We start from the raw sequence: 141,759 nt of genomic DNA on the forward strand, positions 1-141,759 counted from the left end.
CACGGAGGGTGAAGAGCTCGCAGGGTACTCCGTTTCAGAACTTCCCTTAAAAAAAACCTCAAACTCAAACAGCTAGTAACCGGTTTATTCGTTGTTCTTGCCGCCAACCACATCAGACACGCCGGACTGACGAATCTTGCGGCTTCTAGGAGCGATGGCAAAAGGAGTGTTGTCAACGCGAGGACAAGCGAAGGATGATGATGCCTGCAACCTATGGCTGAACTGGAGGTAATTCACTAGTGGATCAGTAACGTACCGAAGGTTCCTGAAAGGCTGCAACATTGTACAGAGCCTGATTGGAGATTAAAACATTGGTTTATTTAATGCTTGGTAGCTTGATGATACCGAATAAACGTTCTGATTCGTGCTGTAACTGTTTATTTGCTGCTTGCAGTCATAAAGGAAAACCAAAGCAAGTAATTTTTGCTTTGTTTAAAGGTAACTATCGTTACCACTAATAACTACCTTTAAAAAAACAAATCCGTGTCCGACAAGGAAGGGGTATAAAGGAGCATAATTACTTTATGGTTTGCAATGCATCTATGCTTTTTCAGGTCGAGTTTGGGCCTTGCCAGAGCCAACACGTTTGTGGACAATAAGAGTGAATGTAGCAGGGATCGGTGTAAACAGGAGAAGCCGTCATTTTTTAGTATTATTTTGCCCCGTTTACTAACTAATGTGACTCGTGAGGCAAAGCCGAAAGTATGTTTGAAATTATATAGGAATTAGACAAAGAATGCTGTGTATGTAGAGACCCTAAAGCTCCCAACTGCATAACTTTTAACAAAATTCGATTTAAAGCATCTTTCTGTGCAGCTGAGGGGAGGCTGAGTTGAGCATTTTTACATGTATGTTTCCAAGGCTCTGAGGTTGGTGTACAAGCCTGCTGCTTGAGCTTTGCGCTGGGCACGGTGAGAAAGCTGCTGCGACCACGCTTCAGCTTTATTGCACAAACATATCCATGGAAGGTTAGAGAAGGGAGGCTGAAATGTCAGGTATTTCCATGAAGTCGTGTTATAAAAAGTGAGAAAAATCAGATTGATGTGGCAGATGCTGTGTTGCTGTGCATTTTGACGTACTGTCATCAAATGTTCAAAAAATCATTAAAATCATAATCCAGCATGTCTGTTGTAATCGTCAGAGTAAATGTGTTTTGTAGGACAAATGTTTTTTTAAGATATAAACTCTTGCATGCTGGGTTTGATCACTTTATCTATAGCCAGGCTCACGTTATGTATTTAAAAATGTATGTGTGTCTCCCTTTTCCCAGTTTTTCTAACAATAACTGCTCCGTGTTTCAGCTGTATTTTAAATCCATGCATCACATAATTGAAGTGGCAATGAAATAATATTTACCATCTAATAAAGATTTAAAACATAAAGTGGCTTGTCTTTTATTAGCTATGTAAAATACATATTGTAGTATCTCTCTTAGGTGGTTCTCACAACAAAGGGCTACATGAATAATGTGATTAACATTTTAATTTCCCTTGATGTTTACATAAATATACTTCTGTATGGCATCACTAAAACTATCAAGTGAGGAATACAGAAATTGTAATAGTTAAAGAGTCTGAAAATAGAGGAAAACTATCAGAGTATACTGAACTTCCCTATTCTTTTGGCAACTCAACTTTTCCTGATGCAGTTTAAAATACAGTCCACAGAATCAAGATGTTAGTGGTGTTTTGACTGCAAAATAAGGATTGTCTTTAACTATTGTGAAGCACTGAGCAAAATGGAACCCCAGTGCCTGACCTGAGCTCGAGCACCGCAGTACTAAAATAATATTTAATAAACAGGTTTTGCAAACATACATTCCACCTCCCCTGACAGGTGAAACCTGATGGGGATTTTTGTTTATTTGTGGCTAAATGTGGAAATCATACAGGTCACTGGAGAAGATGCAGAATTATTGTTTGGTAGTGTGCATTAGAATAAGCTTAAGAATTCCTACAGCAGTAACAAATATTCCATTATTTCTTCAGAGACGTTTTAAAGGCTGTTGATGTTTTTGTTGTTTTGTTGTTTTTTTTTTCTTGTCCCTGTTGCAGTCAAATTGAGGATATTTGTTATGTACACAAGTGAAGAAAAATAGCCTCATCTCTGAATTTTTACTACCTTGGTTGTTTTGTTTTCAAATAATTCCTTTTCTTTCATGTGATCTTGTCACCTCCCATTATCCTTAAGTAAAACTACATCAGTTCTGCTTTGTTAATGAGATTTAGTACTTTTTTAGGAGGTGTTTCTACTCCGAAAGGTTTGCATTAGAGGAAAAAAAGTTATAGTAGTAATGGAATTATTTTACTTTTTTCAGCTATAACGATTGTTTGAGTTCAAAAGAAAACCTCATATAATTTTAATCATTTAATTGGTTTAACATCTGATAGTTTTACATATTCTTTTTGCAAATGTTGCGTCCTTTTACACTGTGACTTCTAAATGTGAATATTTACATGTTCACTAAAATAATTTTACAAAAAATCAAGAGTAAAGTTTGCTATGTTTTGCTGTAAATAAAGCTGATACATAAAATTTACAGTCAGTTATGGACTCATCCCAAGGGTTGGTTGGTTGGTTGGTGTTTTTTTCCTTACCTTGGCCTTATATATTTTATTCTTCTCCTTTCCCAAAAAGTGCATAAGCACTGTAGGTATCCAAATACAGACATGCATTTGGATTCTCTTGAATTACTAGTTACTTCTGATGTAGTATCTTTGGTTTCTTCTTGATTTTTCTGTATCTTGATAGTTGGGGGGCGGGGGGGGGGTGGAGTTAAGATGACATTTCTTCCCCTCATAATTGTTTATATCAGTTTTATGGTTTAATAGCTTGCAACCAGCAAGTGTGTTACTTGAACCTTAATGGTAGCAGTTTTCAAGAAGGAAATACTTTGTTTCTTGTGAAATTTGCTCTTTATAGACAAGGAAAGTATTTAGGGTTTGTAAATTCTCAAGCTGAACAATGTAGCTAAATATTTGAAGCATGATATTGGTGGGGGGTGGAGGGGGAGATGGCTGGTTGAGAGAAACATAAAGCAATGACTAAGCTTCCCTCAGGTTTCACCGGTGGTTTGTTTGGGGGGTTTTGGTGGGGTTTTTTTCACCTCACATGAGAATTATTGGTCCCTTGATGCTTCCCTTTTTATGACTGTCAATTATTACACTTGAAACCAACCAATAATCAAGAAGTGAGTGATGGAACTTAGGAGGGCCAGTCAACTTTTTTATTATTGTCACATATATTAAACATCTTCAGAAAGAACCAAATATGCCAAAATAAAATACCACTATGAGTAAACTAATCCTGTAGTCTTAAACAATGACCTACAATTTAACTAAGCGTCTTCACATCAAAATTCTTTTAGTCTGCAATTTAACTAAGCACCTTTACAGCAAAACTCCTTCAAATACTCACTTGTTTGTGGTTCAGGCCAACAATACGTCCTGTCTGCACCTTCCAGTGCTAACCTGAATTTTCAACTATGGAGTTCTTTACAGAGTGCTTAGCCACTGTGTATTCTGCCCGTATCAGATATTAAATAGTGAACTGTATGCTTCTGCTCTTTACCTTTCTTTCCTTTTTCAGTGCACCTATTACCATAGACTGTGGATGCCTTCCCACTCCAACCAAAACACTTTTTTACCTTGCTTCTCCTTATTTGTGAAAAGTAGCATAGAATTAGGTATCTGTGTTACCCAAACCACCATCAGCATTGACAAGTTAACATCTTCCAAAAGCATATGCAAAGATTAGCTTCCGACAGGCAGGATTCCCGTGTCCTCCTCATGTGCAGGTTGAAGAGTAAAGCAAAATCAAGTCACTGAGGACGACATCATTTATTTTTGTATAAAAATAAATAATAAACCACATGTCTACTATCAAGCATCTGAAAGTAGATCTAGATGTCATTTATATTTTGAGCAGTAAATAGGTCTAGTTGAATTTCATCCAATAACCCTAAAAAATCTCTTTAGTATGTTGTTACCCAAATAAACATGAATTGAACCAGCCTTGGTGCTCTTTCAGTTTCACTATTATATCTTTCAGTACAAAAAACTTCCCTTACAAAGAGAAACTGAAAATTAGGCCTACGTAATTCCTACTGAATAAAGGAATTCTACTGGTTTATGGTGGGGTTTTGTTTGGGATTTGCTTTGTTTTGTTTTAAAGCAATTGAATTTGTGCTCCTGTATTTGGTGAAAGACCTTCGATTAAATTTACTGGATTAGTTTGACAGTACAATTTTCTGTGCTGAATACATTCCCTAATTATCCTGAGAATTTTGAGAAAATGATTGAACTGCTGTGCTTAATTGTTTGCTATTGGGCCTTTCTTCACAGAGAATCTTGGATATTTGCCATGTTCAGTTTCACATCCATTTGATGTCCAAAGTTTTCTGAGAATTCTCAGGATTATGTGGGTTTTTTTTTTAAGCAGAGCTTTCAAAAAAATAATTTTAAGAGGAGGGCTGCTCCATTATAAAAATAGGAGCAGAAAAAAGAATGTTTACAATGTGGCTTTGTATATTGATCATTATTTTCTTAGATTATTGCTTCTAGAAAACTTTTGAAGATGCTCGCTATTACTGTACTTCCTGGTAAGGTATTCCAGTATGCAAAGGCAACCTCCGTGGAGCGAAAGATTCTCAAAATGAGGTGTATCATTGGTATGTTTTACTGGTTTCATGTTAGAGTTCTAAGTCCGAGAAGACTTATTTTAAGTCTTATGTGACAGATGTTATGTGTATTGATAAATTATGAAGTTTCATAAGAAACAATTTAATAGTGTCCTTCAGTGACTATCTTAATGTTTCTTTAATGTTTCTTTGGATTTCTGTTTAACCCAGTTTGAGGGCCACTTGTGATTTGGGGTTTGGATTGATTATTTTTTTTTTGTTACAATAGTAGATGGTTAGAAATGCAGCTTTTCGAAATATAGATGAGGGGTTATTTATCTGACTTTTCAGAACAGGGCTGGTTATCAGTAGCTTTGGTATAAACTTGGAATTTAACTGAAGGTAATGCAGTGGACTATTAAAGATATACATCTATGTAATAACTTGAGAGATTCTGTTGTACTGTTATCAGAGATACAGTCTGATACACTTGTTAATGTGTAATTACAGGAAAGGCTGAAGGAAGAATATTTCAGTGTTTACTTATTGTGCAATTTAGATAAAACCAGAGGAGGCCATAAGAAATACCAGAGAGATCTTCCCAGAGAAGAGATGAGCCGAACCATGTAGGTAAAAATTCATGATATTACATTCAAAATAATCTATTGGAAGAAATAATACGAGTCGGTCATGTTCCTTCTGGGCTTCTAAACCAGTGTAAGAAAAAAAGCTGTATCGGATAGTTGGTAGTAAATAATTTAAAACCACCATTCTATTTATTACAGAATCAACATTGAGAATATGGTAATTTTTGTCTAGAACTCTTAACATTAAACCAGTCAAACAAAATAATGATACATCTTCTGTTGGAATACAACGTTGAGTCCTTCACTGTATCTCCAGAGAATAAGAGTTCAGAGATGCATAAGGAAAATATTAGGAACAAGAAAAACATACTCTAGGAATAGGATTAAGGACCAAGGGAAATGGAATAAAATATTTGGTGGAGGTAATATTTATGGCATGCAAAATATCCCTGTTTCAGAGAAGATAAATCAGGATCTTCATAAACTCTAGGACACACTTCAAGAACTGGAGTAGTTGAACAATTTCAAATTAAAAATTATGTTTTTCCCCATCACAAAATACAGCCATCCCAGCCTTACTTTTTCCTCAGAAACCACTAAAGCAAGGATTTCAGCAGTTTCCAGAAGAACTGACACTTCTATAGGTAAGACTCCTGAAAGATCATTAGTCTGATCCAGCACAGCCTTGTTGCTAGCTTTAAGACAATCCTTAGCTTTTCCCAAGTGTTTCCTTCTACTGTTTGATTTCATTTAGAGCTGCGAAGTATTTTTTATGTCTGTGTATTTGGAATATCTGCTTTCCCCAAAATAGCAATAATGCAGTGAGAGTAGTACCAATATTTGCACTTACAGGAAAGATTTTAGTGCTGTTAGCATTGAACCATTTGGCTGACAGTGCCTACTTTGTGCAGCATATGTGATTTGTCAATCATCCATGAAATACACATCACTGAGATTCTGATCTCCATTTATTGTTCAGTCTTCTGAGAAAATACTGCGTTGCTGATCCAGATTTCTCAATATTTTGTATTCCTCTATAGCTTCTACTTGGTGCCCTGAAAGGATTATTTTGTATTTTTCAGTTTCCCCAGAGAAACTGTAGAAGAATTTTGGTGTGCCAGGTAGGTGTGGCATGCTAACTGAGAGCTAAATTGTGTAAGATAACCACTGATACAAAATCATAGAATCAACCTCTTGATTTTACAGGTTTTAGAGTACCCAAGACAAGAAGTGTGATTAGACCAGAAATGACCTTGCATATATGTGATGCTGGTTTTTGTTTGCTTCCTTCTTTTTAATAAAAGATGGAGATTGGCACAGGCACCTCCCTTTTCCCAGGTGAGGACCTACTGCAAGATTAAAAGACTGTGATCACTCCTAATGAGTGATCACACTAATGAGTGAACCTGAAACACACCTAATGAGTGAAACTCAACTAATGTATAGTTTTCCCATGCAGAGTGGAGCAGCTTATTTAACAGAGACTAAGAGGAAGGGTCTTTCAAGTGTATTTACCCAGGTGGCTAGTTCATTCTCTTCAGAGGTACAAAATACTGTTTTCCCTTCCCTGTAGAAGAATTTGAGCTGAAGTTGGATCCCCCTGTGCATCAGAGTAGATGAAAACTAGAAAGTTGATAGACTAAAGGCACAACCGCCACTTTAGTTGGGACCTAGTCTGGTAAGAGTGCTCTGAATGTGGAGCATGCAAGTGAGATAAGCAGATTTGTGGATTGCAAGCTAGCCAGAACAGGTAGCTTTGCACATGTTCGGGAACCTTCTTGATGCCCAGAAACTTCTACTGTTGGAGAATTAAGTGTCTACATTATTGTCCTGGGTTCAGCAGTAGCAGTCATTTTTCTCCTTCTTGGTAGCTGGTGCAGTGCAGTGTTTTGACTTTTGGCCTGGGAACAGAACTGATAGCGATGTTTTGGTTTGGCCAAGGACTTTGTGAGCCTCATGCTCTGCCAGGGAGGAGGGGAAGCCGGGAGGAAGCAGAGACAGGACACCTGACCCAAACTGACCAAAGAGGTATTCCATACCACAGCACGTCATGCCTGGGGGGGTAACTGGGAGTTAGCCGGAAGGGCTGGGAGACGGCAGGGTTGGAGGAGGTATGGGTCGGTGCTTGGTCGGGCTTATCGGTCGGCTGGTGGTGAGATGATGTATTCTCTTCCCTTGTTATTTCCTTTATCATTATTATCATTGGTGGTAGCAGTAGTGATTTGTGTTATACCTTAGTTACTAAACTGTTCTTATCTCAACCCGTGGGAGTTGCATTCTTTTGATTCTCCTCTCCGTCCCTCCGAGAGCAGGGGGAGGGCAACAAAAGGGGGGGAAGTGAGCGAACGAGTTACCTGACTGGGTTTAAACCACGACAATTATGAACAGTAAAATTATGTGAAGGTTATTTTAGTTACACTATTATACAGATTCTCACCCAGCACTGGGTCACCTTTGCATTGGTAAGTGTTCTTGCAACAAGCTCTGGTGTATTAGCAAACTGCTAGTTTCCACATGTGTGCATTTTATTGAAGCTCAGACTTCTGAGATCAAAGAAAAAACGAATTGAACTTGATCTTTCAGCATCAAGTTTGACTAATTGCCTTTTGTCAGGTCATAGAATCATAGAATCATAGAATATTTAGGGTTGGAAAGGACATTAAGATCATCTAGTTCCAAACCCCCTGCATTGGCAGGGACACCTTACACTAAATCATATCACCCAAGGCCTCGTCCAACCCGGTCTTGAACACTGCCAGGGATGGAGCATTCACAACCTCCCTGGGCAACCCATTCCAGTGCCTCACCACCCTAACAGGAAAGAATTTCCTTCTTATATCCAGTCTAAACTTCCCCTGTTTAAGTTTTAATCCGTTACCCCTTGTCCTGTCACTACAGTCCCTAATGAAGAGTCCCTCTCCAGCATCCCTATAGGCCCCCTTCAGATACTGGAAGGCTGCTATGAGGTCTCCACACAGCCTTCTCTTCTCCAGGCTGAACAGCCCCAACTTCCTCACCCTGTCTTCATACAGGAGGTGCTCCAGTCCCCTGATCATCCTCGTGGCCTCCTCTGGACTTGTTCCAACAGTTCCATGTCCTTTTTATGCTGAGGACACCAGAACTGCACACAATACTCCAGGTGAGGTCTCACAAGAGCAGAGTAAAGGGGCAGGATCACCTCCTTCGACCTGCTGGTCACGCTCCTTTTGATGCAGCCCAGGATACGGTTGGCTTTCTGGGCTGCAAGCGCACACTGAAGCCAGCTCATGTTCATTTTCTCATCAACCAACACCCCCAAGTCCTTCTCCACAGGGCTGCTCTGAATCTCTTCTCTGCCCAACCTGTAGCTGTGCCTGGGATTGTTCTGACCCAGGTGCAGGACCTTGCACTTGGCATGGTTAAACTTCATGAGGCTGGCATGTGCCCACCTCACAAGCATGTTGAGGTCCCTCTGGATGGCATTCCTTCCCTCCAGGGTATCAACCAAACCACACAGCTTGGTGTCATCAGCAAACTTGCTGAGGGCACACTCAATCCCACTGTCCATGTCAGCGACAAAGATGTTGAACAAGACCAGTCCCAACACCCATCCCTGAGGGACACCACTCGTTACTGGTCTCCAGCCGGACACTGAGCCATTGACCACAACTCTTTGTGTGCGGCCATCCAGCCAGTTCTTTATCCACCAAGTGGTCCATCCATCAAATTGATGTCTCTCCAATTTAGAGACAAGGATGTCGTGTGGGACAGTGTCAAACGCTTTGCACAAGTCCAGGTAGATGACATCAACTGCTCTACCCCTGTCCATCAGTTCTGTAGCCCCATCATAGAAAGCCACCAAATTGGTCATGCAGGATTTGCCCTTAGTGAAGCCATGCTGGCTGTCACCAAGCACCTTGTTGTTTTTCATGTGCCTTAGCATGCCTTCCAGGAGAATCTGCTCCAAGATTTTGCCAGGCACAGAGGTGAGACTGACTGCTCTGTAATTCCCTGGGTCATCCATTTTCCCCTTCTTGAAAATGGGGGTTAGATTTCCCTTTTTCCAGTCATCAGGAACTTCACCTGACTGCCATGATTTCTCAAATATGATGGCCAGTGTCAGCAACTTCATTCGCCAGCTCCTTCAGCACCTGTGGATGGATTTCATCAGGTCCCATGGACTTGTGCATGTTCAGATTTTTAAGATGGTCTCAGACCAGATCCTCTCCTACAGTGGGCACAAGGTCTTCATTCTCACAGTCCCTGGGTCTGCCTTCCAAGACTTGGGTGGTGAGGTCAGAGCCTTTGCCAGTGAAGACCGAAGCAAAGAAGTCATTCAGAACCTCAGCCTTCTCCAAATCCTGTGTAACCTTTTCTCCCGAGAGCTTCCTGAGGGGGCCTACGTTCTCCCTAGTCTGTTTTTTATTTGCTATGTACTTGTAGAATCCCTTCCTGTTATCTTTAATACCTCTAGCTAAGTTTAATTCTAACTGGGCCTCAGCTTTCCTAACGTGGTCCCTAGCTTCCCGGACAACATCCCTGTACTCTTCCCAGGCCACCTGTCCTTGCTTCCACTTATTATAAGCCTCCTTTTTCATCTGAATTTTCCTCAGGAGCTCCTTTTCCATCCAAGGAGGTCTCCTGGCCCTCCTGCTGCACTTCCTTCTGGTTGGGATGCAACACTCCTGAGCTTGTAGCAGGTCATCCTTGAATATCAACCAAGACTCTTGGGCCCCCCTGCCCTCTAGGGCTGTATCCCATGGAACCTTCCGAAGCAGGTTCCTGAAGAGGCCAAAGTCTGCTCTTTTGAAGTCCAGGGCAGTGAGCTTGCTGCACGCTCTTTTCACTGTCCTGAGGATCTCAAATTCGAGCATCTCATGATCGCTGCATCCAAGGCTGCTCTGGAGAGTCACATTTCCAACGAGCCCTTCCCTGTTGGTGAGCACGAGGGCAAGCATGAGGTCAAGCACGAGGTCCTCATAAAGCACTGAGTAACACTAAAAATCAACTAACGTAAAGAAAACACATTATCTTACAAAGACTAGATTGAGCATTTAAAGAAATACAGAGACATTTATTTTTAACATAGTTCTAATTGTAGAGTTGGTTGTTATGGTTATAATAAAGCTACATTTACTTCGTCCATGTTATTGAGGGTTTTTTTTTTGTATATATGTTTGAAAGTGCTTTAAAAGAGAAATGACTGCGTAGGATTCATTGACCTTTCTACCTAAATCCAACTAAATTTTGAATCACGTAGTTAAAATACAAGTCATGCCAGACCTGCCTGTCAGCATTTGAGGAGCTGGAACCCTCCAAAGTCCTTATCTAGAAACACTGAGATTCTTTTTGCTTGCATGCAGAGTATTTTTGTTCTTAAGAAGCAGCTGAGCCATGTTTTAAGTTTTTTATGTTAGAAATCAAAGCTGAGGTTTTCAGAGTTTGCTTTGTTCTAGACCTGAGCAAGAAAGAAAAATACCAAATTCCCACAATTTGAGAAATAAAAGTAGAAAACATGGTTTCTCCCATGTAGTCCAACACAATTCATAAAAATCATAGGGTTTGAGAAGGGGGGGGGGGAACTGTTGAGCTGCAAGAGGAATGAAAGGATCACATAGATCCTGCTAATCACATTTTCCTCAGAACTTAATCTTTATGTCTCAAAGCTTAAATTTCAAGACATAGTTAAGTTTCAGAGAATTCTGAAAAGTATGTTTTGTGCAAACAGAAGAGTTGCCTAATAAATTACCAAAACAATTTCCTGCAGAGCCTGCTAGCTGTCAGGTTTTTCTAGGTTGGGTTTTCAAGGGGTGAACAAGGAGTTTAGAGAGAAAGTGAGAAAGTAGTAGATGAACCTGCAGAAGTTACCTGTGCTATAGGAAAGCATTTAAAAATTGATGGCTGTGGGTGACGAAATTGGCTGAGTTTGATTTATGGTCTACTCAGTGCATCGAAGATTCTGTCAGATTAAGTGTAAACATGTTGTTCCCATATCCTCCATCCCCGATTTTTGAGGTTTTCCAGCAGCCAGTGCCCTTGGATTTTAATCCTCCCTCTGAGGTGGTGTGTGTGCCTCTCAGTTCATTCCCTGTTGGATGTTTCCAGCAGTGTAGAAGGGCAGGTCATGGTATATTTACAGACAACAACATTTTGAATTCCAGTATACAGAGTACTTGTATTCCTCAATTCTGAATGTTACCCATATCAGTAAACTGAACAGTACTAGTGCCTGCTGTTTCTGAGGCCAGCTGCCTCATGCCAATGGCTGTATCCATATTATTAAACTTTCAGCCACCCAAACAGGGCAACTGCATCTGCATCATCAGCTGGGGCTGAGCTAACCCCTGACCCCTGCGCAGGCTTGCCTGGGAGAACGCTGGGTCTCTGCTGACTGACAGCTCAACAGTGAAAGCAGTGGCCTCAAGGCTCTGGTTCTGTACGCTGGCACCTGTTAATTGTCAACAGTCACAGCCTTTGCAACAAACCAAACCACAGACTGCCACTGTGCTTTACTTCTAAAAAATCACATCTTTTTAGTGAGGTGTAGAATATGGGACACGTCCAACACAGGTGTCCTTTGTTAGGAAGTTCTAGAGGCCGAGATAAATCCTGCCTAGTTTGCAACAAATCCTGGTACATCAAAGTAGTCCATTTTTGCTCAGCCTCCGATTATCTGATTCTTCATTCTGTCCAGCAAGTAATGAGAAAACTCTGAGAAGCTTAAAATGATCATAAAAGCTTCTCAGAACCCAACTAAAAATCACTGCAGAGTTGATGTTAAAGTTATTAAAGAAACCTGGAAAATACAAAGTATAAAGCCACAGAGAAGTTGAAAGAAAACAATGTAACGCTAAATGGAGGTAAACATAATTTAACAGCTATCAGGTTGATTCACAGCATGTCTCAAACATTTACAGTGTCTGAACTAGTAACTACCTATAGTTAGACATAGTGGAGAGCTGGTTGTAGTTGTTTGCAACCTATTTAAAAGTGCTTGAGGGATAGTGAGGAGATGTTACGTGATCAAAGGCTTTGTCAGACCTTACTAGGGAACAGGAAGGTTTAGTACATAAAAGCACTGAAAAGAATCCTTAATTGAGATTTGGGTGTAAAGTTTTCCGCTGTCTTGTTCTTACCTGGTAAAAATAGGGCTGTTGCGGACAAGGAGGATCATCCATTTTTTTAAAAAGTCATATAAAGCAGAGCCCTTTATTCATGGTCCAAGAATAGCATAGAATGCATCAATCTGCTAAATGTGACAGATGCGCTGTTGTAAAGAGATATATGATGCCAAAAGCATTGTCTAATTGCTTTATGAAATACAGGGCACAGTCAGTATCTCCCATGCTTGTTGATACAGAACAAGGCTATTGTTACCAGTGATAAACTGAATCAGTCATTCAATTTTGTAAGAACGCAGTATTTGTGCTGCAGGCTGCTTTTTACATACTACTTAACATGTTTTAGGATCTAGAGACCTAAAGCACCACCCCACCAAGAAAGGGGAATCCAGCACTAACACTGAAGCATTCATCAGATGAGAAGCGTTACTGCTGTTTCCACATAGTTTTGAAATGCTGGATCTTTTAAGACGCCCCTGTAATCATGGAAGTGTGAACGTGACAGCGGCTTGACAGAGCCAAAAAAGTGTTCTAACATCAGTTACTTGAAACCTGTGTGGCACTGATCCCCCCTTGCAGTTTCATCACCAAGGGTGACATCTACTTGGAGATACAATTTAATTTTTATCTGGCCTTTGGGTTACCAACTACATTCAACTGCTGCTGGAACTGGCTCTTGCAACTCAACACTGGAAGTGTTTCATCCACTACGTAACAGCATCTGTACTACCACAGAGCTAACTGCCTCTTGTAATTAATTCCTATTATCATTATCCACATCCACTATCTTTGAATAATTATTGCCAGCTTTCTGAAGCACTGTGGTCATTTAACAGAACCAGCTGCCAAAAAAGCCACAACCAAATCTATCCTTACACAACCTCCTGGAAGCATGCTCTTTCTCTGCTGCTTGGTATCAGAATAACCCTGCAGCAGTCATTACACACACGTTATGACTTCCTGGCCCACACCTCACCTCTGGCTGCTGAGGCCAAGCAATCTCCATCTGATGCATGACCACTTTATAAAGAAGTATTAAAGTAGCAGTAGAGGTGCCAAGTTCATGAGGCCTTCCCCTGGTGCTGTATCTTAATTTGCAATCTTCAGCCTTATCTAAAAGGCTGGTACCTATTGCCACTGATGTAAATAGTACATTTCATAGAACCACAGAATGTTTTGGGTTGGAAAGGTGACAGGGTCTGTCTGACTGAAGAAAACCCCAGTGTTGGACCCATTTCGTTCGTGATCCCAAAAGTGAAATTAAGACACAAACATCAAGTACCATAATTGGTCAGTTGGTTTATTACCAAAAGTCAATTATTATAAAGAAGGAAATTATTATAAAAAAAGGGATAGTGAGAGGACAGATCAGAGAAAAGACAGAAATGAAGCAAGAATCCAGGATGCAGAGAGAGAGAGGTAGTCACCACCGTGGATCCAGTGGTGTCCCTGGGCTCCGTGGCTGTTGTCAGAGGTGGCGGGAGTCCTCCAGGGTCCATAGTCAGTATCAGAGCAGTGTACCCAAGAGCCTGTAGTAGCCATCAGAGGTGGGTGTCCCTGTGGAAGATGTCCTTCTGGAGTTGTCCTACCTGGTGATTAACTTTTCCCCTTTTTATAATGAGTTGGGGGAGTATCTCTGTTCTTAATGTCACATATTACATGTTCCTGGTGGACCACCTCTCCAACTGCACATGCCTGCAGCAATTCTTGGGATAATGGGAAGCAATTCCATACACCAATCCTTGAGAAAATGGCCTAAAGAGTCTTATCTCAGCTCTTCCCACCCATCTCAGTTCCTCTCACCCTTCCTCCAGGCAATGGACATTGAAGTACTTCACTTTCTCACAAAAGGACCTTAAAGCTCATCCAGTTCCAATCCCTTGCCACAGGCAGTGACACCTTCCACTAGACCAGGTGGCTCAAAGCTTTGTCCAGCCTGGGACGGGGCAGCCACAACTTCTCTAGGCAACATGTTCCAGTGCCTCGCGAGGTCCAGGAACACCTTGATGCCAGACAGACTGCTTATCCCATGTGATCCCCCTCCATGCCAAGAAAAGGGGTATCAGAATTTTTATCTTCAGCCCTTATTTTAAAATGAGCTGAAATGTTGATGTAGACTTTCATTCACATGATGAGGGATGCTCTCCTGCTGCCTTTGGAACAGAGTCAGAGCTCACTGAACCCTCTCACCATGAATGCCATGCTTGGCTGGAGACTTGCTAATTCTCCAGATTGAGTGTAACACATTTGTAAATCTGTGTAAGATGATGTGGCAACCTCAACAAACAGCTTCTGGATGCTGTCTCTCAGAATGACTTTATAGTTTAAACTGTCACATACCTTGTTCCCCTGGCAGATGAAGCAGGCAAAACTTTCTGAAAGACTTCAGAAGCTCATCAACACAAGCAGTAGTTATCCTACTGGTGGAAATCTGGCACTGACACACAAATGATACTTAAATGCAAAAACACCCTCAAGGAACTAGGAAAATCCCGTAACCTTACAAGATTTACCCCAAGTGTACCCCAGAAAGAGCAACAATGAAAGAAGTACCCTCAGTAACTGGACGGTTGATTAAAAACCTTACGGGGGGGGGGATAAATCTAGTGACAGTCAAGGCTTGCTTACACATGCAAAGAATTTTGGTCTCTCGTTATTCTCAATGCAACTGACATACATACATCAATTTCTTAATCTCCACAGGTTATGGAACATGCTAAAGAGTTCACACCTTCACTTTCTTACAGAATATTCCTGACATAGATAAATATCCTTATGATTTCTCATGTTGTTTTAAGGAATCAGATCCTTATGACACCTGGAGGTGTTGGTTGATTAAAAGCTCAACATGATCTGGCAGTGTGCACTTGCAGCCCAGAAAGCCAACTATATGCTGGGCTGCATCCAAAGGAGTGCAGCCAACAGGTCAAGGGAGATGATCCTGGCCCCTCTGCTCCACTGGTGAGATCCCACGTGGAGTACTGTTCAGTTTAGGGCCTCAACATAAGGACATGGACCTGTTGGAGTGAGTGCAGAGGAGGGCCATGAAGATGACCAGAGGGCTGGAGCACCTCTGCTATGAAGACAGGCTGAGAGAGTTGGGCTTGTTCAGCCTGAAGAGAAGGCTCCAGGGAGACCTTAGAGCAGCTTCCAGTACCAAAAGGGGGCCTATGAGAAATCTGGAGAGGGACTTTTGACAAGGGAATGTAGGGCTAGGATGAGGGGGAATGGCTTTAAACTGAAAGAAGTGTAGATGTAGATTAGCTATCAAGAAGAAATTCTTTCCCGTGAGGGTGGTGAGGCACTGGAATGGGTTGCCCAGAGAAGCTGTGGCTGTCTCATCCCTGGCCAGTGTTCAAGGCCAGGTTGGACAGGGCTTTGAGCAACCTGGTCTAGTGGAAGGTGTCCCTGCCCGTGGCAGGGGGGTTGGAACTGGATGAGCTTTCAGATCCCTTCCAACCCAAACCATTCTGTGATTGTGGTATTTTACTCTGATTCTTCTAAACAAAGCTTAGAATGGCCTTCCAACTTAGGCCCAAGACAAGGCACAAGTTCTTGTTCTACAACCTCTATTTTGTGAGGAACTACAGTAACATTTTTTATTCATTTTAGAAATAGGCTGAGCACTTTGACAAGATCAGTACTTCCACTTGCTGTATTGTCATCTGAAATTATACTGCTTTCCATTAAATTGTTCATTATTAGAAGATTCATATCAGAAAGCTTAATACCTGAAATCACTCAATACAATTCCAGTTTTTAAAGGCCCCAAGTCTGAAATTTCTTTCTTAACGAGAATCAAAACAGCGATATAACAATTCCTACAAGTTATACCACTGTAACTTAAATGCAGCATGGAAATGAAGCAAAATGGCCTCATGCACTCAAGTTTCTGTTTTGAGCATGAATCTGTATTACCAGCTTAGCCTTATCTTAGCAGGTATGCAAATACACTTTCCCATTCATATTTGGGAAAAAAAAAAAAAAAAGGCGAATTAGTATCAACTGACAAGTTTGAAATGTGGTGTTGGTTAAGCCATTTCTTACCAGAACTCACTTATAACCACTTCAATGGGGCTTGGAATAAGGCAGTATTTTGCCCTACTAGTCGAATGCTTTTAAGTCCTAGCCTGTTACATATCACAAAACCACAGAACTCCTTGTGTGGTTCATCACAAAGGGAATAATGTAACAAAATAGTTTGCTTCTCACCTTGTCTGTTTTCTATGGGAAAGCTGTGATTGTTTCATTCTGATTTATTATAAATGTAGAATTGGACATTAGAGAAGGCAATTGGTGGCAATCTGACAAGGCAACTTGGCTATAGTTAGCCAAATAACACCTTTACAGTTAAGTTCAGGCTTTCTGAATAAAGCAAAAAGTACCCCTATTACAGAGAACAGCAGTAGAAAATTCTTGCCTTTACAAAAAACTAACAGCGCTGAACATTCTAGTGCATCTCCTGATCGCTACGTATATGGCAATTTAACCAACAGTGGAAGTGTTCGTCAAGTTTTCCTACAAATAAAAGGATGATAATAAACCTTTAGCTAGGAGGATGACAGAGTTCTTGCCACTGGACTTGTTTACAGACAGGCTCCTGTATCTTCTTGTGCTTTGATTCAAATGTAGAAGCTTACTAACTTATTTAATATAAATTGACACAGTGGGTTACCTTGTGGCTTTAAGTCTGACAGTGCTCAGCTGCCCAGCTCTACTTCAGATACAGTGATACATGTGAAAATACAGGTCCAGTAAAGCAGCCAGGTCAAAAGCAATTTATTCAGGACAGACTTGATTCCCTCACATTTCAGCTTATTTTGCCCTTTATCTTTTGCTGACAGCTAACACAGGCTGGCCACTAGTTTCTCAGTTGTGTAATCTCTTTAGGGTTGTGTAAATTTGCTGTAATTTCAGTAGAAATTTAATCAACATTGGGGCTGTGGAGACTTTGGTATCATAATGTATACCTTAGGATTGCAGAACTGCTTTGCTTTTAAACCATGCTCTCTCCCTTAAACGTTTAAGTGATCTTATTTTCTCCTTCTGAAATTACATTTTAAAAAAGTAATCAAGAACTGAACGTACCAAAAAAACCAAACAAAACACTACCAAAGCTTTTTCTATTCCACTAGAAATGTAACTCGCATTATTTATGTTATTTATTCTAATAATGGATCTTTATTTACTTGCTATTCCTTCTCAATTTCTCCACTTTTCTGTTTCTGAAGTTCTGAACAGACCAAATACCACTCAAACTTTCAAGAGTTGAGCAAAATGCAGTGAAACAACTTAACTTTCACTGCTGTTTTAGCACAATCTTCCATTAGCATTCCCCTTAGGTATCTGCATCTCATTCGCATGGGTCTCCATTCAGAAAAAGCTGCCTTTGCCATTTGAAGAGACAAAATACCAAGGGCAACCTTGTGCTGACAAACGCAATTAGCCCAAGGTCAGTTAAGGATAGGGAAGCATCAGAAAGTAACAACTGAAATTATACAAAGCTAAGGGAAGGCGGAGCTGTGACTATTCAAGTGACTTATTTTTAATCATTCATTGGGGTTTGTTTCTGATGCACCTGCCTTCTTTAAGAACTTCCCAATTTATTTTCTTAATGTACCTTGAACTCCCCAGCTGTTACATGGACATACCACTCTCAGAACGTATCACTCCTAGGGATCACTCCAAACCTTGTGCTCAAGTGTGAAGCAGCCAGTCGCTAAATGTCACTGATGATGCAAGTTTCTTCATGGCTGAAATACAGCACCTGGCACTTCCAAGTGCCACTTCGCAACTAAAATACTTACATACTTCCTAAAGGTGGTCTGCAGGATCACCAGCTACCCATGAAGGCTCCAGTTACATACCCCTGAATGTGCAACCATTCCCTTTTTGAAAAAGGTCTAGAACTTAAACACAGCGTTTTAAAATTTCTCTGAACACTTGCACATAGAGGAAAAAGACAGGAAAGCATTGCATTTACAAAGCACTTCCGAAAAAACAGAAACGTTACATGGATCAGCAGGACAGTCTGTTTCATTAAACTTCACCTAATTTGTTTTTATGTTGTTAAATGCTTCTGACAGAACTCTGAATCTCCAAATCTGGTCAAACTAACAGAAGAATTTTATGCCGAAATGACTAAGTTAGGACACTGTGTGATTAGTTTAAGGACTCCACTTCTGTCCACCTTTTAGGCATTCAGTAGAAGGAGCTCTTCTAAAAGAAGTGTGTCTAGAAACATGTCAGTGCCTTGTGATGCTCATGCCAAAGTTAAGTTAAAATGGTAATTTCAAGAACTCCAACTATCTAGATAGGATTAGGCCACTAATCTCTCAGCTATCCACACAAAATGATGAGAGTACACAAAACCCTTCCTCATAGGAACGATAAACCCATAAATTGGTAAATGCTTAGAAGTACTGCTTTGATGATTTTGTGAAACAGCTCAGACGTTTCAACTTCCTGCGACCCAGAGTGTCTAAACTAACTGGCTTTCAACAGTCCATCAGAAAGCAAATCAGTACTGCACAGGACTACCAAACACATACCACTGAGCAGCAACATGGACTTTCCCACATAGGCTACTATCCTCCATTAAGCTAAAGTTTTGTTACAGCCCTCTCTCTGCCTTCCATCACCAAATACAGAGAATTAGTTTAAATTGCCTTCCAAAACTAACAAATTCATGATGCAGACAAGAGCCTCCCTTTATTTGGCTGTAGTAAGCCTACCACAAGACCAGAAGTGGGGTTTATCTCAGTGCATGTCTTAACTACTATTCTAGTCAGCATATACAGTTTTAGTAATCGATCTTCAATTTTTAAGTATAGAGAGGCTTGGCTTCTCTTCTGTTTTAATTAAAAAGGCAACTGGGAGATTTTTTCCAAAGAATAAATGGAACACTAGGTCAGGCAACAGTCATTTATTTATTGACTTTAACAAGCAAAAGGTATCCTCAGACATGACGGCCAACACTTGAGCAATACAGATCAATGCTATTGAGGAACATCTTTTCTCTCACCCCTCCCATCCCAGGAGTAACAATAGAAATACCAGGGCCCCTAGAGAAGAGAGAAGGCGAAAAATCATAATAGGCGCTTAGAATGAGCTGCGGAGTTGAAACATGGACACTGAAAAATCATTAGCTAATCCACCATATAACCACAATCGCCTCAAAAATAACTTTCATTGCTCTGTTTCTACTAGGTACCAAAGATATAGCGCTGTTTAACAGCAATTTCAATGTATTAACAACTGTCCTCAGCTGAAGCAGAACAGCAATTGCTATTTATATTAAATTTGAGGCTGCAGATAGAAAGGTTTCTACAGAATACAATGCAAGTTAATGAAGAGAGAGCAGGGGAGAAACAAAGCTACTTTTATGTTACTGTATGTCTCTATCAATCAAGCAATTCATTCCGTATTGATAGCTCACTGTGGACACAATAACCTGATAGAATATGACAATTCTACTCACCCTGTGACAGTGTATCTGAAGAATGTATCTATGAAGAATGTTATCTATAAGTCCCTTAAGTTGTGGGCCACTGAAAATCCCAGCCTGCTACTCCTGTGTGGGTATTTCTCGTTATCAGACATCAGCATAAAAGCAAACAGACTGCATGCAAAACAACTGTTGCCAAATCCTTTCGTCTTCCTTGTAACAGCTGAAATACGAGTAACGCATTCCTCAGATGTAGAGAAAACATTAGGAGGCTGTAGTTTTGCAGGCAAGAAGACCTTTTATTTTAATCCATTAAAAGAACCCAAGATAGTCAGCAGGTGGCCACATCTATCCATGTTTCATTAAAATCACATAAACCCTAAGTACAAAAGCACCACTGATTATTGCTCTAGAAAAACTGCATGAAAAATTCAAATACGCACAGTAAAAACATCACCATATGCACAAGACTTAATTTCTTAAAGCAAGTGTATGGAATGCTGATCCAATTTTACACATACCTTGCAATATTAAGTTGATATTTATATTACTTGGCAACAATGGGAATTTCTAAAAGCACTGTTATGAGAAGGGAAATGTTCATATACAGTTTAATATGTCAACTATCATAGTCCTAAAAAAATTAGCATTTACAAAATACTTGATAAAAATATTTTTTAAAAGTTGTCCAAGAGGTACATAAAATCAACCCAAAATTTTCATGATATTTCATTCATTCTTGTCACCTACAGATTCAGTTTTCTGAGCCTGTAGAGAAGAAAGAAAGAACCGAATTACTATAGTGAACTGCCCATTGCATGCCTAAATACCCGAACTACCCTTGCTCCTTCCATTTCTTATTTGCAACATCTCAGTTTCAAACCTATGTCCACCTCACATTTACACAATCAGAACAGGTACATTCACACACTTTTCTTGAATTATTGGTCCCACCTTTTCAAGAGTAATACAAGCCTTACCTGTCAGCTTCCATTGTTCATACTGAAAAGCACCACACTACTATCTGTTTCTATGCACTGCACACATGCTGAATGCTCTACCGTACCCTCAACTTTCACTGTTTCAATCTGCCCTTTTACTGACAGTGTGCTGGGTAGGGCACCTCTGGATGTTCAAACACTAACAGTTGAGCGAGAGATGCGAATCTGCAATAACATTATGGGCAATAAAAAGAAGCATTATGAACATGCTATCAATGTCTGAAAGGCTGAATCAAAAAACACTGATTCAATCAGCAGGAGGTATGTGTGTAAAGTACCTCTTCAGCTTTATTTTCACCATTTTCAGATGGTGTAGTACCTTCCTTTGCAGCTTCTTGCTTTTCATCCTTCTTCCCTTTAGCACCTTTGCTGGCCTTTGTTCCAGGTTCCTTCTGACAGGAGATTAAAAACACGGGCATAGACATTGTATGAGTAGCCAGCACCCTACATCTTTAGGAAAAAAAAACACCTTCATATGAACTAAAAAAGCAAATCTTGGCAAGCTGCATATGCTGGACTGAAACAGAAAACCAGTCAAAGACTACCTGGAAAATGTATATCAAAAAAAGTTACACAGAGACTCTCAAAATTTCTGGAAAATGCTGGTGTCTGCTTCTTTATTGGGATACAAAAACTCCTCAGACCATTTTGGTAGAGCTGAGCTGTATTACAGGGAAGTATATACAATATATCTGCATGAACAAATACAATTACAGTATATTGAAAGCTTATTCAGCCAAGCACAAACACCACACTTGGTGTAATAGCACTACATTTTAGCATGAAATATTAAATTAGATTTAAAAAATTAAGCATTTTTGTTGGCTGTTCTTTCGTTAGTTTGATAACATCTGTGATGTTCATTCTGTGTCAGTGAAAGAACCAACCAACACACTAGGGAGGCAAACACTGATACAATTCCATCTGCAGCAATACAAAGCAGAGAATTTATCAAAAGAGGCTATTTTAACAGCTACAGTTTCATTTGGAGATCTGCTCTTAAATGATTTGTATGTTGAAGTCTGCCTTTTTTTTATGCTTCTCTATGTACATATTTATATTTGTGATCTAACGCTAGTAGAGACATATGTTACGAATTTTAAGTACCACGGGATAAAGACGTTATTTAATTGAAAATTTTACATTAGTATTTAAAGTAGCTTTGGTAAACACTGTAGAGATCTTCTACGTGATCATTTGCTCCAAATTCTCCATGCAAAATGGAAATAGTAGCTGTGAACAGGGATATTAAGGCCAGCCTCCTTTCATTAACCACCTCTCCCCAATGATCCCCGTACAGGAGTGGGGCAGTAAACAGGGAGTGCCAGTAATCCTAATCCCAGAGCAGCCTGAATGACTCCTTTCACCCTTCAAAATTACACAGCAGCTATGATGCTTAATTGAGAAGCTTATTGGTGATGAGAGTCCTGACTCTTCACCTACAAAACTATAAGCTAACGAACTGACTTAGAAAACCCGTAATTTGCAAACTTTTAACAACAAAAATTATCTCAAATCCATACCCAGGTCCAGTTGTTTACGAGCAGGTTCAAAGTACACACTTGCTGTTTTCTGTTTAGGAGGCGGAGATGAATATACTCCTCAAAATTTACTCCTTAAATTCAGTTAGTTTGGAAAAACAACCCCAACAGATTACTGTATTAAAAAGCTACCAAGAATAACATTGTAATGGATTTGAATCACCTGAATTGAGCTTCAAATGCCTTTCATGCAGCTTAGGCTGACTCCTTAACACAGAGCTCATTTTACAGTGCATACATGAAGTTACAGAAGCTCCCATATTCCCTTCTTTATTAATACCCCTTTTAAGAGGGAGCAAGATGGACTCAGCAAGACTTTATGAGTAATTTAATTTCATAAATCATAAAGTGCTTGAAGTCACAGAGTTTTGCTTTCACATGCAGACTCTGTATCCTGATACTTGCCACACTGAAATACCCATAAAAGGATTTAAAAAATTTAAGTGTGAGGAGTGTTAGATTCAGTTTCCAGCTTTTCTTTTTTTTTTTTTCTTGACAAAACAATTGCTCTTATTTAACATTCCCCTTGGGCACAAATAAACCTACAGTTTCTGAAGTACATGATCTGTATGCAGGAATCCTGAAAAGGTATTTCAGACACTAATAAGATTTCAACTTGACTGTAACTGGCCTAGAAAAAACAAACCATTCAATTTAAATACATTTAATTTCACCTTTAATTATAATTGTGCATTCTCAGCAACGGCCAGGCTTCAAGAACAGATAAGAGTTTCTCACTGTGAAATGAAGTACTGCCCCTCAAGACAAGGAAACAGGATGGCATTGAATAATCCCAAATCCCACTGTAGAAATTGGTAGGCCTCAGGGACAGCTTACTCACCAAACCTGTACATCCCAGGAAAGGTGTAGGAAAGGTAAAGGTTCTTCTTAAACTATGGAACTCACTACAAACTAACATGGTCTGCATATCAAACAGGCAAGACATTTTGTTTGGGCCAGTAATGAGGCCAGGAAGGGGTGGAACAGAAAGAAAAGAATGATCTGTTTCTTTTCCTGGGGGGTGGGGGGAACAGGGAGCTGCGGGGAGGGCAGGGGAGCCAATGCCTCACAAAAATGCTCTGAACTGAAATCTCTGCAGAACAAAGCAGGAGCACACTTGTTTACCATTGGCTACAATGATGGCATCAAAAAGGAAAGTATTTACCTTGGTGGTTTTCCTTGGTTTGGGTTCAGGTTTTGGCGGAGCAGGTTTCTATAAAACATTTTTAGTTGCACAACGTGTTAGACATATTATCAAAAGCCAGCTAACCACCTCCACACCCCAGCCTCCCCCACCACACACCTTCCCTGACTTCCTGCTCATTAGTCTGCATCTAGAAACAGACTCAGAAACCTTAATGCACAAAGGCACCTCATCACCGTACACACCCATTCTCATGAGCTCACTCATCCATCCAGCAAAGCAATTTGGGGTCACTCTAAGAGTAAACATGGAGATAAGCAGTTACTGTTAAAAGTAATAAAATCAGGTATGTTCTAACAAAGAGGAACTAAAACCAAATACTAGCAGTGGCATCAAATGGTCCTTGAAGGACTGCTCCTTCTCCTTCCTGGAGAAGTAGTTGCTTTTCCACAACTAACATCAGCCTGCAAAATAATACGAGGTCAATACTGCACATAACAGCGTTGCGGTCAGGTGGGGAAATGCATCTTTTGTCAGAAAAAGCTGAAACCTGAAAAACTGAAACCAAGAAAGCACAGTTAACTTCAGCTCTAGAGTTCTTTAATATCCCTCAGCAAGTATAAAAAGTGAATCAAGCCAAATATAACAAACCTGTTTGGTCTGAGAAACCATATGTGCCTAGAAAAGTATATACCAGGAGGTGTTATACATACTTACAGCTGACAATCTTGCTGATCGTCTTGTGGGCTACAGAAAAAGAAAAGAAAAAAAAGGAGAAAACATTTTTATAGGCTTATAGCAAACAGTATCCAAAGCAATATAATACCAGTCATTTCACGGTGGCAGCATAAAATATGCCCCTACCAATATACAACTCTATTGACAAACACAATTCATTTTTTCCTCACCTTGAACAAAATTTTACGGAGAGAGTCATGTGAAAATCAGCAGTAAAAGCTGTTCAGATATTATAACATCTAAATCTCCATATGGTTTAATACCTCCCCATTTTCCAAGTCCCTTGCTGCTCCAAGCTTGACTATCACACAGGACACCGATCCTTTCTCATAAAGACTCAGAATGATGTTTCTATAACCTAGCAGATGCTACTTGTAATAGTGGGCAAAAAATGCCATCTGATCAACAAGAGAATGAAGTTAACATCCTTCCATAGAGGACATCAGAGTGCTAAAATTTCAAAACATGAAGGTAAGTCCTTCCACTTCCTCAGTTCACCACACACTCAATCTGAGAGTCCAGCTGCACAAAGACAGATGCAGGGCAAGGGGGAGAAATTATTTCTTCTATTTAACCAATTCTCAAAAGGAAAGAAAAAAGATACTCTGATTTCTCCCACCTTTCTTTATCACCTCAACACACTTCCTTATTCAATTTTATTTATCTGTTCTTTTCCATAAATTTATTACTGAAGTCTTAGAAATAGTTGTAAGCTCACTAGTTTGTTCACGGTATTTCTGTATTCATTAAAACAGATGAACACATGATCCAGTCACAAAGCATGGTTATCAAGCAGTTAAAGTTTGGTCTGCATCACAAACCTGCCAAAATAAATGGACAACTCAACTGGGACAAATATCCAATGTAACACAGCTTAAAAGGTGAATCAAATGTATCTTCTTAATTACATATTACGCATTTAAATTGAGCTAAGAAAACATGGCTCCACACATCCTGCAACATGAAAAAGCTGCTGTTAATATCTGAAGAATGCAGTAATTTGTATTCATTGAAGCCATTTAAGTATTCTTAGTGGAAAGCAGTGAATAGCTCAGACCTGCATTCATTAAAATAGAAGTCTTGTAAAAAACACCTGAAGATATTTTCAGCTATCAAACATTTATGCTGTAAAATAATGCTGATGCCTGGCATTATTCTACAGGAGGTTAAATAAAGCATTTCACTTGGTCAGGTAATCAAAGAACTCCCAGCTCAAGGTACCTTCTTTTACAAAACTGTTTTCTTAACTGGTTCCAGTGCATTTGGGCACTAGAATATTTTGTTAACAACTATTTGTTTTACAGGATAATATGTTGTTTTAGATAAATTTTCATTCTCTCCCACATTCCCAAACTGTTCTTGTTCCATGACTGGTTTCATAGAAGGCCTGTATTGCCGTAAGAAAGGCAGCATAAACCCCCAGTTCTTTAGAAATGCACAGCGGCCAAATGATTTTAATTCTGATTCAGAGAGTGTAAGTATTTTGTGTTATCTAAGGAGGGAAGTACAGTCAGGTCAGCAAAAGTCACATTTTGATGTCCTTTTGTCCCCCTTCAAGCAACTGTACTAACCCAGAAACTAGCAGCTCGCCCCAACAGTTAGTTTGACACTGGCCCACTAGGAAACTTCTACGGAAAAGCTATGAAATGGAGCAGACACAGAACAACGCTGCACACTTCCCTACTGCCCTAGGTTCTGGCAATCTAAAGCTGTGAACTTTCCAACCTGGGTATTATAAACACATGATGTGGATATTAGTCCCTGAGGGTCATTTTCTCCATAAATTTGTCTAATAACCTAGTGAACCCATTTATACTTTCAGTTTCCAGAACATCCTGTGGCAGCGAGTTCCATTAATAGGATTATGCACTGTGCGGAAAAGAGAAAAAGGAAAACCTTCCCCCTCTGTTGTCTTTCCTTTAAACTTCTCACCTTTTACAAGGTTCCTCTTGTTCTCAGTTTCATGAGTAAGAATTTCCTAACTGCCTTGCTCTGTGTTACTGATGATTTTATCATGCCTCTGTTATATGAAAAATCAAGACAGTCAAGAATCCTAGAAAATCTGGGTGGTTTGTTTTCTTTGGGCTTTTTTGTTTATTTGTTTGGGGTTATTGTTTGTTTGTTTCCATTTCGGTTTCTGGTGGTTTTCTGTTTGCTTTGGTTTGTTTTGGGCCCTCTCCCTTTCCCTCCCACAACCTGCTCTGCATCCTTTGTCCCAATATACTTAGTATCCTTTTAATTCTATCAGGACCCTTATAAGGAAGAGTCAGGAGAACATTTACTAATCCCACATCTGGGAACACAACACACTAATCTTGTGATACACTGATTAATTCACACTCTGTCCTCTAGTATTTTTCCCTATATTCTAGTTACCTTTTGTTTAGAAGAACCAATGTCTTCTAGTAATCACTGATTTCACAATCTCTCCCCTGATGAACAGCCAATTTGGTGACCATCACTCCCCCTGTGTATTCATTTGCATTTCTCCATAATCACTTTCAATTGACGTTTTATCTCCTAGTTATCAGTGATGTAACAGCCTTCTCTATCTCTGGCTTCTGACTAGTCAGAAAGAGAGGAGCAAACTGCAGAGAAAACTTCTGTCCCTCTTCTCCTAGATCACTAATGAACACATTCAGTAGCACAAGCCCAAACACAAATCTGTCCAATAGTCCACTGGTAAGTCTCCTCCATTATAAAAATTAGCTACTTCTCCACTCTTTTCTCACATGTGTATTTGTTACCAGTTCCTAGGAAGATCATCCATTTAATCCATGCTAGTTCAGCTTCTTTAAGAACCCGTTTCGGGAGCCTCATCAAAAAGTGTTCTTTCATGCAAGTAAACTATCAATTGGTATGCTGCCATCCTCAGACCTGTTGACTTCTACAAAGAAATAAAATGCCTGAAAAATGACTTCTCTGCAAAATCTGTCAACTCCCTCATTACACATTTATCCATATACACTTAAAAAACCCCACCCAACCAACCAAAAAACCCCACAAACAAACAACAAAACAAACAAACCCTCCCCTACTTTTGCAAGTTACGACTCCAGGCTTTATTTTCCAGAATCCCTTATGTAAAGTCCTGGGAGCATTTCATCACCTTCAGTTACTCTGGTGCTGAGGCCAAAGCAAGCAGTTTGGCAAATGCTGGGGAATACTGTCTGGTTCTCGCTCACACTCCATTAAAGAACGTCCTCCAGACTCTACACCCATGAGAAACGGCTCTGCTGCGAGAACCTCCCTAAGAATTTTCCACAGCAGGAGTTTCTTTACTGTTTTTCAGCTTCACATTCACCGTGCTGTAGGGTTTGCTCCTTTTCTCATTATTTTCCATCAACACAACACCACCTTTCAAAGCCAATACATTTCCCCAATTTTGCTGTTAAGTCATTCTGGGTTTTTCTGTTTGGTTGTTGGGGGGGGGGGGGGGGCAGAAGGGTAGTGGGGGCTTTTGAAAAACTATATGCGTTTCTGCAAGCCTTTAGCAAGGCATACCACAGAGCCTCTCTGCCACCTGAAACCATTAAACTTTTTTGCTTCTCCTTTTAATAGGCTTTATTTATTTTTTTTAAATCCCTTTCTTGATATCACATCTGACCACAGCAGAGTTTATCTGGACTTACATTCTTGCAAGGATGACGAACCTGAATCTATTATGGCCACAATTACAGAATAGTTCTCCAACAACTGTCTTTTTAACTAGCTCCTCCATACTACGTAGAACCACATACAGCTGATTATTTTTTTTACTGGTCCTATGATTTGTTCCTCCAGAGAGGAGGCAGGTACAGTTCTAACTTCTTTGTCTTTCTAAAGCAATCCTATCCCTTTTACGAAATGCCTGAAAGGGAACCAGAATGTCCATTAACAATGTCCTTGGAGCCCCTCTGATCTCCCTTAACATCCCACTGCCATTTTAATTACTGTGGTCAGATGACATCTGGCACAATTTCTACACTGCATACTTCCCATTTATACATGGCTTCGCAATCCATAAAGGATTCTGCTGTAGTTATTAATACAGTTAATCTAGAGAAATATTAAAGACACATAATAGAAAGCCATTCTACCACTAATGCAACTTAGCTCTCAACCCTGTGTAATTTGTGCTTTGGTGTCACAGCGGCCCCACAAATTTCTGAGTTACTCATTTTATCAATGTCCTCATTTAAAGCCAGACATTCTGAATTGCCCAGACTTAGATTTGCAGCTTTTGTATTTTGGCTCAACTGCCTGTTTTCATAGATGCGAATTAAACATGACTATTTCTCAAGGCTGCTCTTTACATTTTCAGATGCAGACTTCTATGGCTTCTGTGCTTGCCTCTGCTCTCCACGACAACAGGGAGCTCTGACTTCACCCTAGGCACTCTCAAGAACATGCCGGTCTCCCCTCAGATGTTTAGTTCAAAATAATTCAAAAATCTCCTCAGTGCCATCCACAGAGGTCTGATTTTGTCCAGACTGAAGCCACGCTTTCTGTTTATATTCTATCTATTCCAAGAGCAACCAGTTTCTAATCTAATCCTACAACTATTTTCCTCATTCACACACTAAGAGCTATAGGTGTATCTACTGAGACTATTTTACTTTGTTGTCGGGTTTCCCTCCCTCCCCCAGTAGCACCTCACCTTGAATGAAGACTAAGAGCTCTGGTACTTCATTCAGCAGGCCCTCTCCAGAGAGCCTATTTCTGTAAGATTCTTGGTCTTCCTTCCTTACGCTAGCAATCAGATCTCAAATTTTTACGAGAAGGAACTTTTCTGGCTCTTGAAGTTGGGCAGAAAAAAACATTCATTCAGAGCAAAGGAGATTATAACTTTACTATGATTTAGTCAGCCTTTTCATATTTTATGGAAAAGAAACTGATTTGTCTTCTAGAAAGTTCCATAGGAAGACACTGAGATATCAGAATCTATTCCTCTTAGACCTCCTTTTTACTCTGTTTTTTTTCCTGGAGCTTATTGAAAACTTTACTATTGTTTGAAATATTTTGACATTTCCACTGTACCATCTTTCTCTGCCAGACTGAGCAACAACCAACTTCTCAATTCAGGAAGTGTAAAACTTCATTAGACTACTTTTCCCTGTTCAAATATGCTCAAAGATTTAGAAGAAGAGTAATTAATTATTAATCCATTTGAATATTCACCTATTCTTTCAAGGTTCTGATTTAACTTCATCTGGCACAAAAGATAACAGCCTAAGAAAATGAAATCCTCATAATTCCCTACCTGTTTTTTAAATTTGTATTAAGAGCTCTGACAAACTACCAAACTTTACTGCAGAGGTCAAGGTATCACTAGCTGTCTCCTTCCCTTCTGTGACATAAGTTACTGTGCCCTTAAAATAAATTCAGACAAAGAAAACACACAAACGTGTCAGCTGCTCCAGTTTAGAGCCTGGTATCTTAATTCAAGACACCCTTCCACCAGTCACTTAAGCTAAGAATAGTTTTGAAGCAGACGGGCTTAGGTGCGCGCATTAACCTTCTTCTGCCAACCTGCTAGAGATAGAGCAACAGTTGCACGCAGTAACACCTTACACTGTTGCCACAGGATCCAGCAGAGTTTGTCTATCAAAGCCCTAAGTGTTTCTTAAATTTATTTTATGCATTAATAACCTGCATGAATCTCAGTACACCAAAAACAATTTATGCTAGATAAGCTACAAATGCGGTTTACTGTCATTATTCCCTCTGAAAACAGTGGGGCAAGACTGCAGATCTCCACTTAACTACATGCCAAAATGCATTTAAAAAAATAAAATAATAAAGAATACTTGCCTCTTGTTTAGTTACTTTTGCTGCATCCTTGCCTTCAGCACCCTCTGGAGACTGAAAGAAAATATTAAGTCAGTGGTTTTATTACAGACTTAAAAGCAACCATGCAACAGCAAAACAAAGATTATGGTGAAGTCTTCTTTTCATACATTTCAGTAACTTGAAGTCTGGCAAATTTACATTAGTATTTACAAGAAACACTGTACCAAAGTCATTCTAGATTTTCCAACAAGAACACAAGGACTGATCATCACCATGTACATACGTATCATATCATATCACAGATCATCCCTCAGTGGTCCCTCTTGCCAATTAACTAAAGCATCTGCAGGTTCCAGTGGGAGCTACATCTCATCAGCAGTCGGCAGCACAAAAGTATGAACTGGAAATCTGAGGTTTGTTCTATAGGGCTTTTGAAATCTCTGAGAAATTTAACATGTTTCTTCTCAAACATGAACCTAAGTAGTAATGAGATATGATGAACCAAAAAAGCACAGCATTACTGAAATAAGTGAGTTTTTTTACCTCATTTACTCAATTTGCGCCTCAGGTTCACTCAGCTGAAAGCTTTAATGGTATCTTTCCTTCATCTCATCTCCTCCATCAGAACAGCAAAAATCAGTAAAACACCAAGACACCGACAGGAAAGCTAGGGACAAACATATTTCTTCTCAAGAACAAAGTATCAACCCTACTATTTCAAAGATAGCTTTTCAGAGGTACTACAGAAATGTTAGTTAAACCACAGGTATGTGTGTGTAAAATCAAGTTCGTGAGCTGTTGTTTTTGGGGGTTTGCTTGTTGGGGTTATTTGGGGATTTTTGGTTTTGTTGTTTTTACACAACTCAAGATATATTACTTCATGTTTTGCAAATGACTGGGTTCTCACCTAAGAGCAAACGATTCATGGAAAAACAGCGAGCAGCAGCAGTTAGAGGAGAACTACAGCAACGGCATGTGTTTCAAAAAGGCATTTAGCAGGCAGCAGAGAAGACAATTTGCTTGCTGTTTTGTTTTTCAATCAGTAAAGGAGCAGGCTAGCTATCTTTCCCTTTGCCTTTCCATTGCAACCCTAACCCAAACCTCACCCACAGATCTTGATATGGAATGTCTGTTACACAGTTATGGTTTGGAGCAGAATAAAAAAAACGGCTAGTGTGCAGCAGTTGACCACTGCCTTCTCCTGGCACTGGACTCTAACATACTTAGAGAAGGACACCCCCCACCAGAGAATAAAACATGGCTTTGTTACTGTGCGCTCTCCTGACAGAAAGGAAGCATGCCACGACAGCAGCTGGTTTAAAAATCATCGAAGTAGCTAGAAAACAGCAGGCAGTTAAGCAGCACTGCGCAGCACAGAGCAACTCAGAATAGCAACAGTCAGGCATCCAAAATGGAGCCTGGCTGTTCCCTATGCTACTGCAGCCTCACCAGCCACCTACAGGATCGTTTCAGGTTTGCATTCCTAAAAGCCTTTCAGTTACTTAAGAGTCGCTACAGCTTGACGCTGCGATGCAGGGAGCATCAAAAGCCGTAGTTTGTACAACAAAACTAAATAGTTCCATGATGACTGTCAATAACGAAGTCTTGTTTCCTACAGCTTCCCTCTTCAATAACGAAGTCTTGCTTCCTACAGGTTCCCTCTTCAGCTCATGATACGGTGCAGGTTCTGGAGATAGCTTTTCTGTAGCCCACGAATTTATAACACCTGTTTCACATGAATTTTCTCAAGTCTAATAAACTTGCACGGCACCCTTTCCCTGGGGAGGGGGAACTCGAATGGCATCTTTCCTGACCTGAGCACCTATTCATAAGGAAGGTCTCTCCAATTTTATAATCTTTTTTTTTCACAGTGGCGGCGAGGCCCAATTTTTTCAGGGGTAGGGACAGAAAGATGGCATGATTCATTTCCATTGGAAGCCAGGCTAAAAAACACCACCAGAAACTAAATGAAGCTGACACTCCACAATCAGGCTTTTTAAACCTGCTTCCCTTTCAGGAGCTTTGAAACAGGGCTAAATCATCCCAAGATGGCACTGCCACATGCCAATAGCCCTGCAGTAATTGCCCAGGTGCAAATATTCACCCTTCAGTACTGCACAGTTAACATGCAGTAATTTACCCCACTCTCTTCAGAACTAGTAAAAAACAAGTCTCCTACATGATGGACAGGGCAGCCTGATTTGAGATGCCAATGTAATTGCTTGACAACAGATTTTAAATGTTCATGAGGCTAACCACAGGGGGGGGAAATATATTAAAATACTCTTAATGCAACCACAACCACTGTATACTACGATACATTACACAACATACTTCAATTGAGTTAGCTAATTAGCCCAGCATTCCCTCCCAGGTTAGAAAATCCAAGAGCAATTCCAAAGGCCACATAACTTTCCTCTGTGGAGGGACATGCACAGTAATAATCTCAGAAGTGTGAATAAGCAGCAAGGGGTTCTGACATGCTCTCATTTCCATTTCAGACCAGCTTCCTCTTCTCTGCAACCACTACAAGTCCAGGTGTTTGGAGGCTGTGCTCATCCTCCCAGGGCCTTGGCTCCCCACATGCTGGCAGAGCTGCATGGAAGGCCATGTCATGAATAAGGTAATTGATCCAGCTGAAAAACAGTCTGCTGCTTAAACAAATTTATAAATATATATACAAATTATAAATATATAGTCTTCCCCGCTCCAGCAGAACCATTTTACTGCACAGCTGCACAAACAATTGAGCCAGTACAACAGACAAGAATGAAGTGGCACAGGGCAGTTGCAAGCAGCTTGGGACACTTTAAGCCAATAGACACATCAAAAAAATATGTCAGATATGGTTAGAGTGTATTTGTTAAAAGAGGAAGAGAAACTTCCTTTCCTGTCTGCGATCCTGCTTAGACACCCCAGTGAATCCCAGCTGATCTGGATCTTCATGCTAGTTTCTGCAGTACCTTTTACCTCTCTCTAGGGACCAGACAGATTCGTACACAAATGGATTTGTGCCAAGCATAGTTCCCAAAGAAGGTGGCATGCCACAAGCAGCGACTGTCTGCACTAGTGTCTGGAAGTCACAGGACTTTTATGTAGATACCACCAAAACCTTAAAGTACTTGTCTCTAACTCTTCCACAGGAATCCTTCCCCCATCTTTTGTCCTGGTGACAAACTACTGAAGGATCTCTGATTTCAAAGCAACCAAACATACTAAGCAACCCACCCCCTTGCCACGTTTTCCTTGGTGTAATGCTGTGGCTCACCATATTTCACATGACAGCCCACTTACATTTAAACACACCCTGGATACTGTGCCTCACATTGTAAACTAGTCAGGAGCGGTACTATATAAACTGCAAGTTTTGTGCCGCAAAATCAAAGACCAGTGCAAGCGCTGAACTGCTTGAGAAGGTCTCTTCTCCAACCTCAGTAATTCTTCAGCTATACTCTCTCACATGCATGTACTACCCTATAGACCCTTTGTGCCTTAGTGTATGGATACCTACAAGAGACAAGACAGACAAAAAAAAAAAGGCAAACAAAGACACAGATTATGGTGATTTAATTCTCCAATCACAGAGGTACACAGAAAGCAGCTGACTGACTAACTCTAAATATGCTTTTCACATTTAAACTAATAGCAAGTTTTAGGTTCAGATGACCACACATTGTGTTGTAACTCAATTAGCATTACATGTTAGCAATAAGATAGTAAATTAAGCTGTAGCTAAGCTTTGTAAGATCTGTCAGAGCTGCATAACTTTTATACCACAAGATTAACCTGGAAGGTTGCATGCCAGATTCCCTACCAGCAATCAACTCTTTTTTTTTTTTTATGATTTGCTTTTTTCACACCCCTTTTAAAGGACAACCTACAAAAATTAATTTGAGAAGACAGAACAAAACAAAGGAACATGAATACAGTATAGAGAACATTAAAAAAATTATCAAAGCAGTATCAAAATTAAGCTTGTTCGTATACACAGTTCCAGCATTTCACCAGCTGCGAAGTACACAGAAGAACTAGTGCTTCCCTGCACCAGGACAACACTGCAGTATCTGCAATGCCAACACCATTACAGAGCTGTTAAACTGAAAATAGAAAACTAGGTAAATGTTTTAAGGAAGCATTTAATAGTATACACAGGCAAATTTCCTTTTTAAATTGTCCTTAAGGCTGGGTTTACCTGGTAGAGATGCACCACAAAAGAAACTAAAAGCTTCAAGTCTTCTAATCGACCCCCTGCAATATAAGCAGGATGTAATGAGAGTACCATAACAAAGTAGTGAAAGCACCTCCCTGTTCAAGAGATCCAAAGGTACATTTAAACTTGCAGTGACTGGCTTCTGGATAAATATTTTGTGCTTAAATGAATGGATTGTACTATTATAAAGGAGTACATTTAAAAGCATGAAGAATGAGAATACAACTATGCAAGAAGTAACAGTCAGTACAGAAGGTTGCTTATAAAATTAAATAGACCACTCATTCTCTGAAGGATCTTATTACCAGCTGAAACTCAACACCCTGGCTCTGATGGGACAGAAATTAGTCTTTTCATACCCACATTAGTTACAAAAAAAGCAACCAAAACACCCAAACAAAAGAACGAATGAAAAATCAGATGCCAATTTCACCCTAACTACCAGCTTATCAAGTTAGAAAGGCAGAAAGCCTTAACTGTCCTAACACTTGAGCACTCTCCTCCCTTCCTTGCAAGCTGTTCTGTTCCAGCCACATCTCAATACGATGCCTGCAATGGGATTTGCCAGTAGATACTTTCCTGGCTCACTGTTCTAGCTGCCATTTCCACGATGTAATGCTTTGGTCATTCCTACAACAACTTCTGTCACCAAAATACAAGCTTGCAACAAAACCACAGCGCAAGAAGAGAACACATATCAAATCCTAAGCTTTTTCCAGGTTTACTGCACCATTTTTCTTTTTTCTGCCCTCATTTCCCTTTGAGTAGGACTCTACATTAGACTAAATTTAATACAATAAATTGTTTCCTTATGCATGCTAGAATTTCTAATTATTTGTCTTCAGAGCACTTCTGAACTTTGTGCCTGTTCATAAATGTAATTAAAATGCTGTTTATTTCTGGGTTTAGATTAATGAAGACTACATACTGACTAATTTAACATCAGCCAACTCCTACAACACCCTTCTAACCACTGTTTCCACATTTATCTCCTTCAGCATCTTACCATTAACCTTTGTTTATAGCTAGTTCTTTCATCTGTTTTCAGCGGATAAAACAGCGCTCACTGCCAAGCCAAGAACTTTACAAGTAAAGTTAATTTACTCTAATAAATGCTTTAAGAAATCAGGTATTCTTCCTACTACACCTGTTCATTTCTTTTTTCTACCTAGAGCCTGATCCTGGACAGGGAAAAAAACTTGCTTGCCACCAAATAAAAAAAAAAGTAATTCTGACAAAACTACAAGTGAAGTACATAATAAATCTTGTTAGGGATGGATTCTTTAAATACCCAACCAAAGTGATACCTGTCTTGCTCTCTTAAAAAAAAATCCATTAGAAAAACCCAAACAAAAAGTCCTGCTTTTTATTCTTTGAGTATATTTTAATCTTTTTGTTGAGAACTATTACAATGAAGTATTATACAATATGTCATTTTTAGATTTAAATCCCTCCATCTTACATCTATTAAGAGTAGAATATTTAATTTTCTAATTCTTTTGGGGAGAATGTCAAGATCATAAACCTCTGAAAAGACAAGTGGTACTTAAAATCTTAAATATAATGAAGACCATAAATATCCCCTGGTATTAATATACAATTAGGGGGAAAAAACATCAGGGAAAAGTCTCCATTCTTGGTAAGAGATTCAAGCCAAAGAGTGACTGGTTGATATGCACTGCATTTTCAAAGAATATATAAGAAAATAAAAAAAACAAACATTCTTGTTCTAAGCAAAATCATTAGGTTTAGGAAATGCATTTTATTATATTCCTTAATTCTTAAGAGGTAGCTTCTGTGAGCAATTCCAGGCAAGCCAGAAACCCAGTCAGGCCTTGGGTACTTCTAGATATTCAAAACCAGGGAAAATAAATGCTTTTCCAGAAGAGGAAATTCCTTCACTGTAGATTTGAGGTTTTGGTATTCCCACTGAAAAAAAAGGTCAAAGATTGACCAATATAATTTAAAATTCATTTGTATTTGTTGGGATATTTTGTAAGTCTCACAAATGGTTTGGTTTTTATTTTTCCTTCCAAGTTTGTTTTCCCTGTAGTCAGATTTTTTAATGTGACATCTTCTACCTATAGCAGAGTGAAGAAGTACCAGCAATTTCTAGAGGCTCTGATTAAAACAACAAAGAAAACAAAACAAAAACAAAACAAAACCCACAATCTCCAACACACACACACACACCAGCATTGTAATTTAAAAGTAAACAGTTCCTTTTTCAGCAAGTAATCAGCTGTATTTTGAAAAATACAGATCAGCCATGGGAGCAGTGAGCACAGCGCATTTGAAATTGCTCGGTTTCCTCTTACACCAAACGTAAGAATTCAGCTAGGTAGTAAGTAAATTCTTGTCCCAATATTTGCTTAATCATTTTACTGCCACCATAAAATAAAAAACACAGATTCAAAGAATATGATGGATGAAATCCAATCCCTAATAACATCATTTCTTTGACCTTTCAAAGCTGATTAACTCATCTAAGTCAACATACACAGGCAGTTTTTAAAATCTTAAAGATGAGGCTCCAAAATCTGCATCTAAATTGAACTGATCAGATCTGCAAAGCAAAGCCAGCACAAAGTGCATCTGAAAAAAAAAACAGTAATAAAGAAAAATATCTACTTAAAGATTCAGCAACCATTTTCAGTAACAATCAATTCCTGAGAATAGCCACCTCTGACAATGAACATCATATTCTGAATGACTGAAAAAGGGTGTACAATTCTCCCCCTCCTAGAGGACATAACTGTGATAAAACCACAATAATCTAGAAAGGAACCTTTTTGTTGTTTCAGCTAACTGGTGCTACAGGACGTCAGACCTCTGAGACGGTGATAGCAGGTCCACAACTACGAGGTAGGTACCAAAGGCACAAACTGATACAATGCCTTAGGTACACTGACCTTTTACAGCCCGGTAATAATTTCAGCTGTGGTTAACAGCAGTATTGCTCTACTACAACAGCCAGAATAGAGGGCTTCATAGAAACCTAAAAACAGTTTCAAGAGAAAAGAAAAATAAAATGTCTCCAGGAGGGTGCAGGTAGGATAAGGAAGAAATGATGCAGGATGTTTTCATACTACAAACACAGCACCAACACCTCTCCTCAGCTCTACTTGACAGAAATGAAACACTGCAGAGGTAAAAATGTCATTAGACAGCTGATTGCCAACTATAGAAGCACTGTCTACTACTACCACACTCAGGTAGCATTAGGACAACAGAGAAAGCTAGGTGGCAAAAGCAAAACCACCCAACAGTCCCAACAAAGCCCATGTTGATGAGAACATACACAATTTTTTGTTTTCTGCAGACCAATCCCAACAGTCTCAGGGAACGCAGCATTTTGTATTTGCAGCTTTCACTGTTCCCAAGTACACCCACTGTTTACTGCAGGAAGACAGGAGCTGTATCTCCAAGTTGCAGGTGTAATTAACTGAAAATTGGCAATTTCCAAAGACGCCAAAGGGGAAAAAAAAAAACAAAACACAAGGACTCCTCCCTCCCCAAGAGTCCAAGGACTCAATCTTACTGACCACTAAGTTGTTCCGATTATTCTAATTAATTTCTCCCTAAGTTAAAGACAACCAAAGAAGGTCTGGCTAAGGCTGATAAATGCCTGACTGCTGCTAAGAGTTCTGCCCTTCCTCATCTAATCATTCCTGCCCATAAACCAGCTTAAGTCTTTGTGCCAAGATACAGGAAACTAGATCAGCAGACATATCTGGCCAAAAACTACCTCAAACATGCACAATCTCCCACAGACTAAATCAGAGTAAGAACAGGAATGAGTATCTGGAATTGCTTCTTTTGGCCTGTACATGCCATCTTGAAATATCTGTTTGACTATTGTCCAAACTGTGAGTCTCACACTGCCAATTTTGCCAACAAAATTGGTATAAAAGCATCTTACTTCTGCATACAGCCAATTGTCCATTCCCAGCCTACCCCCTTCTAACAGGTTACCACAAAATCATTGTGTCACTGTGCAACATGTCTAAATTGGAACAGTAAAATGATCCAGGATTTAAATAAAGAAAAAAATAATCAAAAGCATGTCCAAACTTGTTAAGTAAGCAACTGTTAAGAGGATCATGGCCTAAAATGTAAGTCCAGCAGATGAAAACACCTTTTTGGCTACTGGACCATGGGATAAAACATTGTGTGTGCTGGTTTTGGCTGGGATAGAGTGCAGCTAAAGAACAGAAAATAGATGGTGGCCATTACGATCCTACAAAGTGCTAATTTCCAAGAAGAATTTCTGGTTTACTTTTTGCACAAAACACAATACAGCAATCATGTCAAGCAAAATTCAACTTCATATAGTTTCTCTCAAACTACAATACACCTTGGACCATACCAGGCCTATTCACAGCTATTGCTTGGGTATAAAACAGCACAGAAAGAGAAGTTTTTCAAGTAACGCAGAAGAAAAGCAGCCTTAAACTAGATAGCTTATACCTGCTACATCCCATTTACACACAGGACTTCTTTATTTTTCAAACTTAACAATACTGATACTCTAGAATACAAAATAATATTACCACCCTTGCTGTGTTAAACTATTGTATATAAAAAGATTACCTGCACCTGGTTAGTTATGAACTCAGAGGTGATGACTTACAAAGTAGATTGTACTACTGGCTACACCTCATCAGGTATCACGCTTTAATTCACCCAAGGACCACTAAGGATGATTTTTAATTGGCAATTCACTGAGAGTTGCCCATTAATGAAGTCTAATTGTATTTCAGTGTGGTCTAAGACAAAAATTTATATACACTGTCACAAATTGCTAATGAATGGGTCAAATTTTTTACAGACTCATATAAAGCAATCAGAAATATTTTAGATCTATAAATCCTTGGTGAATGAACTTTTCATCTCCATAACCCTAAAAAGCAGACTTCAGGTTAGAGATAATGACATAGTTTTAGCTATGACTATCTTCAATATAAAACATGGACGAATAATTCTGCATGTAATTTAACAGCCCTGTAAGTATCATTTAATGCAACATGGCATAGCAACATTTCCCAAGAATGATTTTCCTTTGTGCCACTCAATACTGCTACACTGTATTACATCCAAGTGTACCACGCACAGATAAAAATCTGTGATCTTCTCTACTTAATCTTTCTGTGAAAGATGTAGATCCTTTGAGTCAGTCTGGTCACAACAGATACTTGGTGTAGGCCACCTAAGCAGTCTGCAATTGCTTTAAATACGTCGAGGTTTAAAATTCTTAATAGTTACAAATTCATTACAAGTGGTACAATTTCTAAAATCGGTGAGAAAACTTCCTCTTCTCTTGTAGCAGACTTCTGCAATCTTTTAAGTTGCTCAGGCACCTCTTCGTTGTGCTTGAATGTTAAGTGCATGTTTACAAAGCAATCATTTTACCTGTCCCTGCATAGGATGTTGAAGGTAGAAGCCCACATGAAGGCTCTGCTGGTAGGTTAGGCAGGAGTCTGTCAAATTCAGGGGTACCTCAGCAATGCAGATGCAAAGAAGGCTATCTTTGGCTGTTGCCTACCCTGTTTTCCAGTAGTAACTAAGTGGTCTAGGATTGATCTAATAGGAAAAGTGGAAAAAGATCTACCTTTTCATAGCTCTGACTTCTGCTCTTAGTCTTCAGTTGCACAAGGAGAAAGGAGGAAGCAGTAAGCAGTTAGCATGAAACATGGGGAGTTCAAGCAAAAGTCTAGAAGGAGAAGTGGAACAAAACAGGAGTGGGGAGAGGGCAGCAGCCAACACATACGGATCTTGTACTGAGCCCCTTTACCCTACTAATCACCTCCAGATGATGAAATAAAATACAGAACCTCTCCTATTTCTGCATCCCACTGCTACCAATGTGTGGTTAGTTGTGTTCTGGGCAAAACTGAAGTGTGCCTCTGCCACAGAGAGCTTCCAACCCTAGTAATGAAACAAGTTGTTAAGAAGGCGAGTGTCCTCACAACATCACTGGAACTGCTCTCCTGCCAAGTAGCTTCAAAATGAAGATAACCACTATGTTACACGTGGTACGTTGAACTGACACAGACTGATACACAGCTTAAGTATTAAAACATGGAAATGCACATGAAATGCAGCTGAACAGCACTTCAGTGTACTTCATACTCCTGCACCATGAACACAAACTCACCTGCTACTCTTTGCACAAGATCTACACCTCATTCTACAGACCAAAGAGCAACAGCGAACATTGAGAGCCACAGCAAACAGAACTGTCATCTGCAGAACCCTCAGCTTCATTAGTTAATTGGTATTTGATCACATACAAGTTGCTCCAACAAAATTTTAGAGAACTGGTCACTACTGCAAGTTCCTCTACGTACACACCACAAAGCAAGACAGCAGATTTGGAGAAGTAATAATAAATGCACCACTTGAGTGCAGAAGGTGCTTGGTAGGGAAACGGGGCACAGAAGTAAATGGCCAAGCTGTTGGAATGGTTCCTTCATCTTGGATTCTCAGCTTAAGATGTCTGTCCAGATTTTTTACCCCTCCATCAGTGAATGAGGAACAACATTTATCTTTGAGTATTCATAACACTTCAGAAACGCAACTCAAACATGTAGAAGAATTTCACAAAGAGAATTGAGTTCAGGTCAAGAAAAAAAAGGAAAAGTAGAATTTAACAGCTCTAGGTTTGTAAATGTAAGGATATGTGTTTAACTCCAAGGACTAGAAAACACATTGACTGACCTTACTAGTTGTTTTGCCAACCAGGTAAGAGTCCCACTAAAAAAATCTAGCATGTGATCATGTAACTAAATGCACCATGATAGGACAACTCTGAAATATTGCACCTTCTAACTTCCACTACAGAAGCAGCATTCCGAACAAAATACTTAGAGGGTTTGTTTTTCTGTAGTAAATATAACTAACTAGTGTCTCAGACTTTAAAGAAAATGAATTTGCATAACAGAACAGGAACCTGCCACAGATGTTCTCCATTACATTTTCACAGCATCAACTGTATTGCAGAAACTAACATTCCTGACTACAAAGAAGTGTTGAATAGCCTACAGAAATGGCTAATTGAACCATATTTTTATTTGCTCTGAAGCAACAGCAATATTTAAAGATATTACAAAAACCAACAAAACTTGGAAAAGTTACATTTAGTCCTCACATCTGATTCAACTCCAAGTGTTTTCAGAACAATGTGTCAGGTGTAGGCTGTGTTTCACAGCATCAGATTAATGAACAAGTTGGGTCATTTTGGAGTGCAACCCCAACTAAGAGGCTCCCCAACCAGTACTGAACAAATTACCACTCAATCCGTTAAGGTCCCTCAGAGATGATGCACATTCTACTTAAAGGGCTAAGTACCAGTCATCTTGATGATGACCACATTAAAGCTGATGTATGTATGCTTATAAAGACAGGCGTCTGTGACCGTACCACGATCCTCCTCACCATCAGGTATGGAATGGACCTTCATCCTTTTATGGCTGACATCGAGACAGTTTTGTTTGGGCCGTTTCAAGGTCAAGGTGTTTTCCAACATGACCCAAGAGTTAATTTGAGCAAGCGACAAAACAAAACACCTCAATTCATTCCATTGCTATCAATACCACAACAAGCATTCTGGTTTATCCCACACTGTCATGCCATTCTTCTTGTGAAAGGCCACATTCACACAACATATTATTACACCAGATAAAGGATGCAGTAATCTGACAGGAGTCCAGAGTTCAACACCTTTTTGTTTTAGCACAGTATTTAACACCATCTCAACACACATGAAGTTTTTCCTTTTCCCCACAACCCTCAAGCAATGAGTAACAACATCCCAATACCTGGGGCTGCAGCCCTCTAGACATGGGGAGACAGCACTATATTTTTTTGTTCATAATACTAATAATAAGGCCAGGGACTCAGCAACTGACTTTTGGTTACATGGAGATGAAAAAAAAAGAAAAAGAAAAATCAGACATGAAAAGAAAATCGAAGAGAAAGGACCAGCCAGTTTAGATAACCAAGGCATCCATAAAAACAGGTACAGGTGGATTTGTGCCCTTTCTGCAATATGATTTATTTATTTACCTCCATAACTGTCAAGATTTCTCATTTTGACTTTTGAAGTTTATTTCCTTATAAAACTTTAAGTGTTAGAAGGGTTTATATAAGTTAGAAATTTTAACAGAAGAACTGACTAGGCACTGCATGTGATGGTTTTGTCTCCATGTGGAAGCTGACTGGTGTAATCATTCAGCTATCACTGCATGATTATCTTCTCACCCTGTGGATGTTTTTCTGGAGCAAAAATTGACTACTGTAGAATACTTGGGGCAATTTCACTTTTTCTCAAAAAGCAAAGCCATTAATAACACACGTTTCCTGGAACCAGTGTTACCCAAAACCCATAATTCACGTATAATCTTTTTAATTTAAACATTTACCTGTACAATGCTAAGGAAATTAAAACTGTACCATTAAAATTCACTTCCATTGCTCTGATCCCATATGCAATGTTTTTATTACCTTTTTATAATCTTTCTAGAAAGAAGACTCATTTGTGTGGACTTACTACTCCAAGATCATTTCTCTTGTTAAACATTTCACAACAGACCACAAAAAACCTACAAGAGTGACTTTAATTCTACCCCCTCTTACGCAGGCCAGCCTGAAATGTTATCCACAGCGTAAGAACGCAAAAGGGCAAAGGAAACAGGATTGGAAGTTTCAGAAGTTGTGGACAGTCCAATGGGCACATGCTGATTTTCAACTTTTCTGTGATGATAAGCAACGGTGCTAAAACAGCAGAAACACTACCTGAGGCCTACATGAGGGTGCAATGACAGAAGAGCAAGAGGAAAAGCATTCCATAACTCCAAGCCCAACTGTCCCAATAAACACAGTCAGCCCCACAGCTGTATCCATTTTCAGGACTAGAATCACGTTCTTAACAATGAATTAAATAATTCAGCAGTGTACTCGACAATTTGACACTTGGACACCTCTCATGAAGAATAACGAAAGGACAACAGCTGAACAGAGCTCCCTGGAAGCCATTATAACTTTATTAAAGTGATGAATTAGGGTGTATTAGGAGGTCACAGGTGACATTTGGGAAATCCCCCAAAACACAAACTGCTTTGCTTTGGTTGACCTAGTTACAATTAAATGACCGCAGCTATGATTTTTTGGCACTGCGTGTATCAGTGCCAAGCCCCTTGCTGTCCTCACTCGGCGCCTGCAGAAGGCAAGGCGGCGAGTTTCTGACGAGGATCCCCTCCAGCGGGGCCTCCCGCGGGTGCGCACCCCGAGGGCCGGGCGCTCGCCCCTCCGCCGCTCGCCAGGAAGGGGGCCAGCTGCCGCCGCCCGCCCTCAGCCTGCCTTCTGCCGGACCGCAACCGCTGCCCGCGGCCACGACGCCGCGCAGCGAAGAGAGTGACAGAAAAGCCACCAAACCCCACCACAGCGAGCCCGGCTGCCGAAGGGCCGCGCCTAAGTTTCTCCTGTCCCTTCGGTCTCACAACCGGCCCCCCCCGGCAGCTCCCTCCCGAGACGGCCGTCCGCCCTGAGATGCCCGCAGCGCGGAAAACGGACAGCGACAGGGAGACACCGGCCATGGCCCTTCACCCTCGTCGTTGGGCTCCCGGCCCGGCGGGGAGGCGGCGGGGGCCGCGCGCGCCCCCTCAGGAGGCGCCTCCCCGCCCCCGGGGGCCCTGCCTGGTTGGGCGCCGGAGTTGGTACATACGGGTCTGCCGCGGGAGGCGAGGAGAAGGGTGTAGTTTGTTTTAAACATGGCTTGCCTCTCCCTCCTCCCTTCTACCCTCGGAGCCATCACCCGGGTACGGCGAGAGGTGGCCGCAGCAAAATCCAGCCGCCCCGGGGTGGGGGCTGCCCCTTCCCCGCCGCTCCCCCCCTCCGCGGAGTTTGCAAGCAGGAAACTCCGCCCGCCGGGGGCCAGGGGCGAAGCCGCAGCTGCTGCAGCGCTTCTCCCCAGTGGCGGAGGGAGAGGAGGGGGGCCTGGAGTTGTGATCGCGCCTTCACTCCCCGGGGACGGGGGCGATGCAGCCCCGCGCGGCACTGGGAAAGTAAACAGGGGGCGGCAGTGCTGGGAGGGGTGGAGGGGGCTTGCAACAGGCAGCAAAATACCCGTGTGAGGGAGCAATCCGCGAGCCACGGCACGGCACAGCGGCGGCGGAGCAGCGGGCGTCCCCGGCCCCCAGCGCGCAGCTCACCCACCGGCTCTGCCCGGGGGAGACGCGGAGGCAGGACCCATTACACGCCCGAGGCGCCTTACCTTTCTCTTCGGCATAATGTCCCTGCTCCGGGCCGCGAAAGTAAAGCGACGAAAGAAGCTCCGGCTGAAGCGTGGATCCGCCCGGTGGCAGTGGCGGCAGCGGCGGCGGCACCGGCGTCGCTAGTGCCCGCAGCTGTGCCCGCGCCCGGTGCCCGCCGCGCCGCCCTGCCGCCCCCGGCGCCCCGGCAGCCCCCACCGCCAGCGCCCGCCTCGCCGACGAGGCGGGCAGAGCTGGGCAGCCCCGGCTCCTGATTGGCTCCCCAGCTGCATGGCGCCCCCCCTCTCCGGCGGGAGCGGGCTAATCAGGGGCAGCCCGTACGGGTCAGAGGCCGGCGCGCGGGGACGGTTGGGGCTAGCCCCGGGCTCTGAAGGGAGCGTGAGGCAGGGCTGTTGGCCGTTATCGCTCAGCGGCCGCCGGGCTCGTTCGGGAGCGGATGGCGAGGCGGACCGGAGAGGTCTGGGCGCATGAAGCTAGTTGCGTGCGGAGAGCGGCATCTGCCCGAAAAGGCTACGCTGCTCGTTGTACAGGTGAACGATTTCAACCTCTTTAACTTTCCCTTCATTTTCTCCTCCTCGACTGAAATCTGTATTCTTTCCTCATCGTGGGTGTTCTCCCTTCTTAAGCCCGGGGGGCTTATTTTGCTGTGCAAATCCAATCACCCTCCAGTCCTTAAGATGTAAGGATGCTGGGGTTTATTCCAAGTCTCCTCTTTACACAACTTGCTAAGTCACTGGCAAGGCAAAACGGTGCTGAGAGAAACACTCCATTGTAAGGTGGTATAATCAGTTCCTCAATTGAAGTTCAAATGCCAGCAAATCCCCCCCCTTGTTTTGTATGTGTGTGTGTGTTTTTATTAAGATTTTTCAAGTGATTGACTTGTTAGCAGCTTGAAACCAAATGATTCCTCTTGAGCACCTGCGGAAGCAGCAGTACTGAAAACGGAGGTTTGCCAGGGGGTTGGCCTTTTAGCCAAGAGCTAAGTGGTTAGGATGCACGCAAGTACTTGGCAGCCTTAGGCCCGATTTTCATCTTTACCTGAGGGGATTTGAACTTACACCTCTTGTTCTCCGATAATATTATTTTGACAACAAACTACAGTGTCTCTGGAGTAGGAGATCTTACATTCTTCTGTTGATGCTATTTCAACAGCTTTGTTGAATTTACATTAATTAATTTGTACTAATAATTCATGAGGGCAGCAACCCAGGCGGGTTTGCTCCCAGTCAAGTGTGTAAACCCCCAGACTAGGGAGTCACACCCACTTATTCACATGCTACTTCCATACATTTAAGTAGCTTGTAGGAAGTGTTACAGTTCCACATAGGATGACTCAGAAACATGAACTTCAGCAGATGCTCATGCTAATCAAACGTTTATCCTACCTCACATAGTGAGGAGCAGCAGCATACTGTGATAGTGTCATGCCTCAGTATTAACATAGGAAGGAAATAAACTGGAATTACTCTATAGATTAACCTTTCACCCTATTTCATTTTTTCCCCCTGTTTTCTTCAGCATTTTCCCCCACATATCCTTAATCATTTATGGATGATGGGAGCAGTCTCTACAGCTTCACTGTGGGCTGTCCATTCAAAAGAAACCAGAGCTGGGCCTCCATTAATACAGATGAATACTGTTCAGGAGAGCTACACACAACTGCAGTGATTTCTTCCTAAACCACCCAAAAAGTTGGATTAAATTCACATCTAATTCCAAACCAAAATAGCCTGGGGAGGGATGACGCACCTAGTAGAAGTTCTGATTAGCTCTATGGCTACCTTCCTTCTCGTTCTATTATGTTCCTCTTTGATTTTTGTCCCTCACCTTTAAGACTCGTGGGGTAATTGAGGTTGACCTCAGGAGGTCACTAAATACAACCTTCTGCTAAGTTAGAAGGCAGTTGAGGGCCTCCTCAAGTTGGGAATATCTCTGAAAACAGATCCATGATCACCCTGGGCACTCTGTGTCAATTCTCCAGTTCTTTCCCTGCTTATGCATAAATTCAGTTCTAAAATTGTCCCCACCTTCTTTCCGCTGTCAGTCCAGTTTCTTTAAACTTCCAGCTAGAAGAGGATGACACTTCTATCAGAACAGCAGAATCCTGGGAACAGGCAGAGAGAAAGTCCAGTAGGCTTGAAGTAGTTTTTCCTGGTTTTATAGGAAGGGGAAAAGCAATCCTCTTGACATTTAATTTATAATTAGCTAAAACTAATGAGCTAGTATGAAGGAAAAGCAAAATTTTAGCAGCAAGATAGTAAAAGAAAGAACTGCTACAGCTGGGAAGTTATTTACAGATGCCCCCACCACTACCCCTCATTGAACCAAACTCAGGTTCAGTGGAAATATTGCACCTCAGGATGAAATTACTCAGGAAAGCTGCTGTTCTGTGGAACAGTCCAGTTGGTTTCTTTCTTCACTCCCTTATTCTGTACCACAGATGTAGGCTATGGTAGAAAAGCCATATTTTGGCCATATTTTTGGTTGTCATATAAATTAGTTTACAGATTGTTTTAACTTCACAACTGTTTATAACTAAATAAGGGATGCAACTGGAAGTCACAGTTTTCTCTAACAGCATTTAGGAAGTACACAGATCAAAGTAATGTAGCCCTACATCACATTTCATGTCCAAGAGATGATGATTATAATATGGAGCCACCAAGATAGATAGCCTGGGAACTGTCAAGAGAGACATTATTGTGATCAGTTCCTTATAAATGAATATGTGACTGTAGGCCACTAATTCAAAATGGTGGCAATAAGAGGTTATAGATACATAAACTAAGCAATCGACACGCTTCTAGTTAGTTCTACTCTTTCAAAAACAGGTACTGTGAAGTCTGATAATTATTTTCATTATTATTCATCTGGTGCTGTTTAGAAATTTCTGGTGCTTCAGAATTACAAGCAAAAATAATTTATGACAGTTACCTTTGAAAAGAAACCTGTCAAGGAGTTCAACTCGTATGAAGGAGCTCCCATAAACCATTTAAAATAGTTTCAGAACAGTCTTATGGTATACTTCTGAATAAGAAAGGAGTTTAAGTACTCCATATTCACCCCACCACTATCATGATAGCTTCCAAGCTGTCAAACTTTTGGAGTATGTCAGAGTTCTCAGCTCTACCGTTGAGAAGCTCAATCTGCCATTGTTTCAGGGATAGCTCTATCACCTTGAACCACTGCAAACACATTTTAAACCTCTTGAACTTTCATTCAGTAGTGCTCTGTGCAAATACTGTGCAGAATAGCAGAAAACAGAGACATTTAGTAGCTAGCTACTACAAAACAGCAGTGCCAGCTTTTCTACTGTACTAATCAATACAAGTGCAGTCAGTTCACATGCATATTAGACAGCTGAATTTGGAAATCTAATAATTTTCAATATTTGCCATAAATTTCTGCTGATTATTTGCAGAAACAGAGCAGCTGGTATACAGAGCTTCCATAGAAGTCAACAAGAACCACAACAAGGAAGTTTGGAGCAGAATTTGGCTGATACCATATACCCCAGAGAATATGGATTATTTTGGACACTTCCATGCTATGACCAGTCCATTATTTGTTAACAGTTAAGGTCACAGAATCACAGACTGAAGTGGGAAGGGACCTCTGCAGATCATCTGGTCTAATCCTCTACTCACAAGCAGGGTCAACTACAGCAGGTTGCTTAGAACTATGTCAAGTTGAGTTTCAGATATTGTCGTAGTTTAAGCCCAGGATAGATATCTTTGAGGGTGGAGACTCCACAATCTCCACGGGCAACCTATTCCATTGTCTGACCACTCTCACAGTGCTTTCCTATATTTAGATAGAACTTCACATAGTTCAGTTTGTGCCCATTGCCTCTTGCCCTGCCACTGAATATTGCTGAGAAGACCCACAGTGCAGCTTCTTTGCTCTCTCCCATCAGGTATTTGTACACGTGGATAAGATCCCGCTGAGCCTTCTCTTCTCCAGACTCAGCAGTTCCAGCTCTCCTTGCCTCACCTCATACATCAGATGCTCCGATCCTTTCATTATTTCACAACCTTTGCTGGACTCTGGTATGTCCATGTCTGGTTCTGGGCTACCAAGTACAGAAGTCATGGCATTCCAGGTATGTCTCACCAGGGCAGCTTAGAGAAATTGCCACCCTTGATCTGTTATCACTCTTCCTAATGCAGCCCTGAACACTGTTGGCCACAATGACACAATGCTGCTTGTGTCTGACTTGTTCAACAAGACTATTCCAGGGACTTTTCTGCCAAGCTGCTTTCCGGTCCATCAGCCCCCAGCATCTACTAGGGAGTTATTCCTCCCCAGGGGCGGGGCTTGGTATTTGTAAGATTTGTCTACTTCTTCAGCTGTCAAGGTCAAATTTCAGAGGTGGCAGTGCACCCAACTGGTGTATCAGCTACTAATCCCAGTTTTATATCTTCTGCACACCTCCTGAAAGAACACTGTTACATCATCTAAGTCATAAATGAAGATGTCAAACATCCATTGTTCCAGTTTTAACCCCTGGGGTACATCAGTAGGGACTAGCCTCCAGAAGGACTTCAGGCCACTAATCAACATCCATGTAACCACTTATTGCTAGGCTTTGGCTGGGCAGTTCAGCCAGTTTTCATTCCATCATAAGAGGTTCGCTTACTTAGCTTATATTTCATCAGTTTGTCAATAAGGCTGTCATGGGAGACCATCAGAAGCTTTGCTCAAGACAGGATAAATAACATCCACCACTCTCCCCACCAATTATCATAGAAGACTATCAAGCAGGACAGGAATGATTCCCTCCCAGTCATCTTCCTGTCCTTAATAAATTTGAAGACATTTCAAGGATTATTTTCTCCATTACATTCTGATGGATCAAGGCAAGGCTGATCAGCCTCTAACCCTCCTTGAAGACAGGAGTGACATTTGCTTTTTTTTCCAGTCTTCTGGAACCTCTTCCTGGTTGTCATGACCCTTTCAAAGATAATCAAGAATGGCCCCAGTGACATCAGTCATTGCCTTCAGCACTTACTGGTGTCTCCCATCAGGTCTCATGGATTTGTGCATGGTCAGTTCATTTAAATATTCCCTAGCCTGATCCTCTTCCACCCAGAACAAGTCTTCCTCACTCCACACTTTCCCTCTGGTCTCAAGGGCTTGGGATTCCTTCAGACAAGTCTTGCCACTAAAGACTGGGGCAAAAATGACAGTCGAGCATCTCATCCTCTTCTGTGTCCTCTGTCATCAGTTCTGCCCTATTCATTAGCAGGACCACATTTTCCATAGGCTTCCCTTTGCTGCTGATATACTTGAAGAACCATTTGTGTTGTTCTTCACGTTCCTTGTCAAATTCAACCCTGCCAGATGCAACTCCAGGCTGTCTTCAGCTTGCTTAACCTTATTCCTGAGCTTTCAGCAAGAGGCTCTTATTTCTCCAATGTCATTTGTCCCTGTCCACCTCTCACATGCTTCTTTTTTGTGTTTCAGTTTTGTCAGGAGCAATCCTGCCACCTTTGCTTGCCTTCGTGCACATCAGGTAGTCCATTCTTCTCTGCCATTTGGGCAGAGAAGAGATTCAGAGCAGCCCTGCAGAGAAGAGATTCAGAACAGCCCTGCAGAGAAGGACTTGGGGGTGTTGGTTGATGAGAAAATGAACATGAGCCAAGAGTGTGCACTCACAGCCCAGAAAGCCAACCATATCCTAGGCTGCATCAAAAGGAGTGTGACCAGCAGGTCGAAGGAGGTGGTCCTGCCTCTCTACTCTGCTCTTGTGAGACCTCACTTGGAGTATTGTGTGCAGTTCTGGTGTCCTCAACATAAAAAGCACATGGAACTGTTGGAACAAGTCCAGAGGAGGGCCACGAGGATGATCAGGGAACTGGAGCACCTCCCATATGAAGATAGGCTGAGAAGGTTGGGGCTGTTCATCCTGGAGAAGAGAAGGCTGCGTGGAGACCTCCTAGCAGCCTTCCAGTATCTGAAGGGGGCCTATAGGGATGCTGGAGAGGGACTCTTCTTTAGGGACTGTAGTGATAGGAAAAGGGATAATGGGTTCAAACTTAAACAGGGGAAGTTTAGATTGGATATAAGGAAGAAGTTCTTTACTGTTAGGTTGGTGAGGCACTGGAATGGGTTGCCCAGGGAGGTTCTGAATGCTCCATCCCTGTCAGTGTTCAAGGCCAGGTTGGACAGAGCCTTGGGTGCCATGGTTTAGTGTGAGGTGTCCCTGCCCATGGCAGGGGGGTTGGAACTAGATGATCTTAAGGTCCTTTCCAACCCTAACTATTGTATGATTCTTCAATCTGAAAGAGACGATCCTTAAGAAACAGCCAGCTCTCCTGGACCCATCCTCTCTCTCCCAAACCATATCCCACAGGTTTCTTCCAAGCAAGCCCCTACACAGGTCAGAGTCTGCTCTTCTGAAATCCTGGGTTGTGATCCTGCTTTTTGCCTTGTTTCTTCCTCACAGGATCCTGAGCTCCATCCCCTCATGGCCACTGCAGCCAAGACTGCCCTTGACCTTCACAACGCCAATCAATTCTTCATTGTTTGATCGTGTTATGGGTTAACCTCAGTAGGCAGCTAAGCATCACACAGCTGCTCAGTCACTAACTGCTCAACCACAGTGGGATGGGAGAAGAGGAAAGGAAGAGTAAAAGCCTGAAAGCTTGTGGGTCGAAATACAAATTGTTTAGTAAGTAAAACAGAGATGGAAGAAGAGAGAAAGAAAACAAGTGATGCAAAGGCAATCACCACAGGCAGGCTGATGCCTAGTCAGTTCCCAAACAAAAGATACCTAACCTCCCTAAACCTCCTCCTCTCCCTTTTTATTGCTGAGCTTGACATTATAGGGCATGGAACAGCATTTTGGTTAGCTTGGGTCATCTGCCTGCTTCTGTCCCCTCCCTGCCTATTCACAGGGGAGAGGAAGGAAGCAGAGTAAGAAACGGAGAAGGTCTTGATTCTCTACAAATACTGTTAAGCAATAGCTAAAACATTGGTGCACTATCAGCATTGCTTTGGTCACAGATCTAAAACACAGTACCATATGAGCTCCTGTGAAGAAAGTTAACTCCATCCCAGCCAGAACCAGTAGAGGACCTGTCAGATGCAGCTGAGCACCTTTTGTTGTCAGCTCCCCAATGACCTGTGCCAGGAAGCTGTCACAGACACATTCCAGAAGCTTCCTGGATTGTTTGCACCCTGCTGTGTTACCCCTCCAGCAGATACTGGGGTGGTTCAAGTCTGCCAGGAGGACCTGGCCCTGCAAATGTGAGGCTTCTTCCAGTTGTTTGAAGAAGGCCTTATCTATTTCCTCCTGAACAGGCAGCCTGTGGCAGACATCCACCCCAATGGCACCCACACAGGTCTGCCCTTTAACCCACCCACAAGCTCCCAGCTGTCCCCAGGCAGAGCTCCATGCATTCCTGCCACTATCTTACATAAAGGGCGACTCCCATTCTTTACCATCCTTGCCTGAAGAACCTGTATCCGTCAATGGCAGCACCCCAGTCTTGTGACTTCTCAAACTATCCAAGCAAAGCAAAGCAAGTTTGTTTTGAAGCTTCTCTGGAATTTTCTGGAACCACCTCAGTTCCAGAGAATCAAGAACAAACAAAATCTTTAAGAAGGTAATTCTTGAGGGCTTGTTGAGCAAGTAAGATGACTCTTCTCAGATATCAGAGATTGCTGTGAGAAAAGTCTTACCAGTTAGATAGCAACAACATTTACAGTGACTCATTAAAAAAAAAAAAGACTGCAGGAAAATAGAAAGCTACAAAAAGCTGAGGAGACTTGGGGTTCCATGACTAACAAGTCCATGAAGCCTTGATGTAGTAGTACAGTAGAAGCACCCACCCTGGAGAGACAATTGCATATTGAATTTAAATGAGAATCACAGTACATTATTATCCAGCCCATTGCCAGAGTCAGGCAACCACCTACCATTTTGGCTTTCTTACTCTATCATATAAACCCATGAGGCAACTTATGACCTATTTATACCAGGTCTTTGTTTTGCCTGACCTGCTGGAACAAAAGCAAAGACCTTCATCTGTCTCAGGTTCTGCAACACCTTCAGCCATGATGCCTTCTAAGTACTAATACAGACACTAAATTGCCACAACTAACAATATTCTTACCATATTTTTTCTCCCCTGTCTCAGCTTCTTACCTTCTAATCTTACATACAGAAGCTGGACCAAGAAACATAACACCTTTTGAGATAATGTAGTATTAAAAATGGTAAATCTTGAATTAACATGCACAGCCAGGGAGGAACCTTTCTAATCTTGGTTAGCCAAGAATTCCAGAGAAGTGATGCCATCATCTTAAACCTTCTTCTGAGTCATTTTACTCACAGCAACCCTGTCTTCAGAACTCTGTCCTTAATTCTATGCTAATCCTTTCTAGAAGCACCCACAAACACATGCCTATAAGCATATACTCACACTTCCACTGTGACATTTAATATTCGTTTCTGAATGCAGGAGGCCTACTTGAATACACTTCTTTCCGTATTTATTCTTAGCATGTCTAAGCCCTTCTAGAATTAAATAGAATTCTATATTGTATAGAATTCTATGTATTCTATAGAATAAATGCAAAAAGAGAAGCACCCTGAAGGGCTTTCCACATTGTGGTATATATCAAGCCAGCAAACGTAGAGCTGACTTCTCTTCAGAAGGGTTCAACAAAGATTTTACATGTTGCTCCACCTCCCACCAAACTAGGTGAAGCCAGAGCCTCCTCTCAAGTCAATATACCGACCCACGTGGCCACACCCTAGTTCACTACTTATCAAGGTGGTTGGGTTAGAAGCTCAAGTATTTAGAGGTATTTAATTAAACAAACATTTTAATAGCCCTGAGTCTGGAAGCAATACAGTGCAGGGTTTGGACAAATGCTAGCTCCAGTTAATGAGGCAGGGCAGTAATCTGTAGCTTGGGGTAACAGACTTCATTTAGTCACTGCTAGAACAGCCTGTCTGCAATTGTACTGCAGCAGTTGTCCTGCTGTCAAGTTAACTGCAATGATGCCCCATTTCAGTTGCAGCTTTGCAAGTCAAGGGACTTCTCCACCCACTTGACCATCAAAATCTTTTGAAAGGTGCTGCCCTCAATTCTGCTGGCCCAGTCTTTCATTCTCTCAATCTCTATTTTAATTTGGACAAACCAAACTGGACCTGCAAAGACCTGTCGATGAAAATGGGTGGGCCTGGATCATTTCAACATGGGCTGGGGAGCGATCAGACAAGTTACACTGGCAGAACCTGGGAGGTGGAAATCTACAGTGGGGGTGGTGATGAGTAACAGGGGGTGCCGCGTCTTCACTTAGCCTAGCTACAGCCTAGCTCTCTGAACATAGAAACCTCTTTAATTGATGGAAAGAGTTGGGCAGCTATAAGAGGTGCTTCATCCTGCTAAGTCTCTGAATCACCCTTTGAAATTGCAAAACCTCATAAATATTGGGAGGAGATTCATAAATCTAGATTAATATTTTTCTGATAGTATAGAGTAGCATTTCCATCACGGTCACGCTTCTCTGAAATAATACAGCTGATTGACAAAAATAGGGAAGGGTTTCTTTTAAGCTTTGAAATCAAGTTTAAATTTAGGGCAAGTTTAGGTAAGCAATAGGTCTTTTGTTAATATACAATGAAAAAAAAAAAGTCCAATCCCCAAAACCTACTCACTTATTTCTGTTCCACAGCATTAACCCCTGCTGTCAATAATCAGTAAGTATTTAAGTGTGAGGAATATTATAAAGGGCCTACCTGGATCAGCTAAAATATAATAGTTGTTTAAACAATTCTCTACATGTGCTGAGTATACATTTATTTACTTCAGTAAAAGCTGGGTTTTTTTCTTTTGGTGTAGACACTGTATAAAGCTCATCTTAGTTGACTATGTGAAAAGTCCATCTTGACTAATGATAAAGTGCTGCTACAACACAGGAAAAATAATATTCCTGAGCTTGTCATTTAATGATACTTTAAAAAGCTCAAGCCAATGCTCTTCATGTTCTGTTGAAATTCTGGACCAGCTAAACAAAACAGGCACCTCCTCTGCCTTCCCTATTACTAGCTCTTTTCAATCTTTGCATACAGTTTCTCTGCAGTCAGTTCATCTGCCTCAAACTGGAAAGGTAGCAAGCATGCAAGGGAACACACACTGTAGCTGCAGTGATCTGGCACAGAATTCATGAGATTACAGCAATGAGATTGCTGTTGTCTCTCCTTTACACTAATGCTGCATCCACTGCTGAATAGAAGTCTGCTGTTAGATGCTACATATGCATCAGTCTTCTGTAAGTTTGCACTAGGGATGTAGAGGTTAGTTTATTAGCTATTTTGTAGCAAGAAAGTAGTGTAAATCTATGTTAATTAAGTCTTTCCATCTTTCTTGCACATATTTTCCTGGGCTAACTGTGCTTGTCCCTTTTTTTATGTATATTTCATGATAAATACGTCAATAAATAATTGATTGAGCTGACGGGGAGAAAAATACAGTGCAGTGGAAACCTTGTCAAATACGGCCTTTGAATAGCCAGTGTAACTTAAATAGGAAATCCTAAATCAACTGCTAGATAATGTAGTAAGTAAACATATTAACCAGTAAGTAAACATATTAACCAGTAAGTAAACATATTAACCAGCCACAAAGTCATAACTTACATTTGTTGATATATCAAAATCTAGTCATAGCAGTCAACAAAGGCATGAGGAACAGTTAATAAAACTCAGGAAATAAAGATAACATATCATATCATTTTATGAACTTTGTAAATTACAGCTTCTAAACACTTCTTAAAAAAAAAATATTTCCAGAGTGCTGTTGTAGAATTATCATCAATAAACAGGTTTTTTTTCATAAGTAGACCTAACCACTTTGGAGATCTAGAGATATTAATGCTCAAAGAATGCTTAAAGTTCAGGAATGCATGATAGAACTGTTGTTGGAAGAGTGCTTGGTTCTGTACAGTAGACGGTATGTGGTTATTGTACTGAAATTTTTGTTAGTGAAATTTTGTCACTATTAAAGAAAAAACCCACAACAAAACATGTATATGTATGCAGGCTTGGTATATTCTATTAAGATACCTTTATAAAAATTTTAGTGTCTTAGATACGGCTCTACTTAAAAAAAATGTTTTTCTTTACAGCATGCTTGCACCCATTCTTTTTTTTTTCATTACATGCAAATTTTCTCTCCTGAATTAACCTTACAATTATCCCCTCTAGTAAAAACAGATATGTGAAGAAAAATAGTCCACCCATTTATGCTACAGGTTGGCTCCTAATACTCCAAAATAGGTAAAACCAAACAAAAATAAACCAAGCACCATGACATGCCTCTTCTGCAAACTGAGGAGATGTCATTGGTGAGATTTCCCAAAGATTTGCTGTCAGCTATCTGCTGCCACTGAAAACGATGAAACCATTGTCTTTGGTAGAAGTGAAGTTAGGCCAAAGCAGAATGCTTCTATAGATCCCTTCCCTGTCAACTGCAGAGACAAAAAACATTTGAAAATATGTTTTATACTTAAAATGTTCACAAGCCTCTATGGCTAACTCTGTAAATGCCTTGTCACAACCTGAACTGAAAAGAAACCAGTCTTCCCAAAAATTCATTTGCTGCTTCTAATTCCCAAATGATAAAGTATTAGCTGTTGCATGCATTGTCATCTTAGGGGAACATATACAGCCGGGTGAACAGTGGAAGTCAGCAAAAACAGTAAAAAGTGTTTCCAGTGGGGAGCTGAAGAGGTCCCATAGTTGCTGATTTAGGCATTTGGAATTTAAACAGTGGAGACCTTTAGGGAGAGGATTAGCTGGAGTTGACTGAAGATCTCTTTGTTTCTTCATATTTTTTAACAAACAGGTATCCATAGCTGAGGCTATGTACCTGGTGTGGCCTTTACTTCTGAGGTCTACAACATGTGTCAAACATACTGCCACTTCGTTTTTATTCTTTTTTTATTTTCTAGCATGGTGATGATGTGAAGCCTTAAGAGATGTTTCTGGCATACTGTAGTAGGTGAGGCAGTCACCCCAGTGGGGATCAACTTTGTATGTATGTCAGCTAGTGTGTCTCCTGGGTTTAATTTTCTTCATCCTAATTGCCAGCAGAAGTTGCAGTGATTGTTTGTAGTAAGTACTGTCTCCAATATAGACGTTAAGTATTAAAGAAGTTGGTAAGCTGAGCCTAGGTATACCGATTAAGTGAATTTCTTCTTAACTCCTGTGAGAAGAAATCAAAGCTGCTGAAAGAAATCACTGTACTAATATACTCTGAAAGCACTTCTGCGTTGTACTCTGTAAAGTTAAAGGGCCCCAGTGTTTTGCCACAGTATCTCAATATGCCAAAGACACAGATATGTCTTTTAAGGGGAGGAGATCTACTGAGTGCCATTTATCTTCAGTGTTTCCTGAAATGAAAAAGTAAACTATTGTATATTATACATACAATTATATATATACGCACATATACAAAATGTATAAATAAGCATGGAATATAATATGTAATAAAAAATATAAGCCAATATACATTACCTCATATGTATTGTAATATATTATTGTAACACATGTTGCATATGACATGTTGTGTTTTACATACAGAGTAAAATACACATTAAAAAATTACATTGTTGATTTAAGGTTTCTCTGGCTTCTTCACTGTAAGTTAGTCTTGGTTCTTAGAGAAGAAATGAATGGGGTCACAGCTTCAGTCGCACCTCACAACTTCATACATCTGCTGTTCATCTGTTTCTTTGTTTGCCTTTAAATATCTAAAACTAAGTATGCAGCTAAATTATGGGGGGAAAAATTGTTAGAATTAATGTTACCTTGTAATGCAGATATAATGCCTTTGTTGCAGAATCAGCGTGTCTGAGCAGTGCTGTAACATACAGCATGTACTTCATGCTTCAGCGTAAAGCAACCAGTTTTCAGTTATCTCTGGTAGCCCTCTGTAACACCCTTCACTATGTAGTGTAGACATGACTAAAAGCATTGCCAGGTTTGACCATCATACTGTGGGACTCAGAGAATAAAATCCTATCTTTATTGAAACTAAGGGAAAAAACACCCCAAACCTTTCATTAAATTATTCTCAAAATTTCAAAATGCAGGATTATTATCCTTTTGTCCTTGGAGAAGATTGCTGCAGTATAGAGTTGACACAGTCATAGGACTTATCAAGACACAAAAAGACCCGAAGTGGTTGCCCTTGAAATGATATGTATCCTCAGGATAAACTCTATACAACCAGCATAGCTGAGAAATCAGTATCTTTCTTGGGAGCCTGCACCCAAGTGAACATCACAGCACTGAAAGTTGCAATCCCTTTGATCTCATGCAGAATTTATGAAATTCCTGTAGAGGGTCAGCTCAGGTTCCTGCACTGTGTGTGTCAGAGGAAGGTAGCACCAATAATGCGTTGTTCAATCAGCATGCTCTGATGTTTTGGCTTGTTTGCGCCTAGTCAATGCTGATGGTAATTCTAGCTCTGCTCTGGGACTGAAGCATTCAGCATCATAAGAGGGTTCTCAACTCAGGCCATGTGGCAGCAATGTCTTTTTAAGAATAGGAACAGATCTACAAACTTGAGATCAGTGGTCATTTGGCAAGGATTTCTGGACATCTGCAGCCTGTTGGAGCTGCAACTGCCAATAATTTGCCAGCACCAGAGGAACAGAAAATCTTTGAGTTCCACCCAGTGGAAAAGAGGATGTGATCTTGGGCTCCTCAGCCTTAGGGCCTTTACCCAGGAGTGGAAAGACCTAGTTTTTTAGGTTTTGCTCCAAGAACTGTTAATGAATTATTTTCACTGACTGTTTCTTATAAGATGCAGAAATTGTCAAATTCCTGACTACATTCCCTCTTTCTTCTCAGGCAGATAAAGGAACACGGTTTTGCTGCCTCAGCTGGTTGAGTTGTGAGATAGGTGCTGAGATGCTTCACGTACCACGTCAGAAGAAAGCTGAGAGATTTGTACTGGTATATTCATGATAAGCAGAAGTGTTCATTTTGGACTTAGGCATCTCTTCTCCAGGTTTGGGGCCTGAAATCATTGATCTCTTTTTTTTTTTTTTTTAATGTGCATATCAGTGTGTGATTTGATACGTATCAGCTGGATGTAGCCAATGTCACACAATATGGATGACATGGAAGAGAACAGAAAAATGAGACAAATGCAATCTCACAGCTGAAAGCTGAAGTCAGCAAAACTTTTAATAGCAATGAGGATTAGCTCACTTATGGAGTAGGTAACTGAAGAGAGTCCTCTGGTTTCAAAATCAAGAATAGAAGTTTTGCCAGAAAGCATGTGTGGCCCAGTGCTAAATTACTGGGTTGGAGCACAGGAACTGCAACATGAATTCCCATGGCTCAGTACTAATATTAATTTGATTTTATGGACAGTGACCGGATACAAGCCTAAGACCTGTATACTTTTCTGAGGAAACACAACTTGCTTATTCTGCCTGTGGCTGGAATTGTTTTTCTGGTCTCTTCTGGTTTTAACTGCACAGTTGTGAGCCTTTACTCTGGGTGGGCGTGAGTCAGCTTCAAACCATAAACAGTGTAGCCATGGTTAGTAGCCTGAGCTACTAAGCATTTGCTGATAGCATGGGCACAAGTTGCGTCTACTTGGAGCACAATCAAAGCAAGCTCGCATCTGCTGGAAAAAAAGAAAAAAACAAACCAAAACCCAAAACCAAAACGAGAAACATATTCTCTCTGTTCTTTTCCTGCTTCTTCCCCCTGCCTTTCTCTCTCTTTCTGTACCACCTGCACATGTCCACAGGAGCGCCCACGGAAACTCCACCTATCTAAGCCCTCCACCCAGATAGTTCAAATTCCTGAGCGAGATCTCACAGGGCATGAAGTTGTTTAGATTGGTAACAAGTGGCTGTGTTTTGGTATGAGGCCCCTTCTGCAGTTCCTTACAATAAACTTGAACAGAGAGCAGTTGTATTGATGCATTTCAACAATGTTTTACTCAATCTAAAATGTGTTCATTTCGCCGACTACAGTTGACTGAACCCAGAAACGGGTGATATAAATCATGGGGGGGGAAGCCACAGTGCTGAGCTCCAGACACTTTTCGGGGAGTTCCCTGTTCAGGGGCAACAAACTCATCATAAGTTGCACTAAATCCACCATGGAAGGATGTCAGTGCCCCAGAGCTCACAGCAGAGGCTGTGGCTCTGGAAACATGGCTAGCAGCCCTTCTTTGTTGCTGGCTGTGGCAGCTGATGACATATGAAGTTTGAGTGACTCATTGTGTGGCTACAAGATCCAGGTTCCATGGAATTTTCTCAAGTATAGGATAATAATCAGGCTACTCTTTCAATAAATTTTCTTTAATCTGTCTTTTCTTCCACTAGGTAGACACTAATTACGTTGTACATCATCTGCCATTTTTCTGGCATGAACAGCCTGCTGGCACAAGTCAGTGGAAATTCAACATTCATTAAGGTTAGACTGTGTTACTTGTGCTTCTTCTCGTCCTGGTTTCTCCCACTCCCCCAAGATGATCTCTTACAGCAGTGAGGCTAACAATTTTACAACAGGAAGCCCTCTATTTTAGATAGCAAAGATAAATTAGTGGCATATTGGCTATCATTACCTTGATGCCTGGGATTTAGGGTTTCTGAGATTTGGGGGTTTTTACCAGTGGGTTTTGAAAAGCATCAACTGTCTTAGTCACCTACGTATTTTCACCAAGACCATGTCTCAAAGAAGCAATACTTTTTAACAGAACAACTATGAAAAATGCTGAGAAGTAAAAGGATCATCACATCCCTTTCTCTTTTTAAAATGTGTTATCCTTACAGTAGATTACTGATGGGTGAATATTAGAGCTGGTCTGCCTGATAGCTTGAAAGCTTGTTTCTCAGGGAAAGCTGTCTTCTGGCAAATTAAAGGAAATTGAGTCTCTCAGGATCCCATTTCCCCCTGCACAGGAGAAACTGATCTAAAGGAAAGGAAACTTGCTTATTCCTGTGAATTCTTCCTTCATGTATGTGTGTGTTTATTGATATTTATATCCCAGTGCAAAACCCAAACAGATTGTGTGCAGACCCTAGCATTTTGTTTTCTTGTATTAGCAATGTCTCAAGGAAACATCAGAAAGCTAGGTAAATATGCCTCTGCCTCTGCACTTATGATTGATACCTGCTGGATGCCACAGGTCCTGCAGGTTCATCCGCATGCTCCATACCTTGATGAAATGTGGGAGGAATATTAGTGTCACCTTTCTAGTTGAAGGTTACTTACATAGTTCCACTATTACAGCAGAGTCATAAACTTTAATTTATATGTATTCCATAAATTCATTGCAAACTAGCACTGGTATTCCCAGAAAAAAAAAAAGAAAAAAAAAAGGTAAAAGAGAAGAAAAGTGTAAATGACTTGCCCAAGATTACATAAATCCATGGTCATGCAAAATCTCATTTGTTCCCTGGCAGAGCAAGCCTTGATATGTTTCACAAGCCAAAATAGTGCATTCATTTGTTTAACAAGCCCAAAATAATGCCTTAACTCTTTCATCTCTAGATCAGTACCTTGCTGTGGTGAAATTAAGTATCGTTAAGTACCTAAACCAAATAAAGATTTCTCGTATCTGCCAAGTATATACAGAAATTTCACAGTATTTGGGCCAACTGTGACAGTCGGGGATAGCAGATGGAGTGAAGAGCTCCTCTGTTTCAAAACAGGTTTGGGGGCTTGGAAAGGTCAGTCAAAAAACCATGAAGTTCCATATGATCTTACCTGCTGGAGAAGGTGAGAATTCTGTTCCTGTATCTTCTGCAAGTTAATTTCCTGTTCTTGCTTGACATCCTAAAACTTCACAGTTTGCACTCCAGGGCTATGCTGTGCTATGAGGAGGGAGAATCCAATTAATTATGTCCTACCTCACATTCAGCTTTCAGCAACCAATTATTAGACAAAACCTGGTCAAAGCCCTTATTTGATTTAGGAGACTTGTGTGTCTTGGCATTCATCAGGATTTACTGATGTTGATAAATTGCTCTTCTCCATCATGGCTTTAAATAGATATATCAGATTTGTCCAAGGCTCTTTGCTGAGCCTTGATCTAAATGTTTTTTCATCTAGGAGTATGGAGCAGTTGTTCTTTTACCTGGAACTGCAATATGGAGGTCCTAAGTAATGAAACTGGCATTTTTCTAATTACGAATTCCATTATTATTTTCTATCCTCGGACATGAGGGGTAAATCCACATGAGTCTGCTTCAGTAAAGCTCTTCTGAGCTAGCATAGTGAGATAAATTAAAATAGCATGAATCAGCTGTGTCCTAGGATATCTTTACTTGCAATATGTAAGAGAGCCTAGGTTGCAGTCTGCAGACATGCTGTTGCTAGATCTGGTGTGACAGAATTAAAAAGAGGTGGGTCGAGAATATATTCTGTATGAAGAGTCTGGGATGCTGCCTTCCCCCCCCCCCCCAGCCAGCACCTGTCTGTGGTAGTTGCTCTTTGAAGAGTGGTTGGAGGAGTAATACGCAGACAGATGAATAGGGGAGTATGCATAATGCTACCTGGTAGTACAGCATGAACTGACTGTGCTAAGTTTGGTTTAGTTAAACTTCAAGGTAATTGACAGGGTGCTGAGAGCACTTTTGCTGTATCTTAAGCCACAAGAAAACAAAAGAAAGAGATTTTTTAAAAGATATTCTTTTTCATTCCTCTCAGCCTCCTATGTTCTTAACCAGGAGCTTTGTGAAGTACTTGAGCTTGTTTTTCAGATTAGTTCTTGAGATCATAGCCACAATGGGCAGGAGTCTGCTTTTTCTCATACATGTACTGAACTGGAGTTACTTGGGGTATTTTCCTCCTAAATTCATTCTAAGTTCTTGTGAGTCACTATGTTACTTGACAGCTGAATTTAATGCATCTGACTGTTGAGTTCCCTAGCTGCTGATGTTCAAAGATCACTTACTGGCAAATAGCATGTAATGTCTGTAATAGAATTGCTGCATGTGCATGTTAAATACCTTCTGAGTTTTGTTTGTTAATGCCAAGCAATTCAGGCTAGTCTTTTTTTTTTGATATAACCAGTTATAAAACCTAATCTGTTTTGACTGCATCCATCCCATGTAATATTCAAGTTTGTGCCATTTTGACATCAGAAGCTACAGAAAGGGAAATTTATGAGCTTTCAAATTCCAAAGAACTGCCTTCTACAACTAGGCTTGTACCCCAACTGTCTTTTTTTTTATGTAATGGGTTGTAAATGCTCACCATAATCATTAAATTATTCCTCACTGGTTTAGCTGTGTGTTTGTATCCTGGGTTCAGCAGTAGCAGTCATATTTCTCCTTCTTAGTAGCTGGTGCAGTGCTTTGTTTTTGACTTTCAGCCTGGGAACAACGCTGAGAACACCGATGTTTTTAGTTGCTGCTCAGTGATGTTTACTCTGACCAAGGACTTTCTGAGTCTCATGCTCTGCCAGGAAGGAGGGGAAGCCAGGAGGAAGCAGAGATAGGACACTTGACCCAAACTGACCAAAGAGGTATTCCATACCACAGCACATCATGCCCACTATATAAACTGGGGGCAGTTACCTGGAAGGGCTAGATCACTGCTCAGTTGGGCTGGGTATCGGTCAGTGGGTAGTGAGCGGTTGTATTCTCTTCCCTTGTTATTTCCCTTATCATTATTATTATTATTAGTGGTAGCAGCAGTGGTTTGTGTTACACCTTAGTTACTGGCCTGTTCTTATCTCAACCCGTGGGAGTTACATTCATTCAGTTCTCCTCCCCATCCCTCCGGGAGCCAGGGGAGGAAGAAAGTGGGGGGAGTGAGCGAGCCACTGCATGGTTCTGAGTTGCTGGCTAGGCTTAAACCATGACAGTTTGTAAAAAGAAAGTCTGTTTTTCCACAAATACTACTTGCTGTCCATTTTTTACTACCTGTTTTAAAAATTTGCTGTCTGATCAATAAGTAGAAAAGATTTAAAGAACTGTCCATCACAAGAGATTTCCAGAGGATAGCTGGCCTTATAATATTGTGGAAAAACCCAGACACAGTATTGACGGGAAAAAAAAATAAATCAGTAACTATTTAAAAACAAGTACTTTCTGCAAATATTACAACCCAAATACTGTCATGAATATTGCTGAAGGACAATAAGGGCCTAAACTGATGAAATGTGATTACCTGGAAAATGCCATGACTGTACAGTTCAACAGTCCATGAGCAACTTTTCTGATGCAGCAATTAGTGTTCCTGAAATGGAAGTAGTACTCTTTCCTTCTATCACTGCACATCCCCTTCTAGAGGAAATTCACCTCCCCCTTCCCAGACTATCTCTTCAGCTGAGCTTGTGGAAATCAGGTAATCTTTTGGCACTGAGTACCTGTATATCACCTTAAGCTTTCTTATGTCAAAATGTCAGTAGTACTAGATACTTTTATACTGCTTAATATCAGTATTATTGTTCTTTTATATGTCAGCGTGAAGATATAATAGTATCATAAAGTGGTCTAGATGTCAAGGTATTTCATTATTACATAATAGTCAGTGCACTTTGCTCTGCTTTCCTTAGCCTTACAGTCAAAATTTATGTATTTCTTTAGAAATAATTTATTACTTCACATATCTGATTAATATAGAAACAAACCAGTACATACATGTACAGAAAAGGTATGTTGGGCCTACAGTTCAATAACCAAACAAAACCAAATACTTAATTGCATTATTTGCTGTTAGAATAATATTTCCAGTAGTAAATTTTTGTATAGACAGGGGAAAAGCCATTCCTGGTTTGAATGAAGTAATGTTAAATTTCTGATCCTTTATTAACTGCTTAACTGAGAATATAGGAAAACAAGGCTGATCAGGATGACTCAGTGCAAAAAGCAATTGTGTACTTTTTTTTATAGCCATGCAAATTTAAGTGAACTATACAGTTTTAGACATATGTATGTTTGCTAGCACATCATTTTTGCTGTGTGTGACAGTGGAGTAATTATCTTTAGTAGATAACCTTGTATGAACATACACCAGCTTGTATGCACTACCTAGTGTAGAGGTCTCCAAAAACTATTATATCCTGTACAAAACCTAATATATAATTTAAGGCAGATATTCAGAGTAGCACTTAATTTTGAGCAAGCATTGTCTTTTGTACTTAATATATATAAGACTATTGAGGGATAATACTAATTATTATCTAGCAAGTGAATCTCACTACTATTAATTATCAGTGAACTAAAATCTAAGTAGCATAATTATCTTGAAAAATGTCTGCAATAAGAACATGCCAAACTGTATCATATCACAGGTCCTAGTCACCCAGTATTCTGTCTTCAGCAGTGGTAATAGGTAGCAGAGAGAATCCACAACCTCATTAGCACTTAAATGGTTGCAGTAGTTTGTTTCACAAAAAACTGGTTAAAGCACACCAGTAGTTTGATTCATCTCCTTTAAGAGCAGTAATTAGCAGTGTAGATGCCTACATCTGTGCTGTCTAGCCTCCCTATCCAAAATTAGTCTCTGGAAGGACTAGAATTATTTATTTCTGATTTGCAACTTTAAAATGTCTGCTTTTCTTCGAGGACTCTAAGAGGAACCTGCAGTGACTATCTCAGACATAGACATTTACATGACACCCTCCACAGGACCTTATATTTTAAAACACTCAAGTGTTTATACATGCAGGTAGGACAGGAAAGCCAAGGGCACTTCATTCATCTTCTCTGCAAACAAATGCAAGGGAGATGCCTCAGGTAAAACAACTTCGTTCAAACTCATTCATCTGGGCACATAAACCACAGCCAAAACTAACAGAGCTTGTAATTTTTTAGACTAAGAGAATTAACCAAAGAGCTCTTTGTTGTTTGGTGAAGAATGGTCATGAAATGAAAGGATTAACAAAAGTGATCTCTACCTACAGTGACAATCCTAAATGGGCAAACTTTGATAAGCTGGGAAAACTGTATAGTGAAGCAGGCTGGACTGAAGTGCTTTGGGAAGGGAATGCTTGAACTGGATTTTTCTGAAGGCAAACCTGCAAAAAATAGTATGTAATTTTTCTCCCAAAACTGGTATGAAAAGGTTCAGGATAAACTGGACAATTAAGAGACCTTCAAACAATATTAGAAACAAGTAGACACCCTTACTGAAATACAAAAAAAGACTGAACAGCTCCCTGGAGGGCAAAAAGTATAGAGCTAAATCAAAAATTGCTGAAAGTTAAGATGAATTAAGATGAAATACATGCAATAGTAAAATTTAATTTAGGTGTATAAACAAAAAGAGAACCAGAAAAGAAGGGGGCTCTTACATAGTAAAGCTGAGCTTACTTGCTTTTTTGCCAGTATGTCTGGGATAAATGGAACAAAATCTGTTTTGTGTTCACCAAAAGTAGATTTTATGATAACACAGGTTTTTTTTCAGACAAAAAAAATATTTGTGTTATCTTTCCTTTGAAATACAACAGCTTTAATCAATTTGGATGTTGCTTACTCACTCTGTTCCCCACAGAGAATCATCGGTTTATGAAGAAGAGGATATATATAAGAACTGAAAAGAGGGTAGCTAGAACATAGATGACAGGAGTTATGCTGAAAACACAGTCATAATCCTAGAGGAAAGTATGTAGCAAAATTCCTTCAGGAGCAGTTTTGGTCTTGATCTCTAATTTAATATTTTCATGTAGTATATGTTGTCATGGGAAAATGTGCATATCCTAATTAAATCTGTTGATGATGCAACGTTGAGAGGCAACATTAGCATAGAAAAGGATTTGAATATCAAGGGTATAAAACAATCAGAGAATATAAAAGGGAATTGAAGAAGAACTTGAGGATGGAGTGGCATTAAACAATGCCAAGTACAAAGCAACCGACTTAGGAGCAAAGAACTGGAGTCTCTGCTATTACGTAGGTTGTCATCAGATGACCACAGAAGAACTATGCGGTGCCTAGGTGATAATGACACTGAAAGAGGCAAATGTGATTTCAGGACGTGTTAGGAAATGTCAGTACCATACGCAAAGCTGTCCCTGAACTCTTTTGGATAGACCACCATTCTCTGGAGCAGTTCTGATGATCATCTGTCCCTGCAGACAGAGATGATTTCTAATTGCCAGATTTTGTTCCTTGGGCCTTCATATTCCTCCAACACTAGCCCAGAAGGCTTAAGACACCCTTAAACTCCACTGGGCTGATGCCAGGCCCTAGAATAAGTAATAAATGCTTTCACCATCCTGCTATAAAAACTGCATTCAGGTGTGCTCCATCCAGCACTGTCCTTAAATTCACTTTGAACTAAAGCCTCATCCTACCACATACACACACACACACACAGTTATTATTATGTTTTACTATGCACTGTCCCATGGAGACCCAAGTCAAGTGCTGTGCACTCTGCCCATGAGCAAGTCTGTGCTTGAGGAGGTTTCATTTTGGACAGTGTGGATGCTCTGCACCACTGGGTCTGAAGTTCATCTGGGAGGATGCCTGCAGTCTCAAACTGCTTGTGGACATTCAGGACCAGCATCTACTACTTCACTACAGTCTAGGCAGGTTTTTTGGCTGTCACTGGAACACATAATTCTTTTCCTGATCTTTGTGATGTGAACTCTCAAAACAGCTGTTGCAGCTACCATGGGAATACATTATTTTTTTTTTTCCTTTGGCTATTCTGGAAAAGCTGGACAGTTGATAAAATTCCAATGCAGCAATTCATGGCCAAACTGGTGAAGAGGGCTTTAATCTAAAGTTGCCAGGGGAGGGGAACCTCCACCCATCCCACTCCTACCAGTTTTGATGCCAGTGCGAGCAATAGATGCCAGAGCCTGGAGCGGGATCACAGATCAGCAGGGGAGCAGCTGAAGAACAGGAATTCTAGCCACTCCAATAAGAAGGTGTTGTGGTTTAAACCCAGTCAGGTAATTCGTTCGCTCACTTCTCCCCCCTTTCTTGCCTTCCCCCTGCTCCTGCAGGGACGGAGAGGAGAATCAAAAAGAATGCAACTCCCACAGGTTGAGATAAGAACAGTTTAGTAACTCAGGTATAACACAAATCACTACTGCTACCACCAATGATAATAATGATAAAGGAAATAACAAGGGAAGAGAATACATCATCTCACCACCAGCCGACCGATAACTCGCCCCCCAAGCCCAACCAAGCACCGACCAATACCTCCTCCAACCCTGCAGTCTCCCAGCCCTCCCGGCTAATTCCCAGTTACCTCCTGGGCATGACGTGCTGTGGTATGGAATACCTCTTTGGTCAGTTTGGGTCAGCTGTCCTGTCTCTGCTTCCTCCTGGCTCCCCCTCCTCCCTAGCAGAGCATGAGGCTCACAAAGTCCTTGGCCAAACCAAAACATCCTTGTTATCAGCTCTGTTCCCGAGTTGAAAGTCAAAACACTGCACTACACCAGCTACCAAGAAGGGGAAAAATGACTGCTACTGCTGAACCCAGGACAGAAGGGCTAGGAAGTTCTTGGCATCACAGAGACGTGGAATGGCTCCTATGACTGGAGTGTTTGAATGGAAAGATACAGGCTTTTTAGGAAGGGCAGGCAGGGAAGATGAGGAGGGGGTATTGCCCTTCCTGTTGGGGATCAGCTGAAGTTCATGGAGCTCTGCCTGGGGGTGGATGAGGAGCCATCTGAGAGCTTATGGGTCAGGATTAAAGGGAGGGCAGGGACAGGTGACTTTATAGTGGGGGTTTGCTACTGGCCACGTGACCAGTGGGTGAATCCTGGATCTGCTTGGTAGAGTACCATGAGATAAAGCTGTGGAGGTAAGGAGGGCCCAAGAAAGCTGGTACATATTAAAGGATCATCTCCTTCAAGCTCAGGAGTGGTGCATGCCAACAAAGAGGAAGTCAGGCAAAAAGACCCAGAGGCCCCATCTACTCTGCTCTTGTGAGACCCCACTTGGAGTACTGTGTTCAGCTCCCTGGCATCAACAGAAGGGGTTGTGGACCTGGTGGAGTGAGTCCAAAGGAGGCCACAAAGATGATCAGAGGTCTGGAACACCTCTCCTATGAAGAGAGTCTGAAAGAGTTGTGGCTGTTCAGCCTGGAGAAGAGAAGGCTCTGGGGAGACCTTAGAGCAGCCTTGCAGTACCTAAAGGGTATAAGAAAGCTGGAGAGGGACTTTCTACAAGGGCATGTAGTGACAGGACAATGGGGAATGGCTTTAAACTGAAAAAAGTTTTCTGTTAGATATGGTGAGGGAAGAAGTTCTTTACTCTGAGGGTAGTAAGGCACTGGAACAGTAAGGCAACTTGGTCTAGTGGAAAGTGTCCCTGCCCATGGCAAGGAGTTGGAACTAGATGAGCTTTATGTTCTCTTCCAACCCTTCCAACCCAAACCGTTCTGTGATCCTATGACTTTGTGATTAAAATAAAAAATAAAAAAATTAATAAAAAAAAAGACACAAGCTAATAATTACATCCTGGATTCTTGGAGGCAATATATAGGATACAGAAAACACGATGCAAGTGCTCTGTGGTGTGGACATGGTTGATTTCTCTAGAGGGGACTAACCCTAAGTAGTGGGGACCTTTGCAAATCCATGTCATCTTCCCTCAGGGCTGAGCATTGGTCCCAGTGCTCTTATTTGCCAGCACAGATGTACCCATCTCTTCACTGATTCTGTCTCCTTGTCTGCCCTTCTCACATACTGTGTTCCACAGTGGAAACCACTTCCTAGTATAACATCCTAGGTGCTACAGCCAATACTGTTTCTTTAGGAGTTTCCAGGGAATCTATTCAGATTCAGTCATCATACCTAAAAAATTACTTGCACTTTTTTGCACTTGATATTTTTTTTTCCTGTTGATTTAGGAATAGACTCACTCCTTCATGGGTGGAAATGGCACACTGCCAGAGCAGGTGTCATCTGTACTTGGCTGACCTTGACTTTGCATGGAGTAAAACCATCTTCTTTTGTCATGACTCTGTGTGTACGTTTCAGTGTGAAGTGTCTCCATCTACTGAGCTTCTATTTTATATAAACTTGTAAATAGGTTAATATACCTCTCATAGACATTTACATGAGTTATACCCCATTCATTATAGATTCTTGACTGACACAGGAAAAATTATAATCTATCCCTTTGAATAAAAAAGATTTTAAAGGTGCTCCTTTTTTATGAGAGAAGACAAAAAAGTTTGGCTTGTGTAGCTTAGCAAACTGAGAATTGAGACAAATAGAACTGTAGAATAATTCAGGTTGGAAAAATCTCTGAAGGTCAGCTGAATTCAACCTTCTTCTCAAAAGCAGACCTAAATTCAAAGTTAGATTAGGTTGCATGGATTTTTGTCAAGTTGAATTTAGAGTATCTCCAGGGACTGAAATTCCACAGTCACTCTGGGCAACCTGGTCCAGTGCCTCGCCATTCTTCTGTGATTTTGTTTTATTTTCTTCTTATATCCAGCCAGAATTTCTTAGTAGCAATTTGTGCTTATTGCCTCTCATTTCTGACTACTTTGATCCTATCCTGTCTATAAACCCCTGGCAGTCCTCTAAGGCTTCTTTTCAGGCTCAGCAACCCCACATCTCTCAGCCTGTCCTCATGTATCATGTGCTCCATGTTGAATTTGAACATACAGGATGCCCCCTTCTCTTCTCTGTTTTGATGGCTTTAAGACTGCTGCATGCATTCAGATCTTGCTTTCAAGACTTCTCTGTACTAATATAAGAAATGTACATTACAAAAAAAAGAACACCTGCAACATCTCAGTTCAATTCTAGAAGCTGATGCCTCACAGAAAGTCTCCAACTTTGGCAATGCTGTACACATAAACCTGAGAAGAAGAGAAAAGATTGCTGAGTGTTTCCTCCTGTCCTCCTGCAGAAATTAAGTGGTTTCCTTCTGTTCACTTCTAGGATCACTTTATATTTTTGCTGGAAATTATGAAAGGAAAAGAGAGAAATGAAAACTGATGTGGGTCTGTATGTATATGTATTATATATGGGGTCTGGAATGAGCCATGTGTAGCGCATCATGAGACAGACTGTAAGGAGAGAAATAACATTTCCTGCCTTATTTCTGTAGTCAGAAAGTATGTAAAATGGAGGCCAAGAGATTAAAATTCAAAAGCTCTCACTGAGGTGGAGAGATACAGGCAGAAAGAGTTCCCTGGGATAGATTTCTAGCTCTTGGCTATTGCTATCCTCCTTCGTCGGGAGGCTCAGCCTTTGCTATGCAGAGTTAATGCAATTCTGTTACTGTGTTGAACATCCTTTAACAGCACATTCGGTTTGACATTAAAAGGAAAATAATTTAGCTAGTGAGCTGTAGAGCGCTGTTGCCTGCTCTAAAATTACAGCTACGCTTACTTGTGTTCTCTTGACATTAGTGATCAGATCATAGAGATTTTTGTTTACAGATAATTTCTTTTTGAACTAACAGCATCAGCGCTGCTAATGTTTTTGGGCTGAGTGCAGATATAATCATGTTTCTCTTCCATGCCTAAGCTAATCAACTATAAATGAACCTCAGTGGGCAGGTTCTCTAAGGTGATATGTGTAATGAAACCCCGTCAGCAGCATGGATTTTGGGAGCATTTTTCATGCATATAGCACTGTTGATTGGATCAGATTGTGCAGTTAAAGTCTGTGATTTTTAGGGACTCAGAGCATTGTCTTTTCAAGCAAAAAGAATTCTGCTGGCATGTTCTGAATAAAGCCCATTGAACCACCTTGTTAACATCTCTTAATAACTTTCTTTTGACTCCCACCATGATTTTTTTTTTCTAAAGAAAAAAAAATGGATAGTATTATTTCACAGCAGATACCTGCTTCACATCAGGAGGAGAAAGATTAATTACACATAGAAGCCCAGTATTTGAAAATCTGTGACTCAAAGTTCTCCCTCTGACAAGCTACTTCTTCCACTATTATCTTCCACTTCTGTATTTATTTGCAATTAGCTGCAAATCCTCAATGTCACCTAACTGATTCAGACAACTAGGATTTCATTGCAAAGCAATGATGATCTAGTAGTCTATAACACGTCAGAGTATTCTTTCTAGAGCTGCATTAACAAAGAAAACATGGAACTTGAGTCTCCAGTGTTATGGCACTGTGATGCTGCACATACTCTCATGTCATATTGCATTAATTGACTTAGGGAGGCTAAAAAGCCCCCAATAACATATGAACAGATTTGTGAAATAAATATTTAGACTTATTCAGAAAGGCAAGATGAACTCTCCAAACATAATTATACTTTCATAGCTGGTTCAGCTTAAGCAGCTACTTGGGTTCAGTGGGACTTTAGTTTATTCCTGAATTGTTTGCTCATCATTTGGTATTAGATTGACTAGTAATACATTATTCTCTGTTGTTTTCAAAATGTGAGGTTACAGCTCAGTATATACTGAATGAAAAGGCTCTACCAAATATATGTTCTCCTGTCACTAGGATCAGCAAAAAAAGGACACAACTAATCATGCCAGGCAGTAAGACAGTAAATCATTTTCACCTGGGAGAAGTGTTTTTTTTCCAGCACTGTACCCACATTTTAATCATGAAAATTCTTTTATTAATTGTTTTCCTCCACATTCCAGTCACTGGCCACTTCCTCATCACTGTTTGTATATTTGACTTCTTGTCTTACAGGATTCCTGAAGAAAAGGCAGGAATAGAAACACAACATTTGAGTTCACCAGTGACTGAAGAAGCAACCTACTAGACTCTCATTAATTAGAATAATTAAGGAAACCATTAAGGAAATATTTGTAAGACTCTTGCTTTTGTAAATGATGTACTACAGATCCACTGACAGATACAGGCAGAGTATTTTACTTGGAGAGACTCTGTTTTCCATGGGCATATGTTTCAGCTGTAAACTTGGGCCAGGCTCTGTCCAGCTTTTCACCCACTTAAACTGTTCATTTATTTTCCAAAAAACTTACTAAGAAGTGTAATTTTTGTAATTGTGTTGTCCTTTGGTCAGGAGTGTCAGTCCTCTAGCTATACCCTCCATGCTCTCCATCCCTCCTAGCAGCATTGTTGGTGTTTAACAAGTATTACAGAATGATAGAGGATGTTCACCCACTCATTTTCAAAGTGCTTTTGGGAATAATGTGCTCCACAGGGCAATTCTGCTGAATGAAGCTTGAAGGAAATAATGTCGGCTCATGCTCTTTGTCTTTGTTAACAGTCCTGTGTTTTCCCTTCACATTAGCTGTGTACCAAGCTCAATACTGAATGATGACTCTGTGTTGATTTTCCAGACTGGCAAGCAGAAAATTGGCCAAATACATATTACTAAGCACATGTCAGACAGTTTTAAGCACTAGCAGTTTAAAAAATCATAAAGACAAAGAGGCACATCCATCTTCAACAGGTGGACTTTCAAAAGATGATCTATTGCTGAGGAGTCTCACTAGCATTCAGTGTCATCCTTGGAGAAACTGCTTTACACCAGCATCACCACGAGAAACTTCCAGCCCTGGCAATCTGAGTGTGGATGGAGAAAGAGTGCACTGAGCCTCTTGCTCATGCATATGTCAACATTATGTGTTTAATGAACTGCTTTTTCACAAATCCTGTGAGAATAGCAGTCTTGTGGGTATAGCTGTTTGCAGGGCTTAGGTACAGAACTTGGGATACATGCAAGAGCCTTGTCAATGACAGGGCTGTTCCATAACTATAGGCAAAGTCAAACGTCTTTATCAGTCCCTGCTTCCCACTCACCTCCAGTAGCATGGTACTATCTGTATTGCCATCACACTTGGATGAGAGGAAAGGATGGCCATTCTGGAGTGGGAAACGGAACGAAACAGAGGATGACGGGCTTAAAACCTTCCATTCTTCCATTTCCAGGGGCTAGATATACTGCAAAAATACAGGACTCTTCATTCTGGAGAGAAAAAAGCAAAGGGGAATTTAAAAAAATGTAGGTGAAGTGAAACTGAACTGTTGTTCACCAAAACCTGCAATACTGAAACTAGGGAAGTTCACTGAAATTAGAGATAGAGTGTTTTAAAACACATATAAGAAAGTACATTTTTACTCAGTGGATAGTGAACTTCTGTAAAGTGTTGCCACAGGGAGCCGTGGGGGCAGATTGTATCAGCAGCTTCAAAATTGGATGGACAAATTCATAGCCAATGGATTGATAAACAATAAGGAAAATGAGCAGGGATGTACCCTGTGATGCAATGAGTGTGGCTTATGGTGATGTGTGAGGAAATGAACACAGAAGGTGGCAAGGCTCCTGAATATTCTCTAAACAGCCTCTCCTACTGCTGCAGTCAGTGACTGCAGTACAGGGCTAGGTGAACCACTGCTATCATCCATTTCTTGTGCTCATACCTAGAAGGACAGTAGCAATGCAGAAGCCTGAAAATCATGCACACACTTGCAAAGTGCTAGTATGAGATACAGTTTTTCAGAATACATCTTACACCATATTGTTGAGGTTCAGCAAGGCTCAGTGCCAGGTCCTGCACTTTGGCTACAACAACCCCGTGCAATGCTACAGGCTTGGGGAAGAGTGGCTGGAAAGCTGCTTGGTGGAAAAGGACCCAGGGATGCTGATTGACAGCCACTGAACATGAGCCAGCTTGTGCCCAGGCAGCCAAGAAGGCCAACGGCATCCTAGCCTGTATCAGAAACAGCACAGCCAGCAGGGCCAGGGCAGTGATCATCCCCCTGTATTCAGCATTGGTGGTGCTACACCTTGAATATTGTGGTTGATTCTGGGCCCCTCACTACAAGAAAGGCATGGAGGTGCTGGAGTGGGTCCAAAGAAGGGTCTAGAGCACAAGTCCTGTGAGGAGTAGCTAAGAGACCTGAGTTTTTTTTAGCATGGACAAGTCTCCCCTGTAGACTCAGGGGAGACCTTATCACTTCCTACAACTACCTGAAGGGAGGTTGTGGCAAGGTGGGTGCCAGTCTCTTTTCCCAAGTAAGAAGTAATAGGACAGAACAGCCTCAAGTTGCAGAGGAGGTTTAGATTGGATATTATGAAAAATTTCTTCACTGAAAGGGTTAGTCTTGTCAAGCATTGGAACAGGCTGCCCAGGGAAGTGGTGCAGTCACCATCCCTGGAGGTATTTAAAAGGCGTGTAGATGTGGCAGTTAGAGTTTAATGGTTTAGTGGTGGACTTGACAGTATTAGGTTAATGGTTGGACTTGCTCTTAAGGGTCTTTTCCAATCCAAATGATTCTATGATTTGTAATATTATAAGCAGTATGTGTTCAAGACCAGGAGTCTGAGATAACTTCTGATTTCTGCTCAGCAGCCAAGCATAGCTGTGGTAGCAACTGGATTGCAGTTTGGAAATGTGCCTGTGGGGATTGGCCCTACTCTGACTAGACTGAGGAGACAAGTCTCTCTACTTGATGAGGTTGCCTTAACAGCCACACAAACAGCCAGGAATGATTGTATTTACTAAGGCTGTGAAGTGAAGCTACAGCCAAGTCCTTGTCAGTCTAAGCATGGAGAGCATCCTTCCTGGATGCTTCTGTGGGCCACAAGTAAACCTGAGTAATTGTGATACTTTAATACTCTACGGCTTTGTGAAATTAATTTGAAACAATTCTGATTTACAGCAGGTAATCGCATAGTTAATGATTTATTCTTTTTTAATTGAAGAGAATTAAAATAATCTAGTTATATCAAGTTTAGAAGAGTGTGACCAGTTTTCACATTAAAGCCAAACAGGATGACCCATCTAATTACAGTTCTGACAGCCTGATATCAATCCTGGTCAAATTATTGGAATGACTGATACAGGACTTGATTTGTTAAGAATTAAAAGAGGGGAATATAATCAATACCAGCTAAGAGGGTTTTACTGAAAAAAGATTGAATCCTAGTATATTGCTGTTTTGTTTTGTTTTTTAATGAGCTTTCATGTTTAATCTATAAAGGTAATAATAAATAAACAACCACTTAAGTTGGTATGTGCTACACTTTGAGAAACTGTACACATCTAAAGTGTACTGATATGTACATGATATGTAATAAAAGAATGATAAACTATTTAACCCACAGTGTCCAAATGTAGTCATACCTTTGGTATCACCAGTGGGCTATCAACCGGGGCTTTTTATAGGTGCTAATGGGTTCAGCTGCAGGGCTCAGACTTGCAACAAAATTCTGATGCTAATGATGTTTGAAGATCACACAAAAAGGTGTGTAAGCAATAACTAACAAAGAGACTAAGGCAGACAGCAGCATAGATTGCTTTTCAAGTTAGTTGAACATGCACTTCAGGACATTGTACATCCATGGGACAAAAAATGTGGGCAACACTTGAGAATGGGTGAATCTGTCCTGTTGAGCAGTGGCTTTGAAAAGTAGTGGTGAATTGGAGTTGCTGAGATGACTATGAAGCCTGACTGTGGCCAGTCATAGCACTGTGGTGCAAGCTGGTGAGAAAGCTCGAGCAGCATTACTGCACTGCTTAATCACCCTTCCGTGATTTCTTGATTTTGCTTCTGCAGAAACAGCTTTTCTATAATGTGCTTTCTTCTGCTCACTCTCTGGGGGGTGATTCTCGTTTACCCTTAGCAGCCCCATCAGCACTGGACTCTTTCTGGAGGAACACAGCACAAGCTTCTATTCTAGGACAGACAGGATGAAACACGTTCCAGAGGAGCCCGTCTCTCTTCACTGCGAGAAGGTGAAATCTAGAAACTGGATTAGACTAAGCCCCTTCCTTATAAAGAGCTAAAAATGAATAAAATGAATCCTGCCTGATAACCAGAATTTTAGTGATACTTAGAGACCACAAATCCTTTTGAGTGTGAATGTTGATCAGACTATCTGGCATGGAAGTTGATGAAGCTTGCTTTCTAGTCAAGATAAAATGACAATACTTGTTCAAATGGTTTGAAGTGGTTGCCGGTGTTCCCTAGAGCTGTCTATGAACCTTCAGACCAAAAGATCTTACAATACTGAAATTAATATACTTTGTACCACAAGCACCCGCCATATGACATGAAGGGCAAAGATAATGTGTTACAGAAGCTAATACACTGCAAATTATTTTCAAGGGCTTGAGTGAGTTCAGCAGCAGAAACAGCTAAATTAGAACATTTTTAGAAATGCACTAAAGGAGTTTTGAATGGAGAAGCTGAGAAAAGAACACTTAGACAATGAAACAAATGTTGATTATAATCAAAGCTATATATCGTGAAAGACGAATTGTTGATGCGATGTGAAAATCTGTGTGTTCTTGTTTATCGTTCTAATTGGCTACATCTCAATTAGGTGCCATGAAATGATTGATCTCTCATCACAGATGCTTTTCGAGTTTGGTTTTGGTTTTAACAGCTGGGTATGGTTGTTACAAGTCATTAACTGAAACAGCAATGTTCTTTAAACAGTTCTGATGACACAAATTAGCTCTATGGTTAGAATATTGCTTTTTCCTCAGGTATTGCAGATGTATAGACCATATAGTTAAAAAACATTTCTTACGCTTTGAGTGAAATCCTGTCTCACTGAAGTCAGTACATTATCTTCAGTGGAGGTGGATTTTCATCCACTCTCTCCACTGCTTCTGATTTCTATGACCATTGAATCATTACACTGAACACAGTAGTAATACTTGCCTATGCTTGCAGGGTGGACCTATGCGTAGAGAAACTGGAGACTTCTTACGAGGAAATATTTCTAGAGCTTGTTCAGGTTTGTCAAGAAAACTGTTAGTGTTCGAATGCTTTTAAAACACTTTTAGCAGGAACAGTCTGATTTCCAAATGTGCTGAGAGGATATTTGAAATATTTAATTCTGTTCCTTTCTCCTGAATGTTCATTAACTTTAGAAGAAAAAATTCATAATGTAAGATTAATGCCATAACTTTAGGACATCCATAGCTTGAAATGACTGACCACTGAAATGGCAAACCTTAATATACATATAGCGATAAACACTGTGAAATTCTACTCATTAACTTGATTGAGTTAATTCACCTTCATGTAGTGACTATGCTACAATGATATTGGTAAACGTTAAGTAACTACAGTGACATACATTTCAATGGTGACTTTAGATTCAGCCTCCCACCATTCAGAGTTCAGAAAAGTAATGGCTAACTTAAATATATATATATATATATATATATAAAATCAGAGTTCTTCAGCATACTGAGCTGCTTCTACCACAAAGTGAAGATAGATAGCTGGATGTGGAGATAACAGACACAGATAACAGAGATAACCAGCATTTAGACTTTTAATATTTCATAAATACTTAATATGAATTTGTTGTCCTGTGCTCAGCTTAAAGGATGTTGGACCATTGAGGAACATCTATCTTAGGTGTACAGATGCAATGCTATTGAAAAAATCTGAGTCTGAAGAGGTTATAACTACAAATCTGAGGAACATCAGTGCTGATATGTGTATTGAATGCATATTACAGGCAATCATGCAGGATTCTGTATCCTTTCAGCTCATGAGAAGGAGGACTTTTTCTTGAAAATTTATTTTAAATAAATTTAAATTATTTTAAAATATATAATAAATAATAAAATGCATTTAAAATAAAAGCTCCAAGTCTTTATCATATTTATCCCAGCTAGAGAAGAAAATAGTATGGGAAATTCAGTTACACTGTGCACCTCCATGAAAACAGCTCATTGAAACTTTTTGGTAGCATGGAAATAAAATCCTCCAACCTTTCCTCCATGCTCCTGTTCCTTAATGTAATTCACCACATTTAATGTAATTAATCTGGAAAGCAGGAAGAGCAGTTTTCCCAAAGGAATTTCCTAACTGACAGCGGTTTTACATGTTCAGCATAGAGACAGCAGTGGTGGAGCATACTCCAGCTATTACCTCCTAATGGACATTTACTTCACATCACTACTGTTTTCCTCAGCAACGTAGCTAGGTAGATTCAATTTAAATTCCTCCCCTTCTATAATTAATTTTTTATCTAAGCATGTGTGTTCCAGAACCTTTTGCTTTGGGGCAGTAATGACCACCCAGTGCCCAGTCAGTCTGCAAGTCACCTAAGCATTCCCTGGAAATACCCCCATTGCAAATTGAGTACCAGCTCAAAAAATCCTCTTTCCCAATGAAAAAAATGGGAAACATCTTAGCTACTATTAGCTTTGTGCAACTGTGAAGTAAATAACATGAAAGGACCGCAAGAATATTTGTAAAATGATTTGTCAGTGCTTAATGAGGGAAACTGTATGCATTTTCACAATTACTCAAGCCTATGTGACTGAATTTGTGAGGTAAAATAGAAAAGCATTATAAAGAAAAAGTAAATAATAATTTGACACTTCTCTGTGGCAAAGATGGGATGTGAAGAAGGGATGGAGAGTAGTAAATATGTAATAAATCCAATATTTGAGTCTTCCTGAATCAATATTTACCTAATGGGAGGAAAAGGGTCACATTTTTCCCTCTTGGCTCATATATTATGCAGGTGACTTGCAGAATCTGTCTCTAACTTTCAATGTTTGTTTTCAAGGAAAAGCTGTGTATTCTAATCTAAACTTGGAAAGGACTATCAACCTGGTAGGAGTTCCCCCATACACTGTACATGTAGATGTTCGACAGTAGGTGGTGCTCCCAGGGTAGAAATGTACATAGTCTAAAACGCAAATTACAGAGGATTTACCGAGGAAGAGCTCTTTGGGGGTTTTAGTATGGTAACTGAAAAGTATTTGAAGTGCAAATTCTCTAAAAAGATATTCAATATTATACTAACTGGTTCTTAAATCCTGTGCAAAGATTTGACTGCTCAGACATGGAAGATGCACATTTTCCAGTCTGCTCTTTTCCTTCCAAATATTCATGCAACAAATTGTTCACTCAGCTTATACTCTATGAAATTTCTATCCATGTGCTTTATTGCCAGATGTCATTCACATTTGCTGAGAATGTAAGTATCAAATCCGAATTACCTACATAGTTTTCTCAGTTGTTAAATGTTTAATCTGTCTTATGAGCAATTGTGCACTTTAAGTAGTCTTTTGAATTACATCCTAGATTTATAGTGCATACCATGGGATTCTTAAAAATCCCAGAATCTTTTAAAAGTCATATGTAGCAGTAGAAGCCAACATTTTGTGTTGGGTTTCTTTGCTGTAGGCATTCTTTGTTCAATATATATTTGCTTTTCAGTTTTGTTGCTTAAATTTTGTGAAACAAATATGGCCTCACATATTCTTTATATGATCAGGGAGCATCACATGAGGGACATAACTTAGTACACTCAAATTAGTACACTCAAAATTGAACGGCACTGGCAGAACATCCTACAAATTTTTAATGAAATACAGGACCAAAAAGATCAAGTGTCCCAAATAACAGCTTTCAATGAGGAGGATGTCAGGCTTTGTGGTTTTTTTTTAGTGAGTATTGGACTTTCTTTGCCTGTTTATATTTCTGTAGTTCAACAGCATTTGCATAATATACTATTTGTTTATGCACAGTCTGAGAAATCTGGTAATTTGCAAACAGTGTGTTTTGTTAATTATAGTAGGTGCTTTGGCTATTTATGTATTTGAGCAGCTTGAGCTAAATTGAGAGAATAAAACCAATGAGGCAGGAAAGTCCAATTAAAAGTACATTAATCGAATGCCCCCCAAATGCCTTTCCTCTCTAATGCATATTGTTACATTTTATGTAGAGTGCCTGTTTGATGTCAATTGTCCTTCTGTATCTAACGCAGTATCTTGTTCAGTCAGTGTGCAGTAATAAATGTAATTGTCATGTGCCTGGTTTGGGATGCTTGATGCTATATTTTTATAGATTTTATAGTTAATTTAAATTTTAAAGCATTCTTCTTTTTATGATTAACTATAACCAAGAAACAAAGAGATATGAGAAAGTGACTAACTCCCATGTTAAGAAATGACTGTTTAAAACATGGGCTACTTTTGACCTCCCATAGTTGCAGTAGATTACCCTCTCATCTCCACTGGAAAAAGTAGAAGTAGACTCTGTTGGTTTTCATATAAAATTCAAAATGGAAAAGTGCTTCCCCAGAGCACTTAAAATTTGTTCTCTTCATATCCAGTGAACAATATTAGCTTGACTCAGCTTCTAGTATAATGTCATAAATCAAGAGTAGGTCTACAGCAGTCCATATGAAAAGTTTATTTTGCAGCACTGATGCATCTCTCAATAAAAAAATGAAGACTTGCACTTGTTCTGGAACACAAATTAGCCAGTCAGTTAGTCTGAGAGCTGGACACAGAATCCCACTTCTTTGCTCCATAACAGCATCTTTATATGATGGCTGGCAAAACTTTTAGGATGAGAACTCAAAACCAAACAGACAAAAAAGAGGTGAAATTAAAAGAAGATTCATACAGAATTTAGGATCTGAATCTGCTCTGTCTAATCCAGGGAATGTTTCAATCCTTTAATGATTTTCAGTTCCTTATGTGCCCAAGATACACTCCAGTTTATTTTGACAGTGGCCCTACTTCAAACAAAAGCTCAGCAGTTTGGTGTCTGTCCAACTACAAGATCATCCAGGGAAGAGGCCGTGTTTGTCCCTGACCGGGGGTTTGTCTGGCAGACATTGTCAACACGTACTGAAGGCAAGCTGACATGACTGGGCTCCCTACAGAACCCTGCTGTGCTTACTGCAGAAACATGAACCACACAGGAGGGTACTCGCGTGCTGCTATAAGGAAATAGAAGATTTCCAGAAAATGGTACATCAAATATTTCCTCATCCATACAGGGCTGGAAGCTCCTAAAAGGAGTGATTGGAGTTTTAATTCTCTCAGGCTGGAGAGACAGCTGGAACCAGTGCTTGATTTTGGTTTCTCACTGTTGGATGATTGTAAAAGGTGAGCCCCACGGCCTTCTCTTTGGATGATAAATGAAGAGAGATGTTCTTTGAGTGAAAGGAGTGTTAAGAGTCTGCCTGCAGAGAGTAAGCTATGAGTGCATGCATCTGTGCTTGAGGGATGGAAACCAGGAAAGGGTGGGATTACAGCCGTACATGTTGTACTCACCATCTCCTGTATGTTAGCACTACCTGCTGCTGCACTGAATGTAACAGCTTAAGTGCCTGAAAGCAAGTTTCACCAAGTTCATGCTTTGGATCCCTTTCTGAGCTACCTCACCGTGGACACATCTGCCTCCTGTTCCAGCTGAGCCAACCACAGAGGTTTCACTCCTTAGCTAGCTTCTCCCACCCTCATTCCGCTTTGCATGACCCCTCAATACACACACCTCCCTTTCTCTCCCTTTCCCTACCTTTTTGCACCAGACCTTTCCATCTTCCTCAGCCTCCCATCTGAGCTGCTAATAAGCCATTCCCGAGACAACAGACAAGTTGGCAAAGACCTAAATTAATTCTGCTCAAGCCATCCCAGATACTTGCACTTCAGACAGGCTGAGGAAGGTTCATAAGAGCAGGTAGGGTAAATAGAAGATATACGGCATGAGGGCCCTTTAGGCAGCCCTGCCGGTGATGAAAGAGTCCTTGTGGACAGAGCGAGGAACACTCAAAGAAATTTTAGAAGGAGGTTTAGAGGTATTGCTTCATATGGGTGTTAAATCTGGGCTCATATTAAATGTTCTTCTAGCAATGGCCATTTAAGCAGTCTGTTCATTGTTTCTATTCAAATGGCTTACACAATTGTTTGCAAAAGCTGAGTATCCAATAACATGCAAGAATATTGGCTACTGAATTTCCCTTCAGTTAGAGGATTTTCAGGACACTTCTGACTTGTGAATTAAGTTTGAAATTTTATATAACAAGTGATGCAATCACCTTTGGTGGTTGCACTGCCATAGAATGTTTATAATTGGAGAAACAGCATCCCATATTAAGCTAAGCCTTCTGTGGGAGAAAGAGGGCTTATTGCAGTACATGTTCAATATACGTAATAGATACCATTTCACAGGATTAAAAATGTGGACTCCTGAATGGTAAATTTAAACTTTCTGACTTGCTTTTATCTTTAAGTTATCTTTAGCAGCTATCTTTGAAATAGTTCAGGGCCATGTCTGTATTCCCTGGTTATGAAACATGGAAACTGGACAACTTTAAGAGGAATAGTTCTGAATAACAAAGCTTGAATGGCACCTTCAACACAAAAAGCCCTTAAAACAATGATTACAAAAATATGTGAAGAAATAACAAGGTAAGATCATTACCAGTGATTTTTTTTTTTCACTACATGAAAATCAAAATGAAAAAAAAAAAAGGTATATTGTGTCCTTAATGAGGAGTAAATAAAATATGCTCAGGTATATGATTGCCCTTTTCATCAGTAATGCCTCTCTACAATCTGGCATGTATTAAAAAACAGAAAAAAACCCAAAAGTATGATAGTTCTTCATGCCTTGGGCTAATTTGTTTAAATTTGAAATATTGTACTGATCTAAAATTAAAACATATGCTCTGTGCATATGTTATGCAGGCACAAAACATTTTCTGTATCAAGTATTGCAGAGAGATATTCTTCTCATAAGTAAATGAAGGTGCTTTAAAAAATGTATATCTGATTTCTTTCTAGGGATGTGCAGGCTAAACAAATGTGCCTTGCCTCAGTGCTGCTTTGAAAGCAGACTCACAGAGAACCTTGAATCAAATATTTGATACAAACCTCTGACACTCAATGAGGTATGTCATAGTAGCTTTTAAGTTTATTTTCTTATTGCCATGTCTTGAAAAAAACCCAAGAACATTGGCAAATATTATGTATATATATGTATTTTTATATATTCTGCCTCTTAGCAAAAAAATAGAGCTTGTTAGGTATTTATAAAGCACTACATTCATTCCTGCAGCATTCCAGCAAAGCAGCTTGATTTGTTGCTTTGCAGAAAGGGAAGACTGAGAAACCAAGAAGTTAGGAGGACTTGCCCGAAGTCTCGATGTGAGTAGAATAACAGAAGCAGAAGGAAAACAGAAAAGGCCTGACTACTTATCTCCCAGCAAATGAATAATTCTCTCCAGTGCTGTTACTGAATTATATCAGAGAGTCTGACATTCTCAATTTTCTTACCTCCAATAAGATTCCCTCATTGTCCAATAATGTTTTGCTGCTTAATCAGCTCAAAGGTAATCAGAAGCATGAACCTGTTCTTCAACCTATAAAATCCTCCTGTATTTAAACTGAAATAAGAAGCATTTAAATGAGAAAACCAAAAATCAAGATTTGTCTCACCAGGAAAATAAACACTGTAGGAGGCAATTACTGAACAACACATATGCCATACATGGATGTAGGCTTCAGCTGTAGGGTCGATTTTCCTTGTTCAGACATAAAAAAATTATACCTAAACCCAACATGAATTAAAGAATTAAAAAAAAAAAATAAATCATCATCGTCTCATAGAATAATTCACTTTCCACAGGATTTTCTGAACCTTGCACTCGAGATCCATGTTCTCAGTGTGCCTGGAAACTACTCTCTGAATAGGCTCCTTGGCCACTACACTACTTTATTGAACTCTGCTATCCTGCTAAATAATATATCCTCTCACAATACATCCACTGTTTTATTTGGCCTGTAGACCTATGGGACTCATTCATTCTTCAAAATCATAAGTTATCAGGTCGTGTAGTGATTATGGAGCATAGCCAAGGTCTAAATACAGAGCAACTAAAATTACAGTTTCTGGGAATGTATCAATAGGATGTAATCCCATTGCTTGATCTTGATTGCCAGGTGACTCCAGTCTCTCTATAAATATAAAATACAGACGTTTTGAAGTGGACTAAGTATGTATTGCACAGTCAGTCTTTAAACCGTGGCCTGTACAGGGCTGTATGTTCCTGCTGGGATCCTGGCTGTTTCTGCCACTGGCTGTGTCCACCTTGTACCTGGCAGAACTTCCCTGGCTGCATTTTGAGCTCTAGGATATGACCCAGTACTAGGCATCTGTTCCTCCAGGCAGACTTCACTCAGCTAAAGCCCTGGACACCTACTGCTGTGTCTGTTTTTGAGGCAAGCAGTATCAAGGAATTTTAAGGGAGGTTCAGCTTTTGTCTTCTCTCCCTGTCTCAGGCCATCTTTTCTCTCCCTCTTCTGGACCACGGCAATAGGGACAGCTGGGAAAACTATGGAGAAAGCCCTGTCTGATCACATGGCAGACAACTGCACAGTGCAGAACATTAAATGTAAATGCAACTGAGATTTCTGGAAGGAACAAGCACGCAGGGTGTTTCTGCAAATAACATATTTTTACTTTGAGCTCATCCCGGGAACCTCTGTGCAGCAGTGTAAGGGCAGCCACTGACAACCATATGTTCTATCTGCACAAAAATGGGGGTGTAATTTTTTTTTAAATCAGATCTTTAAAGACAAGTATCTATAAACTGACAGATCTGTGTTATTTTTGGCCTCGGCTTGCATTAACTCAGAAGTTGGGCAGAAAACTCTTCTATTCTCTTTTTTGTTTAACTATTCAAATTAACAGATGCATTTCCTATCATTTGGTGCTTTTTCTGTCAATAACACACAAATCCCATGGAAACATGCCAAAGATTTTCTTAGCAACCAAGCCTTTTGCCTGATATACACAATTAACTACAACAGTCTGTTAAAAGCTTAAAATAAACCGTCTTTTTAGAATTCCATGTAGTGAAAGAAGATTCATTGGCAATGAATTTAGCACAGTTTGGGAAGAATTTATTAATCTTCATGGATGCTGAGTACTCAAGGGATGTCATAGTAAAAGTAAGTGTTGCCGTAAAGGCAAATCTGCTGGGAAGGGTCCAATGACTGTGAGTTCAGGTAAAGTAAAAGCACTTTCACCATTTGATGGTACTGGCTCCCCTACGATTAAAATGTAAATTGATTCATGCCTTGTTAGTGCATAATACTGCTGGAGAAAGCATCCTTCTCTGCCAAGAAGTAGTAAATTCCATTATGAAAGATGGGATTTTGACATGGTGTTTCTAGTTCCAAGAGGGTAAACATTTTGGAGAAGAATACGCAGACTCTGGGCACTGCTTTCTAAGTCTCTGGAAGGTGAAGACTAATCACATTTTCAGAAAAGTTACATAAGTTATAGTTTTTATGTCTTTGCATTTGGATAAAATAAAATAGAATAAAACATCACAAGCTGTTTCCTGTTTCTGGAGAAACTTTCATATCTTTGCTTAGAATAATCTCCATTGACTTCACAGTCTTTGAATTGGACCCAGGGTGCAGGCTGATGGTATATGAAAAACAACAATTGTTAGAAGTAGTATATATACCTAGGATGAAAAGAAATAAAACAACAATATCTGAGGTACAGACTGACACTCACTTGAACTCAGCTCATGTGGCATGCTTTGTCAAAAGCTGTCGTGGTTTAAACCCAGGACATAAGCTAACCATCCATTTATGTTGCAGCCATCAAAAATCTCAGAGATCTTTAGGTCTCTCTGTAGGTATTAGAGCTAGTATTTAAATATCCTGTTTCTCCAATAATCCTGAAAGTACGTGTCCATGAGCAGAGATTTTTTTGGCACTGAGAAAAAAAAATCCTATTAAGTAGGAGAATAAGAAACAAAGGAACAAGAAAACACAACACAACATTACGTCTTATCAACTGAAAATTTTAAGTATCCCTTTATTCAGGTCTTTTAAATAGTTTATGAGCAATGGCAGCTTTAGTGATCTCATAGGAAGAATGACTTCTTCAGTAAAGCTGTTTGTTGAAATTTAATGCTATGCCTCCAAGTACAGTTCTTCTGATTTGTGCCTGCTGTCTGCAAGTCCAGTACATCATAACAACTCTTCTCTTCACAAATGACCCACAAGATGTAACACAAACAGCTGCCGTATAGTAGTGTGGAAGGATGTAAATGGCTGTGCTAAAGCTTACAGCAAGTTCAACATTCTTAAAGCTCTGCAGAACTGTGCAAAGAATAAAGAGATTAATTCTAGTTTTAGCAGGGTTTATGGCAAAAATGCTATTGGAAAAGTAAATATTACATGTAATTATGAAAACAAGGAATACTTCAGTAACCTTGAGCTGAGCGGCTTGGGCTGTGCCCCATCGCAATTCTTCGGGGTCTGTGAAATGGTACTGTGAAATGGTGACAAATGTCAGCATGGGGAATCATATTTGCCTGTGTTATGGCATGGTAATAAAATGCAGTGACCAGTACCAACCACCTCTGTTATTAATTTCTGCTGCCAGGGGATGGGAAAGGGGCTTCCACAGACATTTTGACAAACACATTGACATGCCTCAGTGCACTGTGCTTTCGCATGATATTGTTTCTCACCTTCATACCTCTGTCACAGAGGTATAAAATGACCTTGAAATAATAGGGTCTTTTTTTCATTAAGATTTGGTCTATGCATGAATTTCTGAAGTAGTATAGTAGAAACTGGTCCTGTAGGTAAGGAATGTATTTTCAGTTCCTAGTCATCCAAAATACAGATGGCCATAGTTTTTTACTGATCTGATACATATATAGGAAAAACAGTTCTGCAGGAATTGAGAGAAAAGTCTAACTTCTTAGTCAATGTGATTTTTGTTGTCTATCTGAAATCAGACGAGTTTTCTGCACTAAAAATGATGTTTGAGGTAGAAAAAAAGATAATTCAAACTGAGCGATGTCACCCTTGGAGTCAACTGCTTTTAAGGCTGGGGAAGGAGTCTTCTTTTATGCACAATGCAGTAGTTCAGTTCTCATTAATTTCAATTAGAAGTTGATGAAGTTCTTTGGTTTATTACGCTGTCACTTGCACTACATTTTCAAATTGCAGCCAGACATGAAATATTCTCACAGGCAGTAACTGCTCACAGGGGATTTTCTGCAGTGCAAGACACGTAATGAATCCCAACTCATTATTATTATTAATTATTTGTATTACTTTATAGCTTAGGAGTTGTAGTCATGGATCAAGACCTCATTGCATGATGCACAAAGCCAGAATGAAAAAGCCCTTACTTGCTTGTTAGTGGCATTGCTTAGCTTAAGAGCCTGAATTTGGATTTTCACCTTTTCCAAACCCAAGCAATGCTATCTGACCAGTCAATTGTGTTATCCAATAAGTGTTCAAACTGCCCTTGAAAACATCTGTTAGAAACCAGTGCTGTGCAGGCAGCCATCCTTACTCAGCTGACCCTGGAGGAAATCCTCAGGCTGAGGAACTCCTGTAATTCACAGCAGCATCAGTCCCCTGGTGCTCCTCTGCCTGCCCTTCCCCAGCCTCCCCACTGCTCAAGAGCAATGAGCACCTTCTAGCTCTGCCTGATCCATGCCATTACCACTTTGTTGCACAGAACTGGCACTAAGATTTTTTTGTAAGTGGTAAGAAAATGCTGAGGTGTCTTGTTATATGTAATGGACTCAGAAAAAAAATGGCAGTCACATTTGGTATCTGCTCGTGACTTCCCTCCTGGCTTTGCCATTGAGGGTCAGAGCCCTTCCATTCGCATCAGATGGCCTTCCTGGGACAAAAGGATGCTACTGGCCCTCCATGGTCTAAAGCAGATGCTAGGAGACTGGATTAATGCAAAAGCCACCCTCCGAGTACCGTTGCTAGGGCACAGCTAATTTGAGGCCAGAGAAAAGGATGCTGCAGGTATCTGTGTGGGCCCGGGCAGGAGCTCCGGGTAAGTGGTGGAGAGCGAAACTGCATCTCCTAGAAGAGTTATGCCACAGATAAATGTATTTGATACATATGATGTTTGACGTACCTACATCTATATTTATGCAAGTTACAGGAGGAGTCTGAGGATGAGAGGCATGACTTGAAGCATATCCCAGTTCTAGGGCCCTGACTGCCTGCAGCATGGGATGGCCAGCTCAATCCTCCCCCATGAAGAAAAGAGCCTGGGAGAGGCTTGGCCAAGATCTGCACTAGTCACTCTAGGAGCTGATAATTGTTGAAGACATGCCAGAAAGATAGGCCTGGATTGAACAGAGGAGAGAGGTCCAGATGTTAAATGAGCTTTGTCACCTGCATAGAGATAATTTGCTATTTATGGGATCAGCCAGCAGCTACACATGAGAGAAAAGAAGCAAGAGCGGAGCCCCACTGGAGCATCCCAGAAAGAGAAGCGGGTGACAAGGATGGCCTGAAAATCATGTTAAGGTTTTTGAGAAACAGAAGGAGAAGCAGGAAGGGAGAGGTCTGGAAGCTGGGGAAGAACAAGGAAGGTATCTCTCTGTAGAAGGAAGCATTTGTTCTGCAATGAGAGTTGTCTCATTTGGTTGTTGCAGCTGCTAAATTAGCCCACAGGTATTTGTGCCTGACTCCAGTATACAACTCTCTCTTTTTCCAGTAGATCTGGAAGGGTGCTGGTTTGTCCTTGTCCACACGGGCTGGGTCCATCAGCAGAACACATTCCAGGAGGTAACTGCCACCTAAGCCATAAGTCACACAACATGATAGAAGAGTGTTTGAAAACTCAAATACTTTTTCAGCAAGGGGAAACTGTTTCTTACCCATCTCTAGCTCCAGTTGTATCAGGTGGCTGAGGCATTTATATGGGGAAGGGAAACTTCACTGTGGGATGATGAGAAAAGCAATTAGATCCCAACTGTTTTCTCAGATAAACTAATGGGGTCTTGACAGGATTTACAAAGTCTCAAAAGGGCAAACTGACCTTTCTACTCCATAAATAACAACAAAGGATGCCAAGAACAGAAACGAGAGCAGCAGTCACCAAAATTAATGAAGAGAGAAGAGTATGTCAAGGTGGAGAAGCATCAGTGTAAAAGCACAGCAGCAATGATTGTGTCCACAAGATGAAGAGAAACAAAGGGAATTAATTCTCTTCATCACTGAAGGATGCTCCCTGGAAATAGATGGACTCAGTATACAAATACATATTGCTCTGTCTGTTCTGGAGGCTTCACTCACATTTCTTTGTCTGATTATAGAAAAACACCTTGGTAGTCTGATCCTTGGTAGTGGCTCGTGTATGCCAACAGCAACTATCTTTTGACATACATTTTTTGGCACGTAAAAGTGCATTTAGTGGGAGAAGGAAGAAGAAAATAAACATAGCTACATACAAGAACGCAAAAGCCATTAAAGGGATTATGAAATGAACCATACTTCTGGCAACCTGGTATCAGTTCTAGTAAATATAACAAAAGAGCAGATATGGGATTTCATCATTAAAGAAATAAAAGAGATGTACAATCAATACCAGTAAGAAGATAAGAAAACCAAATAATTTCCAAAGCAAATCAGTCCTGTTTTGATCATGTCACAGATTTGATTGGTAAATACATGAATACAAATCAAATATATGAAATATATGTATATATACATGAAATTTTAATTATTATAGATTATATTTCTGCTGAATCATCACCAAAATGGTAGATGATAAAACCAGTTAACTGGCTGATCTCAAACTTAAGCATACCTAAAGAATCCTCACTAAGGAAGTTCCTTTTTAGTGTGCTGCCATATTTCTTCATATTATTTAACTTTTATCAGTGAAATGGAAATCCAGTTGTATCCTGAGCTGCATCCAAAGGAGTGTGACGAGGAGGTCAAGAGAGCTGATTCTGCCTCTCTACTCTAATCTTGTGAGGCCCAACCTGCAGTACTGTGTTTGGCTTTGGGGGCCTCAACACAAGAGGGATGTGGAACTGCTCGAGTGAGTCCAGAGGAGGGCCATAAAGATGCTCTGAGGGCTGGAACACCTCTGCTACGAAGACAGGCTAAGAAAGCTGGGCTTGCTCAGCATGGAGAAGAGAAGGCTCTGCGGAGACTTTAGAGCAGCTTCCAGTGCCTAAACAGGTCAGCAAGAAATCTGGAGAGGGACTTTTTACAAGGGCCTGTAGTGACAGGACAACAGGGAATGGCTTTAAACTGACAGAGGAGAGATTAGGTTAGTTATAAGGAAGAAATTCTTCACTATGAAAGCAGTGAGACACTGGCACAGGTTGCCCAGAGAAGCTGTGGCTGCCCCATCCCTGGCAGTGTTCAAAGCCAGGTTGGATGGGGCTTTGAGCAACCTGATCTAGTGGAAGGTGTCCCTGCCCGTAGCAGGTGGTTAGAACTAGATGATCTTTAAGGTCCCTTCCAACTCAAACCATTCTATGATTCTATGGTAAAACTGCTGGTAAATTTTGCACATAAAGCAAAAATGTGAGGACTGTTAAATATTAAAAAGGACTGGTCTTCCCTCCAGCAGATGCAATAAAATGAGAACAAACAAGCAAACAAAATTCATTTACAGTAAAGCCAAATAGTTATTTACTTGGGAAAAGAACATTTGTGCTTCTGTGAGCAGAGACTATGCCCCAAGGAAAAGAAGTTAAGGAGTCACAGGAGATGGTGAGCTAGTCATGAAGCTTCAGTGCAAGGTGGTGGCTTGAATGATTAACGCAATCTTTAAATGCCTAAAGTATGGCTCACTAAGAGTGAGGGCTTCTAAGAACTCTCTGTTTAACACCAGTTACATGAAAAATAACCTTTCTGGCCTCAACAGAAATAATGGGAAATTGCCCCGCATCATATCAGCCCTTTGTCCTCATGTTAGCTAGGTGTGAAAGGCAGTTAGCCTGGGAAGCTGAAAAAAAAACAGGGGTTGTGGCTGTATGTTGGAGGTTTAATCTATAGGTCCCATCAGTTATCAGCAATACACTGGATAACAAATTTATTATTATATATTTGAATCCTGTAACTTTAATGTAGCTCCTAACCAAGCTATCAGCTTTTTGGAGCTGTAGCCACATTTTCATTAGTCTTTTGAGCAAACTACTATAATCAATAATAAATAATAATTATTAAGAGATGAGGCACATCATGTGCCTTGGTCCTAGCTCCCTTAAGCTTTGAAGCTGCTCACATCCATGTATCAATTTAAACTCAATACTGATTCTAGCACCAATTTACAGCTGCCTGACAGGTTCCTAAGCAGAGGGCTGCATACAAACATGGAGGGTAAAAGGACAGTAAAGAGGCTACAGCACCTATGTTTCCAGATGAGCTAAGGGGAGCCTGACTTGTTCAGCATCAAAAAGCAAAGCAAGAGTAGCTCCTTTCACAAATACCTCAGAGCCAGTGGAGAACCAGAAAAATACCATCAGGGTAATTTTGAAAATCAGAGGCTTTCCAAAGCAGTAAGAACAGCTTTGTAGAAGGAAGCACAGGGCACAAAAGTTAACTTATGCTAAGACTGAGCTAAATGAGCTTAAATCAAGGATTATATGATGTTTACTTGTCTGAGTGCAGGGCTGGGTTTCATGATGAAGAGATCCTTTCTGCTTCTTGGCTGTTACAGTGAAATAGAGGCCAGAGGCTAGGAGTGAGTGCATCTGACCGTTGTATGAAAGTTATATGAAGGTCATAAAATGGAATAGAAATATGAACTTCTGAAAAAGAGGGAAATAAGTGTTAGGAGGCTGGAGTGCTCTGGGGTTTTGCATGGCTGCAGTGGGGCACAGTGTCAGGATTGAGGTGAACTGGAGAATGTCTAAAATGAGAGAGAAAGACATGGAAGGCTTGAAAAGATAAAAAAAAAAGATGTGACTCTGGCACTGCTTTAAAGCAACGGACTTCTTGAAGTCATAGCAACCAGCCATTTCTTTTCCCTTATAAAAGCCAGAAGTCACAGAGTACAACAATACCTGAAGGAAGCTGAACCCTCTGAACAGCGTACAGCATTTTGTCCAATGCTTCCATTCAGTCAGTAGCTAAATCTTTTGGAGTAACTGCAGTAACAGGATGGCTGCAACAGAAGTCTCTTTACCATCACATTTACAACCAATGGTAGTAAGTGGTGTGAACCAAGAGGGGGTTTAGATGGTGTACCATTGGAAACAGGAAGGGGAAGAAGCTGTGTATCAGGTACACAGGATGTTACTGGTAGTGTAGAGGAAAACGAGAAGTGAACTTAATTTTTCAGAAATTAGATGATTTTACGTTATATATATATAAATATATATGTAAAAACCCCACCACACTGGTGGTTCCTCACAAACTATGGGAATGCAGAAACCCCAGCAAGCCCTGGTACTGAGCCCAGCCCAGTCACAAGTGCTAACATGAGCTGAAACTAAGTAAATACAGTGACAGCAGTGACTGAGAGCAGTAGTTGTCCTTGATCACTGTCCAAAACCTTCAGGAAAGGCTACAATGATCAGGATAAGCTCTGTGACCATGCTATGGTCTTTCCTTTGGTGCCTCACGCCAAACATTTTGCATCTGAGGATCTTTCTGATAACTCTCACGGACCAGTCTTTCTTGGATGTATTTAGTTCTGCAAGAACTACATTTATACCTCCGGCTTACTCAACATCCTTCAGCAACATTTCTAGAATTTAATTAGGAGCACACACCTTTGGAGAAAACCTCTCTTAGGCTGAAGCAGGTGAAGTGCTGCAAACTGCTGCAGTCTGACAGGCTTATGGCCTCATGGGTATTTCAGGACCTACTGTCCATTGCTTTCCCTGCAGATCAGGTGCCTGTGTGCTCTTGAACTTGGTTTAAGAGTGAGGTGTTTTACAGATAGTTTTGAAACAGCAGGTGAAAACTTCTTAAATCAATAGGTAACTGATTTAGTTCAAATTCAGGTTGTACTTCACTGGAATGATCTCAACTCTGAGGTGTCTCAGACTCTTGAACTGTGACAGGAAGAAGATCTCAGAAAGGGCTACGAATACTTGTAAGCTAACTAATATCCCTCTGAGACACATCACTGCTCTTGTCTTTTAGAAGAGGGAGGAGCAAAGAAGTTGTGGTTACAGAGATGTTGTCGCCGGCCCCACTGGCTCCCATATGAACTGAGATTAAAACACAGTGCTCCAAGTCTAGAACTGGGCCATGCAGGTACTGGGTGGCCCAGCCTGCTCTAAGTTACCTGGGAGGCAGACATCCTCAGCAGCTCTGGAAGAGGCAGTTCTGTGTACTTGTTCTTCAGTAAGGCTGAGATACTGATAATATATCCTTATTTAATTGGATTGGATTGAATTGGGCAATTTTTCTCTTATTTAGGAAGAATACAGCCTTCAGTGTAACAGCACAAACCAGCCTGAACAGTTATCTTAATGGAGACTTGAAGAACTGTTTTCCTGAACAAATCCAAAATCATGAACTGTCACCTTCTGTCTGTCAGGAAAATGAAGGTATTCTTTTAAGATGTGAAATACGAGTTTGGAACCCATTATTTTATCACTCATTTTTATTTATTAAATTTACTTTCTTAACCATACTTTGTAGTTCTATTTCTGTTTCTCCAAGGACTCTAGCCTCTATCTTTCAGGGTTTTCTCCACAACCGTAGGAAAACAACACCTTGGTTTTTTTTTAAATCAAAGCTAAAAATCTGATGGGATTTGCAGAGCCTCGGGAGCCCTGAAATGAAATGCAATTCCCTGAGGTTTAGGATCACAGAGATGTAAACATGCCTGCCACAGAGGACTACCCAAATAAACTACAAGTTTGGTAGAACCAAGTTTTTTCCAACTTGGTTCTGCTCATTTAACTAATACTAATAATAACAATAAATACATTTTATAACATTCTAGAAGAGATTTCTAGATACAAGAGTGAGGTTGCAAAGCTTTTGGGGATCAGGGCATAACAGTGGGTCCCAGTAACACAAGATAAGTTTATGCTGAGTTTCCTGAATACCAGGTCCATGCAGGAAGTTTAATCTGCTGGGTGTAATGAAAGTGACCTGTGGCAGGAGTGGAAGCAATGGGTTGGTGACATTCATAGGGAGATACCTAGGGACATCTGCTGGGCTGCCTTCCCCTGTTGCTGCTGCCCTACGAGTGCTTCATGGTGCTTGCCAAAACCCTTTGCAAGCCATCACAGAATGGCTTTTCCACCTTCATCTGAGCTTTTCTTCTTCCTTCAACCCAGTCCTCTCACTCTGCCTGTGCCATCAGCCTGCTCCTGCTGCAGGCTATAGGTACCTTTTATGCCAATAAAGAAGCCAGTGTTATGAGCATGATCAAGGATTTGGCTGAGAGGCTGCAAATGCACTGAATAGTCCCCAGTCATCTGCAGTGTTAAGAGATGGGCTTGCTTCAGCTCTGTGGTTAATTAACTGTGTAACTATAAAATATAAGCCCACATTATCAGGACCATGTTGACGCAACTGCACTGAAGAGTATATAAACAATCACAATAAGGAGTGAGAGAGAAGGTAAGCAGCTGAATGACCATTTTGTTGGATGCTCCCTCATCTCCATGAAATTACAATAACTATCTGGACAAATGAGATACATCCTTTTGAGGGTTCACTTCTAAAACTAAGCTCATTTTCTGTTGCGGATCAGACAGTTATTTACGTGATTATCCTGCTTACATCACTGTGGACTTCCCTTGAATGGTGCATTTCCTCAAGCTGGGAGACCATGGTAGGTACTTTCTGTACTTCCCTGATCTCTGTGCTTCTTCATTAAAAAATAAGAAGCAGAAAAATAGACTAAGAAATCTAAAAGCAACTTTCTCATGTCACCCATTGACATCCTAAAGCTGCATCCTTTTGGGATCACTTTATCAAGCGAGATGACCACACATCCTGTCCAGTTTGACTATTACATACAAGAATAGAAAGTGAGAGAGAGATGGAGTGACACATCTGGCTGCAGAACCATCATTTCTGTGGAAAATGAGTAAAGACATAGAGAAGGAGAATCCAGGATATCTGTAGAGCCAGTCACACAGGATGGGAAAACCTGCATCTCTGAGACCACACAGTGCAAGTGAAGGCTCACTTGTACGCTGGCCTCTATGACTTGAAGCTGAGCCTTCCAAGCCTCTTAAATGCTCTGTTAGAAGGCAGAGTTCAGCATCTTGGAGTGTATATTCCTTCCAGCATTTTGCTTGGTAACTAAGAAAATCATCAAAGCCAAGACCTGAGAAGTCTGTTGCAAGGTGCATTTTATGTCAAATATTTGCATACAGGAGATTTATATATAACCCACAGCATCCCAAACATTTAGAGCAAAAAAATACTCAACTAGACCTCAGATGTCCAGATGTGGGTAACAAGCCTCATTAACAGCAAGTAGAGTTCATGGAAGTCAATGGTGCCCTCTAAAGGAAACGCATGTGATACACAGGAGCTCTTGACAGCTGTTGTACCCACTGCCCACACCCCCACTGAATAACCCATCATCTATTTCTGAGCAGTAATTTAAATAATCGATAAGCTGACAAAAGACAGACTCCTTACTGTGCCTTCGGAATCTGGGAAAGACAGTCTGTGCAAAGTTCAGGTATTTTCTTACATTTATTGTCTAGGGTAAGAAGGCATCCTTGTCCCAAAACATCCGTAAACGTTGAGAGCAGGACCTCAGATCATGTCTCAGAAAAGGAAGCTACATCGAACTAGCAGGACAGTCTGCACAAGTGAAAGTAGGCCACGATATATTTCATAAAGCTTTATCCTGAGCTAAATAACACAAAACAGCAGCAGGGTCATAAAGGGCAATTACAAGAGCTGTTCAGGAATCAAGTGTGTGAATAAACAAGCACCAGAGAGGAACTAGAGCTCTATATGCAGGCTTTTGTCTCAGCTTTAGCCAACAGGAAGGAGTCTGCAATTACTCTGTGATTCACTTATAAAATTCAACCTACTCTCTTTCAAGAAATATGAAATACCTTGAACAATAGCACACACTTTCTTTCAAACTTCCAGTCTCTGGCCGACTGCACCAAATAACATCATGTGGCCAAATCAAGAAAAGAGCCATTGAGTCTCCAGCGGACTGGTGTGCAGATCTTGCACATGGGTGTACAGTATTTCAGGACAACAGCCTGCTGTCCAGGAAGATTAATCTTGCATTGAATTGAACAGGCACTGCAAGGCTTTCTACTCAGAAAGTCAGGACAATAATTCCCAGGCTTTGCGATTGCCACTCATTAAAATGAGAATTTATTTGATTTGGTTTTGGAGGAACTCTAGATCTCAGACTGTAATTTATAATAGAAAAGATTATATTAATAAATATTAATAAACAAATATGAAATATTAATATTGCTTAGAATTAAATATTTCCAGTGAATGTGTAAATGTTGCTCATACTTTAACTGTGCTTTTTCCGCCCCCTGGATTGCAGGTACAGTATCACGAGGATTCTGTGATTTATCAGTTAAAGCAAAGTTACTTCCTTTGCTAACAAAAGTTACATCCACATGCCAGCATATATTCACTAGAAACAAACAAACAAAAAGTCAGAGATGCTGTATCCTTAGAAGACATTAGAATATTATTGGGAACATTTTCATCCTAGTTTTAAGCATTTCTTCCACAGAATAAATTACACACTGCACCTCATTCCAGGACTGAAGGCTGGTTGAATGCCTTTTCCATTAGAATATCTGAGATTTGGATAGAGGATGCCTATACGCACACAAAAATGGGGGTGGTGCCTTATACTGAATGAGAAAGGGGAAATTTCTGGTCTAACTTCCACCGTGGACCAGTGTGACTCGAAGAATGCCTTTTGTCCCTCTCATTTCCTCGGGGTTTCCACACTGGTGGCATTAGGCTAATAGGTTTAGAGAGTATGCTGAAACAAAAATGTCTCTGAAACCCATGTGCTGTTGCTGTTCCTCTATATGATAAGTTACGGGACAAGGAAAACTGCATACAGGAAAACAAATGCTTGCTAGTTAAATAAAAATCATTCCCCAGGGCTCAGGTGCTTGGTTCACACAGACAGTTTAAGGCTTAGTTTTGTGCATGTTTCAACTGAGAATTTAAAGCCAGATTTAGCTTTACGGCAAGAGGAAGGTCAGGTATGGGATCTCAGTTTGTGGCCTTTGCCAATCCAAACATGATTTCTTCATGCTGAATACTAGTGATTAACTGATCTCTAGTGCATTACAGCACCTGGGTTATCTATCCTTGCTATGATGACAATTATTAAGCGGCAAACTGTGAAGCTAACAGCTCATTAGAAGCTTTGCAAAACACAGCAGCACATACATAGCCCCAGTCCCATAGACTCCTCATGTATCACGGTGTAGAGAACAGTAATGGCAACAAGATGACTGGTATAAAGGGTGAATGACTGGGAAGGTGCAGGACGTGGGAGCAGCAGAAGGAGCAGCAGAATGGCTGTAAGAAGCACCCAGGTCACCGGGTCATCAAGATCCTAGCGCAGCAATGTGTAGCTTTTGGGGTTAGAAGGGGTGGCCTATACCCAGGTTAAACAAAGACAAGCTTTTGAGGGGAGATGGTGGGAAGGTAAAGAACAGGTTGGAGACCTTGGCAGATCAGAGAAGGTGAGAAAGGACATTGAGGAAATCCTAATGACTCCCGGAGGTGAAGCAGGACAGATGTGAAAATCATGGGCAGCTTCTAAAGGACTCAAAGGGCATTTCCAAAGCCAGCTTTCTAGACAGAATGATTGAATGATGGTCCATCAAGAGGAAACAAACAGTGGAAGCAGCAGGAGGAGTTAATGAAAGTCAGAGGCAAAGAGAAGAAAGAGGCTTGAGGGACAAGGGAAGATTCACAGAAATGACAGCAAAAGGTCCTGAAGACAGAGTTTGAACAAAATGTTTGAGGAAACAGGAAGATGGAGGAAAAAGGGCATTGGAAGAATGAGCATGTCTGAAGTAGCTATTGTGGAGAAAGAGTTAGGATTTGCATCCTGAATACAATACTGTCATACTCAAGAACAGATGGACACACAAGAGGGGTCTGAGGCAACTTTGTGCAAGTAGCATGAAGGAGCTTTGTGCAAAGGACTTCTGCTGAAAGGAAGCATTGATGCCAGTGGGATGATGACAGAATCATAGAATAGCTTTGGCTGGGACCTTGACAGGTCATATCATCCAGCCCTCCGTGCCGGGCAGGGAAAGAAAATAGTGCATAGAAGAGGAAATAATCTGTTGCATCTTCCCAGATACAAAGTTAAGCCTCAGTTATATGCCTGAAATTCATATCCAAAGTCAAACCTTCCCTTCCCAGATGGTTCTCTGAGGCTCATGTTCCCCCCTGGAAGCAATGCTAATTTTGCAGATTACTAAAATTATGACTATAACTGCTCTGGATTCCTTGTGATGGAGAACAGGGATTTTTGCATTCCAAAAGCAGGGAAGAGACACACATGACAATCAACCTGTAGCTTGCTCTGAACACACATACACATCCGATGCACAGTGGATGCCAGCCCAAAACAAAGACAGAAGTGCTTCTCATGCAAACTGGGTTGGTGGTTAATCACATGAATCGTACCTTTCAGAGAGGTATCCTAGCAACTCCCCACAGCAGCCACAGTCCCGGCTGACAGCGCACACTGATTCGATTGTTCTCTTCCCGCGGACATCAAAACTTTGCAGCTAACCAAAGAGATAATTCGGAACAGGAGCCATGTTATATCCAATCTAACAAAAGGGACTGTTATAAATGAGCAGTGTCACCGGGGCATCTCTTGTGCTTCAGGTTGTCATCTCGCAACAAGAGGAGGTCAGGCTCAGTGAAGCCATGCAACTCGGGGAACAAACCCTCCCCTCCTGCAGCTGCTCTCCTGAAGGCGCTCACTTCTCCTGTGTCCTTTTTTGCTGGTCTCTGCTTTAGAGCACTGTGCAGGATTTATCACTGTTTTCTTGGACAGCGCAGGCTCACCCGAAGCACTACCTAGAGCACAGGCATCAGCAAAAGCCCTGATGATGCTCTTGTAGCCATCTGCCCCTGAATGAATTCCTACTTCCTGACTGCCAGATCAGATATTCTTTTGCCTTTCCTGACAATGCAGACAGGCTCTGGGCTAGCTCGATTAGACCTTCTTAGGACCAGCAACACACCTGAGGCTACCAAGCAGCCTAAGCACATCCTCTCCAAGCGTTCCTATTTTGGAAGCATTATGGATTTGCAATTCACCTCTTTCTTTAGGCATGCAAAGCAAAATCAGCAACACAGGATTTATTAGGGTCCTGAAAAAAACTTTTTCATTTTTACCCTTTAACTAGCCTGAAGAGATCACAGATCTGAGAAAAACATTCAATACATTTAAGCATTTCCCAGTTCTTACCACTGTAGTGTTCTTCAGGCTTCAGTTCAGAGCTGTGAAGTGCATCCCAAGTCCTCTTCCTACAGCTTACATCTCTTCTCCTAGATTATGGAAGATCCACTACCCTCCACTGTTCACCTCCACTCTAAAGAGAACCATCTTCGTTCTTAAAACTTCCTGTTTTGTCTGCCAGGTGAGCCCTGACACCTGAACACCTTTCTCATATGCTTCTCCCACACCGACGTTCTGGGTGTCAAAACTGGAAGACCAGTTTTCCCAGGGCAGTAACAATCTTCCCAAATATTCCACTAACGCAGTGGAATATTTGGGAATCAAACTTTAATGATCTGTTCTTGCTGGAATGGAGGAATTTCACCCACCGCCTTTGGTGGTTCAGAAGGAAGGCAAAACACAACAAATGTAACAGCCACATGAGCTGAACATCCAACAAAAAGAATCTACAGCTGGACACAAACATCAAGTCATACACAAATCATCATCATCAAAGCGTCTGTGACTCACTTTTTTACCACAAAAGATGGATTTCTTTGCAGGCAGTCAACTGGTATTAAACACCAAGAAACGCAATGTGCAGGCTATCCGGTGACAGTAGCTGTGAAGAGGCGTCAAGAGGACTACTGGGGATATCATAAGATCCATGGACCTTTTGAAGACCCCTGCAAAATTTGCTTCCAGTCAGTATAAAACTGCTCCTCAACAACAAAAACACTTCTTACAGAGGGCCTACAAGAAAGCTGGAGAAGGACTTTTTACAAGGGCACGTATTAACAGGACAAGGGAGAGTGGCTTTAAACTGAAAGAGGGGAGATTCACATTAGATATTAGGAAGTTCTTCCCTTTGAGGGTGCTGAGGCACTGCACAGGTTGCCCAGAGAAGCTGTGGCTGCCCCACCCCTGGCAGTGTTCGAGACTAGGTTGGATGGAGCTTTGGGCAACCTGGTCTGGTGGAAGGTGTCCCTGCCCATGGCATGGGGGTTGGACCTGGATGATGTTTCAGGTCCCTTCCAACCCAAACCATTCTGTGTTTCTGTGTTAGGACTCAAAGGTTCCCCCTTTTCCCCAAAATAGCAGATTCCCTCTCAAAGAGCTAGCTTTATACAGTTTAAGTGTAATAGTATTCGCATACAAGTAACTCCAAAACTAAACAGTGCAGCAAGCAAAAGAAAATAAGCTGTATGGATAGACAGCAACGAGGGGAAGAGGGAAACTGTACCTGTGATACTGTTCTCAGCAGATCAATTAATTTTCACCTTCCTAATGTAGATATACCTTTTTTGTGCAAGTCCCCCTGCAGGATTTGCTTCAGGAAGAGTCTGGTAGCAGGATGTGAACATTTGCGAACATAAGAAGTGGCTGATAATATGGAACAGATTAGAAACTATACTTGTAATTGAAACAGCAGGGCATGTCAGTTCAGCATCAAAGTTAGAATTTGCCAGATGTTAATGGGTTGGCTTGCAAAGAAACAAAACCCAACCCTCCATATGCCATATGATCCTTAATAACTGCAGCAGCTACATCATTGTTTCATGCCTTAGAATCCTCAACCACAGGGAAATAAAACAAACATCCTGCCCCAGCAGCATCTTCAGTGCTGCCTTCGACAAGGGCAGCAGCCACCCACAGGTAGGACAAGAAAGTTAAGACAAGTAACCGGACACTCACAAACAGCCACAGTGTTTACCTGCAGCCTTCTCCTACCTCTCACACCACAGTATTCCCCCAAAGTAGTCACTGCGGAAGAGGAACACACACAGTTAGAGTCACTGTTGCTGGTCACCATTGCCCTGATATTCTAACCACCTGCAAGCAAACTGAACCAGCTAAATTCTGTAATGTTATCTGTAATCCTGCAATATTATCACATCACATAGTAACTGTGACTGTTAAGCAAGCAGGTGGACATGAGTTACCAAGCACCTAGTGAGAACAGTCTGGGTCTGGATCTGTCACTAATTTTCTTTCTGAATGGGGGAGCAAGCAAAGTTATTGCACGATGCAGACAGCACTGTCTGCATTTCAGAAGAGCCATTGTGTGCAGAGAAATCTTGACTCAAAGCATCTTGAAATCATGAGGAGAATTTTCTGTGTTTTAGTATGTTTTCAATCAGGCCCATAGGGAGCATATCAGAGGCATTGCAAAATCTGTTGTTCTAGAAAAGAACGACCTTCAGCTTATTTTCTGGAACGCCTCTGCTAAATGCTTCACTGTCTACCTTCTTAATTTGTGTACATGGCATGGCACCATCCCTCCCGCCCCCCCCAGATCAGTAACATGATATAAAATGCCAGAACTTTGTGGTAAAGATGATCCACACACACAAATTTCACTCAATTCATTTAATAAAACCATTTTGTTAAAAACTGACTTAGTAATGATCGGAATTTTACATAGAAAATTCAGAAATTACAAAAATGACATTATATAATAAATATAATCTGAACATATGAGGAGAGTTAGACAAATTTGGAAGTACAAATTTAGACACATTTAGTACTACAGAAAACCTATGCAGAAGGGAGATCAGCTGTTCCTGAGTTAATCGCGTTTCTGTTGATGTTCTTCTGAGAAAATATAATTGCTGTGTAGAATATTCTCTTTCTACCTGAGCCTTTGCGGTAGGTACATCCCTTCTATCCATCCTGTGACACTGCTGTTACACTTATGCCTTCTCCCGACACAGTTAAAATGCTCTCCAAATGCCTGAGAAAGAAAGTATCAGAGGCCTAAAAGAAGTATGCCAGTGTCCTGTGAGCAGCCTACAGGTAAAACCCCAAACACATGCTGGCTAGCCAGAGATGCCCATCTAGTAGCTCCTGCAAATGCCAGGACTGCCACATAAAAACTTGCTGCCTTTCTTAGTCAACTCATTCTGCAACGAATACTAATGCTCCCTTGAGAGAAGTACCCTTTTACTTAACATACCATCACACCACCAGCAAGCCTCAAAAATTTAAGAGAGCGATGGCACGAGACAGAGTGAGAGTGAGCAAGAAGAAAGGGGTGGGAGGTGAGAAGGGAAGCGAGCAAGTGCACAAGAGTGAGAGAGAGCATGAAGGGTGTAAAAGAGAGTGTGAGCAAAGGGTACAAGTGAGTGTGAACCTTTGCAAGTCCTTCCCTTCCTATGGCACCCGAACCAGCTTTCTGACTCTGAGCCTCTGGGACCGTGGCCCACAGCTGCACAAGCAGACAGTGCCACAAGGCAAGTGACAGTCTGGATGGTGCCCAAGTTGGGGCAAGAGCATCTTCTCAGATGACTGAAGTGGCCAGCTGGTGCCTACCTCATCTACCAAAGTCCCTCAGGACACCTTCCCTGTTCTTCTGCCAGAACAGTCACTGCCACATCTCCATGGTCTGTATTTGGACATCATATTTTGAAGAAATTTCCTGCATGGCTGTTCCTAGGTTGTTCTATCAAAGTGCATCTTTCCTCTCTATATATACGCATTTATGTAAATTATTCCTTCACAAGGCTTCACAATATATCTGAAATGTTTAAAATCTGTACCTAATAAATATTACATGAAAATATTTTTACAGCATTTAAATATGAAACATATAAAAATATGATCACTGTAAGATTATGTCTTCCATTTCATCTTCTAAAGAACCAAGGGTCTGAACTCCTGGCTTTCTTGTAGTGTGTTGCAAATGGTGTCTGTTTCGGTTTCCTCCTTCACCAAAAAGCTCATAGTCTTCTTTTACTGTGACTTTACTTTTTTTATCAGCAAGAAGAGTATTACTGGAGTCCCAGTCTATGTCCAATGGTGTATTGTTACTTTTAGAAAGAACATTGGTACTGGCACTGCTTCCAAAGAGTTGTTCCATTAAACTGGACTTTTCCTTCTTAAGATTGAAATCTGCATTTTCCTTAACTTTTTCTTCTAAGTTGACACTTTTTTGAGTAAGCCAACTCGGCCTCCCTGATCCTTTCCCAAAGGAAGGTACATAACTACCAAATGTTAGCTCACCATCTAAATCTGTGGTCCTTGGATTTTGTTGCTTCTCCCCTTGTGCTCTTGTGGCATCATTGTGGCTGTTATCTGCAGGAAATCCATTTGTAACTTTCCCAGGAATCCCAAAGAATTGATCAGCTTTTTCTTTTTTCTCCAGGAAATCAGATTTCCTTGGTGTATTTATGAGTGGTGCTTTGGAAACAGATTTCATGTTTGTTACGTTTTGAGTTTCTCTGTCAATTTCTTGCATTTTAGCAAGCAGCAACTCTCTTTTTTGCCACTCTTCCAGCATTTCAGTGCTCTCTCTCTTGACTTCAGGTTTCTGGATTTCTGTCTCCATCTTTGTTTTCTCTTCTTTATCCAATAAAAAGCCACTTCCTTTTTTCATTGTGTCATATTCTTCCTTTTCCCACTCTGCAAGAAATATTTAAACATTATTGAAAATGTTCTAGCTTCAAAATGCCTTCAAAAGATTATTTTGGAATACTGCAAGCAAAAGCCATTGAGCTTTCAATTTGCTCCTCTATGTGTCATGTGGTTTTCCTACTGCAAAAATCAATTCTTCAGAAATTACAGCTAAATTCAAAACAGGTTCTCTGCTAAGATATAAACGTTTACAGCCATCTAACAAAGGGATTAGGACATTACCCACGTTCCAGCATTTTCAGAGGAATTTAACTCCTGCCAGTTGCCTTCCCATTTCCTGGGTTTGAGTGAAAATGAAAATCAACATCAGTGATTGTAATAGTTCTGACTTGCACAGCACTTTATTTTTCTTTGTCAGAACCACCCAAAAACACTGGGATCTGTGTTTGGGTGATTTCCCTACAATGGGAACTACTTCTGTGAAGCTTTCAGGCCGCAGAGTCATAGATAAATCCTTACCTCCTTCAAGCAGTTAACAATTTAAACTATACTGCACCTGCTGCAATCAGAAAACATCTTTACATCAGTGTTCTTTGCATCACCATTTGAATTCAGTGAGTGTCTGTGCAAATACCAAATGTCAGTTTGTATGGCTAAAAAGGGACAAAGTTGAAAAACAGTAATAAACTTCTAGATAGAACCTGCAAATACTTATGTGTACGAAAAAAGGGAAAGCTTCTCAAATATTTCTCTCTTCAAAATATTTTTCTGTCAAGACAGCAGGCATGTGTTTGGCCAAAAGTTGAACAGGACTACTTGGCCCCTTCACCATACTGGCATGCCTTGGACACTTCATCCAAATTTCTGACTGATAATTTTCACAAAGTTCCATGTTTTCTGTTGTACTTCAGAACAAGCTTAGAGAAATAACAGGATCAGTTCAATTAATATATTAAATACATGTATTTTTTCAAAAGCATATGTGAGCTGTGCACTGATGCCACTGGAGGTAGAAGATTTTTCACAGAATTTCTCTCTGAAAACAGGTATAGATTTTTATAATTCTTCCTTGTCATTGAGCATAAATGTTACTGTTCTTTAATTATAATCAAAGAAAGTATTTTAACATGACAGGATGCAGTCCACCTAAAATATACTTTAGATTAAGAGACTTACAAATGTAAGTCATTAAGATGTTGTGAAGTCAAATGAAAAAAAAAAATTGAAATATAATAGCAGAAATTTCTCAAATAGTCACACTAAATTATTCACTTAACCAAAGTGAAAAGAGAAACTAAAACTGCAAATGATACAAGAAAGTAGATATGTACTGAAAAAAAACACACTAGGAAAGAAGATTTATTCTACTATAGTAAAAATCTACTGCCTACCTCCATAACATCTAGCAAGTCAGAGATAAAAACAGCATTTACCTGCCATGTCATCCTTGTTTTGTAAAGCAAAATCTCAGGCTTCAGTACTTTTTTGTGGACAGCATTTTTTGCTGCTGCATACTTAATTGCAGCTCAGTACAGGGCACACATTATTCTACATCCTGCATTTCTTTCTGATTCTCTTTGCATAATGTAACTGAAAATAATTTTCCACTGTAGTGATCTCTGCAAAATCATTTCTCTTCTCACAAGAAACTAGCAGCCTTACTTGATTAGTATTCTATGGTGTATTTTCCAGCCTCCAGTTGCCTGTTTTCCTTACCATCAGGAAGTTTTTGAATCCTCTCCTCTAAAACCTGTATTCCCTGAAAACACTTCAGTTTCTCTTCTGTTTCCCTGTCCTGGTCTTGTTTGTTGAGGTCTGCTTTCTCCTTCCATCCTCTGTCTTCAGTTTCTTTTTCCTGAAATAAATGAATACAAAACTGAAACTGATGGGGGAAAACAATCAATAAAATAAATAAACAAGCAAAATCATATGAACTTCCATGTCACTCTAAAATCACATTCTTACTGCTAAACACAAAACCAAGCAAGTTTTCTAAGATAAATCAGCTTTGACAACCAGGGGTTTGACCCTGTAACCTTACTACTGATAGTGCAGCTTTATGCACCCAAACCAAAAGGCATAGATAATCAACTGTATTCCAGATTTCAGGAAAGTTGCAGCTCCTATGTTGTAAAGCAAAATTATCACTGTGTCAGGATAGTTCTCTTTAGGAGTCAGATGTTTTCTTTTTCACGGGCTTAAAGAGAAGGCTAGACCCCACCACCTTATTCTTTTAATAAGCAAGCAGTTAGTTACCCTCCATTTCCATGATCTGATCATTATACTTGAATGAGTGGGTTGTAGATTCAGACAGTTTCACAGTGGTACTTGAAGTTATGGAGAGTTAATTAACAAACAGTGAAAGAGAAATTTTTAATCTTGGCTGAAAAATTCAGCTAGTGAGTATACACACACATTTAAATGGAAGGAAGCTGCAGAAAAGATACTAATGTCAGCAGTAAAAAAACACTACTAGTAATGGAGAGCCAGCATAATCCAACATTTGGATACTAACTTTGCAGTTTGTGCCTATTTTAGAGCAAAATAAGCTTCTAGATTAAAATACACTTCTAAGAAATTTGAGAAATAGTTCCTACTTAATGAACAAAGAAAACATGACTATCGGCCAAAACAACTTTTTCCCTTCAAGTACAAGAGTATAATTCTCATTATAATCATGTAAAAAAAAAAAAACAACAAAAAAACTTCATAAAGAAATTGTGTCCAAGTATTTAAAATACTTGACTTACTTAGAAAACAGATGAAAGCACAAGCAGCCCAGATCTAATATACGTTAAAGCAACAGCCACACATGAACTAGAGAGGTTTACAAGATGACATACAGTTGGACTCCATGATGTGCATTTGGTACCAATTGTGTGGTTGTGTAACTCACACATCAAACTATATGTTGAGAACACATATGTTAAACTACATCCATAATTAGTGAAAGGATTTTGGAAGAAAGAATATAGGAAAGAAACAGCCATGAAAAAGCTCCAGTCCTACCAGGAAGCCAGTCAGGACCATCATCAGAGCATTATTTCTGACTAATAGTCCTAGACTTATGCAATCAGAATTTGTACAATTTGTACCAGAATCTGTGTCATTCTGAATTGTAATACCTTACAAATCTCTCTGATTTTAGCCTGAGGTCACAGAAGTATTAGCAATACTTTTAATGGTACTATTTTATAATAAAAAGAGAAATGGAAAAACAACAACAAAAATCCAACCATATTCACAAAGCTGGAAAAATGACAGAAGAAATACCAGCACTGTGACAATAAGAGGAAGTGTTAGATTTATGCATTGTGAAATAAATCTGGAAAATAAAAGAAGCAAGAAGCCATAATTAAGAACAAAGCAAAAAGAGAGACAAGGCTGTTGTAACAGATTGCTCAAACAAGCATTAGAAATGAAGAAAAGGAGAGAAAACCAAAATGAAGTTTTCAAAACTTAAAAAAAATGTCAGTGGCAGAAAAAGAAACAAATTGAGCGCTAATGGTTACCAGCAAGAGATAGATTATGATGAACTGTCACAAAAATGGAGTATGACATTTTTGGAAGCTGAGCAGAATGCTTTCTAGATTATATTGTCTATATATTCACATTTGTATATTTACACATATTTTCTAAAATATAAGCTCTGCATTAACCATTCAGTTATAAAGAGCAAGTCTCAGATTCTAATGGCACTCACTATTTTAGGAAGAATCCCTTCTTTCTTGCTTACTGTGCCACCACGGACAAGTTCCGACTCCGGAAGTAATTCTACTGGGGAGAAGTATCCACTGGTCTGTACTCCTTTTGTGAACTGTGCTCCCGTCTTATTATTTTGATTGCTGGCTGTAGAAAATACAAACCGATTTAATCACTTGTCCTACTATATACCTATCTGTCATTTGTTATGATTTGCAGCAAACATAAAAGAATGTCTTGGAGCCAATGGAAGTGGAAAATATTGACAAGTAGCACATAGTTGTTTTCAGCATCTGTAAAAGCTTATTTCAAAAAAATTGCATGTATAACTTATCCTGAAAAATAATAAAAACACCTTAAAGCTACTCCTAAAGTAACTTTACAGCAGCATTACAGTATACTTTCTATCTGTCAAAAAATCCCCACAAAATATCTCACTCCTCTTACTGCTTTTCACAGAAGCTACATGTAGAGAAGCAAACTCGTAAAATTAAAATTCAATTCTTTGCATCTTCGCAATACATACACTTACCTCTGTGGAATGACATTTAAAAAATCTGAACCTAAAATAGAATAATAGTAGAGTATCCATCATAAAATGAGCAGCAGGCAAACTGTTTGAAATGCTGGCATTAAATATTTAAACCAGTCCCATAAATTCCTGCTTCTTCTGACAAGCAGATTCTACAGATCCAATGAAAATAGTCTAAGCACACACACAGACACACATACATACACACACATATTTATGTCGGTAGCATAAGGCTTGAGGCTGCTTGTCACACTAGAAGAAATCATTGCACTGATACTTTTAGATTATGTTCTGGGACATATGTACTTCTTGAGAGAAAAAATGACTATAGCTCATCTGACAGACAGTAAATTTGAATTAGCAAAAAGGAAATAAACCCCAAAATATTCATAGCAGTGAAGTTACTATTTTTAAGGACTCTGGAATTATTGCTATGTAGACATTATGTATGATCTATTAGAGAATTTACTAAACAATCTCCCCCTCCTCCTTCACCCAAGGAGTATCTGCTATGAAAGGAGTTAAGGATGCTATTTGATGAAGTTCCGGGTTTTAGTTCTGCTTCAGTTACCAAAGAATCAAACAAACAATGTGCTCTTTTTTGTAATCAGCGCTGTGTTGAAAGCAGAGCAAAAAAGTACACATTCTTTAACAAGCAGTAGTAGAGTCAGTCACTGAATGGATGAATGACAGAATTTAGTAGACTAATTTGAAGTGTCACTATTAATTTTTCTGCCTTTATTTGCTTTACAGAAGTTACCTCTCTTTCTCTGTATCATATCAATGTCTTTTCTTGGTGATAGCTTCAACATACGATTAGCATATATATTTTTTGCTTCAAGTTCTCTTTCTTTTTCCTGTGAATGAAAGAGAAAGATATAACACTGAGTTACTAACATTTCATTTACAAGTCATTAGCCAAGCTGCATAATAAATTAAAACACATGTTGCAAATAGAAACAGAGTAAGGCAATCGATAGTTACATCCAACGTTTCAAGGAGAACAATCACATTCCTATCCTGGCTTATGCTACAAGCAAGCAGAGAGAAAAGTCATTAGCAAAATATTAAAGGGTGGTACGAAAAAAAAAGGGAAAAAAAAGCAGCACATGTGCAGTGAAAATAAAACTAAATGCTAATGCTTCCATAGACATGAATGAGACAATGTATATATATATTGCACAACTGAATTTTCAGTATTGTAGACTTAAGTATTTTGATGCTAGCAATGTTACTTGTCTTGTTTTTTTTTCTAAAGATAACTAACTAGGTAGAACATAACATTTGCAGTCCTTACATTCAGAATTTGGGCAACAACAGGGTAGGGGGGATGCAAATAAACCTTTGCACAAATTTAATAACACACAAATACATTAAATTAACCTTTACACAAACCTACTGTAATGCAAGTACATTAGCAACATAAAGTACTTCATATGCCTGCAAACTTAATTTTAAATTCAAGCCTTCAAAACCTATTTGTCCAGTAGATCTTGTGGTTTAATCTCAATGCTTGGCCATGTACTCGATCTTGTTTTTCTTAGCTAGTGCTAACAATAACGATTAACATAGAGACTGTAGGGTCAGAGCACAGAACATTTCAATTTAAAGCACAAAAAGAACTCACATGTGGGATATAATTAAGTACACATCAGAGAGTGCAGTCCCTGGTAAACTATTCAAACCTGACTGTAGATACTTACAAAGATAAAATGTCAGAACATGGTTAGCAACTTGTATTGCTTCACATTTTACCTTCAGCTTCTGATTTAGTTGATGAAGCTCTTCTTGGAGAACTCTGTTTATTTCTTGAGCCTCATAGATCTTTTTTTTCTTTGATTGTAACTCTCGTTGAAAACTGCTACTACTTAATTCAAGACCTTTTTCCAGATCCTTCAATTAAAACACAATAGTATTTTTTTAGTAATTGAATTACTTTAAAAGAGTAATTTTACATTACTTCAATAAAATTACAGTAAACCAATGTCTTGGATCCTGATATCGACTCCAGCATTACTGTAACACTGAATACATTAAAATCCTTAATCCCAACTTTGAGGAGGCAGACAAAGCACCTGCAGATGCTGCAGCTCATCCTTCTGGAGCACTGAGAGGTGATTTGAGGAGATAATGTGAACACAGACTACTTTCTGCAAAGCTCTTGGCACAGTGGACCCCCAGATCTCCCAGACAAATCTCATACTGATGGTTAAGAAAAAAAAAAATACCTCCCTGAAAGTACAAGATTAGAAGGAAGAATACAAGAAATAATTTTTAACCTTTCTACTAGGACTAAATTTGTGATTGTGATTTCCTTTACACTCCCTTATCTTGCAATAGCTGTTTTAAGTGAACCTGTGATGATGATAGAAGGAAAAAAAATGTAGAAGAAAATCCCTTACTTTTTAGAGCATGATTAATTTTAACATTATCCAGTACTACAAATGCTAAAATACCTGATCATAAAGCTACAGATGCCAGATGGTGACACTATGGGGTGAAGTGATTTGGGTAACTCAGCAGTTTATATCTTGGTATTTTGGGATTTATTTTATGAAAGCTTAGTTTGCAGCTTAATCCTTTGGATTTCCAGATAAATTATCTCTGTAATATGATTTAGGTTTAATTACTAATATATACACCAAACTGCAACACCATTTTAATGACCAACATAATTTTACCTAAAAATAGTATTGTATACAACTACCAACAGTTTCATAGTCCTAACACAATTATGTTTAAACAAGATGATTTTTTACACATTTACAATCTAGACGTGTTTAGACATTTACAAAAATGTAAACATTTTTGCTGAACAAAATTAAAATATATTGCACAAAATTCTTAAAATGGATGCCCAGAAAATGTTCTAAAGCTCATTTGGGTATAAAAAAAATTGCTGTAATTTTGTTCAACTCACTTCTCAGATGTGCAGAGTAATGGACAATCAAACACCACATGAATGCAGTTCACAAAACTGAAAAAGAATAACTATCTGTATTTTTCTTTGAATTTTAGTGTACAGTTCCCTAAATACCCAGATTTTTTTTTAAACAAATGCTTCCCCTCCAAGAAGAAAAATGAGATTGCACAGAGTTTTCTTACAGCTGCATGCATTTCTGAAACATTATTACTAGTTATAAAAACACGTAAAAGCACAAGCCCATAGTATATATTGACAAAATACGCTTCATTTTTAAACAGCAATTTGAATGCCCAGCTACCAAGTATGTAACTATATCATCACCTTGGAAATTTACTTGATGCTACTTACCTGGTAAAAAAGAAAAAATGCAAAAAAGAATGATTTTCTATTTAGTACACAACTGTAAAAAAACACAATTCATGAAACTCATGATGGCAACCTGTTGCAGAATTCCTTACGAAAACAAAGTCGGCTCACCTTAATTCTTTTTTCACTGTCTTCTAGCCTGCTCTCTGCATAGGCGAGTTTCTTTGCCAGGTCATCTCTCTCAGCAAGGTGCTTATCTGCAGACAGCTTTTTCAGTTTCTGCAAGGCAGTTTTTGTTCTGTACAGTTCATCTTCCGAATCTTTCAGCCGTCTTTCAGTCGCACGTTCTCTCTCTTGAGATTTCCGTAGACGCTCCCTTAATATTCTAATCTCATTGTTGTGCCGAGCAAGAAGCTGAGAGATTTCGTTTTCTGTATCTTCAAACTTATTCAAGGCTTTCTCCTGCCTGTGCTGAAGCCTCTTCAGTACCCTGTTTTCTTTCTGCAGCTCATCTAGTTTGATGTGGAGTTCAGTCAGTTCATTTCGGAGCTCATTGATTTTCAGCAGCCTAGCAGAAAGAACTTTTTTTGTAACAAGATCTATATCTTTCGCAGGAGAATCCCTTGTGCAGCTCTGTGAACGGAAACCCCACCGTGTCCCTCTTTTGCTTGGTGCATATTTGGAATCCAATTTCTTTGTGGCTAAGAGAGGAAAAATAAAAAGCATGTTTAAGACAATGCAGTTTGTCTATTCAGACATCCTGCTTTGAATAAAGCTCTGCCTGAAACAATTTTACAATTTTACTTAACAGAGACTGCAGCTTTCCAACCAGACAATAAAAGGCACATATACAACAGACTTATGCTCCTTCTGATAGATAAAAAAAAAATGGTAATTTATGTCTGTGATCTACTGGAAGAGATAATATTTACAGCCATCAATACAGGACCATTGTAAAGTAATCATCTACAAATTGTATCAGAAATAACAGTCATGTTTTGTGAACGTTTGAAATTGTTTATTAAAATATTTAAATACTATATTCTTCTGCATACAATATTATCAAATGCTTTTAAAATGCTACCAATTAGCTGAGTGTTAGCTAGTTGTGTCTTATGCAAGATGTAATTCTCTCAGACAAATGCAGCAGTTTTTTCAAATCCAGCTGCCATGCTTACAGACAAAACAGCAGATTTCAAAGGCTCAGTGCAGAAAGTCTCCAAAGCAAAATTACAAATCCCATGAAAATTCAGTTCTCCCCTGAATAATTTATTCTTGTATCACATGTTATTTTCACACAGTATCCTTATTTGACTACTATTATGCATCACTTGCATTCCTATTTGATATTATTATTAATCCCATAGATAAAAGCTAAACATTTTGGTTTTATCTTATTTGCCTCTCAAGCCACACTCAAAGAATGAAGCATATAATCTACCCAAAACACCTCTTAAAACAACTGAATATATAGAGTACGTAATTTATTAAGGTACGTCAGCATTTAGCAGAACTGAACAGCAGCAGCTGCAGCTTATAATTTAGGCTTGAAAGGTGAAACTTAGCAATAGTGCAGTTACTTCTACATAGACAGTGAGTGTGACAGCAAATTCTTCCTCCCCTTTGGTGCTTACCAAATAGTTTCACCAACAGAATAGAATAGTTTCTATTCTACAGAGAATACTTTACAGCAAAAATAACAGCTTTAAATATCTTCTTATAATTTCCTCTAAACATTTTCCACAAACACTAATTCCTTTTCTGCTTGATGCTCATTTTTTCCACAGCTTGGTCAAACAAAAGAAGGTTGGTGTATTTTGGTTCTACGATGTTGTTTGGTTTATTTTTTTGGGTTCTGGGGTGTTTTTCTCCTTTACAAAGAACACTCATGTCACATTCAGGTGTGAAAAGATTATCTAATACATGCACTGCAGAAATGATGTGACTCCTATCACTAACTAAAGGAATTCCCATTAACCCTAGACTTGCAGACCATTCGAAAACTTATCCACACTTAGGACAGAACAGACAGAAAATTCCCATACCAAGTCTGCACTTTTGACCATTTACTTAAATTGGGGAATAGTGTCTTTCAAGAACAACATGACATTCACAATACCTTCATGTAATAGTTGTGTTCAATTCTGGCCAAATAATCAAAGAACTAGTCATTCACTTGCCCCCTTCAAATTAAATGGCACAGTGGAGCTGCAGGTTTTGTTTTCCAGACAGCTGACTCATGCCTACTATTGAGAAGATGCTGCTTCTCAACGTAGAGAAGCTTGGCAAAATACCAGCTGCACCATGACACCAACACTATCAAGAATCTGAAGAGTTACACTCCCTGGGCAAATTCTAGATCGAAGGTCTGACCTTCTGGTACACTCTAGATCATAAAGTTGAACAAATGATTCAGATATTATCAAGCACTTATGAATAAAATAGAGTACTTGCTCAAGTAAGGCAGAATATGCTCTGACTTCACCAGAAAACGTGCAGTTATTTATAACAAGCTTCCAAAGTGGGTCAGAAAGGCCTCGCATCCCTACTTCAGCCCAGGATCTCTATAACCATTCTCTCCCTTTTTGTAGAGATGTTCACTTCCCCACATTCTCAATCAAAAAAGCACCTTATGTAGGTGAGGTGTGTGTCAGGGAGCTCAAAGTGGAGCTATTTCATCTCAAATCAGATATTTCACCCTCAAGTAAGGACTTCTGAATTTCCACATGAACCTAATTTTCACCAAATGTATTTTCTCTCTCTTACTCCATTAGTGGTCTTTGTTTATTTGTTGAAAGTACACAATATTACACTGTAAAGCTTGGTCAATTAGACTTCCACAAGAGAGATATCTTTAGGGTATTTTGTCAGAGAAATTTTAACAATCATCTCTCTTTTACAGGCTGCAGATTAAGGCCATCCTCTGGGTCCTTGGCCTCAAGCTTTTTGTCAAAGACAAAAGGAGTGCATCAGCATGTTTCAACAAAACACTAGCATACGAGCCACGGCTACTTGTTAAGAAATACACGAATCATTCTGAAAATCACCAAAAATCCTCCTTACTCAGGAATAGGCTAATTTCAGTTTTTAACACAGAGTTGCAGTTTACCTGCCATCTGTAGCATAATTCACATGAACCTTATTTGTAGATTCTCCTAATGATAGTTTCCCACTTTTCTTTCAGTTTTCAAAGATAATTTACTCTTGGAGGCAGTTACAAAGCAGCAGTTTCTGTTCTCTACCTACCTTGGTAGTGCACAAGGCTGTCTGAAGTTTGTGTTTTGGGATCTTTTTTTTCTTGGCTTGTAGATGTTAGTGTTGGTGACTGATCAGATGAATGAGATGCACTACCTTCATCTGAATAATAAGAGTCACTATTTTTATCTCCATCTGATTTCCTGTCATATTCAGAATCTGGGCTCCTTAGTCTTTCTCCCATTTCTCAGATTTAACGGCTTTCCAGATTTTTCTCAAAGACTGCTCATTTTGACACAAAGGATCTTTCAGTTGTACAATGACAGCAGCTGGATTATCTCCTTGGGTTTATCATCTTCACCTCCAAAACATGAGATCTTTGCAGTTTGGTTCAACAAGCAGTAGTTATAATTCTGAATGCATTTTTCTGTAACAATTTAGAGAGCGAAAAAGGAAAGTGAGAGTTATTTTTCTGTTTAGTTACGAAAAGTAAAAAACTGTAAATTACACAAGACTCCTATGGCCTTATGCTACATGCTGGACTGCATTAGCCTTATTATTTATATGAAATGTGACAGACACCACTCTAGGAATACCACTAGTATTACACTCAGAGGTTTGAGGCACTTCTTCCCTGAAGGAGAAATCAGTAAATTAACACAGCTAAATACAGAATAAGAAATTACTCCCAGGTTATAAAGAGGGGAAAAGAAGTATTTGGAAATCAAAACAGAAGTGAAAGTTCGATGCTACTCAGGAAACCAAATTAAAGACATTTGAAAACTTTTTAACCAAAAGAATTAACAACTTATTCATGTTACTAGAATTGAGGTATTTGCAGAATTTTACTAAATCTTCCATATCTCAATTTCTGACACTCCAATGATGTCAAATAATGGGTTTGAAAATCAGTTGTCCCATGTGTCTGGAGGACATTCTGTCCCTAACTGCCAATCACAGTCTCTGCCCTAGAAAACACTCTTGTACCTTACAACACCTAGTGTTTCATGCCTTCAGGAACTGGCAGGAGTACACGCATTGGTGTCATGTGCTTTATAGGAAAATGCAAATGTAGCCTTTGGGGTTCTTTTATATCTTTTTTATTAGGGTTTTTTATGTCTTTTGTCTCTCCCTCCACTCTTCACAGTGCTCAAGCTTATTTCAACATCTATCTTCCTTCAGTCCAACTTCAAAACATCAGTGTTTTAATGGATGTATAAACAGGACTTGCATCAGAGCCCAGTAATTTTGCCTGTTGAATGACATAAGCTCCTAGCCCATTTCTAAATGGTAAAGCAAACTACACACAAAAAATTGAGCAGCTTTTAATCAAAACTCCTTTATACATATACATATCACATACCTGTAAATAGCTGAAAAATTTTCACTGTATTATTTCCTAGTAAAATAAACTTAGCATGCTTCTCAGCCTTCTACTGTCTATATATGCAGAATTGCATAGCCAAGCAGATCAGAAATGTCAGCTGCCAAGACAATTTTCATTACAAATTCAAGCTTTCTGGCCCAGTTCACTGTTAGCAGAACAGTCTCCAGTGACTGGAATCCATTTGCCTTCATAATCTATACAGAAGGAATTAGAGGAATAAATAGCCCGACAGAGTTCTAAACTGGGAAGTTGCTGGGAAATTAATACTGAATTATTTGGAAGAGAGTATTTTTTCTTTACTTAGGGAATAACTTTCCAAAATAATGGTTTCTAAGCACCTAAATATTATCAGTTATTGTGAACATTCAAATGATAGGTAACAACTGTTTTTCTTCTAAAATAATGCAGTTATTAAATGTATTTCTTAAGTATATCCCTAACCATAACTGTCTTATCTTGTTTGTCTTTAAGACCCTCAGACATGTTCTTGAGCACAAAGCTTAGATCATGTAGGAATACCAGAACATACTGGGGTGCAACTCTGCTCCCAGACAGCTCCATCCTAAGTCCCAGCTTCACAGACATCTGTGCAGAATGTGTATTATTTTGCTCCTTGAAGAGCACAAGCCCAATTGAAATACACGCAGAGTTCTGGAAACAACCTGCTCTCTAGAGGGTGCACTGACAAACACTGTTTCAGCTCTGTCTCTACAGGAGACTGTCAGGGAATGCAAAAAATACAAACTAAAATATAAACTAATATATTTAATTGTCTAGCATCTAATGCTACATTTATAACAGACAGTAATAACATGTACTTATTCTATGCAAAGTATCTACAACTCTTGCAAAAACGCAGCATAGAGGGGTAAAGGAGGGGTGACTGGAGGGGTGGGAAAGCAAACTGCAGGACAATACTGGGCCCCTAAGCTGTAACATCTCACCTGTGCTGGTCATCAATGGATGCAGTCTTGGGAGCTAGGTAAAACCAGCCTTATAGACGCATAGAAAAAAGAACAAGTACTCAACACATGTAAAGCACACCACATGTAGTAAATTCAGGTGTAATGTGGAACCATGAATCAATGAGTAGACTAAACCAGAATAAAACAGAATAAAAAGGTGCACAGTGTGTTAATAAGCATATAAAAATGAACCCAAATGGACCAGAGCAAGAAAGAAGAAACCATGACCATCCTCTTCTTGCCTTGGAAGGATTTGGGATGTTGATGTAACCCCGCTGTAAAGTTGAAGCAAGTCAGGTCCCAAAGGGAAAGTGAGTGGGTTAATATAACACCAGGTTTGCATCTTTAGCACTGAAATTGTACATAGCTTGAACTGTGTTAGTATCTGAAACAAGTCCTTGCTTAGACAATTCAGATTTTAATTAAAATAACAATTACTGGCTCTGCATCTGAAATGTATTCCCTATTTTGCTCATAACAACATGCTGAACAAAACAAAGTGGCAGAATTCAAGCAACCTCATCTGTTACTCGGATGCAAGGCTATCCCAGGGCCACATGTGCCATCCAGAGGAGTCCTGGACTCCTGGAGTGGGCACATCGCTGTTAGAGGCACCACCACATCTACAGGTGTTAACCTAGCCCTGTGTGGAGGCAGAGATTACTCTATAGGACAAATATCTTCAACAGTGTAGATGTAGCCAAGATACACCCAGATTTTGTCTGCCTTCAGGACACAGAAGAACAGAAAGAAATCATTATGCAGACTTTTTCTTGAAAAGAAAGGAAATTTGAATGAAAACAAATGTGACTGCCTTTAGGGAAAAACATATATGCCTACAGTTCAATCATCAGTATGTCTAATTATATATATAAAACAAGAACACTCACTTTCACCTACTGTCTTAAAGCTGATCAGTTATTTTATAGTCCCATAAGTGCTCACTGAAGAGGCAATAATCTTTTTGAAGACTGCTTTTCATAACTCATTGTATTTAAAACAGACAAATTGTAAGAACTGGATATTCCCTGCTTTTGAGGATATTTTCCTAAGCATCATTTTGACATACAACAACATCAATGAACAGTAATTTCTGATGCGTTCTGGAAGCACTTTGAAAAGCAATGGACTGAAAACAAATTGGAAAAGGTGAACCAGTAAAAATCTCCTTTGAGGAATGGCCAAAACCATTTTCTGAATCATCAAATGGTTTTCAGTTTTAGAAATTGGTAATAGTATCGAATTTTCCACACAAAATAAGAAACCTTTGCCCATCAAGACTTGCCAAGCTCAGTTTTCGACCTCTTTATTATGTAATTTGATTAACATAAAGAATGTACATCTTGAGGACAAATTAATCACTGGGGTATTTGAGTTTAACTTCACTTAGCCTATGAAACACTTTGTTTCATTGACTTTTCAATTGTTACCAACTAGTCTGAGCTGATTATAAAGGAAGTTCAACTTGTGTAAGAGCCACAAAGATACCTATTTTCTCCTGGCTTGTTTAATAAGCTTCTGAGGAGTCAAACATTAGCAGTGGGTTAGCAGTGGGTCTACTAAACTCCACCACCACCAAAACCCCAAGCTCCTCCCCTCAAATATGCCACACATGCTTTTGGAAGCCTAATGCATCAGTACAGAATGGCTGAAGTAAATCTGGGACTTGTACAGACTTCAGAAATAGTTTTGTTTTCAGAATTTCATACTCTTTCACTTCTATCTATTGCTATTACTTACATATCTTGTATTGAAAACATGCTCATTATCACAAGAAAACAGTCAAGCTGTAGGTCACTGCAAAGGATATGACAGGCAAAACAGAGAACACAAAATATCACCAGTGGTGACAGAATACTGTCCCCCTATCAGTCCTATGTCAATCACAGAAATAGAAATCGAACTACTGGATTACAGATATTAAGCGACAGAGAGAAAGGAAAATTACTCAGTAATTCTTCCCTCACAGAACACCCAGAGCTTACTTCTGTAATACAAGCCTTATGAAACTTTTCAAATTCTTTTCAGTCTCAACACCCTTCTGATACCAGAGGAAGCAAGATGCTTTTACTGGTCACCACATGACACTTCCCGAGTACAAATGCTGACCTCTAACGGTCCAATCAGTTTTTCCACCTCTTCTAAGAGAGCGACAGCACAAGAAAGAGCCAGCTTCAGACAAATACAAAAGCATGAATCCAAACTATTAATGTGCTGAACTTATTAAAGAAGAAAGAATTACTTTAAATTAACTATAACTTTGTCTCCCTCCTCTCCCTCTACCCACATTTTTCACATCCAAACACCAGAAAAGAGACTTACTTGTATCACTTACTTGTATCACATCAAAACGTATTCACCTATGAGGCTTTACTGAGGAGCAAATACTCCTCAAAAATATTAGGGAATCTTTCTGCACCTGCTGACTTAACTATATGTATTTCCTCTAGGTTTATCAGCTTTTGGTGAGTTAAAATGCTCTATGGTTTTAAAAGCCAATATTAAACATATCTGACAGTAATATTTCAGAGCTACTTTCAGCAGCAGATCTGAAAATGAAAAGGCTGCTGTAAGCCCAGGTCAGAGATGAGAAAACAGCAGTCCGAACAGGTAACATGCAGGCCAGTCCTACAATTAGGAGAAGATACGATGTTTCTTAATCCTAAATCAAGGAGGCCCATGCCCTCGTTCATATTCCCACCTATGCCTCTGCTGAGTATGGATTTACCTAGTTCAACTCAGCCATTCCCAAAGTGTGAAAAAGCGACTCTCCTGCACTGGGGAGAAGTATATATCAAATCTATTATTTTAATGAACACTTTTAAAACAACTACCTGCACGTGAGAGTACGTTTTAAATGCAATAACTCTACAACAAACGACTTCTCAGGAAGGCACTGATCAGTTGCGGCTCCGCGTACACCGCTTTTCGGAAGGCCTGCTGCCCGACACTCACCGGTGCGGGGCACAACACCCCTCCTCCGCGGCCCCACCCCGCCGTTGGGTGCCCGGGTGCACAGACGCCATCCCCGGGGCCGACTCTCGCGGCACGGCGGGATCGAGCACCACGCGCTCCCCAGAAGGCTAAGTCCGGGCCCAGACCCGCTCCCACAGCCCCAGGCGCATCCCCTCCACACACACCCTCACACCCCACCCCGCTCCTGCCCTCCCCTCCCCTCCGCACCCCCTTGCCCCGTCCAGGCCCCGCTGCTCCCGGTACCTCCCTGCCGGACGCGGTGGCCGTTGCCACGCTACTCTTAAAGGGGCCGCCGCGGCGCGCGGGGACTATTGACAGCGGCTGCCCCAGCAACGGAGAGGACAAAGGAGGCGGGCTCTCCTCATCAGCCATTGGCTACCTGCGGCGGCACGCTGTGGCTGATTGGTAGAACGGCAGGCGGTGGCCGAAGGACAACCAGAGCCCATTGGTGAGAAGCTACACCCCGGCTGCTGATTGGTTGAGACTCTGCCCCGGAGACGTGAAGGGGCGGGCTCTCGGGCGACGCATCATTCCCGTGATGCTCTGGCGGCGGCGGAGGGCGTCTGGTGTTGTCTTCAGTCGTGTGGTGTCCTCGAGCTCCCGCTCCGCCCCTCTTACAGGCTCCGAGACTGCTGGCGGCACAGTCTAGTTTTGTAGGGACGCGTGTCGAAGCAGGCGTTAGTGCAAAATCATACCTGTCAGGGCCTGGGACGTCATCATTCCCCTGCACCCGGCACTGGCGAGGCTGCACCTCAAATCCTGTGTTCAGTTCTGAGCCCCTCCCTACAAGAAAGACATTGAGGTGATGGAGCAGGGCCAGAGAAGGACAACAAAGCTGGTGAAGGGTCTGGAGAACAAGTCTGATGAGGAACGGCTGAGGGAACTGGGGGCGTTTAGTCTGGAGAAGAGAAGGCTCAGGGGGACCTCTACAGCTACCTGAAAGGAGGTTGTAGGCAGGTGGCGATCGGTCTCTTCTCCCAAGTAACAAGTGATAGGACAAGAGGTAATGGCCTCAAGCTGTACCAGGGGAAGTTTAGATTGGATATTAATAACAAATTCTTCACTCGGGCATTGGAACAGGTTTTCCAGGGAAGGGGTGGAATCACTGTCCTGGAAGTGTTAAATAACATGTAGATAAGGCCCTCAGTGACATGGTTTAGTGGTGGCCTTGGCAGTCCTGGGTAGTGGTTGGCCTGGTTGGTCTTAAAGGTCTTTTCCAGCCTATGATTCTGTGACCAGAGAGATGCCCAGGGGTGAAAGCAGCAATCTACTAACACCCACCACGTGATATTGAGCTGCCCTTCTTGTAACTCCTCTGAGGAGTGGGGTTGAGGGAAGCCTTAGGTGGCATGGGGCAGTTACTGTCATCTGCCGTTTGGGAATGAGGCTTTGGGACAGAGGAACATCTGGGAATAATGACTGATAGGGGTGAGAGCAAAAGGAAACAAAAATACTCTTTAAGTAGGATGGGAAGATAGGTGAATAACCAATGTATGACAGGTTTTATGCATATCCATCCATCTATCTGTGTGCACTCTATGTGTGAGGTAATTTAAAAGCAAAACTACCTGAAGCCAAGAGGAAAGAAAAAAGCAAACCAAAAGGAATAGTGTCAGATTATAATATACCCCAGAACTAAAAGCAAAATGGATTATACTGACAGAAGCATAGAAGTACTGCCTGCAGCTAGCAAATAAGCTTGAGTCCAAAGGCAGGTCCAAATTAACAAGGCTGTTGTGTTTTATTCTACAAAGAAATAAGAGCGTTTCCAAACCTTGGCTTCTGTTATTCAAAGTCACTGCTATTTTCTTTCTGGAGAGAGGAAGGGAAAAATGGACAAACAACAGATCCTGTTTGCCTCAATTAACTTACTGATGAAAGTGACATAAGAATTCGGGTGGAGAAGGGTAAAGCAGAGAACATTTAATCCAAAAGTTATAACCTGCCTGCACTGGAAGGCATAAATGGGATGTTCCTGAGAGGGAAACAGATTTGCAGTGGACAGAACCATCTCTCCACAGTCCTGAATGTTCAGAATAAACACTGAGTGACCACTCAATGAAAATAAAAGAACAGGAGGAAACGACAAGGTACCAGTTCTGTCAACTAAGGTAATATTTTCAGGCAAAAAACCCTCACCATCTTCACAATAAAATACAAGGAAATAGGTGAGAAAATACAGTTTTAATGCACTTGAAATTGAAAAATTGCCATCTCACCAAAATATAAATTCTGGGAAAAATGGTATCCGTTTCAATAGAAAACAAAAAAAGTCAGAATTGAGAGATTCTCAGAGCTGGCACTGTGCACAAGAGCTTTGAATATGCTTAATCAGAGTTCTTGAAAATGTAGTGTACCTGGGTAGGCTAGAATGCAATCCTAAACATGTTAGCTTAAACTCCTGTGAAAGAAGAGGACACAGAAACAGGGATTTCAGAAGCAGGAAAGCACCTGAGGGACATAGACCTGACATGGGAGCTACCGGCTGGGCTTAAACCACAACACAGGCTGAATGAGCTTTTAATTTTTTGATCCTAAAATCCCAGGAAATAGGAATGAGGCATGCAAAAACCCCCAACAACCAGACTGTGAATTTCCTGCTTTCGATTGTCTCTCTAATTGCGCCTTATATTTTTGTGTTATTTGCATTACTATTTTGAAATTGGTTTAAAAAACCCCAAACCAAACAATAAAAATCCCTGTGCGTAATATTTTTAATTCATCCCTCTGTGGCTTTTTATCACTCACCCTTGTGCTAAACAGCTAAAGCATATAATTCAGCCCAACAACAGTGGCAGAGAATCATTGATGTCCTTCAAAAAGATGCAGGGAAACGTAGAATGACAAAGACAGAATAATTTTATTGCTTGCAACTGGAGGAAATGGATTGCTTGTATCTGGCAGCAAGCCAGGCTGGAATCTGAAATGCTGTTGCTGCTGTAAATAGGATGAAAGGGATTCATAATCCATCTCTGTGCCCATTGTAGCTAGGAAAATTATAAGCAGAAAAAGCTATTAAAAACCCAGGCCCGAAACAATAAAACCAACAGGAGAAAGCTTTACAAAATGTGGAAGAGACTTTTTTTGTGTTGATAATTTGTAAACTAATTGTCATGACGAACCATTTGGGACTTGGTTAGGAACTAACTAATTGTTAGTTACTGAATATAGGTGATACAGGTGTTACGGGTGTTGAATTCCTGCAGTATGCATGTTTAATATAGGTATTGCATATAGGTATTGAATTGTACTGAATACAGTCCTCTTGTTCAGAACAAATGACATCTTGTCAGACTTCTCCATCAACTGCTCCATCCAGGGCAGACATTGTGCAGATTAATTGATGAAAGTGTGTTAATCTAAAACCTATGATTAGGGATTTCAGGTGTTGTCCTCCACATAAGAGTCAATACAGTGCAGATAAATCACAGAATCACAGAATTCCAAGGGTTGGAAGGGACTTCAAAAGATCATCTAGTCCAACCCCCCTGCAAGAGCAGGGTAACCTAGAGTACATCACACAGGAATTTGTCCAGGCGGGCCTTGAATATCTCCAATGTAGGAGACTCCATAACCCCCTGTTTCAGATTCCCTTGGACTGGACAAATAGCTGAATCACCTGAGCAAGAAATAATGTTCTGCAGTTCTCTACTGTCTGTGTAAAGCAAGTCTGATGTCTTAACTGCTTGCTTGGATGGGAAGGTTGTTGAAACAGAATACTTCATTCAAATGCTGAAGTGGGAAGTAGAAGGCTCAAAAGGAAGTGCCATAGCCTCAGAGCTTAACTGAGGAGAGGGCTGCTTCAGAAAGGAGCGAGGAAACCTTCAATAGCTAAAGCAGGTCATAGTGTCATGTGGTTTGGTATTCCCAGAGGTACCAACAGAGATAAAGCCTTTGGGCTCATTCGGCTGCATGGAACCTGTGCTCATTTTAATTGTTACACAAAATATCGATGGGAAATCTCTGGCGTGTAGGAAAAATGCTGTTGATTTCCACTGTGCCGTAGCAATGTCTGTGGCATGCAGGATGGGAACTATTACAATAACCGTATCTAATGTGATGTATAAAGCACTCCCTGAATTGCCAGAACAAAGATGGTGTTCAAATTAGGAAGGGAAAATCTTTATGGTATTGCTTTCAATACCATAACTTCCTGAAGAAGTGGGGACTTAAAAAGCGCATGGCGATATAAGTGAGGGAGCTGACATACTGCTGGCTTTAACCGTGAGTTAAGGTGTGAAACTTCATTGTGAGGTTCAGACTTAGACACTCAATCTCTGCAAAGGATCAACGACTGGTTGAAGCCAGCAGATAGAGTACAAAATGTCAAAGAAGATTCCTTTTGGCTCCTTCAGCCTTCACACTGTCTAATGTTTTCCCTCTGAACAGGCTATGTGATACTACCTTGCACGTGGGAACAGATGCGTGAACATTTATACACGCACACCAGAGGTAGTATCTTCCATCTGCACCTGCAGAAAAGCTCTATTCAATGTCCAGGAATTTATTCTAAAGAGATTTTGGCTCAGAGCAGTTCTGCAGATCTGGGTAGTCAAGGGAGCCAGTTCTGGATGCTGTTTTCAGTGGTGAGGTAGATATTTGTCCCCTCCCTCCACTGCTATGAAGGCAGTCTACGATGCGACTAAGATCTCTGTGTTAGAGCATGAGTATGGATGTAGTTCTTTCCATCTGAAGGTTTTTTCCTTAAAGTATGTTGGAATATTCTCCTGCATAAAAGTTATGTTGTGTATGAGCACATACTTCCCTCTGCTCTCAATTATCTGCAATCATATAAAAATATTTTAAATTGTAATGCAAATAAAATTAAATCCCAGTCTGTTTTGGTTCTATAGATATTCATGGTCTCCTTGTACTTTTTAATGCATTTGCCAAAATAAGCTGTAGTTTTGTTGGCAGCTGGCTGCTTTTCTTACTGCATGCTCTCCTACCTTGAGAAATGAGAAGCCCAAGATCACTTTCAATGCTTATCTCCCATGCCCTGGACTCTGAAGTGACCTGAAGTCTTTTCACTGTTTCTTTTCACAAGTGCTCCTGAGTCCTCTGCTGAAATGTGACAGCTCACCTTTACAATTTGGTGTCAGAATTCTTTGAAAGAATGTCTGTTAGTGTCACCTATACTATGGCTAGTTGCAGCTAAAGGGGATTTGCTTGAGCATTCTCTGACTGTGGTGGCATTGGAACTGCTGTGGTGTTACTGATGCTCCTTTTGTTTCTCTGACAGGCAATGGAGAATGGGCTCCCGTGAACTCAGCTGAACTTGGAGATGTATGAAAGAAGCGCATAGGGCATTGTTCATGGGGGACTGTTTTTAACAATACAATTTTCCAAGTCTGTGAAGCACTGAGATGTTAAGGGGAAAATCCAGTGCAATGAAAGAAACACTTGTGTATGCTTCACACCACTAGTTTTCAGAGATTTTATGAATTTGTCCAAATTCTTTGTGTTAGTACACCTGCTTGGATTTGGAACTCACAGCCACCCAGTGGAGAAAGATTAGGTGAATAACAAAAGTGGTTGCTGGTGAATCACAGGAATATAATTAACAATGTGATGAATTAAAACTCCCACCTAATAAAAAAAGATGCTCCATTATTACAATATGAAGCTTTAACTGCTCAGGTTGTGGATATGGGTGTATTTTAACAAGGTCCCAAATTAAAACAGGGCTGTTACTGATTATGGGCTATCAACAAGTATTTTGTAAGCAATTTCAATACCAAAAATGTCTGGTAAAGCCTGGGAAGGTGGAGAAGATCCTGAGGAGACAAGAAGAAAATATTATTTGAAGGAGACATTCCAGTTAAGGACATCTTTCTCCAGAAGACATATACATCTGGAAGGAAAATTTCACGCATATTGTTCAGGATCTGGCGTTTTATGTTAAATACTGCATTTGTTCTTGGAAGGCTTTAGTAATGCTTTTCCAGAAAACCACTTTTTGAAGGACAAACATGGTATCTGTGGACTTGTTTCTGCCGCTTTTGCATAATCTACAAATTCATATTCACAATATCTGGATTAGTCTTTGACAAAAACGAAATGCAGTGACCAAATAATTTTGACATATTCTTTAATCAAAAGAAATGTGTGTTGCTTCTGCACATCCATCTCTTCTGGCTTTAAAATTCATTTCCATTGCTTGGATGGCAAATAAATTCTGTTTCTGTAGAGTTTAGTAATATAAATTATGTTGTATGGAAATAAGGTCAGATGTATCTTTAAAACCAGTAAAGAGAATGGATGTTATATGAAAATAAATTTGGCTTTAGTGTTGAATGCAACTGCTTTAAAAGCATATGCAGGTATGCCTTGTATACAAGGTATACAAGTATTGTATAGGGATAAATAAAAATCTTCCCCTTAAAACAAGCTTCATTCAAAATATAAACACATCTTGATTATTAGTATTAGAAAGAGATCTAACACTACACAACTCACACTGCTTCTAGGTGCCTGATCATGTCATCAAATTTGTTGTTTGTTTTTTTTTAATGCAAAATGGATGGAACACTTTCAGTGGGGGGGGGAGAAGTACCAGCATCTCAGCCCACAGTCTTACACATCACAGACTTTGGGCAGGGAGGAGGTAGGGATTTGTGTGCACTCAGAGGAGGGAGTTGAAATTGGGGTTCTCAGATTTATGGATGTGCCTCCCAAGTCAGGCAGAGGTAGACTGAAGTTACTTCTCCATGAGACATAGCCTGAGCTGCCCGTCACTGGGAAGGCTGAGAAGCCTCTGAGCAGAACACATGCCCTGGGAAGCTTGGGCACCACTATCAGGACAGTAAGCATTCTTGACTTTATTACCTTAATTTGTCAAAAGCCTATTTAGGGTAAGTCTTTTACAGCTTGAGGTGTATAAACTCTTGCAGTGTATGCATCAGCTTACTGGAATTCTCTTGACTGGAATTAAGTAACGTTAAACCAACGTCCTTTTCATCCTCTCAGGATTCGCAGTAGTTTAACTTTTTTTTTTTTTTCAATAAAAAAGCTAGAATATTCTATTATTCTTGTTGTGCCTCCATACTGTGCTTCAAGGATGCTTTGATTGATGAAGACTGCTTTCTGGATGTTTTCCCCTTCCTGTTTTTATAACTGAAACTGTCAACCCTCTCTAAAGACTTAGCAAATAGTGAGATCAATTGCTGTGTAGCTGGCAGAAAAGCAAGGACAGTGACTGAACCAGTGCTGGGCTGCAGGTGAGCAAACGGGAGGGATATTTCAGGTGGTTTAAGAAAAATCCTGGGCTTGCTCAGGCATATTGAAGGACTGCATGAAGGATGTTTACAAAGGCTAATGTGAGGCTTGAGGGGCTAGCCCTCTGAAAAACCCGTATCACCAAAAAAAAAGGGAGAGATGCCCATCCAAACAGAGTGGTGAAGTAGGCTTTACTCTTACTTGCTTTATCTCTTTCTGGTCACCACATGGGGAGCCTTCTTTGTAGCCCAGCACAGTGACATGAACTGCCTCCCTGTTGGATACTCCATCTGAAACATGGTGAGCCAGTTACTAGAAGATGGGAGAAGGTGGTGGTGCGGATGCTTACTCAAGAAAGCATTGGAACTGGGACTGCAGATTTCACCTGTACCACAGAGCAGATTCTGCTCCTTTCTTTCTGTCCCGCACCTTTTGGGATCTCAATTTTACTGCAGTTCTAGAACTGGAGAAGGGTCAGTTTTTCACTGGGGCTTTAAATCCATTTTGGTTCAAGTAGTAAAACAATCATTGGAGGCATTGATTGTTGGTGTTTAGTCCAGTTCATTCCATGGCTACTACCAGGAAATACCAGTTTGGAGAGGAAGGCGGCATCACATCTTTCTGGGCCCCAGGGAAGTCTGTCAACTGAAATAAGGTAGGCAGTTGTGGTGTCTGCATTTGAAGAAAGGTGTTGGAAACCTCAAAAGGCTTCACAAACACATTCCAAGAATCACTGGGGGTCCATAAAACTCAATGTTACAGGAATAGACATGAAAGAGAAGATTCAAGGCAATAAGAGGTTGAGAGATTGATTGATAGTGAGTTCTGTTGTTCCTTATGGTAGATGGCTTTTTGTTTAGCAGTAAAAAGGTGCAATGAACCTTAGTGGTTAAAAGTTTGATCTAGTTCCAAGCAAGAAAGTTTGCATTTTTAACAGTGAAAGGGCATGTTTTTATCTGGATGAACTGAGGGATAAATGTGGGAATTTTAAGTTGTGAGTGCCCCAGCTGTCTGGTCTCCCCTGCTGCTGCAGGTAACTGCTCTTATAAGAGCCTACAGAAGGAGGTGAGTGGCTGTATCTCAGGTACTCCAGAGTAAATCTGGTATTTTCAGTCAAATTGGTCTTCACTGGTGACTGAACTGCTCTTCTGGGGAAGGAGGAATTGTATTCCGCTAAATTAACATAGAAATGTTTTAATGGGACTGGGGGGTTGTGTCTTCATTACACTGTAAGAACAACCTGTAAGGCGTGGTTGAATGTGACTGTCACTTGGTGAAATAATTGTGCTGAAGCAGGCTGCAGTAGTTCTCAAAAGCAGGATGCTGAAATGTGCTAACCCTTTGGTTTTAACTGGATCCTAGCTCCAAGAAAATTTCCAGTCTGGACTAGCCTCCATGTGCCAAGGATAGCTGGGAACCTGGGCCTGTGAGATAATTAGGTACCAATCACTTGAACATGACATGTAACTGAGGGTGTGTAGGGCACATCATGCATCATGAATGAGCATTAACCTGAGCCAGCAATGCACGCCTGTGGCAAAGGCAGCCACAAGGCACCTAGGGCTGCAGGGCACCTGGGGCTGCAGGGGAGGGACCTCTGTGAGCTGGAGGCAGGTGGTCCTTCCCCTCTGCTCAGCACTGGTGGGGCTTGTTGAACGTGCTGGAACCAGTTCTGGGCTCCCCAGTACAAGAGAGGCATGGACGTACTGGAGGGGGTACAGTGAGAGTGATTTAAGAGGTTGAGAAATCTGCTGTATGAGTTGAGGCTGAGTAAGTTGGGACTGTTCAGCCTAAAGAAGAGAAAGCGGATGGTGGCCTCATCGGTGCCCCTCATAGGGGGAGTAAAGTAAAAGGAACTAAACGATGCTCACAAGAAGTAATGGGCACATTTTGAAAGACATGAAATTCCATTTAAACATAAGAAAACACTTTTTTACTGTGCAGGTGATCAAAAAGTTTGCCCAGGGAAGCTGTGGAATTTCTGTCTTTGGAGATAATGAAAACATGACTGGACACAGTACTGCTCAATCTATTCTGAGCCTGCTTGAGCAGGTAGGGGTTGAACCAGGCAATCTCCAGAGGTTCCTGCAACCTCAGCCATTCTGTGATTCTGTGACACCAGAATGTTTATTAGTGTGCAAGGAGCACTGGGGCTGATGACACCGGTCCTAATAAGATACTTCATCATTTGACTTCTCATGTATGCAGTGTTTTGCATAGGATTTTTCACTGTGGCATCAGCACCCAATTGCTGCTGACTAACTCCTGTTCTTCTGATGGGGTTCTTTCTGCATGTCCTACTGCATTTTAGGACTTGGCTGCAAATTGAGAAATCTGATGATGCTTTGGTTCTTAGGTGTATGATTTTGTGTTTGGGTTCGCATCTGCACTAACAAAACTGACCATTTTTTAATCTCAACAAATGATCAGTCAGCCTGTGTAACAGAACTGTTGCCTTTGTTGTTTTCCACATTAGTTATTTGTATGTCATACATGCACACTTTCCATGCAGTAATGCTATGTTTTCATCAAGGGCATTGATGAATGTATTGAAAAATTTGTGCCAAAACAGATCCTTCTATAAGCTCACAAAATATGCAATCCCTTGGAATGAAAGCACTCCAACTGCAATCTATTTTTATGACTTAGTTGTTAACCGGTTCTAAAAATTATCCTTTAATGTGTTACATTGATTTTGTTTAAAGTTATTTTTTAATGCAAGATTATGTCAAATGTCTGATGAAGACACTATTTCAACCACAATCTTCATTATCAGTCTAATGCTTAAGCTTATTAAAACAGTATCAAATTTGTTTGGCAGTCTGAGTTCCTGGGAAACCGTGTTGACTGATGCTGATAAATCTGTAATCTGTCAATCCTGTTATTAGTACCCCGTATAGGTATTTCTATTAGTTTGCTTGATGACACTTGCTGGCTAACGCTGCCTGTAGTTACCCAAGCGATTACATTTATCGTCCGCAAATATTGGTTCACTGCTAACTTTTTCTGTGCAAAGCCTGAATTTCAGCTCACGGGAGTACCGCTGCAGCCCGCCCCGCAGCGAAGCGCAGGGCTGCCTTTGCAGACCAGTTTGCGTTCAGTTCCTTAACCCTTCCCCTCTTCCTTGGAGGCGATGGACGGCTTTTTGCGGCGGGCGCAGTAGCGCGGCGATGCTCTAGGTGGGGCTTCAGCCCCGGCAGAGGCAGCGAGCTGGACTGCCCGCTTCCGAGGGAACAAACCCAGCCCTTAAAGGCGGTGGAGGGATTTGGAACACCTCTGTCGCGTCTTTGAATCCGCCCATGTGCCTTCTGACCCCGGCTTGCGTGCTGCGCTGTTTCCTTTCATCCCGCTTGACAAGTAAACCTTTTTGTCTGGTTTATCTTTCCTTGAAATTGGTACGTGTATGGGCACCAGCCAGTGTACATGGAGAGGCTTGCACGGCAGTGCAAGGGTGCGGTCTCATTAGTAGAAAACACATCCATGAGTCCTCTAAACTATTTTTAACACCTCAGCCTCACATCTTACTGCGCTAGTGGGGAATGGCATCACCTTGGTTCAGCACTGATGTCTCTAGGCAGCAGGAGAGCTGGCTCAGTGTGCATTCAGGGTCTGGGCTGTAGGCTGGGACTCTGCGTCTGTAGTGGTGAACCAGACCATGATCGGAGCATCTTGGTGGCACAGCTGCCCACTTCCATGCTTTTAACTCTGTTAGCCTCCGTTGGACACTGAAAGATGGAATCTTGATAAGGTGGGTGAAAACTGTCAGACTCAAAAGTTTGTGATTGCAGTAAAAAGTCCAGCTGGCTGCTGGTGGCTGGAGGTATCCCTCAGGGTGGATACTGGAGCCAGAATTGTTTCATGTGTTTAGTACTGAGCTGGACAAGGGGATGGAATTTGTTAGTGCTTTGGATATACAGTCCCATTCCTGGGGTTTGGCTGCCGAGGTTGGGGCTAACTCCACGCCTGTGCAGTCAAGAGTGACTCTGGTGATCACTCCGTTTGGGGTGATTTGGAGTGATTGGGGTCAGGGAACTTCAAATGTGCTGTGGAGGGTTTGCAGCCAGGGCCAACCCTTACCATTAAGAGCTGCTTTCAGTTGCTCGTGTTGTGCCGGGGGCACTGAGCTGCAGAGGGACCTCTCCGCTCATCCACAGGCAGCCCCCTGGCTGTGGACCAGCACGGGGACCCCAGGGTCTGGGTTTATCCCATCCCTGACCCAGCCCAGCCTGCTGGGTTTGCTCAGCCTGGAGAAGAGATGCTTCCAAGAGAACTTACTGCTATCCACAGTTACCTGCTGGGCGGGTGTGGAGAAGATGGATCCAGCCTCTTCTCCAAGGTGCCCGCTGGAAGGATGAGAGGCAGCTGGACACAGACTGCAGCATGGGGAATGCTGACCAGATGTTAGGAAAAAAACTGTTCACCTCGAGGGTGGTCAAACACTGGAGCATGCTGCTTAGAAAGGTCCTGTTTCTGTCCTTGAAGATACCCAAAACTTGACTGCACACAGCCCTGAGCACCTTAATCTAGTTGTCCCTGCTCTGGGCAGATTGTCTGACCAATGACCTCCAGAAGTCCCTTCCAAACTGTATTAGTCTGTGAGTCTGTCATTCTGAAACTGTGCAGCTGTACCCAAACCAGCAGAGCACCCTGGCCTGCACTGCCTCCTGAACTGTTCATGGGTCTCACTGGGGAGAATGCTAGCTGAGCACGGGGAAAGCCATGGCACTGGCCATAGTCACTGTTTAACAATGAAGGAGGCAGAGTTCCAGTGTCTGGGATGGCTTAAGTAAATAAGCACAGTTTCCAAAAGCAGAAACAGAAAGTATAAATATGGCAAATAAAACCACTACTTTATTTTCATGCAAACACTGTTAGCTTCTTCGTTCTGTTAATTTCATTTATGGTGATAGTTACAAACGTGAAATCCTGATCCTTCTTAGGCTGCAGGCTGCACAGGTATCACTGCAGGCTTGTGCACACCTTTATGATTGTATGCAGGTATCTTTTCAGCAACACTGATATTCCCTTTGCTCTTTTGTAGATTGGAAACCCTTTTTGAAACTGAAACCTGAAATTTCAGAACCAAACTAAAGATTTCTTACTGTTTGGCTGATTTTCTGTAACAATACGTGTATCTAATTATTAACTCCTTATTCCTGGCTAGGATCCATTCATATAAAGATTTTTAAAACATGACAGCTTTTACAATTGCTCATTTTTTTTGCACACAGAAGACAATATTTATATATATTTTCATCATGTTTTCTGGAAAAACAGGAAGCTGAAAATCTTTCCTTTGCCTGCCAAGTTCACAGTGTCATTCCTAAGGGGGGAATATAATCCGAAGCAACTGAAAATGCCCTGTCATCAGCCTTTCCCTGTTTAGTCTATTAGCCACTCAGCTGTATAATGTATTATCTGACACACACTGATAAGCAGCTTAGCTGTCCGAGATCATATTAAATATGTTTGGTTTAGCCTGATTCTGCAGCACTCCATGAGGAGACACCCTCATGTCCATCTGGAGCCATTAGGAAATCCAATGAAGTCCTACCCAGAAATGGGACTGTCCTGCACTGCTTATGGCATTGGTGGAAGACATACTTTCTGATTGTCTGGTCCTTCCTTCTTTTCTAAAACCCTTACTTCAGCTTCTGTTCATGCACTTAAGAAATTAAATATTCAAGCCAGCCCATGCCCTAGAAAACAAAAATATCCCTATAGCAAATCATGCAGAAGTTTATAGGTTAGTGTGGAACTGCCCTCTATGTTTAATGAGTTCTACTGGAAAAACACATTTTAAAAAGAACTCCTACCCTGTATGTTCCATACTTTAAAAATACATATTTTTAGTATTTTGTCCATCATTCATTGGAAGTCTGACAATGACATCCACTCAACATGCTCTCTCTTCAGTTACTTGTAAAATTCATGTCACCTTGCAAAAACCCCTGGATAATCAGGATTCTCTTGAGTCTGCCAAAAGCCCCGACACTAATACACAGGTGAGGTAGCAGTCTTTGCCTCTTTTTGACACCTCTCTAAGGTCAGAGGGATAAAGACTCTGTAATGACAGATCCTCTCAGGCCCCTCTTCACTGTGGCTCCGACAGCGCCTGACACGGACAGGTGGACTCCTTTTGCTGTTCAAGGAGCTCCATCTGCAGCTTAGTAATCACAAGCTGAATTTTAACCTATAGATATAAATAGATTTGATGGGGATAATGAATGTGCTAGTCATCCCTACACAGACACTGCCAAGAAAATAGCAATATTATTTGAAAACAAAACATAAATTCAAAATGTTTGGGGGGGGGGGGGGGGGGGGGGGGGGGGGGGGGGAGAGGAAATGGGGACAGACTGAGGTGGAAGGAAGCAGTTAAGGCAACTTTAGAACTTAAAACCAGCATTACTTGATATTAGTGTTGGCTAAATATAATAAATACAGCACTGGCTAAAACACAGGTCTACCACTATTGGTGGGTGACCCTTAAGTAAGAATTGCTTGTGGTAGGAAATGGAGAACCAGCCCAAGTTTCTGCAATTTTTTTTCTCCATGATTTTTCTATTAATTCTTTGCATACTTTTAAACACAATCACAGCCCTCAGAGCATCAGCTTTAAACAAAAAAATCTACTCAGGCTTCTTCTCCTTATAAATTCTAAAATGCCTGTTTTAAGGGGATTGCCTGTACTCCTTTTGGTGGGAAGTTACATTAGACACTGGAATTAAAAGTCATATGATGTCAAGCAAGATGGGTGCCAGTGCTGAGAAAACTGAATAGAGTGATACAATTTCCACAGGATTTAAAATTAACCTCATTGCATGATTGGCTTACATTTCTAATCCGATATATCAGGCTAAATATAGACTTTGAAGAGAATTTCTTTCCATGCAAATAATCACTGCAGGCTAAAACTTAGCAAAAAAAAAAGGGGGGGGGGGGGAACTAAGAAAGAAAAATGTTAAATTTAAATGTTAAATTAAATTAGATAACCTGTCATCTTGCTAGAATATTAATCTGGAACTGCACATACAGAAGGTGCAAGGGAGAGAAGGCAAAAGGAGAAAAAATAAGCAGAGAAATTACTGTGTTTGAATATATATTTGTAGAGGGAGGGTTTCTGATGCTGTCAGCAATTTCTGTCAAAGATGTACCTTCAGAGACATCACTGTTGACTTTCAAATGTTTCATGTTTTATTACTTCATATTAATCATTAACGATGAATGGCGTCCCTGGATGATCCGCAAGAACTATGAATCATTCATTATAACTAAAACAAACTCTTTCTCTCTTTTTTTTTTTTTATTAAAATAAGCAATGTTTATTTAGTTAAAAAAAATAATCAGGAAAGCAAAACCTTTGGAAAAGAACTAATATTTTTGAAAATGCTGTAAATTGATACTACAAAAACTTCCAAGGTCAGAGAAGGAACCAGGGAGTGGGGACCCAAGATTAAGACTATATGCAGTGTTTTTGTTTTCTTCTCTTCTCTAGTCTCCTAAATCTCCAAAGAATGTACATATCATAAAATGTCTTATGTAGGCAGGTACCATTCCAATTTAATAAATCCATATAAATATTTTGTAGATAAGAGAGCTGCTTCTGCAGGTGAACCAGCTCTGTGGCACTAAATCCATTTGGGAACAGCTTTCATTTCCCACATTAGAGTAAGACATGAATTTCCATTGCGGCAGATGAAAAAGATTTGCTTCACAGACAAAGGTTCCCATCTCCATTGGAATTCAGCAAACTCCAAACATAGGAGAAATATTGTAACCCAGTTCACTTGGTTTTATTTATTTGTTAATGTAACTTGTACTGAGAAGTATAAATAGCCCTTAGTTCCTGGGGAAGTTCATGGCACTGTTTTTGATCAGCCTCACGAGAAATTTGTTCTGAATCCCTAAAGGGTTTATTCTTAATACATGAATTCCAGACTATGAGAGAAACTACGTCATCAACTGTGATCTTCATTATATCCATGTCCCATCAAAATCAGTCTCACTGGTTCAACATCTAGATGCAGCTTTCAGATAAACAGATGAGACAACCCAAGCTTGGAAGTGACAGCAACATGGAGACAGAATGAAAATACCACAGGTAAAACTGAATCTGAGTTAGATGGAGAAGATGCCTGTAGGTATGAAAACCATAGCAAACAATTATTGCCATGCTTAAGGACTGCATCCTAGTGAGTGACAAAATTGAAAGATCCTAAAAGAAATATTGAGAGGCTGTCTGTCAGAAATTGCTTTAAAGAAGATACACATGATATACAAGATACGTATGATTCTGTGATTCTATACTTGCTACACACTAGGTCAGCTGCAAAACTCAGAGGTTTGCTAAGGGTGCACCCAATGCCACTTTTCTAGACTGCAGTCATCACATTAAAAACTGTTATCTCCTGATATAAAACTGTTATCTCCTGATGTAAAACTGTTATCAAAGTTATCTCCTGATATTTTAAATAGAATTTATTTAGTTGTTTTTTTTTTTTTTAAGTGTAGAAAGTAGACTGGGCATCACAGATACTGACCCGCTAAGGGTCTGATATAGCTGTGGTATCATATTTGTCCATTTGCGGTCAAAAGACAATTTTCTTTAAACAAGGAAATAATTCCTTAAAAGCTAGTTTTTTTTTTTAATTGTATCTTCTTTTTCAGGAGTTCTCTAAGAGCAGCCTATGCTGACCAACTCATGGCTGAAACAGGTTATTACTGAGGCACGTATACTGTCTAAAATAAGCCAGTTTGCATGCATTGCTCTTGTAAACCCTAAGATTTTAGGTTTATTTCTAGTGGCCAGACAACATCCTTGATATTTTTTTTTTCTTTCAAAATTTATTCCAATCTTTAACATTCTGACATAATCCAGGGTCATATTCTGCACTCAAATTCATCCCCAAAAGACTCTGAGAGCAAAAGGTTGCTGTTAGGTTTAGCAAGATGCTTGGCCAAAACCTCATTAGTTATTTCATACCTGCTATTCTGAAAGTAATTCTAGTTCAGTCCAGATGCATTTAGAAGGAATCAATAGCAGCTTTGACGTGCATACCCTTGCCATGCCGTTAGTACAACAGCAGACTTGACCCTGCTAGATGCACGATATGCCCATTGCTTAGTGAAATGGAAGGTATATCTCTTAAGAAGATGATTTTGATGAATGGAGGAAATAACATTTCTTGCAGCAATATTAATTTTGGTAACCTCTCTTAACTTCTCCTTTGTTTGTTTTACAGATTTCTGGTGAAAACCACTTGTGTGTCTTTCACCAACCTTTTCCAATTAATTAAATAAAGTGGGCTGAATTAATTTTTTGATCTTACCATCAAAGTCATGCTCAGAATAGTATGGAAGCTGCCCTAAGCTATGACTTCACTGACCAAAGTAATATATACTTACTGTGTCAACCATCAGTTCTCCCAATGGCAAACATGGGCACAAAGAATGTCATTTTGGCTGCAAAGAAGGGCTGGTAAGGTCAAACGTGACCAAGGGTAACAGTATTGGGTTTTGTAGCTAACTTTTCGGAAACGCTAAAAATGCCACTTCGCATTTTCACCACTTTACATTTTAGAATTGAACAACAGTTATAGGTTAATGAATCCTCTATAGAAAATATTACTTCCCAACCACTACCTCCCCAGTACCTTTATGGCGGTAGAAAATAAATCTCAGATAGCTCTGAGGTGGAGTAATAGCTCACTGAATGGCTGATCTGGGAAAACATGGTGCGAAAAACAGGTCATGGAAATGCAAAATGTAACAAACTGCTACAAATCTGAAAGGAATAAATAATGTTACCAAATTTTCAGGGTTACTTTACCAAATAATACAAAAAGTGTATCTGCTTTGACAGATACATGCTTAGCACAAAAGAGCCTGGGTTGAGACTATAACAAGATGCATGGAAGGGCAATAGCTTGTCTACTCATTGCTTCAGATATTGTATGGTTTCTTATTTATTTAGCTGCAGGTTTAGCCTGGCTTATGTTGCCTCCTGTGTACGCTACGCCACTGCTCAGTGTATTAGTTTCACAAGTTGTATTTACCCTGACATGGTGATGCCAGGCCAGGCAGCTCATTTCTATCCAGTGTGCTCCTACTGTGAGTCCACGTCTCTTCCACTTCTCTCCAGGCAGGAGAGATTCCTCTCTGTTCTCATGAGCTCATGAAATTGTAATCATTTCCCATGTAGGTCAATACAACCTGTCTGCAGCACATCACATCCCTAATGCCTGCTGCCACTTATTTGTTTTCTGCCTTCTCCCTCCACCAGTCCCCTCTCCAGTTTGGAAAAAAGGACCCACATGCTTTCCTCAGCCCTTCGTTCTCCATGGCCATTGCCCATGCAGTCTGTGATGTCGTAAGGGCAGCACTCCCCTGGTTTAGAAGGATGCCAATAGGTTGGCTGCAGCCATCTGCTCTGCTTTTATAGAGTTAAATTCATGCCATCTGCACATCCCGTCTGCAGGGAAGGGGTCTGCCAATTATGCATCTTCTCCAGAAAGACAGGATACACCTGCGACAGGGCAGGGGCCATCACAAAATGCGTGGGTCACCCGCGCTGCGTATGTGGACACCTTTGGCTCTGGGATGATGATTAGTGTGGGTCAGTGTCTCTTCCCTGCTGGTTTGTAAAGGTCAACTCAAACCTGTGCCCAAGTACAGTCTTGTGCCCCACAATGTGAATGTGGCCTCTGTTTGTGGGCTTGAAATGCAGTGTACATATAACCTTTATCTTCAAATTTACCCCAGATTTCCAAGTCTGAGATTTCCCCCCACCTCTGTTCTGTGAAAATTCCTAAGTACTATAAAAATAATAACTATTCTTAGTTCATTTGGTGCATACACTTCAGGAAAGCTTACAGTATTCATGTACTCAGCTGCTTCTTATTCTCCACAAAGTTGTTTGCTCTTTGTCCTTGCATACGCAAGTATCATTGCTGGCCCAATTCTCCTGAAACCTGCAAGAAGTGAATCTTCTAAAGTGCCTTGTCAGAGTGAAACTGGACAGACATGGAAAACCATCTGGAAACCAGCCAAAATGAATGTGGTGGTAGATTGTTTTTCCAAGAGCTTGGCAGAAGGTCCCCCCGAAAAGGTTTGGCAGGAATGTAATGCTCTATGACTGCTCCCTGAGTGCACTTCACATCTTGAGTGCTCAGTAATTTAAGTTTCATTGGAACTGCTGATGGGAAATGAGATTTGGGGGGGCTTTCATCCCTCATCCCTCAGCATTAATGTAGATTATGAAAGGTTGTTCAACTTAGCAGGAACAAGGATGAACCCTTGCCCTAAATTGCAATGTTTAAAAATAAAAAAAAGAGAGAGAATAAATCTGCTCAGAAGTTTGATTTCATCAAGAAATGCAAACCTGCTGGGCTTCACAGTATTGGGCCTGATTAATTTACAATAGCTTGGGTTGAAAGAGCAGGCAGGATAGAAGGCTGGACACTGATTGAAACCTTTGTGGATTCCTGCTCCTCAGTCAGAATGATCAGCTACAGCAATGGTGGCATCTTTAAAGGCATGAGTAGAAAATGAACTCTGGCACTTCTTACACAATGTAGCTGTAAGTTTAAGGAATGATGACTTATTTAATACAGAGCGTGGAAGTTGTTATTACTTCTGGGTTCAGTCAGATGACTGAGCTACATCAGATAAAGTGTTTCACAGGAAAAAGTTTTTATTTTCAAAGGTTCTTAGTATTAGGAATTCAGAGAGGGAATCAAAGCAGCCACAGATACTGACAACTAGTCATGCTTCAACTAAAGGGCAGCAGCTGAGAAGAATGGACTCTTACATAGCTTTCCAATCACCTAGGCATGTTTAGATTCAAATGGCATAAAGGAAGGTTTACTCAGCACTCTGAAATCAAGAACAGCCATACCTTTCTGCTTTCCTCAACTTGCCACAAATTTGTGAATTCAAGAATCAAAACCCTTCTCAAAACTGTCCCAGCACTGTCTCTTTCTAAGGGTCTGCTGTAATACCTATGCTTTGTAGCACTTCAATAATTCAAGTAAAAAGAAAAAAAGCTTTATGTTAGGATGTTATCTGTAAAATCTGACCATGGAGAAAGCTGTGAAATGCTCTGAATGTAAACCTCTGACCACAGTGAAAGTTCTGGAAAGAACAGAGTCCTGTGTGAAACTGAATTTGCTACTGGAAGACTTCGGTGTGATCTACAAGACCTCCAAAACCATTTTTGCAAGGGAAAGGGTGACTAGGAGCTGTTTGACCTGTTGTATTAGGACCTCTGTGTATAGGAGGAGTCGTAGTAGTATGCACAACTAGGCATTAATGCATAACTGAAGGAGTGTACCTTGGACATTCCTTCTGTGATTAAAATAACATCTTGATTATATAGTGGCTTCTAGAGTGTATGTAGAGAATCAGGCTCCAAACAGCATCATCTTATATGCTTTCAGGTTGTGTGTAGCCAAGATATTTATAGGTTATCAGCCACCACAGTGAGTGCTGTGACTTAAAAAGTGGAACAATCCTATACTTATGTTACTTTGGCCATTTGGTATGTTTTGGAGCCTTTAAGTTATCCACTTTCTCCTGGGATCTGCAACGTGAGATCAGCTGATGATACTTGATAGGTCTATTGAAGTTGAAACATTCTGTTTTCTCTATTATTTATCATTTTTAGCTGCTCCCTGGCATGAAAATCACAATTCTACCAAGGAAGATTGCTCAGGACTGTCAGAGCTTTTAATGACACTCTAAACCAGTGATTTTTGACTTGTTTTGGTACTTAGAATTTTTAAGAAGTGCTGAAGACCCCTTTAGGTATGTAGATTATTGCAAGGTCTATGTGAATTTACTGCTTCATAGCAATGTTTCACAGAACCCAGAGAAATAACTGATGGGTAGTAACAAGCCAGAGACCAGAAAACTTCTGAAATGTGTCAGACAGACTGCTCCTTTCAGGTGAGAGATGAAGCCATCTTAACCACTTTTTCAGTCCTTAACATAGTATTCTATTTCTTCAGTTTTCCTCCTATGCCTGTTGCATCTTGCTATACAAATAATCTTTTATCACAATTAGAATCTTCTCTGTCCAAGGTTGTGCTTCTATTTTCACAAACTCTCGAACTGTGCTTTTGTATATTCTTTGTTACCTTAGCAGCAGTAAAGTTCTGTTTAATCTTCCATGAAGATCTGGCATAACAGTGAATCATTCTTACCATGAAATGTTTAGAAACTATCCCCTACCCTCCATAAATCCATATTTTCACCTCCAGTCTTAGATTGCAGTGTTTCTGTACCCCCTGTAAACATGGAAAACTGCTCATAAATAATTTTAATGATTTTTTAATTTATTACTTTTTTTTTTCTCCTTAGCTAAATGTTTTACAATTTGGACTTCAAGCCTCTAGAAATGTAGAACAGAAATGGAGTTAGAGGTATGGCCTCAGGACATTTGCAAACAGCAGCTGCAGGACAGAAGGTGATGGACAGTCTTCACCTGTACAACATGTTAAAGTGCAAAATGTCACATGGCAATGTCCGATAGGTTTTACCCTACACAGACTAATAGTTCTCTGCTTAGGAACAATGTAAAGTAAGAAGCTGCTCTACAGGCTTTGAAATCTTCAACTTCTCAGTATAATATTTCTTTTTCCTAACTTATGGATTGCTTCCATGTCAGATCTAGCTTCTTTGTGTGTATGGAAACACTAACAAAAGATAGAAATAAAAAAAGCAGTCTGGATTCTCAATGCCCACACTACATCAAAGTTGTTACTGAGAAGCCACATGGTTTCTCTAGTTGTTGGTTATGTTTCAAGGCTGCCTCTGAGAGGTAGGAGCATACTCTTCTGTTTGGTGAGAGTTAAAGATGTTCAGCACACTTCAGAATCAGACTTTGCTTTCTCTTTTTCTGTTTTGCTATATTTAAGAAATATATTAAAAGGCAGGAGTTATTAATATTATAATTTAATATTATTTATCAATGCTCTGAGAGAATCAAATACAATGAGCTGCAGTGAGTTGCCCTTCTATTTGTTTCATATAATAACAGTATGGCCAAATTAGAATATTAAACCCAATATTTTTTAGTAGAGTAAATAGGGAAGTAAGTGGGAAGGAAACACCTCTGCCTTTCAAAGAAAACTGAGAGAAGCACAAGAAAATACGTTGCCAGAAATAATCCTGCAGTGTAAAGGAAATTCACCGAGTAAGGTAATGGGGATTTTCCAGCACATTCCTATAATTACTCACCTATCACAGAATTTTAACAAGTTGCTTGGAGTTACCTTACAAACCAACATAAAATAAATGTTTGCCTCCTCTGCTGGTTGTTCAGCAGCAATTAACCAATAAACACTTCTTGGTCTTCTGTTTGTGGTTCCCATAGCAAGAGTTGCTCTCAGATGAAGACAGGATCACTGAAGCCAGAAAACCCTAACCTTTGTACCTAAGTTTTCTCCAATGAGGTTTACTTTTTTCAACAAGCACTCTCAGGAAAGCAAAGTAATACATTGTTATAGATCTTTGAAAGACTAGTAACTGAATTCCCATAGAGGATTGGACTTGATATTGAGCTCTGCTCCAGAGGACAGTGAAGTCAGTGGAAGCCTCTGAGTGACCTCCACAAGTTAGAAATCAAACTCAAAATGAACACTGAGAATTCTGATAATTTTTTTATGGCTTTTGCTAGGTACCTTCCGTGAGGCCTGCAGGATTTCAACATAAATGATCAATATTAAAATGTAAAGAAAGCTTTAAGGGTGTATTTGGCAGTGAGTTGAGGTCTGTGCTTAGTGAGGACAATGGAAGTTCAGTGATAGTGGTGGCGATGCAAAGATGTGAAGGAAGCTGGCACCACACACTTTGCCATTGGGATGAAACGGTGGGAAGGGAGAGTTAGGCAGAAGGAGAGAGTAACCATTGGGCTGCCTGTAGGGTAGCAAGAGGATGAGGGTTATTACTGTG

At 40.4% G+C, this 141,759-nt stretch overlaps 2 protein-coding genes and 2 long non-coding RNA genes across 9 annotated transcripts; 2 read left to right on the top strand and 2 right to left on the bottom strand.

Annotated features, from left to right (window-relative positions):
* Positions 1 to 5,129: 5,129 nt before the first annotated feature.
* On the top strand, positions 5,130 to 19,385 carry LOC134158390 (uncharacterized). The gene is made up of 2 exons (XR_009962748.1): positions 5,130 to 6,326; positions 17,537 to 19,385. It is a non-coding gene; the product is annotated as an uncharacterized LOC134158390 (long non-coding RNA).
* A 1,141-nt stretch (positions 19,386 to 20,526) lies between these two features.
* On the bottom strand, positions 20,527 to 44,633 carry HMGN3 (high mobility group nucleosomal binding domain 3). Its single transcript, XM_062608249.1, is given in 6 exon segments — positions 20,527 to 20,918; positions 21,032 to 21,145; positions 23,460 to 23,507; positions 24,156 to 24,185; positions 29,970 to 30,020; positions 44,432 to 44,633. Coding segments are annotated over 6 exon segments (441 nt in total). The 5' UTR covers positions 44,447 to 44,633; the 3' UTR covers positions 20,527 to 20,735.
* A 211-nt stretch (positions 44,634 to 44,844) lies between these two features.
* Positions 44,845 to 84,933, top strand: LOC134158391 (uncharacterized). Of its 2 annotated transcripts, XR_009962750.1 has the most exons (5): positions 44,845 to 44,959; positions 59,799 to 59,889; positions 82,870 to 82,976; positions 83,180 to 83,232; positions 84,367 to 84,933. It is a non-coding gene; the product is annotated as an uncharacterized LOC134158391 (long non-coding RNA). The 2 variants fall into 2 exon arrangements; XR_009962749.1 differs by lacking the exon at positions 83,180 to 83,232.
* A 16,666-nt stretch (positions 84,934 to 101,599) lies between these two features.
* LCA5 (lebercilin LCA5) lies at positions 101,600 to 119,970 on the bottom strand. Of its 5 annotated transcripts, none has more exons than XM_062608252.1 (8): positions 119,830 to 119,970; positions 114,310 to 114,685; positions 111,235 to 111,764; positions 109,587 to 109,724; positions 108,592 to 108,688; positions 107,301 to 107,446; positions 105,314 to 105,452; positions 101,600 to 103,645 (listed from the first exon to the last, which is right to left on the bottom strand). In XM_062608252.1, exons 2-8 carry the CDS (start codon positions 114,500 to 114,502, stop codon positions 102,846 to 102,848), a joined length of 2,043 nt encoding a protein of 680 aa, XP_062464236.1. In that variant the 5' UTR covers positions 114,503 to 114,685; positions 119,830 to 119,970; the 3' UTR covers positions 101,600 to 102,845. The 5 variants fall into 5 exon arrangements, with proteins under 5 accessions (XP_062464236.1, XP_062464238.1, XP_062464235.1 ...); XM_062608254.1 differs by lacking the exon at positions 119,830 to 119,970 and adding an exon at positions 119,478 to 119,707 and having other exon boundaries at positions 107,334 to 107,446; XM_062608251.1 differs by lacking the exon at positions 119,830 to 119,970 and adding an exon at positions 119,478 to 119,705.
* Positions 119,971 to 141,759: the final 21,789 nt, after the last annotated feature.

Source organism: Pezoporus occidentalis, unplaced genomic scaffold (genome assembly GCF_034315485.1).
Source record: "Pezoporus occidentalis ecotype Australia unplaced genomic scaffold, CSIRO_AGI_Poc_V1 ctg13, whole genome shotgun sequence".
Taxonomy (NCBI): Eukaryota; Metazoa; Chordata; class Aves; order Psittaciformes; family Psittacidae; genus Pezoporus; species Pezoporus occidentalis.

Excerpts from the sequence above, each read along its gene's own strand:
- LCA5 (XM_062608252.1), bottom strand. The coding sequence starts at position 114,502 with ATGGGAGAAAGACTAAGGAGCCCAGATTCTGAATATGACAGGAAATCA. Across the intron at positions 108,689-109,586 it reads AACTAAATCAGAAGCTGAAG|GAAAAAGAAAGAGAACTTGA; the intron begins GTAAAATGTGAA and ends TTTCATTCACAG. Across the intron at positions 107,447-108,591 it reads TATGATACAGAGAAAGAGAG|CCAGCAATCAAAATAATAAG; the intron begins GTAACTTCTGTA and ends TATTTTCTACAG.